Below are 144179 nucleotides of genomic sequence, written 5' to 3'. Positions count from 1 at the left end.
GCTTGAGTCTTATTAGTGGTCTGTCAAGATAGTTATGATGTACAATTACTATTTAACATTAAAGAGTGTATTATCAGAAAAAAATAGATGCAAAAATGTATTTTTAATAGCTAATAGTACTTAATATCATGAAAGATATGACAGATAATAAGTAACTAGCGTATTTTTTGCTTTATTTTAACAGTTGATGTAATGCTGTTTCTTCTTTAAGGTAGTGAAATTCACTGTGTTAGTAATCAAGACCATTATTAAAATTACAGCAATGGGCTTCCCTGGTGGCGCAGTGGTTGAGAGTCCGCCTGCCGATGCAAGGGACACAGGTTCGTGCCCCGGTCCAGGAAGATTCCACATGCCACGAAGCGGCAATGTTATGTAATGAACTTCATTAGTGGATAATATATGTCAGATTATACATATACACACATATATACCTATATAGGTATTACTTTAAAAACATTTACATTTTACTGTCTCTCAGTAGTACTGAATGGCTTCAAAGATTGAAAAGTGTTTCTGTTTTTTAAGTACTTAACCAGAAAGTAACTTCAGCACTGATGAGAAATAAATGTGCTGTAATTTTCCACAAGAACCTGACTGCATGATGTGAATTCAGTGGATCCATCAAAAGTCTGAGATTTCTAATGGTTGGAAGCACAAGCATAATTAACTGCTAGAAAATCTTGCTAAATTAGGGTAACATGAAATATTTTTCAAAACAGAGAAAACCATATTATATGAAAAATATATTTTGACTTATAAGATATAAATACATCTTTGGAATAATCCTCATTTTCTTGTTATGCAAAAGAAAATATCTAAAATTATACAGAATAAGAACTAAGCTATCAAGCCATGAGGAGACTTGGAGGAACCCTAAACGTATATCACCAAGTGAAAACATAATCTGAAAAGGCTACACATGTATGGTTCCAACTATATGACATTCTGGAAAAGACAAAACTATAGACACAATAAAAGATCAGTAGCTGCTAAGTGTTAAGGGGTAGGGAGGAATGAATAGGTAGAACACAGAGGATTTTTAGGGCAGTGAAACTACTCTCTATGGTATTATAATAGAGGATACATGTCGTTATACATTTGTCTGAATTTATAGCAGGTACAGCACCAACAGTGAACCCTAATGTAAACTGTGGACTTTGGGTATTAATGATGTGTCAGTATAGGTTCATGGGTTGTAATAAATATACCACTCTGGTGTGGGATGTTGATGATGGAGGAGTCTGGGTGCATGTGGGCAGGCAGTAGATGGAAACTCTGTACTTCCACTCAATTTTGCTGTGAACATTTTCTTATCAACTAATGACTTAGTGATCAAACTGTGCAGTACTTCGTGCATTCTGGATTTTAAAAGTTTTTTATTACACATTGTGTAAAATCTACCACTGTATGAGTGGAAATTAAGACTTCATGTGCTTTTTATACATGGTCGTATTTCTTCAGATAAATCTCTCCTATAAATTAAAAAAAAAGAAGGGGGCAGGGAAAGGTTTCCAGAATGGCAGAATAAGAAGCTTTATCATCCTTCTCCGAGCTCTGCCTCGGTGCTTTATTTTGGGCATGCATGACCAAGAAGTTGAGGTCTCATTTTCCTCCAGCTTTCAGTCTGAGACTGGTTTACTTTATGAAGGACAGGCTACCTACTTTTCTCATCCACCCAGCCCCATGACACAGAACTCTATGGCAGTCAAACATGGTCAGAAAGATTGTATTTCCATTTTTTTTTCAACCTCACAAAGTAGATTTTAAAACAAAACTTTTGTTAGAGGCAACAGAGGACATTTCATAATGATAAATGTGTCCATTCATCAAGAAGTAGCAGCAATTATAAACATACATGCACCTAAAAACGGAACCCCAATATGCAGGAATTAAAAAATTCCTGCATATTGAATTCACTTCCTTGAAAGAAGTGAAGGAAGATGTACACATTCAACAATCATCATTACAGACATCAAAACACCCACTTTTAATAATAAATAAGGCAATGTGGTAGAAGATTAACAAGGAAATAAAAGTCTTGACAACATTATAAACAAATAAGACCAAAAAGACATCTATAGAATTCACCTTCCAACAACAGCAAAATACTCATTCTTCAGAAGAGCTAACTGAACATCCTCCAATACATACCATATACTAGAACTTTAAAAAAAAAGTATAAATGTATATAAAGAGATTGAATTTCACAAAATTTGTTCTCTGGCCAAAATGGAAATAAGTTAGAAATCAATAACAGATGAATATTTGGGAAATTCACATATATGTGGAAATTAAACTCACTTCTAAATAACCAGTGGGCCAAAGAAGAAATCATAAGGAAAATTAAACAATATTTTGAAGCAAATGGAAATAAAAACACAACATACCAAAAATTATAGCATAAAGGGTATTGGCCTTAAGAGGGATTTATAGCTCTGAACATTACATTAAAAAAGAAGAAAAACTACAAATCAGTGAATTAACCTTCCAATCTAAGAAAATAAAAAAAACAAAAATCAAACTAAACTCAAAGGAAGCAGAAGGAAGAAAATAAATGAAATAAAGCATAGAAAAGCAATAGAGGAAATGAATTAAACCAAAAGCTCAATTTTATAAAAATCAACAGATTGAAAATTCTTAGGGAGATTGACCAAGAAAGAAAGAGAGGAGACTCAAATTACTAAAATCAGGAATAAAAGAGGGGAATCACTATGGAACTTACAAAGATACAAAAGGATTATAAGGTAATGGTATGAACAATTTATGCCAGCAAAGCAAAACCAAAGCAGAGAACAGAAAATCAGCACATAGAAACAGAGCAAATATTTGGACATTAGCGTTAGGCATACAGATTCTCTTCTTTGTTGCCTATTTCTTATGACTGCTTAGGGAAACTACATGTAAAAATATAATTTTTACTCTTTGATAAATTACACCTCTAATTTTCTACAATGACCAATATCACCACTCTGCTCCCTCTGCAGTTTCATTATTGCCAAACTCACATATACTAGCTGTTGCTAGATGGACTTAAAGTAGGGTAAATATATAATTCATCCCTGAAGCCAGGGCATTTTGGAGTGTGTTACAATTAAAGGGTAACAATGACAATCCCAACCACACCTATCAGCAATGAGTTTTACAGTAACTTAACTGTATAATCATTGGTTGGCAAGGATGATGGAAATATTTAGGCAGATTTTCTGATGATAAGAATTAATATTCTTGAGTACACTCTGCAGTAGACCTTGAACCAACTTAACCTCTATCTTTCCAACTAGAAGTCAATTACTGGAGCAAGCCCGTGCACCAAGTTGAGTCAGGAAGCATTATGTTAATCCTATATGAAGCTAACAGGAATTTATATAAACACTTGATCATACAAAACCTTAAAATAGCACTTGGTCATCCCTTCTACTTGAAACAGTCATGAATTTAGAATCTATCAAACTCATAGTATATGTCATAGACCTTTATGCTGCAAAATTGGTGAAAGCAACAAAGTATTTCTTAGCTTTAGCTTCAAGTAAAACTACCTTCTATCTGCTAAATGCCAGGAATCTTTGAAATTCCTAGAAAGGCCAGAAGCTCTTTTAAGACTGCATAGAGTAATATTGTTTCTTAAGAGATCATTTTTCACAGTCCTGAATCCCCCAGCTAGATGATGTTTTTTCCAGCTAAAAGCAAGTTTTTTCTTTTCTAATAACATTTTCCAGACCTTAGAATTAGCTCCCTTTAACTAAATTTCCTTTAACTGATTGTACTAAACAAGCACAATGAGGACAAAACTGGACCATACACAGTCATATATGGCTTGTACATAATGTAAGACATGTGTAAGATAAATACAGCAAACCTTTTCTTTTCTCATACATAGCCGATGCATTTTTTTTTTTTTTTTTTTTTTTTCTGCTACGCGGGCCTCTCACTGTTGTGGCCTCTCCCGTTGCGGAGCACAGGCTCCGGACACGCAGGCTCAGCGGCCACAGCTCACGGGCCCAGCTGCTCCGCGGCATGTGGGCTCTTCCCGGACCGGGGCACGAACCCGTGTCCTCTGCACCGGCAGGCGGACTCTCAACCACTGCGCCACCAGGGAAGCCCAAACCGATGCATTTTTCATCCCAGAAGTTCTACAATGTGTTTTAATACCTGGTTGCATCTTTCCAAACACACTTTTTAACTAAGCTACAGCTGCAGAGCTTAAAAAAACAAAAATAAAACAAACAAAACTCTCCTTGAAAATGGCAGGTGCCAGGGAAATGGGGGGGGGAATTAGAGGAAGGTGGTCGAAAAGTACCAATTTTCAGTTGTAAGATAAATAAGTACTTAGGGATGTAATGTACAACATTATGATTACAGTTAACACTGCTGTATGGTATATATGAATGTTAAGAGAGTAAACCCTAAGAGTTATCATCACAAAAAATTGTTTTTCCTTTTTTTTATTGTATCTATCTTTGTATTTCTCGTATTTTTCTTTTTATTGTATGTGAGATGATGTATGCTAGCTAAACTTATTGTGGTAATCATTTCCCAATATATATAAGTCGACCCATTATGCTGTACACCTTAAACTTATACAGTGATATATGTCAATAATAAAACTAGAAAAAAAGAAAAAAGACAGGTACCTATTTATAACCAATTTTTATTTCCCCTCCCCTTTTTGTGTTAGATAGGATATCAATTGTGAAGACTTTTTTTGTGAAAATGTGCAAAATTACTGGTGTTTGCAAAGAGATAGACATCTCTTTCCTGTTTGATGTTGTAGTTAGCTGGTGATAACAACATTTATTGTTGGACTTCATGTAGCCTAAGTGTAAACCATCAAAATAAGTCTGCACTAAATATCTTTTATGAGAGGAATACATTTAATATCCTAGTTTCAGAGAAGAGCAGGGTCATGTTTACTACTTTGTGACTGACAAACATACATTGCTGAAATAAATGAAGTGCGATCAAATATTGCTCCGTGCTTAATATTTCATTCATTTATTGTATGCTTACTAGATGCTAGGGACAAAATTTTAGGCACCGGCTGTATGAAGCCAGCCACAATAAATAACATTTTAAGTAGGGAAACAATAAATGTGTATATAAAACTACAGATGTAGATATAGATAAAGGCATAGTGATAGATATGTTTAGGACTAGACATAGAATATAGATACAGATGTAGATAGATATAAAACAGAGACAGGACTGTAGATAATATTGAGTATAAAGAGCATTAAGTCAGTCTAAGAAGTTGGAGAAACATGGAAGCTAGTTCTATTATGTTGATAATTTTCCTTTTCATAGAAATTTCATAGAAATTTTTTGTTCACTATAAAGCTAGGGTTGCCAAGTTGAATTACCAAAGAGAATTTCTAAGAAAAATTACAAAATCTCAAAGAATAAATGAATCATCTATATAAACAATTGTCTGTTTTTTCAAATGGTTCAAAGAAGGTGTCCCTGCTTACTAAAAAGTGGTTGTGTCTTCTTTTGCCTTTCAATTACTTAGGCTTTATTATACTTTATATTTGTTTCTGTGTTACTCCTCTCCCTGCTTCCAAGCCATAGGAACTTTTTGTTTGTTTGTTTGTTTGGTTTTGTTTTTGCGGTACGCGGGCTCTCACTGTTGTGGCCTCTCCCATTGCGGAGCACAGGCTCCGGACGCGCAGGCTCAGCGGCCATGGCTCACGGGCCCAGCCGCTCCGCGGCATGTGGGATCTTCCCAGACTGGGGCACGAACGTGTGTCCCCTGCATCGGCAGGCGGACCTTCAACCACTGCGCCACCAGGGAAGCCCCATTGGAACTTTTTAAATTTTACATTTCCTTTGTTTTCAATCCTACCTTATAGCTACTTCAGTACTGGGCAAAAGTTTTATACTCAAGAAATATCTGATGAATATGTAATCAAAATAATTTTAATTCAATCTAAAAATTTCATTACTTGAAATGTAGGGAAAAAGAATTCTAATAAACTTGGAAAATAGCACATATAAAATTGAAGTTTTCAGCAGTTATGGAAAATATTATTCTATGGAAATATTAAGGGTGGTGTAAATTTAGAATTAATTTTGAGCCGTCATTTTACGTAAGCCAAGAAGAAATATTTAATTACATAACTATCAGCAAAAGTCTATTAAAGGTGTCACTTTCTTTGATCTTGTATTTATTATCACTGCACTGATAATTGGGAACTATATGAGATTTTAAAGGTGTAACATGGGAATTCTCACAAATTAGCTTTTGCTGTTATTAGTGGCTCAAGACCTTTCCAATTGTATTTCTCATACACTCAAAGTGAAATCACTGCTTATTTCAACAACATGATTTAGTAATATCTCATGATTGTTTTATCAATTTTTTAAAAATTGTTCCTGTAAAATTGAATATTGGTCAGACCTTTATGGTTAATTATAAGCTTTAATATCTTGGCAACTTAATGAATTAAAATAATATCATGCTTTCCTTAAATTCTTTGAAATTGAATTTATGATCTATAGACATTTGTAGAATGTGTGAATCTCTGACATAAGGATATGTGTAAAAAATGTTATGCATACAGTTATATGGTAAAATAGCAATAAAAATTAAACGTTATATTTCACACTTAAAGATTGGTTTCAACACATGAATTTTAACATTGATCTACTACAAATTAATAAATTCCACGGTAGATTTAGATAAAATCTAAATTGTTTTAACTGGACAAAATAATCTAAACTTCATGCAATGAGAAAGCATTATTATATAGAATATTTGAAAATTGAATAGAAACATCTGACCATTTTTCCACATTAGAATATGAATTTCCTGTTTAAATAACTGAATATATGTATATATATATATGTATATATATATATATATATATATATTTTTTTTTTTTTTTTTTTGCGGTACACAGGCCTCTCACTGTTGTGGCCTCTCCCGTCGCAGAGCACAGGCTCCAGACGCGCAGGCTCAGCGGCCGTGGCTCACGGGCCTAGCTTCTCCACGGCATGTGGGATCCTCCCGGACCAGGGCACGAACCCGTGTCTCCTGCATCAGCAGGCAGACTCTCAACCACTGCGCCACCAGGGAAGCCCTGAATGTATTTCTTATTTTGAGAGATTAAGTTTTCATTTTCTTTGTGGATTATGTAGAGAAATTATAAAAGGATACAAGAGGATTTTTCCATCTTACTGCTATCATAGACCCAACTAGTCAAGCATTTAATAGACAGATATAAATAACAACAAAAAGAGACAAAATGTTTTTTTTTAAATTACCAGAAACAAATAGACTCTAGGAAGACAATGCAGAACAGTCAAAACCTCAACCACTCAATCACTATGCACCCATGTCCTAGCTGTCCAGGACAACTGCCCATAGGATTCACAGCAAATGGAGCAGCTGGACAATGTATCATTCCTCTATTGTGTAGGTATCCCTCTCTGTTCAGCCAACAAATTGACGATGCTGCATTAAAAAAATTAATAAATAAAAAGTAAGAGAACAATTTTTGGTGAGTCACCAAATTTTTTTCTGCCTCTTGACATCAGGCTTTTGCTTAAGTACAGGTAAAGTGTCAGCATTTAGCTTCCTACATGTAAATTAAATAACTGTATGTTTGAGTAGAAAAGAGATAATTTGTTATTTAGTGTTTAATAAATTCCCATCCTACTATATAGAACACAAATATATATAGGAAAAAAACCTCTGATGTCAGAAGTTTATATAAATGATAACGTAAATAAATCTATTATGAGGCAGAGAGAGAAGAAACCTGTATAGAAAAGAAGTAGAAATTGTGATAATAAATGAGGAATATGTATACATGTGTTTATGTATTTATACATATATGAATATGTATAAATATATCTTAAATATATATAATCAATAATGAAAAATTAAAGCTCTGAGAATACATTTCATTCTGTCCACTGATTAGAGTAACACCTATTCTTGTGATTTAAAATATAATTCAAATACACCCTCATGACTATAAATTTATTTTAAACATTTTAAAAATAAATCACAAAATTGTTTTATGAGACAGTATGCCATCCTAAGCCACCATTTAGTGACTTAGCCCTGTGATTTGTATATTTAATATCACAAAATATTAGATGAAAACCTAGCATGGTCATTGAGTTAGTTACCCAGAAATTTCATTTCTATATTCTGTTTGAATAGTGTTGCTTGCTACTTTTGTCTGTAGCAATTCCCTAGAAGAGTTTTTTTTCTTTTGAATAAATAAGAATTTTTTAAAGGATGCTGAAAATTATTTCCAAAGAGGAAAAACAAATATTAAAGGAGTTTAGCTACTCCCATTGAATATTTAGGCATGAAAAATCCAAGGGGTATTTTGGGAAGACAGCCAATATGTGTAATAAAGAAAATGGGAATAATTAAATAGAAGAAAGACCTATTAAACGATGAATTTTATGAATGACCTACGTAAACACACCGTAGCATTCTAAGAGCACAGTTAAATTCTTGGGTTTTATACTATTTCTGGTGATCATCTTCTCTCTAGATAAACAAAAGTTGATAATATAATGTTTAGATTTTGATAGTGGGATTCCACATAGCTGGATTTCATATATTATAATAACATGAAAATTTAGCAGAAACTCATCAATATAACTGCGACTCTGTAATAGAATACATCTTCTTCTTAATTACACTTACCACGAGCTGTGCTTTAAGTCAGCAAAGCAATTGCCACAAATCTATTTCTAAGGCTGCATTGTTTTGAGCCTCAGTTCCTGTGTTCACGTTGATAACTGTGCTGCCTGAGAACAGGAAGTCCTCCTCTGCTGCTGCTTGGAATTGCTCTAATTTGTTCTGGTAATGGGTGCCAGATGTCAGAGTATAAAAGAAAGCTGGACCAGGCAAATAGATTGCCGTTCTGACCTTCTATTGAATCCCAGACGTCTTACCCTCTTTTGTCTTCTGTGAAAATCAAATATTCACAAACATAGTGAACGAAGTGGGACAGGCAGTTCCCTCCTGTGGAAGCTGTCACAGCAGAAGAGAGATGGCTGCTTGGCACTACCCTGGAAGGGTAACATCTGCCAAAGTTTTCCAAGCTGTCTTGTGGGGTAGTGGGGGAGGCAGAAGGAAATAGAAAGGAGAGGATAAAAATGAACCCGTATCATCCACATCCACAGAAGCATCTCCTGTGTAATGACTGCTACTTCTTCAAAATTGCATTCTCCCCAACTGGGTCTTTGTCATCTCCTTTTAGTAAAGATGAAGAATAGGTCTGAGGCTTTGTTTGCCTTTGCCTTTTATTTTTCAGTAACTACAGGGCTAAAATGTGTCTGCTTGTATAATGCATATCTAATTTATTGCATTTGTCACTCCATTTGTCTTGGTTAAAGAGGTTTAAATCTGAAGAAGTCTCTGTAGAGTAAATCAAAGTGAATATAGTCAGATATCTGCTGCCAATGATAAGAGTATAAACTGGTGATAAAGTCGATCAACTAGTACAGGATTTACATATCTGAGCATTTAAATCACATGTTTTTTAAACTGATTTTCTACAGGTTCACAGGGTTCTATGCAACTCATTTTCTATTTTTAATGAAGTTTATTTTCCCCAAATTTTCAAATGGTTGTTTTTTTGCTGTAAATGGAGGACTTTTATTTCCAAGGAGTGTTCCTACAGAAGGTGTCTTTGTTTCCTTTTGTAAAAGTGTAGTTGGAGGATAGAAATACCATCCTTTATTGAGGGAAAAGCATTTTGTTTTCTCAGGAAAAGTAGGGAATGATAGAAAAAAGCAGTTAACTATTCTGTTTAACAACTTTGTCATCCAAGCAGCACATAATAAGATTTGAAAATTCAGATAAATATCTAAAATTATTTTAGAATTCTAGTTATTCGCTATTCACCTAACAGAGCTGGGGATGCTAAAATTTAAAATCAGTAGGAAACGTGACACTTATTCAGGGGTCACTGTCCCAATAAACCAACTCTGCTGGCACAGCATACGTCCTTATAATTAAGCTGGTCACAGTTTCTGTTTATCTCCTCCTTAATTTCTTTTCCCCAAAATGTCAGAAGATTCAAGTATATCTTAGTTTTTCTTGAGATTTTTAGTAATTTTATAATGTGATTTAATTTTTTTTCTACAGTAACTTGCTCCATTTAAGATCTCTTTGAGAATAACAGATATTTAAGAATTAAGCTCTAAATAAAGGCACCAAAAGCCTCTGGAAAACCCAGTTATACTTGTTGGCATCCCTCATTTCTGGTCATTGATAGTGTGTTTATAAATGTTAACTTCCTTATTCAGTGTACCCTACAGTATCCAGAAGCATCTTCTTTAGTTTGTCCAGAACTATCCCTGTAAAAAACTAAGCCATGTGCAGGACAGCATGATGGGGTAACAGGGCTCTCTCAGGACAGGGGCAGAAGCAAAAGCAGTTCTCAATGACCAGGGTTCTTCCTTATGCCAGTGTGTAACTTGTTTGACCTCTTTGATACTCATTTTCTCATCTTTAAAACAGGATTAATATTTCCTATCATGTAAAAATTCAATATGATATATTTGAGAAAGCACCTGGAGCACATCAGATGCTCTAAAAATTTTCATTGGAAAATATATTGTTGTATTTCAATGAATTAGATTAGCAATCTCAGACCATTAACTGGATTTGTACTATTAATTATGTAGATTTTATAAAGGTTTTACTGGCTGTAAATGTTTTATATATATATATATATATATACATATATATATATATATATATATATATAAAATTTCTTATGAAAAATTACACAGTGTTGCACCATTTCTTGATTTCTCTTAAGGCATGTTTGATGGACCACACCTAAATGTCCATACCCAGAACCCACATTGCCTCTTTGGAATGCAACTATGAGAGTCCTTCCAATTTAACAGCAGACAGAGCTTTCTAGACCCAAATATGTTAATCATTCTAGCAATAAGGGAAGATCAGCTGAAATAAAGTAACCCTATGCTGTTTCTTATAGGCTCTGGTTTGGACTATTCTATTCTTCCTGACTCATCTGCACAAACACCACAGCATGAAGGGACTGACTGTTCCCCATTCCCTGGCCTTCAGGCTTTGGCAGTATTAGGTATTGATTGAGCATCTGGTGCTCGTCACCCTGTATTTTAAATTTATCCATTAACTTGACTCTGAGGAGATATTTACTCTAATCATCCTCTCCCATCAGAGGCCTTGCTGTTCCAGGTTTCACTACCTGCAACAAAAATGACCCACTTCCAGTAGCCCTAACGTTTGATTTTATAAAGAGAATGTCCATATATTAGTTATGATTTTACTATTTCCCTCCTTTTTCTTTCCCATGAACACTCAATTCTGCTGGGAACAAGAGAACCAGAGGAAAAGAACTGACTCACTACAATAAATTTATTAGAACTTAATAACTATATTTGGAGAGATGACGTAGATCTTTAGGGCTGTTTACACATAATGTCATGCATAGGTTTATACAAATACTCAGGAGAGTAATTTCACTTGATAGTATCCTGGGTAATTTTTAAAATGACATAGGTCATTATGGTATGGAAGCATTTGGGAGATGGCAGAGGATCTTTCATTAAGAAAGAGTACATTTATTTATTGCCTGCCTTACTCTCCAGGTGCTATTTAACTCAAATAGAAATCCTAAAATGGAAATTGTGACTAGAAAATATTAACCATTATTCCTCTTCCCTCTCTCCTTATAGTTCTTTACCTCTCAGTTAATTGAAAAACAGAGAGTGAATATGGAAAATGAGCAGTAAAAATAGCTGATACGTGGAATTATACCTGCATAACACTGACAAACACACAGGAGTTTCTTCTGCTTCAACCTGCTCTGGTGAAGTACAGAAAAATCAACCATTAACATTGATTCCTGAGTTCTAAAAAAAAGATGAGGATACTTTTAAAAGTATAATCACTCAGAACTGAAAAATGTACCATATTATGTGTCTAAGGGCTGTCTAATTCAGGATTTTTTTCTTATTAATTATGCACATACAAGAAGGCATAGGTACAGATAAATAATGTGATGGAAATTAGCTGTTCATACATAAAATCCTGGGTAGTGGAATGAACAGTGAGCTTTGGATTCTGGGTTCAGCTATAAAAACCACTAAGCATATACTCTTGAACACATTGTTTAAAGTCTCTGGTCAAAATTTCTTCATGTGAAAACTGAGAATGTTAATAACCATGCTACGTTTCTCACAGAATTTGTTAGTATCAATGTACACAATTAATGCCAAAACTTTTTAAAATTTTAAAATAATGTGTTTAGTTTCTATTACAATAGTAGTTTTACACAGGGGGATACTTTATTTTTGGATAAGATTGAGATAATGCATCTAATTGTCAACTAATTTACAATTAAAAATGTGATAGCGAGGGCTTCCCTGGTGGCTCAGTGGTTGGGAGTTCGCCTGCTGATGCAGGGGACGCGGGTTCGTGCCCCGGTCCGGGAGGATCCCGCATGCCGCGGAGCGGTTGGGCCCGTGGGCCGTGGCCGCTGGGCCTGCGCGTCCGGAGCCTGTGCTCCGCAACGGGAGAGGCCACAACAGTGAGAGGCCCCGCGTACCGCAAAAAAAAAAAAAAAAAAGTGATAGGGAAAACTTCTGTCAGATAATCAGTAAATAATGAAAATGTTTTTCTCTATTTTTAGTAGGAAAAATATTCCCCAGCTAATCTACACTTAACAATTACCATGTTTTACTTTACCTAATTAAAAAAAAAAAAAAAAAACTTGTTTCTCATTGCCCTTGAATGTTTTACTGCCATCTTTTCTTTTCTTTCCTGAAGGCAGAACTATTTTTATGATTTGTGGACTTTCTCTAAACAAACACACATGCGGAAATCTCTCCCATTGCAGAACAATGATGAAGGAAATTACCACCAATGTATAAAGCCTTTTCACTCCCATCTCAGAAGGCTTTGTTGTAATGTACCTTTATTGTTATGAAAAGTTAGAATCATCTATTAATATTTACTAATATAGTTTTATAATCAACATGGATAAGGCATTAATCTACAATCAGAACATAATTCAATACTGCATTTTGGCAACCATTTTTACTCTAAACAAATGCGTGGTTTTGTTGGAAGATGTGAATCATAGACCTATTGTTATGATTACAAAGTAGGCACATGACACTGGACAGGCTAATAATAACACCTCTCCCTACCCATCACCACTGAGGTAAATCCATCACCACTCAGTCAAGAGTTGCATTCCTTTTCTAGAATTTTCTGGCTGGACTCTCCTGTTTAAAAAAGTCATTTTTAACTTTCTTGCAATGAGCTTGTAAGGTTAGCATGGGAGTTGTTTGTGATAATATTCGCTAACCCTCTCATACACTCATTTACACAAAAATACACATAAACCTACCCACACAAAAATACACATAAACCTACCCGCACAAAAGAAAATGGGCCAATGTCCACGGAAACAGACATTAGAGAGTTCTAACTTTGATTCCCCAAATAAGGCTAACTTCACCTCTGTCCTTCTCTTATGAAAAACCAAATTACTTAATCTAGTCCTAGTTGGCTCTCAATCACTAGCAAAGGAAATCCTGAATGGTACAGTTCTATTCAAGAAACGCTGCTGGGTGCTTAGATAAACAAACATATATAAGGCCTGACTTCTAGGTGTTAGGTGCTAATTAGAGCCATTGTTTTACAAAGATATTTGTGTACATGCCCTGGTGTGAGAGGTAAAGGGGATAATTTCACAGTGGTTCAGAGGAATTAGAGAAAATGTTGAGGAGCCTCCATGGAAGACGTGGGATTTGATTTAAGCTGAGATGAGGGCAATATTAAGATTGGGTTAAAAGGGGAGAGTTATCTTATTCTTGAAGTCATGACACTAGGAATATATTCTAATAAGGGTAGAGAAGGATTAGGTACATCGCACAGGGAAGCCATGACAGCCCTGGCATCGGCTGTAAAGCAAGTCTGTTGGGAAAAAAAAAAAAGTTCTTATACAAATTTGAGGTCACAGGACCCCTCCTTCGAAACCACTAGCCTCTGTGGACTCCTGAGGCTCCCAGCACAGCCAGGGAGCTGTGGGTATTCGCTTTATTCCTGAGAGAAAGGGAAAAGAGGATTATCTTCTCGGAGGGTATTGACCATCAAGGTTCCTTGGAGGTGGAACCAGGCACGTGGGGCTCCAGCTGTGGGAGTGGGACTCTTGAATGAGATTAGTTCTTCTGGTTACTTATGGTTACTCCACAGAATTGTTGAGTACCAACAAATCATTTAAACTCATATCCCTGATTTCAAATGGGAGATTCTGAATTTTGTGTTATCTCAAAGAGGTACACTGATAACATTTGAAAATATTAAAATTTCTCATATTACATTCCCATTTGGGAATACATTCATGTGTACTTATCAACATGATATACACACATATAATTGGTGTATAAATGCATAGACAAAATCTGGAGGTCTTTATATAAATATTTATAGTAGTTATTTATGAGTGGTGGGATTTGGGGTTATACTTTCCTGTATAAGGTAAATGTTTACAGTAAATATAAAAAAATATATTCTTTTCTCAAATCTAGAAATAAAATTATTACTTGATAAACGTAATTATAATTAATGCTATGTTCTTGGGCATCTTGAGTTTGCATTCATCCATAGCTTTTTTTTTTTTTGCGGTACGCGGGCCTCTCACTGTTGTGGCCTCTCCCATTGCGGAGCACAGGCTCCGGATGCGCAGGCTCAGCGGCCATGGCTTACGGCTCCAGCCGCTCCGCGGCATGTGAGATCCTCCCGGACCGGGGCACGAACCCGTGTCCCCTGCATCGGCAGGCAGACTCCCAACCACTGCGCCACCAGGGAAGCCCCATCCATAGCTATTTTTTTCCATGAACTTTTGAGTAGGGATTCTCCAGCATCTCATAATAACAATATATCTAAAACTCCAGAATGTTATCTAGCACTTAGCAGATTCTCAATAAATATCAATTGAATCTAGCTCCAAATCAAACTATATTTTCAGATAAAAGAAGTTGCTTTTTCTCCCAGTTTTAGGTTCATAACTTGAAATTGCATAATCAAAATTGATGTCCAAAATACATGGAGTCCATTTATCTCTCGCGTGTCACTTCACGCAAAATATCCCTCCCCGTCCTCTCTGTAGCAGTGACTAACATCTGGAACAGGCTTTCTCTATCTTTCTGCATCATCAGAGCTGCCATTTCAAATTCCATCTAAAACCGTAGCTTTTTCTTTCTACTTCTGTTATTGCATTCCATAATTGTATTATTTAACTCTGTCAAATGTATGGGGATACAGTTTTCTACGAAAACGGCTTGCACACAAATACAATGCAGTAGCATACTATTCTGAAATTAATTTCCTAGAAATGATTGCCCCGCAGGTTAGAAATAGTCTTGTGTTTATTGGTATTCAGCAAACCAGCTATATACAACAAAGCAGAATATTTTTAAAAACGGACAGATTTTTAAAATGCTGGAAGGGTGAGAACAAAAGATACTTTCCTTGATTCTTAAATGCTCTTATATAGTATTATGTCAATGTGTCTGTGCTCTGGCCACATACACCAAAAATTTATTTGGTACTTAAAGAGAGGTAATCTAATTCTGGACTGAGAGTGCTTAGTTTTGAGAGAAAAACACGGAGAATAATAGAATCTCCTTTTACTCCTTTTATTATTTCTACCACACTATATGAATTTCATCCAAGATAAAGACAAATTTTTGAAATCATTAAGTTAGTAATGTGGAAGTAAACAAAGCTGATCCAAATGGGAAAAAATAAAGGCTATTCATTCTGAGCTTGCTATAGCCAGAAAGTCAGCCACTGTCCCTTGCCTTTGGTAGAGAATCAAAGGCAGGCAGGGAAGTGAATAAACTTTATAGTAAAATCGAAGGAAGCCTCCAGGTATGCTCTGATTGGAAGATGTGGGGAACTGTAGGCGGGCTAATTAGAGGCATTCTCTGTAATTGGCTGAGGGAGCATATCTGGCTTTCTCTGGTTGGTCCTGAGTTGGAAGCAGAGGTAAACATCAGGCAAGCTATCTGTCACTGACCAAGTTCTAACCTTCTGGGTAGATCACTGCCAATGATGTTCGGCTTCCTGACTGATTGCTGCAGAGATTGTGGGTTGAAGTTTTATCACATATATGGTCTGGCCATTATCTATTAGTATGTTTGATCTTTCAGTAAAAAATAATATAATTTAGAACATATCAACTTTTGAAACAAAATATCAAACAATGACTATTAATGTTTAAAGAAAGCTTTTCTTGAGGAAGATGTATCTGAGTTCATATTGGAAGGAAAAGTAAGGACTAGCAAAATTGAGGGAACTGGGTCAGGGGATGGAAAAGAACTTCTGAAATGAAGTGAATAGTGCTTGCACAGACTGTGAAATAAGAAACAGCATAGAACGTGGATAAACAGAAAAGCCTCAGACTTGTATTCACAGCAATTCAAATTTGTCCACAATGAGTTGGCTGAGGTGTGCTGAGACTAGGTCTCACATGGCTTCTTGGTAAGAGGAAGGGTCATGTATGGTGAGGCTGTCAGTGTTTTCCTAAGAATACCCAGGTGCCATTGAAAGGATCGGACAAATTAGAGCTTTTCTTTTAACAAAAGAATCATTTCTACTCTTTGAAGAGTGGATAGAGGGAAACATCAGTAGAAAGCACTTAAACTCTTGCAGAACCCTTAAAAAAATATAAAGGACTAAACTATTAGCAGTGGAAAAGTAGAAGGAATAGATGGATTAAAGCAGTGCTTCTCAAATACCAGTGTGAATGTGAATGCACAGCAGATGTTAAATACAGATTTAACATCTGTACTGATTGGGTGGATCTGCCCCTGGATTATGCATTTCTAACAAGATTCCAAGTGAATGCCAATGTTGTTGGTCTAACTAATAAACATTGATATTTGAACAGCAAAGGATAAGAGAAATACTTCTCCTCTCTACGATGTTCAACTATTTAAACAAAATTTTTGCAACAATATTTTGTATTCTGCAACAGAATTCACTGATAAAATAATCTTTCAAAACATGTGCAAAAATTTAAAGGGGTCAATAAGATGTCCTAATAGTAATTACAAAAAGGAGAAATAAAAGTTAATTATAATAAAATAATATGGCTTTCAATATGAAAGTATTCAACTATGACCATACTAGAAAACATATAATCACTTTGCACCAGTACTTAAACTCAGTGTAAATATCAGTACAAATATAGATGAAAATAAGCATGCTGTTTTTGCAATAATAAAACCTGCAGCGTTGTCATTGTGACATATCTCGGCAAAATGTTTTAAATTTTCTGAAAATATTCTAAATAGAATAAATTATCATCTTGCAGTTTACACAGGATTTGTATTTCTGAAAAATATATATTCAATGTGGTTAAAATCATGCAAAAAAATTTGTCTTTGTATACAAAATGGAGTAAAGTTCAAAACTCAAAAAATTATCATCATATATGTCCTGTTAGACATTATACATTTTGTGCAGGGCGGTAGAAAATTCTTCATTCTGTGCATTGCAGACATGGAATATCCATAGGCCTACCCAAATATTCAGTTATTCCCTATTCCATCCATAGCCTTATTTGCAGGTACTTTGTTCCAGGTTTTTTTTGCTAACACAAACAATGCTGCAAGGAAAATCGTGAACACATATTTGCTTGTTGCAAAAATTGCTCTCTGAATGTGACAGATATTGTCAAATCATTCCCATAAAATGGTACCAATTTACACTTCCAGAATCAAACACTTTATATTTAGAGGACAGCTTTTATAGTGTGTTTTTTTTTTTTTTTTTTTAATGTTTCCTGCTTTTGTAGCAACCATGACAATCAGGAAGTTAACTCTGAGAAAAGACTGGGGACAATGGAGAGACTAAGCCACGTGAATACACAGAAAAAGAACATTCCAAATGCAAAGGCTCTGAGGTAGAAACATGCTTGGTGTTTGAGTAGCAGCAAGGAGGCAAGGAATGGGGCTAGACTGACCAGTGAGGTGAGAGGGAGTACGGTGGGAGCAGAGGCTGTGAATGAGGCAAGCACCGAATCTCTACCGTCTTTGCAGGGTTTGAAAAGGAATTTGGAGTTTATTCTCCACTGGTAGTAGGAACCCAGTGGAGACTTGAGGTTCCACTTGAATAATCATCATACGTCTAAGAATCTAGTACCACTCAATATTTTTTTCTAAAGCCATCAAGAGTCTCTTCAGAATTTTCTTCTAATTATGAAGTTATATATCTTTCTTTTCAAATTCATATTGTTTCTTTGTATTTGCAAAATTTCTTATTAAAAACAAATACATCTTGACAAAAATTTTTATCAACTCGAGGTAACCTACCATTCACCCAGAAAATGTAAGGACTCTCGATAACTTAGTTATATATTTTCAGATTTTTTTTTCTTTTTTTCCTTTTAAGAATGTGTGCAATAATGCACTAGGAGCTGACATAAAACTACGCAAACTATTACAAACATTTTTCTTTTATTTTTTAAAAGAGAATATTTGATACTTGCAGCAGAATTCGTATCTTTTTTAAAATTTTCTGAAACCAATAATAAAATAAAAATTCATTAGTTTACCACACAAATTAAGAAAGTATATTACTGATATTCACTGGGAGTTCCTTCTAATTCTTTTGCTTACCACAATTATTTTCATTCCATGTTTTCCTAATAGCTTTATGATAAATAGTTTATCCATGATAAATATACTTTTTATTATAACATATTGAACTTACTGCATCTTGCTTTTTCAACTTACTATTAAATATCTAAGATTCAGCAACATTAATATGTGAAAGGTAGCTTTTGTTCCCTGCTAAAAAATATTCCGTTGTTTCTCTCCCCACTTCTTATTTACCATTTCTTTTCCATTTTTCATTGCTTTTATAACTAACATACCACATCAGTAATATATTAATTATGTTTATTTTTAAAAGTTTCTGTGCCTTCTTACCAGAATATGTTCCACTAACGCAAGCATTTTTGTTTTATTTAATGATGTATTTGAGATATCTAGAATTTTGCTTGATACAGAGTTTGAGCTCAGTAAGTATATTTTGAATGAATTAACAAATGTTAATTAATCTTCAAATGTATTAATCTTCTATTAATACATTATTAACAAATGTATTAATCTTCTATTCAGAAGAGTTGCATTTATTTTGATGTATGTATATTAATATCCATATATATTGCAGGAATATTACTTACAGAGTTTCTATTAAGATCTGATGATTTTGGGCATGTCTGTGTCTTGTTACATATGTAGGGGTTTTCTGGAGTATATACATTGGCTTATAGTATAAAGAAAAATGATCAGATTCAAGCTGTATATTGAAGGTAACAGAAACAGACTCACTGACACAATGAATTAGGTGTTTAAGAAACTGAGAGGAAACATGGATGACTTGAACCTTTTGGCCTAAACAATTGGAGAAAGAAGTTGCCATTAATTGAGATACGGAAGACTGTGGGAAGAACAGTTGGGTGTGATCAAAGGCTCAGTTTGACATGTCTTTTTGACGTCCACCTAGAAAGGTCAATTAGCTGGTTGTATATAATATTCGGATATCAAGGGAGAAGTTCCGTCTAGACATAAAAATGCTGGAATCTTCATCATATGCAGTACTTAGAGCAATAAAACTGAGATCAACAACATCCAAGGAGAAGAGGTTTTGAATATTTGAAGAGAAAAGAGAGTGAGAGAGTATATACCTAGAAATAGGGTGATTAGTGGGTATCAAGAAGAGCCTCCTTGGGATTATAATCATGAAAATGTAATGAGATCAATCAGCATCTTTGAAGATGTTTTCTCCCAATTTGTTCGGACACTTATAGAAACTTGGCATAGAATTAGACTTAAACCAAGTGGGAGTTTGGCAGGTGAGTTTGGATAGAAGGCATTTTGCTGATGCTGAACAGCTTTATTAACAGGGTATAGAAGGGATAGAGGAAATAGGGGTTGACAAGCAAAGGGATAAGGTCGTGAATGAGATAGAATGGCACTAAGAGTACAAGAGAAGAAATATAAAACCTGAGTCCTCTTAGGGTTACATGAACAGAAATTAAAGAGTAAGTTGGGGTTCAAATTATCTCAAATCAGAAGGTGGTTTTTAAGGCTCTGAGTAAAGAGTTAGGGAGTAGAGACTGTATTCTCGTTGTGGTCTTCTTTGGTTCTAATGTTAAATTTAGTTCTTGGCATTGGAAAACATCCTGTATGACCACAGTTAACCTGTCCTACACAGAAGAAGACAATTTTCATTTAAGGAGGAAATAGAAGAATTCTAGAGTGTGCTAGGCAGAGGGCAGAACAGGACATTCAGAACCCAGCAATCTTTAATTATATCCAGAAAGAAATGTTTGTAAAACTTAATTTTCTTATAAGCTATCACCAACGCTTTCTTTATACTGTGTGTTTGATTGTGGATAGCATACCTTTAGGCATGAAAAATTATAATTTAAAAGACACAGTAATTCGTAGATACTCAATAGTGATATGATGGAAACCTCAGGAATAAGTAGAAAAAGATTAAGCTCCAAGACATTTCAAATCTCTTTTATTTTGGCATTTAGTACTCTTTAATTTTTGCCTTTGAAATACAGTTTAGAGACCTGCTGTTGTCTGCATTTAAATGATTCCTCTTCAAGTTGTGAGTTGGATCCCTACAAGATCCAGTGTAATGATGGCTTCTGAATATTAATATGCTTCTTGACCTACAGGTAACCTGACCTTTTCTAAATCTTAGTTTTAAAATTTCTCTTTATAAACAAGTAAATTTATTTTAGCTCTCTGTGGAGTGCTAAAAATTTTATTTTAGCTCTCTGTGGAGTGGAATACAGTCTCCACTCCCCAACTCTTTACAACTGAATAGAGTTGTCTTTCAGAATGTGTAAAAACATTATCACTGCCAAAAAATGGAAGAATATCATTTCAGAAGTTTCACAGGGAAACTCACCTCAATGATTTTCAAGGTCTTTTTCAAAATGAAACCACTTTTTTTGGTGCATAAGAATAATGACAGTATCACAAAGAGAAAAATCTCACATTTTTCAAAAATCACACATTTTTTTCTGATTCTTAAAGACAATTTAAATCTCAACCCAATTTATAATTTCATGTTGTACATACTAGTGATTCTGAATAGTTTCATAAAAAGTCAACTAAAAGATACAGTTTTACTTGATGATATCCTTTCGTTTGATCACCATTTTATAAAAGTAGATTTCTCTCTTTAATGTCAAATTTCTCTTAATTGTGAGAAACTGCTCACATGAGCACTTTGCCTTGGAGAGAATAATAAAATTATTTTCTTAAGGATAGAAATTTTAAGTTAATCATTATACTCACTGGGGGAATGGTTCTATGGCTTTTTCATTTTTATCCTATTTCTGTCACATCATAAAACAGAAATATTTACTTATAGTTGTTGTACAATACATGCCATCATAATAAACCAATGGGCAAATGAATGATTGCTAAAGAATGGTTTACTTAGAAAAAGCCTAAAAAAGTTGTAAGAGATTAATTTTCAATCATTCACAAAGGACTAGAAATCTATGTTCCACTCCTAAACAAAATATAAATACATCTACCTATGAACACATATATATAAATGTGATTTTTATAGTTCATGTGGCATACTTTTAAAGGAAAAATTGGACTTTACAGCCTCATAGGTGCTTAAACTTTAGCTAGTCTACCAGCTTTATTTTTCAAAACATAAAACTGAGGCTTAAGTAAGGATGCTTTAATTATTAGCCTTGGTATTTTCCAGGGTTCAGTATTCCTTAGTATTATGTCATGTTCCCATGCTCACATGCTCTCTTTACTCCTCATGCCTGGTAAAGAAAGCGCTAGTGAAATAAAAGAAATTGGGGTAATAAAGTAGGAAGAAGAAAAGCAAAATTTATAAAAAATTATTTCAGTTTACACGACATTGTAACACATCTCTGTCCCAATCAATAACAGATCAAAGGTATTACCTACTGAGCGTTTTACACTGTCAAAACCAGAATTTCAGGGGAAATGATCTACTCAAAGTGACTTTTATGTACTGTACATGTTTTCTCAGTCCCAAACTCGATGATAGGCATTTGAATTAGTGGTGAAAATAAAAGACTTCATATCTAATGTTAGGTCATTCACAATCTAATGAGAAAACAAAAGTTTTTCATAAACATATCTGTTTAACATTATCTCAAGTGCAGTAAAGGAATTGAACCTGGCTCTGTAAATCAGGGCAAGAGAAAATATTTAGCTTTACACAGGAGAGGTCGACAGAAGCTTCTGTATGACAGTAACATTTTAGCTGAAATCTCAGGGTAGGTAATGTTGAATAGTCAGTATTGAGCCTGCAAAGGACAAAGAGCTTTATTTGGGGTCTTAGGAACGGCAATTCGGGAGACACAGATTTGGGTAACACTGAAAGAGTGTTCCAGGGAAAAGGAAGAGTCAGGGACCCATAAAGGCAAAAGCCACGAGGTTGTTAAATTCCCTGGCCCAAATTATTATTTTGACTCTGATACAAGAAAGACAATGTTTATCCTTAAGAGACAGACTGCCAGGAGTTATTTTAGGTAAGGATCCGATATGTATCTTGAGTTTCTGGAACATTGGGCAGGTGTTCTGGATGCCTGAATTAAGACAATCAGGGATCAAAGTTCGGACTCCATCTGGGCTGAGACCTGCGTAAGGTCATACTTCCTCAATGGCCTCCAGACTCCAGTTAGAGAATTTCTTATCAATACTGACTCCATTTTGATTTTCCTTTCACAGTAAGAATCAGTCTGAAGAATGTGCATGTTTGAAGACTAGGAAAGGATAAGAAAGGTGCAGGTGTAAGAAACAAACATTCTAGGTTAACGTAATTGAACATGAAACTACTCTGAAATGAAAAGAGCTAACTTATTAGAGAAACTCACAAAGGGCAGGATGAAAACATGAGGGACACCTTGCAGACTGGCCTCCAATGAACTGGATGTGGTCAGAAAGCATAGGGCTGTGGAGGAGATGCTAGTTTTGCTTTTAGTTCTAGGTAAAACCGGAAGATGTTAAATCTCGTAAAGCAGCGGTCCCCAACATTTTTGGCACCAGGGACCAGTTTCGTGGAAGACAATTTTTCCACGGAAGGTGGGAAGGGAGGGTTCAGGCGGTAATGTGAGTGATGGGGCGCGATGGGGAGCTGCAGATGAAGCTTTGCTCGCTCACTTGCCACTGACCTCCTGCTGCGTGGCCCGGATCCTAACACTGGTCTGCAGCCCGGGGGTTGGGGACCCCTGTCATAAAGTACATCATGGCTGTGTGGGAAAGAAATAAAGGAGGAATCAGAGGATAGGTTTGGCAACTATTAATAGTTTTTATATGAAATGAGAGTGAGTTGCATAAGAGTCAAGGTGAGTGATGGAGGTATGGTGGGCAAACTATTAAATCCATGCCTGTCAAAAACAATACCATGAAACGTTTGTTCAACATGAATTATTGTGGGTTAAAATGAAACAACATTTTCTGCTAATCAAATTATATTATTCTTTATATTCAAAATAGGAGATTCTTTCTGGTACTGAACCCAACATAAAGTTTTCAAATACTTAGAATTTTTCTTTTATTTTATACTTTCCCGTCACTCATAAATAATGTTAGTCATTCAACTCACCAAAACCACACTGACTTAGATAAATATTATTATAAATATTGCTTAAATATGTATAAAATTCTTTCATCTGGCCATCAGGTCCAAAAAATAGGGCCCGTAATTTTGTAGGTCTTTTCCAGTTTGATTTGAAATGTTCTAAACCAGACAAACCCTTCAGAAGAAGTTTAAAGTATTTAAAATTTAGGTAATAAAATAAATTACCACTTACTGGTTTATGTCACTTCACCTGGCATTATTCTGTTTTGGAAGTGCAAATAATTTTACTGACATGGGCATAGGTTATCATCCTATAGAGAATATTAAAAACAAAAACATAACACTTAAAAAAAAAAAACCCAGATAACTGGTGTCAGGGTTTGGGTCACATTATGTAGTTTTACTTTAAAATCTAACTTGAAAAAAGTACTCTGGAGAACTAGGTCAGGTCTGATGATAAATTTATCTTTAGTTTTTCTTGATATTGCTGTTAACTTTAGCAGAATTGAAATCAATTAATATTTTGCCAGTTAAGAATCATCTGCCTGTAGAAATCTGAGGAGACTGGAATGTATTTTTGTCTGTTATGGTTATGTTTTAATATCCCTTGAAGAATGGATCATCATGTTCTCCATGTCTCCTTCCCATATTAATTTGCCTCTGAGCAAAGAAACTAGTAGTGCTGGAGAAAAGTTGAAGTATATGAACTATATCATTTTTTCCTCTTTTTCTTTGATGAAGTATAGTTGATTTATCAATACATTTCATTGTACAACAAAATGATTCAGATATATATATATATATTCTTTTTCAGATTCTTTTCCATTATAGGTTATTACAAGATATTGAATGTAGTATGAACTATAACTTGAAGAAAGTGTTACTTGGGTTTGTTAAATGTATCTCTGTGAGTGTGGATAAACTCCATGACAAGCATATTTTTAATTTAGATATGAGCCTGATGATTTAGAAAAGAATAAAGTTTTGGAAAATTACATGCAAATTTAAATTTCCATCTACTTACTGTTTCTTACGTAGTTGCATAAGTTTGATCCATATTTTTATGCAACCAACAGCAATAATTTACTTAAATAGCAGTGAGAAGCATCCCATTGCATTTATTAAAAAAAAAAAACAGAACCACTACAATTTACAAAAATAGTTTACAAATCATCTAGTCATGTCAAAAATATTAACATGCCATAATAACTTGTGTTGGGAAAGGAAAAACATTTTTTCTCTACCCTTCTGGGTTCTTCTGTCTGATCTAAGAATTAAATTGATGTGAGACGGATTAACAGGAGAAAAAAAACAGTTTAAATACATATGTACAGGGCTCCATAGGAATATGAGCTCCAGGACAGGTTAGCCAATTGAGGCTTATGTGCCAATGGAAAGAAAGAGAAGGGGTAGGAATTTGGGACTTCAAAGGGAAGGGAGGCAATTCACATGGAGATGGGAAAACAAATGTTTGGTAAACAAATGTTTGCTGAACCATGCAGAGACAATGGGACACCTAGTGTACACTGGTCTCCAAGCCCTTCTGAGTTCCTTCCACTCCATCCAGCCCACATTCTTTGCAGATATCTCTAGTGATAATACCCTTCCTGAACTGGCCCTTTATCTAAATTCTTTTAGGTAGTTAAAGGGAAGGTGAAAAGAAAGACTTCCTGTGTCTGCTCTTTCTTAAAAATAATTCATATGAAGTACTTCTCATGCCAAAGAGACACATTTTGGGGTGACAAATTTTGCTCCCCTACACTTGACTAGTCTCCTTTTAAAGTTTTATTTTTCTAAAATTTTTATCATGCAATTTTTTTTCACTAAATTGGTAAGAACATAAACCTCTAGTATGAGATTTTTTAATTTTATTTATTTAAACAGCCTTCAGTTTGAGTAAACTTTTAGTATTTTTTTAATTTGTGAGGTATTGGAAATATAATTACATCAAGGTAAACATTTCTTGCTAAATTTAGATATCAGGAAAGTGGTATAAAAAAACAAGATTGGAAACAGAGAGCAGCTTTCTCCCTTCTTTGACAAAATATACACAATGTTGCCATAGTTACTGAAACATAACAAATATTTTCCTTACTTATATGCAATAAGTATTTTGCTACATATTCTCTTGTAATGAATTTCTGATACAAATGAAATTTCAATGCATCTCACACGTGAAGGGGAGCAGAATTTTTCACCCCAAAATAAGCATGCTTGGCATGATGATTATCTTAAGCTGGCTGTTTTTAAAAGACAGCAGACACAGGAGAAGCTCTGAAAACTGAGTAGAAGTTACCCTTTTGTAAGAGATATTTATGCGTGCAAGGGAAATCTCCATTTGTACAGGTGTTTCCCTTACCATAACCAGAGAGGGATGACCAAATCTCTAGAAACTGTTATCAATGGAGATGATAGTGTCTTAAATCTTCATAACAACCATATCCTATTTACTGTGCTTTCCTGTTAACCTCCCATAAGCGGCTCCCAGACCTCCAATATCTTTCTTTTGTCTTCAGAGGAAGATGATGTTTAAGGTGATGGTGTAGACCCTCTCAGAGAGTTACTCAATTTTCCTGTCTATCTCTCACGTATATAGAAGGTACACATGTTATAAAACTTTTGTTTGTTTTTCTGTTAATCTGTCTTTTTTTTACAGGGGTGTCTCAGCCAAAAACCTACAAGTTTAGAGGGTGTAGAGGAAGAAAAAACTTCTCCTCTACCCTTCTGGGCTCTTTGGCTGGTCTAATAATTAAATTGACCTAAGACAGATCAATAGGAGAAAAACAAATTTAATTATGAATGCATGGGAGTCCCAAAGGGCAAGTTGTGCAGGTGAATCTTGTATTCTGAGCTAAGGATTGGGATAGGGGCCTGGGGCTTCAAAGGGGTGGAGGATAATTTACAAGGCAATAAGAAGAGCAAATGTTTGATTATTAGATGTTTGCCCTGTCAGACAGATGGGTCATTCAGATGAAAAGTTATCTCTAGTAATAGCTCTCTCTCTGAGCCAGGCACCCCTTCTAAATTATTTTAGGAAGTTAAGGGGGAAATAAAAATCTCTTTCTGAGTCTTTTGGGCCTTGATTGTCTTCAGCTTAAAATAATCCACATGCCAAAGCGGCACATTCTGGGGAGGCTTGTTCTGAACTCCTTCAAAGGAATTTTTTCTTTCCTCCTTCATACCCTCAGCATGCAAATTTATTATTTAATATCATACATAGATTATTTTTTAAGTCATAGATTAATTAGATAGCATACTAAAAAATAAGCAATGGCATGAAAACATTTAAGTTGAGTATAGGAAGTTAAGTAACCCCACAATTAAGAAATTAAGAAGTTTTTTTAATTTATGTTTTATTGGAGTATAGTTGATTTACAATGTTATGTTAATTTCTGCTGTACAGCAAAGAGATTCAGTTATACATATAGTTATATTCTTTTTTAATATTCTTTCCCACTATGGTTTGTCATAGGATCTTGAATATAGTTCTCTGTGCTATACAGTAAGACCTTGTTGTTTAAGAAGTTGTTTTAAATTCTAACAACAACAACAAAAAGTTGTTGATAGGTTAATTCTATGTGTCAACTTGACTGTGCCATGGAGTGCCTAGATTAAATATTATTTCTAGGTATGTTTAGTGGGGGTGTTTCTGGATGAGCTTAGCATTTGAATCTGTGGATTCAGTAAAGTAGATGGCCCTCCCCAATAAGGGTGGGCACCATCCAATTCATTGAGAGTCCCTTAAAGGGTCCCTTTGGTCTCCAGGTGTCTAGAGTCAGGAAATGGGCTGAGAAAGTTGCTTAGCCCTGGTAAGGATATATTCTCCAATCTAATTTAGACATGGTCAGGGAGAATAAAGGATAAAAAGAAACTGCCAGAATGTGATGTCAAAATTTACAGAGAAAAATTAATTGGCTATTTCTTCCTAGGGAGCAGAGTTAAGACCTAACCCTGAAGTGTTTCCCATGCTGGGGTAAGGGCTCTTGCCGTGCTTTCCTGGGAGAGTTCAAAACTGCTACCTATATGGTCACTGCTCTGTGTGTTTTGTATTCTTTCCAAATTCAAGAGCATATTGTGGGCTCTGTACCTATTCTATCATTGCACATTGTTTGAGTTTTGAGAAAACTTGGCTTTCTAATACGTAGGTCTCTAGACCAAGAGGAATCACATTTGGACATGATTAAAAAAAAAAACAACAGATATCACTCAGAATTTTTGGAAGATGGGCTGGAACATAATAACTGGTTGGGACTTTTGCATTGTTGCCCAGAGGACTGAGTGAGTGTGTCTGCATGTGGTAAGGAGAGAACCCAATATTTGGACAAATAGATGCCCTGTGGTAGTCCCTCTAATACTGCTGGCTCTCCTTCTAGGAGCCTATTATGATTTCACTGCACCACTCCATCGAAGGCCCATAAAACATGAGCAGAAGTGACATTTGTCAGGTCCAGCTGGAAATTTAAAGAACCATCAGTCTTTCATTATCAGACCCTGACAACATGCATCAATTCAATATAGTGTCTGCCCTGATAACTTGAGTTCTGGAGCGAATATACACAAAGTGGAGTCCCAGCTACCTTCTAGAAAATGTAGGTTTCAGAGAACGAATCATTTATTTTTTTAAGCTGCTAAAATTTTACAGTTTTTTTCGGTACGCGGGCCTCTCACTGCTCTCGCCTCTCCCGTTGCGGAGCACAGGCTCCGGACGCGCAGGCTCCGGACGTGCAGGCCCAGCAGCCACGGCTCACGGGCCCAGCTGCTCCGCGGCATGTGGGATCTTCCCGGACCAGGGCACGAACACGCGTCCCCTGCATCGGCAGGCGGACTCTCAACCACTGCGCCACCAGGGAAGCCCAGATTTTACAGTTTCTTTTAAACCACAGCCTGAGTTAGTCTATCCTGACAGATACAACCATTCACAGAAAATTATCCACTTAACACAGGAAAACAGTGCATATTTTTATCCAACATAACCATGTTAATTAATTTAGGCATTAGTCATAGTCTAATAATGATTTTTTATCCAAAACATACCTCTTTAATTATAATTACATGTAGAATAAACTGTTAACCTAGGACCCATTTTTGTAGTCCATGTTAAGGAAAATATAGTCATAGTGAGGGGAAATTTTTGTTATAAAAAGAGGCAAACCATAGTGCACTGTGGACTCAAATACAAACAAGCGTTCCTGATCCTCTGCATGCCAGTGCAACTTTGAAAAAAAGGTTGAAGTAATGCATTTTACATACTTCTTTCACCCAGTGACAAAGTTGTTTTTCCTCACAGAAACTACCTAGATAGTGCATTTCCCATTTAAGTGTGTTTCCCAGTGAGAAGCAATCAGTGAAGCCATTGTTATCTTGTTGCAAAAATACCTACCAAGAGAGTACAGAAGAAAAAAATACAGCTTGCATCAGCTATCAATTTTATCGGTGAAGAAAACAACTACTATTCATTGGTTTAGGTTAGAAATACTTTTGCTACAGATTTCCTTAACATCTAAACGTTCTTCTTGGGATTTCTAAAAGATGTATTGAAATGGAAAAAAGAAGGTGTTCGAACATAAATCAGTCTCTACAAGTAAGTTGCTTCCTCGGAACTGAATTTATTCTTTATAATATATAGTGAAAGCAAAAACTTACTAAGACAGATCAAAACAGTTATGAGCAATGAAGTTAAATTTAGTTTATCAGAGACTACCAGCCTTTTAATTCAAATGATTTTGTATGTTTCTCCAGTAAGATCCTATGCCAAATGATATTTGAATTGACCAGATATTTAACATTAAAAACTCTTCAGATGCCCTTGGATTTAGTATATTTTTGTAATGGTTATGTGTGAATGAAGTTGAGATCCAGTAACATTACATAAATTCACTCATATATACGTAATTATATCTCAAATTTCAGTGTTTGTATAAACTAACCATCAGTTTTATTTGAACATTAATGAAAAATGTGCTACAGTTATTTATTTTCTTCTCCATACCTTTGAAGTAATGTTCTGGAGAATGATTTTATATTTGATTTTGGATATTCACATTCCCCGTAATGTTAATATGGAAGTACAGGAAAACAAGCCCATAATGTTAGCCTGAGAGTGCATTATGTTGGATTATCCTATAATGTTTCCCACTGGGAATGCACACAAGGTCTGATGCCAGCCTTATAAAGAGCAGTGTCATAACTTGTTACACAGAACTGCCTTTATCATGTCTTATGAGCTTTCATACTTTTCATTGTTTATTGGATATCCTTAATGCCACTGGAGCAATTTCATTCCAACTAAGTCAAGTGCTTCTTATTTACTTGCACAGTTCAGGTGCAAACATCTAAACTAATGATTTAAGACGTTCATTCTCATATGCAGAAACTTTGGTTTGTATACCTTTCTGAAGTTCACTGTAATCATTTTAATATGAAGTGTAAGTTAAGTTGATAAAAGTACCATTGACTACAGAGAAATGCTTTTGACAATTCTCACTATCAAACAAAAGGACAATAAATAAATTGCAGCACAGGCAAAAACTTGGAAATAACGGAGCTGCATCAGAAGTGAAAGAAGCATGTGACGGCCTATTTAGGAAAGTCTAAGTGTTTGTCTTTCTAAGATTCAAGGAAAATTTCAAGATTTTTAGATTCTTTATCATTGCAAAATTTTAATTCCATAGTACAATTTTCCTTTAAGTAAAGACATATTCATAACATATGCATCTTTTATCTTAGTCTTAAAGCAGGCTTATGAGGAAATAGCCTTTACTGCCTATTTCTCTCATGCTTCAGCAGAAAAGGGGTGTCAATCCAGTTGACACAGTAAAGTTTTGGTTGGAAAGTGATGCTCAGTAGCAGCAGAATAAAGACAATAATGGTGGGGGCGTCCACTCTCCTGGAGGAGCTTTCAGATGAAGATACATGTAAAATAGAAAATGATGGGAACACTTTCTGGTTACCCTATTTTAGTCCATGCTATCCATATAGTTAGTCAGATGGTAGGTGACTTGATTTTACAAATATCTACCAAAAATAATATTTGGCATTTGATATTGAGTTTGTGAGTCTCTATACATTTGTAATAGGGGGAGAAAAAGAGTCTTTCTGCAAACCACTTCAGTATGGTAATTGTGATAGCCATGAACATTTCTATATGATCTTCTGCTGTGAGGAGCATGGTTGAGTGACAGCCCCCGCTAATATCCCTCTGGACTCTGGATCCACCACCATGTTGGTGCCACATTCATGACTCCCTGAGGCTGCTCCCAGCCAATGATTGACTGTGACAGAGCTACTAGTACAGGCCTATTTCTATGAAACTCTATTTCAAAGGATGGTTTGAGTCAAAGACTGCCCATGAGCTCAACCAACAATTTATCAGAATAATGCTGTAATCTTAAATCTCTCCTATTCCATCCTCCTTCCTTTCCACTTCCTTCTCACAGGCATCAGGCTTGCATTGTGGTCTGACTGTTTTCCTTAGTTACTTCTGATTCTTCATGTTCATCATTCCCAGGCACTTCCCCCAGTATTGCACATCTAATCCCATCTTGCCATCTGCCCCTTGGAAGATGAAAACCAATACATTATGCATATCATCAGCAAACATATGATAGGTGACTCTTTTCTTGACTTCTCATTAGCTATTGTTGATTCCAAACAATGCTAGCATAGATCAAAATGATTGCTTTATTCACCATAAAATGCTTCGGTATACACAGTGTGACCTAAATGTATGTTAGACCTAAATGTAATGTATGTTAGATAATCCTCTGGTATCTTGGATAAAAGCGTCCATTATTATCCCAATAAGGATGAATCTGTGGGGCTAATCATCCTAACAGACAGAATCCACCATCACTAAGAAAACAAAGTATTGAGAGGTTAACATACATATCTGTAAGAATTTCTTTGGGGCTTCACAAGAAGACATTTAATTCATTTGTTTTTTCTATATTAGTCTTGCCAAATTGTATTGTGTGAATAATGCAAGAACTTAAAAAATATAACTTAAGGTAAAATAAACATACATTTCCTCCATATGTCCTCATTCAATCATAAAAACAAATATAAGATAGATCATATAAATTGTTAAATGAATAAAATCAGTTTACAGGAAGCATGCTTTGGGCAGAGAAAAACATTATAAATATTAATATTTGCTATTGCCATATTGAAAAGTCTTACGTTAGCATATGGTCCCTTCTTTGTACATTTTAATTCAAAATATACTTAAAATATTTTTTGTTTGTTTGTTTGTCATGACATCTTTCATTTCTGTCTCAATCTTACACTCTCATTCTTTGATAGTGTCATGATAGAATGCAGATAAAAAAATATAGAACATGTACAGCTGATTCACTTTGTTATAAAGCAGAAACTAACAACTAACATTGTAAAGCAATTATACTCTAATAAAGATGTTTAAAAAAGTGCCTATTTATTATCATTTTGTTATTATTCCACAATTCACATATATTACTAGTATCTGTATACAGATTTATCTGATAATTTAGTAAGAGGATCATTTGAAAGCAAACCACCTGTGTCTTCCACTCACTCTTGTTAACTCAAGCACATTTCTCACTCCTTAATCACCCTCTACAAAATCCCCAAACGTAGTAGTCAAGATTACAGGGACTGGTATTGTACTTCATAAGCTTGAATTCTGATTCTATCATTTACTGTCTGTACAATTTGAAGAAGTTACTTGACCTCTCTGGTCTATAATCTGTTCAACCTTGACATGGGAAAACCATCTACCTACTGAGGCTGTTATGAGGATTAATTAAAATAATTGTATGGAAGGAACGTATAAGAGAAGTTGAGGTAAAATAAATATTAGTCTATTTCTTCCATATCTATAGGCTTATATTATGTAGTATATAAATATAGGGAGGTTTCAAGTGTTAGGCTTCCAGTAACTTAACCCAAGAATTAATGGTTGGGCAAAGTCTCCTGCAAATAACAATTATAAATTCTAAAATTGGAATATATATAGAATATAAAACTATAATATATGTGTGTGTCCAATTTTGTTATTGTTTGTACATAAGCTACTTAAAGCATGTGAGTGTGTATGTGTTAAAGGTTTAAAATTCATTAGGACATTTGGTACAATGCAGAGCTCTTTAATAGATGCCATGATTCCTGTAGGGAAAGGCAGTAGTGGGAATTTTGATTTGTTTGTTTTTGTCTATTTCTAGCCCAGTACATTGCACATAGTAACACTCAGTAAACATTCTGTGAAAGAATGAATGCTGTATATTCGCTTGCATTCCTAAATATAGACAATGTGATAGACTGGAAACTGTGTCATTTCTGGCATCAGATGACAGAAGCTTGAGATATGGCTGCAAAACATTCTAACTGCATGGCATTCTCTGAACTTTAGTTTCCTCACTCCTTATATGAGGATGAAAATAATAGCAACCAGCATATATTATGATGCCTGACAACTCCATATCACCCAAAAGAGTCACAGCATCCTTTATCCTACTGCTGCTGGAAGGGATGCCCTGGAGAATTACCATTTGTTGTGTACAACACCATCTACTTCCTTTGCCATTGAAAATGACAGAGGTTGTGAATCCAAAAAGTAAGGGAGTATAGGATCATTGCTGATGTACATAAACTACTTTGTCTCCTTAGAAGTTTTTTTTAAATTTAACTTTATTTATTTTTATACAGCAAGTTCTTATTAGTTATTTATTTTATACATATTAGTGTATATATGTCAATTCCAATCTCCCAATTTATCCCACCACCACCCCCGCCACGTTCCCCCCTTGGTGTCCATATGTTTGTTCTCTACAGCTGTGTCTCTTTTTCTGCCTTGCAAACCAGTTCATCTGTACCATTTTTCTAGATTCCACATATATGCGTTAATATGTGATATTCGTTTTTCTCTTTCTGACTTATTTCATTCTGTATGACAGTCTCTAGGTCCATCCACGTCTCTACAAATGACCCAGTTTCATTCCTCTTTACGGCTGAGTAATATTCCATTATATATATGTACCACATCTTCTTTATCCTTTTGTCTGTCAATGAACATTTAGGTTGCTTCCATGACCTGGCTATTGTCCCCTTAGAAGTTTCAACAGGAAGAGAATAGGCATTTACTAGTAGAAGTTGAAAATCTGTCACTAAGAATTTGTGTTGACAATCAGCCATAAATAAGATAAATTATAAATAAACAGAAACTCTGAGTGAAAGAAAGCCATACACAGAGAGAGGAGATTAATCACGTAATTTGATATTAATTGGAAAAGGAACACAGAGAGAGAAAGTAGCCAAGTCATTTCTGGAGATAAATCTCTTTTCCTTACAACCAGATTTGCCTGATCAATTATTACCTGCTTCATAAGTTTGCTATAATCCAGAAAACAGATCTGATTTTTACAACAGCTCTTAACATGTCTTACCCTTTTTTCCATCATGACCCCTGACATTGTAATCTCAACCCATAAACTAGATTTGTTCTTTAAAATGTAAATAAAATGACATTGTCTTTCATTTAAAACTGTCCAATGCTTCCCAACTCACTCCTTGTAAAAGCCAAATAACCTAAAGTTGTCAGAAAGACCTTATAAAATCTGCCCCCATGTGCACAAGTCTCACACACACACACACACACACACACACACACATCATCATCACCTTCTGCTTTCTGCCTCTCTGCACTCCAGCCATGAACGATGCCTTGATGTTTCTTGAGCATTTTTGGATAATTGTTTTGTGTGACCTAAGCTGTTCTTCAGCTTGATAACTTCAGGGCTCACTCCCTCATCTTAGTCATGTATTTACCCGCTATCTCCTCAGTTGGACCTTTTCTGAATCTTCTGTATAAAATTTTGTGCTTCCTACCCCGTGACAATACTAACTACCCCCCTTATCTCCTCTATTTTTCTACTTAACACTTTTGTTTATCTAATATACTACATATTTTACTAATTTACCATGTGTATTCACTATGCTCTAAACTAGGACATGAACTTCATCTAGATAGAGACTTTTTTTTCTGGAACATTCCTGAGTGTACCTCCAACACTAAGACAGGGGCCTGAGAAATAGTAGATGGTCAAAAATTTCTTGGGAAGGACAAAAAAGGAATCAATTAAGGAAGAAAGGACATTAGTTTAAGTGCTTATATGCTTAGTTTTATTGCTTTACAAGTGGTGTCTACTATAATACTACAAAATTAGATTGCCCATCATGTTTTTAAGAGAAGTGTTTCTTTTAAAAGTTGTTTGTTTTCTTCAGTAAAGAGGGATTGTGTTATAGTGAGTGTAATATAGGCTTTGGCATAAAATATCCTTTGACTCTTCAAGACCTTGCTTTGCTATTTGTCTCACATTTACTCAAATGTAAAGGGGGCCAACAACTACATCGCAGAAATGCAGTGAGTATTAAATAGTTTATATCATAGCACAGCCGTTCCATATGTACCATAAAATGAAGTAACTGAAGCTTTCCATTTCTTCTGCAAAACAGAACACTCTGAACCTGCCGTAATACTCTCTGATATATGAGCACACTTTTTCTCCCAACCATGCAAATATATTCTTCCAAAAAGCCAGCTATGTTAGTTTGCAAAATATTTATATGAGGTTTTCCAATTATTGAAAACATAGATTTATAAAATATAACAAATGAAATATGTCTGAAAAGTAGAAGCCATTATTTTTCTATTAAATCTGAGATATATGTTCTAGAAATGCTTATTAAAAGCAAGGTGTTAAAAAGCTATTGAAGGGTATGAATAAAAGCATTTTAAAAAATAGATATGAAAAAAATCATTGAAACCAAAGAGGAAACATTTATATCCACACAAAAGCCTGTACACGGATGTTTATGACAGCTTTATTCATAATTGCTAACACTTGGAAGCAATCAAGATGTCCTTCAGTAGGTGAAAGGATAAACTGTAGAATATTATTCAGGTATTAAACAAGTGAGTTATCAAGCCATGAAGAAAACATAGAGGAAACTTAAACCCCTATTGTAAGGAAAAGAAGCCAATCTGAACAGGCTACATACTGTATGATACCAAATATTTGACATTTTGTAAAACTTTAGGTAAAACTGTAGAGAAAATAAAAAGATCAGTAGTTGCCAGGAGTTAACTGGGAGGGTAGAATGAATAGGCAGAATACAGAGGATTTTTAGGGCCATGAAATTACTCTGTATCTGTAACGGTGGATACATGTCCAAACATTTCTCCAGATTCATAGAATGTACAGCACCATAGTAAATCTTAATGTAAACTACGGACTTTGGGTGATAATTATGTATCCCTGTAGGTTCATCAAGTGTAAAAAATGCTCCACTTTGATGGGGGATGTTGACAGTAGAAGAGGCTCTGCATATGTGGGGCAGGGGGAATATGGGAACTATGTGTACCTTCTACCATGATTCATTAATAACCTAACACATCCCTTAAAAATAGTTTATTAAACTGTATGCCTTCACATCTTTCTTTAAATTCCTTCTTTATTCTTTTGTGTGTGTGTGTGTGTGTGTGTGTGTGTGTGTGTGTTAGTTTCTGCTTTATAACAAAGAGAATCAGTTATACATATATATATGTTCCCATATCTCTTCCCTGTTGTGTATCCGTCCCTGCCACCCTCCCTTCCCACCCCTCCAGGCGGTCACAAAGCACCGAGCTGATCTCCCTGTGCTATGCGGCTGCTTCCCACTAGCTATCTACCTTACGTTTGGTAGTGTATATATGTCCATGCCTCTCTCTCGCTTTGTCACAGCTTACCCTTCCCCCTCCCCATATCCTCAAGTCCATTCTCTAGTAGGTCTGTGTCTTTATTCCTGTCTTACCCCTAGGTTCTTCATGATATTTTTTTTTCTTAAATTCCATATATGTGTTAGCATACGGTATTTGTCTTTCTCTTTCTGACTTACTTCACTCTGTATGACAGACTCAAGGTCCATCCACATCATTACAAATAGCTCAATTTCGTTTCTTTTTATGGCTGAGTAATATTCCATTGTATATATGTGCCACATCTTCTTTATCCATTCATCCGATCATGGACACTTAGGTTGTTTCCATCTTCGGACTATTGTAAATAGAGCTGCAATGAACATTTTGGTACATGACTCTTTGAATTATGGTTTGCTCAGGGTATATGCCCAGTAGTGGGATTGCTGGGTCATATGGTAGTTCCATTTGTAGTTTTTAAAGGAACCTCCATACTGTTCTCCACAGTGGCTGTATCAATTTACATTCCCACCAACAGTGCAAGAGGGTTCCCTTTGCTCCACACCCTCTCCAGCATTTGTTGTTTCTAGATTTTTTGATGATAGCCACTCTGACTGGTGTGAGATGATATCTCATTGTAGTTTTGATTTGCATTTCTCTAATGATTAATGATGTTGAGCATTCTTTCATGTGTTTGTTGGCAGTCTGCATATCTTCTTTGGAGAAATGTCTATTTAGGTCTTCTGCCCATTTTTGGATTGGGTTTTTTTTTTTTTTTGTTATTGAGCTGCATGAGCTGGTTAAAACTTTTGGAGATTAATCCTTTGTCAGTTGCTTCATTTGCAAATATTTTCTCCCATTCTGAGGGTTGTCTTTTGGTCTTGTTTATGGTTTCCTTTGCTGTGCAAAAGCTTTGAAGCTTCATTAGGTCCCATTTGTTTATTTTTGTTTTTATTTCCATTTCTCTAGGAGGTGGGTCAAAAAGGATCTTGCTGTGATTTATGTCATAGTGTTCTGCCTATGTTTTCCTCTAAGAGTTTGATAGCTTCTGGCCTTACATTTAGGTCTTTAACCCATTTTGAGCATATTTTTGTGTATGGTGTTAGGGAGTGATATAATCTCATACTTTTAAATGTACCTGTCCAGTTTTCCCAGCACCACTTATTGAAGAGGCTGTCCTTTCTCCACTGTACATTCCTGCCTCCTTTATCAAAGATAAGGTGACCATATTGCATGGGTTTATCTCTGGGCTTTCTATCCTGTTCCATTGATCTATCTTTCTGTTTTTGTGCCAGTACCATACTGTCTTGATTACTGTAGCTTTGTAGTATAGTCTGAAGTCAGGGAGTCTGATTCCTCCAGCTCCGTTTTTCGTTCTCAAGATTGCTTTGGCTATTCGGGGTCTTTTGTGTTTCCACACAAATTGTGAAATTTTTTGTTCTAGTTCTGTGAAAAATGCCAGTGGCAGTTTGATAGAGATTGCATTGAATCTGTAGATTGCTTTCGGTAGTAGAGTCATTTTCACAATGTTGATTCTTCCAATCCAAGAACATGGTATATCTTTCCATCTATTTGTAACATCTTTAGTTTCTTTCATCAGTGTCTTATAATTTTCTGCATACAGGTCTTTTGTCTCCTTAGGTAGGTTATTCCTAGATATTTTATTCTTTTTGTTGCAATGGTAAATGGGAGTGTTTTCTTGATTTCACTTTCAGATTTTTCATCATTAGTGTGTAGGAATGCCAGAGATTTCTGTGCATTAATTTTGTATCCTGCTACTTTACCAAATTCATTGATTAGCTCTAGTAGTTTTCTGGTAGCATCTTTAGGATTCTCTATATATAGTATCATGTCATCTGCAAACAGTGACAGCTTTACTTCTTCTTTTCTGATTTGGATTCCTTTTATTTCCTTTTCTTCTCTGATTGCTGTGGCTGAAATTTCCAAAACTATGTTGAATAAGAGTGGTGAGAGTGGGCAACCTTGTCTTGTTCCTGACCTTAGTGGAAATGGTTTCAGTTTTTCACCATTGAGGATGATGTTGGCTGTGGGTTTGTCATATATGGCCTTTATTATGTTGAGGAAAATTCCCTCTATGCCTACTTTCTGTAGGGTTTTTATCATAAATGGGTGATGAATTTTGTCAAAAGCTTTCTCTGCATCTATTGAGATGATCATATGGTTTTCTCCTTCAATTTGTTAATATGGTATATCACATTGATTGATTTGCATATATTGAAGAATCCTTGCATCCCTGAATAAATCCCAGTTGGTCATGGTGTATGATCCATTTAATGTGCTGTTGGATTCTGTTTGCTAGTATTTTGTTGAGGATTTTTGCATCTATGTTCATCTGTGATATTGGCCTGTAGTTTTCTTTCTTTGTGACATCCTTGTCTGGTTTTGGTATCAGGGTAACGGTGGCCTTGTAGAATGAGTTTGGGAGTGTTCCTCCCTCTGCCATATTTTGGAAGAGTTTGAGAAGGATAGGTGTTAGCTCTTCTCCAAATGTTTCATAGAATTCGCCTGTGAAGCCATCTGGTCCTGGGCTTTTGTTTGTTGGAAGATTTTTAATCACAGTTTCAATTTCAGTGCTGATGATTGCTCTGTTCATATTTTCTATTTCTTCCTGATTCAGTCTTGGCACGTTGTGCATTTCCAAGAATTTGTCAATTTCATCCAGGTTTTCCATTTTATTGGCATAGAGTTGCTTGTAGTAATCTCTCATGATCTTTTGTATTTCTGCAGTGTCAGTTGTTACTTCTTTTTCATTTCTAATTCTATTGATTTGAGTCTTCTCCCTTTTTTTCTTGATGTGTCTGACTAATGGTTTATCCATTGTGTTTATCTTCTCAAAGAACCAGTTTTAGTTTTATTGATCTCTGCTATCCTTTCCTTCATTTCTTTTTCATTTATTTCTGATCTGATTTTTATGATTTCTTTCCTTCCGCTAACTTTGGGATTTTTTTGTTCTTCTTTCTCGAATTGCTTTAGGTGCAAGGTTAGGTTGTTTATTCAAGATGTTTCCTGTTTCTTAAGGTAGGATTATATTGGTATAAACTTCCCTCTTAGAACTGCTTTTGCTGCATCCCATAGATTTTGGGTTGTTGTGTCTCCATTGTCATTTGTTTCTAGGTATATTTTTATTTCCTCTTTGATTTCCTCAGCGATCACTTTGTTATTAAGTAGTGTATTGTTGAGCCTCCATGTGTTTGTATTTTTTTCAGATCTTTTCCTGTAATTGATATTTAGTCTCATGGCGTTGTGGTCAGAAAAGATACTTGATACAATTTCAATTTTCTTAAATTTACCAAGGGTTGATTTGTGACCCAAGATATGATCTATCCTGGAGAATGTTCCATGAGCACTTGAGAAAAATGTGTATTCTGTTGTTTTTTGATGGAATGTCCTATAAATATCAATGAAGTCCATCTTGTTTAATGTATCATTTAAAGTTTGTGTTTCCTTATTTATTTTCATTTTGGATGATCTGTCCATTGGTGAAAGTGGGGTGTTAAAGTCCCCTACTATGAATGTGTTACTGTCAATTTCCCCTTTTATGGCTGTTAGTATTTGCCTTATGTATTGAGGTGCTCCTATGTTGGGTGCATAAATATTTACAATTGTTATATCTTCTTGGATCAATCCCTTGATCATTATATAGTGTCCTTCTTTGTCTTTTCTAATAGTCTTTATTTTAAAGTCCATTTTGTCTGATATGAGAATTGCTACTCCAGCTTTCTTTTGGTTTCCATTTGCATGAAATATCTTTTTCCATCCCCTCACTTTCAGTCTGTATGTGTCTCTAGGTCTGAAGTGGGTCTCTTGTGGACAGCAAATATATGGGTCTTGTTTTTGTATCCATTCAGCCAATCTGTGTCTTTTGGTGGGAGCATTTAGTCCATTAACATTTAAGGTAATTATCGATGTGTATGTTCCTATCCCCATTTTCTTAATTGTTTTGGGTTCGTTATTGTAGGTCTTTTCCTTCTCTTGTGTTTCTTGCCTCGAGAAGTTCCTTTAGCAGTTGTTTTAAAGCTGGTTTGGTGGTGCTGAACTCTCTCAGCTTTTGCTTGTCTGTAAAGGTTTTAATTTCTCCATCAAATCTGAATGAGATCCTTGCTGGGTAATCTTGGTTGCAAGTTTTTCTCCTTCACCACTTTAAATATGTCCTGCCAGTCCCTTCTAGCTTGCAGAGTTTCTGCTGAAAGATCAGCTGTTAACCTTATGGGGATTCCCTTGTGTGTTATTTGTTGTTTTTCCCTTGCTGCTTTTAATATGTTTTCTTTGTATTTAATTTTTGACAGTTTGATTAATATGTGTCTTGGCGTATTTCTCCTTGGATTTATCCTGTATCGGACTCTCTGTGCTTCCTGGACTTGATTAACTATTTCCTTTCCCATATTAGGAAAGTTTTCAACTATAATCTCTTCAAATATTTTCTCAGTCCCTTTCTATTTCTCTTCTTCTGGAACCCCTATAATTCGAATGTTGGTGCATTTAATGTTGTCCCAGAGGTCTCTGGGACTGTCCTCAGTTCTTTTCATTCTTTTTTCTTTATTCTGCTGTGCAGTAGTTATTTCCACTATTTTATCTTCCAGGTCACTTATCCGCTCTTCTGCCTCAGTTATTCTGCTATTGATCCCATCTATAGTATTTTTAATTGCATTTATTGTGTTCATCATTGTTTGTTTCATCTTTAGTTCTTCTAGGTCCTTGTTAAATGTTTCTTGCATTTTGTCTATTCTATTTCCAAGATTTTGGATCATCTTTACTATCATTATTCTGAATTCTTTTTCAGGTAGACTGCCTATTTCCTCTTCATTTTTTAGGTCTGGTGGGTTTTTATCTTGCACCTTCATCTGCTGTGCATTTTTCTGTCTTCTCATTTTGCTTATCTTACTGTGTTTGGGGTCTCCTTTTTGCAGGCTGCAGGTTCGTAGTTCCCTTTGTTTTTGGTGTCTGTCCCCAGTGGCTAAAGTTGGTTCATTGGTTTGTGTAGGCTTCCTGGTGGAGGGGACTAGTGCCTGTGTTCTGGTGGATAAGGCTGGATCTTGTCTTTCTGGTGGGCAGGTCCACATATGGTGGTGTGTTTTGGGGTGTCTGTGGACTTATTATGATTTTAAGCAGCCTCTCTGCTAATGGGTGGGGTTGTGTTCCTGTCTTGTTAGGTGTTTGGCATAGGATGTCCAGCACTGTAGCTTGCTGGTCATTGAGTGAAGCTGGGTGCTGGTGTTGAGACGAGATATCTGGGAGTTTTTCGCCATTTGATATTATATGGAGCTGGAGTTGGGAGGTCTCTTGTGGACCAGTGTCCTGACGTTGGCTCTCCCACCTCAGAGGCACAGCACTGACTCCTGGCTGCAGCACCAAGAGGCTTTCATCCACACGGCTCAGCATAAAAGGGAAAAAAAGTAGAAAGAAAGAATTAGTAGAAGTAGAAAGAAAGAAAGAAGGTAGGGAGGGAGGAAGGAAGGAGGAAAGGAAGGAAAAAAAGAAAGAAGATAAAGTAAAATAAAGTAAGATAAAATATAATAAAGTTATTAAAATTAAAAAATTATTATTAAGAAAAAAAATTTTTAAAAACACAAAAAAAACGGATGGATAGAAACCTAGGACAAATGGTGGAAGCAAAGCTATACAGACAAAATCTCACACAGAAGCACACACATACACACAAAAAGAGGAAAAAATCATAAATCTTGGTCTCATAGTCCACCTCCTTAATTTGGGATGATTCGTTGTCCATTCATGTATTCCACAGATGCAGGTACATCAAGTTGATTGTGGAGCTTTAATCTGCTGCTTCTGAGCCTGCTGGGAGAGATTTCCCTTTCTCTTCTTTGTTCTCACAGCTCACAGGTGCTCAGCTTTGGATTTGGACCCGCCTGTGCATGTAGGTTGCCGTAGGGCATCTGTTCTTCGCTCAGACAGGACAGGGTTAAAGGAGCTGCTGTTTCGGGGTCTCTGGTTCACTCAGGCCGGGGGGAGGGAGGGTCACGGAGTGCGGGGCGAGCCTGCGGCGGCAGAGGCCGGCGTGACGTTGCACCAGCCTGAGGTGCGTCGTGCGTTCTCCCAGGGGAGTTGTCCCTGGATCCCGGGACCCTGGCAGTGGCGGGCTGCACAGGCTCCCGGGACGGGTGGTGTGGATAGTGACGTGTGTTCGCACACAGGCTTCTTGGTGGCGGCAGCAGCAGCCTTAGCATCTCATGCCCGTCTCTGTGGTCTGCGCTTTTAGCTGCGGCTCGCGCCCGTCTCTGGAGCTCCTTTAAGCAGCGCTCTTAATCCCCTCTCCTCGCGCACCAGGAAACAAAGACGGAAGAAAAAGTCTCTTGCCTCTTCGGCAGGTCCAGACTTTTTCCTGGACTCCCTCCCGGCTAGCCGTGGCACACTAACCCCTTCAGGCTGTGTTCATGCCGCCAACCCCAGTCCTCTCCCTGCGCTCCGACTGAAGCCCGAGCCTCAGCTCCCAGCCCTGCCCGCCCCGGCGGGTGAGCAGACAAACCTCTCGGGCTGGTGAGTGTCGGTCGGCATCGACCCTCTGCGGGAATCTCTCCGCTTTTTCCTCCGCATCCCTGTTGCTGTGCTCTCCTCCGCGGCTCCGAAGCTTCCACCTCTGCCACCCGCAGTCTCCGCCCGCGAAGGGGCTTCCTAGTGTGTGGAAACCTTTCCTCCTTCACGGCTCCCTCCCACTGGTGCAGGTCCCATCCCTATCCTTTTGTCTCTGTTTATTCTTTTTTCTTTTGCCCTACCCAGGTACGTGGGGGGTTTCTTGCCTTTTGGGAGGTCTGAGGTCTTCTGCCAGCATTCAGTAGGTGTTCTGTAGGAGTTGTTCCACGTTTAGATGTATTACTGGTGTATCTGTGGGGAGGAAGGTGATCTCCGCGTCTTACTCTTCCGCCATCTTCCCAGAAGGCTTCTCCTTCTTTATTCTTAAACAAACTGGAAAACATAGACATATGATGAATGTGTTTTATAGAAAAATATGCAGAGACCCATTCCGAGGATAATATCTCAAAGAAAATGCCTTGACACCCTAGGGCAAAATATATGTATAAAATTAACCTGAATGTATATATTTTAGGTAAATATAAAATATTTAAGCTATATTTATAAAAGCTAACATTTTATTCAACCATATTAATTCATTGACCCACCGACAGGCAAGATGATTGCTGCTGTGTAGATTTTTGTTTATTTATGTGTGCTTATTTATCTATTGATCAAATGCATGTAATTTAATTTTTAAGTAAACTATGCTATAAATATGAACTTAAAATCACTACATCACATGAATATAAATCAGAAGGTGGTAAACTTTTCCTGTAAATGGCCAGGGTAAATATTTTATTTTATTTAATTTTATATTTTTGAAATTTATTTATTTTTGGCTGCATTGGGTCTTCATTGCTACGCACAGGCTTTCTCTAGTTGCACCGAGTGGGCGCTACTCTTCATTGCAGTGCGCAGGTTTCTCATTGTGGTCGCCTCTCATTGCAGAGCACGGGCTGTAGGTACACGGGCTTCAGTAGTTGTGGCATGTAGGCTCAGTAGCTGTGGACTACGAACTTAGTTGCTCCAGCATGTGGGATCTTCCTGGACCAGGGATCGAACCCGTGTTCCCTGCATTGGCAGGCGGATTCGCAACCACTGCACCACCAGGGAAGTCCCAGGGTAAATAGTTTAGATTTTGTAGGTCAAGAATCTCTGCTGCAACTACTCAACTCTGCCCTTAGAGTATGAAAACAGCCACAGACAATTTAGACAATACGTAAACAAAGGAGAATGATTGTGTTTCAATAAAACTTTTTTTGTTTATAAAAACAGAAAGCTGGGTGTATTTGGCAATTGGCGTCTTAGTTTGCAGATCCTGATGTGGAGAAAGATTGTCCTTTAATTAACATTAAAACACTACTAGTTTCCAGTGACTAATTTTCATTAATTTAAATATATGCCACTTAAACAGGATTTTTCTTTATATAGATATATGCAAAATCTTTCATAAAATGCAGAAATGTCTTAGAGGTACCATTATATTTCAGGGAACTTAAACAATAGTCAGGACATCTCGTACAGTACAGCTCAGTCTGCAAACAGCTGTTATGTTCTAAAATTCTCTCATGATTAAATTCTCTCTTGATTAAATAACACGTATATCACATCTCATCACATAGTCAGTGGAGGTTAACATTCCTCTCTTTCAAAGTGATTTTATTGGATTTTCTTTTTTTTTTAAATTTCATTTTGTTAAGCATCTTGTTTTATGCTTAAAAATGATGTGTGCTTTACATTTTCAAGAGATGGTTGGTCAGAGTCTTATTTGTCTTTATGTAACTATAACCTTGAACACAATGTCTTGCAAAAGGAAAAATGATAGATGACTGATAGGTAGATAGATGGATAGATAGATAGCTGAAGAGCCAGTGGTCAAGAGGGATAATTTTACCTTTCTGGGGTTGTACTTCTGAATTCCATTATTATAAAGTTTTTATGTATTACCAGTTACTAAAATACTTTTTTTATAGAATGGGACTTTTGTTATTTATGTATTATTCAATGTCAATTTCCTCTATCATGGGGTTTGTGTAGTTTAACCAAACAAAATTATTTCTTAGATGCAGAGCTACAGAGTAAGTTCTGCCCACAGGAAATAAAAAAAAATAACAAAACAAAACAAAAAATAAAAGAAGAAAATATAGATATATGAACAGAAACATTTTAATTAGAGCAAATCAATGGCTACTGCAACTAGACTTCAAAAGGTAAATCTTCTAAGACCATACAAAATGTTGCCGTATTCAATAGAATGTTTCTTTACTAGGAGCCAAGTTTTCTGAGTTTAACAAAAAAGGATTTTGCCATTGTTTGAAATATATGGATTAACTAGTGTTTTACTGTCATTTTTATTGTTATTCATTTTATTTTATCTTCTATTTATCATTGTGATATATGCTCACAATTTCAAAAAAAAAGAAAAGAAAATACATTAAATTGGACAATTAGAAAAGAATACCATCTAAAAGTCATTCACAGAAAAAAAATTTTTATTTTCAGCTTTTTAAAAAGCTATTTTACATACATGTCTATAGTGAATACTGTTGATTGCCAACTAGATTCAACAATCTAACCTTGATTAGCTGACATTAATCTATTTACCAGGTAGTTCTTACTCCCAGGTGCAGGAATGGCTTAATGGTTCTAAGCTTTTCTCTTTGGCATAATTTGTTCAGATATGGACAAATGATTATATTAGTCAATAAGGTAAAAGGGGAGTGTTTGGGACACTCTTGGGGAAACACTTACTTACTCTTAAGCACCAGAGGAGAGCAAACAGACCTGGAAAACTGATTGCAGTGTGAAACCACTGGATCCAACTAAATCTAAGCCTATTTCATTTTTCTATGTATGTTCCACATTTCTCCAAGGTTTAATCCATTATTTAAACTTTAATTTGTATTGTTGTTTCTATGGCAGCCAAAAGAATCCTAATTGATACTGTGACATACAGTTAATACATTTCTCAATTATTTCTATCTTAATACATTATGAGTCTTTCCAAAACCGTTCATGAATATAATTTTATTATAATACTAATATATTATTATAATAAATAATAAATAATAGTATGCTCCAAGACTGTGATGATCAGGATGTAGACCTTAAATTCTATCATCCAGACCACAGCTGATTAGAGCCTTTATATCTAATTAAAGTCACCTTGATCATCTATGCTGTGATGTAGGTAGACCTAAACTTTATGAATGAAGTTTTATCTCAAGGGATGGGTCAGAACTTGAATAACATTTGGCTTTTGTCCTCTGCCTGCTGTTAGATCTGAACTTCATTAGCTGGTCCAGTCTGCGGCTAGTCAATGGATTTACATTCCTTAATTATCTTCTTTTAAAAAAGAAACTGATGGCTCATCAGAGCATTGATGAATTGTACTATTTTAATTTAAATCTTTATTTAGATTGACTCAATTCAATCCTGGCTTGAATGCTTCTAAAACTTCATGCTCTTTTCATCAGCCTGCTGGCAGATGACATTTGTAGAATTCCCCCAGATTGCATGTGAAAGCTGACAGTTGTTTACTAGAATGTTTCTGTGTAGTTATGAAACAGCGTCTGTGTCACAGGAATTGTCCACCCTGCCTTACGTTTGTTCTATGGTGTGGAGACCTCCAATAACCCGTAGTGTAATGGCTTTGGCTCTCCTATGGATAGTGTTGTACTTAATTCTGAGACTCTCCATTCTTATACAGTCATGTTCCGTGCACTACTTCTTTTCCCTCACACTCCTGAAAAAGACTTTTCTCCTGATATGAGGAAAACGCACTAGAAGTAATCCCTAAGCTTATTTGATGACTAAGCTTATTTGAGCTTATTTGAGTCCCCTCAGTCCAGCCAAGTCTACATTCTTGGTTTTGGCATACCTGTAGAGACTTGCTGGATTCCAGCCTATCTGTCCCACAGGGAGGACAAGCATTTTTTAGTAATTTATAGTACTTTGTGCTATATTAAAATCAAATCTAGTTGGTCACTTTACATGTGTTTTATGACAGCTCTTCCCTTAATGAAATCAAAACTTGCTGTTAATGGTATTCTACGTAAAATATATAGTTTCAAACTGTACCTTCTTTAGAAAGTTTAATACTGTCTCAGTGGATTTCCTACAGTCCTGATTGTCCTTTTAGTGGTATTATAACAATCGGTGTAGAAAATGCTGATCCACACTTGTTCTCTTTTGCCTTAAGATAAGCCCTCAGGACATCTTGTGGCACCAGGCTGTCAGGTTGAAAAAGTGTAATTGCAGTTCAGAGTGGATCTGGATACTGTATCAAGGCAGGAAACAATACTCCATAAGATGTTAGATCCTTACCCAAACACTAGAACATGGATGAATCTAGAGAACATTATGCAAGTGAAATGAGGCATTCACAGAAGGCTATATTGCATGAGTCCACTTATATGAGGTGTCTTAATTTGTCAAACTCAGAAGCAGAGGGTAGAATGGAAGTTGATGGGGCCTGGGGGCAGGTGGAAATGGGGAGCCGTTGTTCAATGGGTATAAAGTTTCCGTTATACAAGATGAGAAAGTTCTAGAGATCTGCTGTACAATGTTGTGCTGCTAGTTTACAAGACTGTACTGTGCACTTTACAATTTGTCAAGAGGGTAACTCTCATGTTAAGTGTTCTTACCACAATTAAAATTTAAAAAATAGCTCTTGGGAAAAAACTTATTTAACTTATTCTTGTTTGGTTTTGCCACATGGTACAGAGGTATCTAACGTCTATTTATTTAGCAAATGGTAACAAATGAAATTTGGTTTTTATGAATTGAAAAACGGAGTAAGCATGAATCAGACGTCATGTAATCTATTTAGTTCTCACTAACGTTGGTTGTAATCTTTTTCCTACTTTCCTTCCACTGTTATGATAAAAAATACAATGAACATGTATATACTCCCGATATTGTAGGACTCAAGTATATTTCTGAAATTTGAAGCTGTCTCCTAACAATAATTGCATATGTAAACCATAAAAATATTAAATTTTATATACATCAATCATAGTGTTAGACACTGTTCACATTTTTTTAACCTCTCTCTGATTTGGTTAAAAGATGATTTTTAACTAAAAACAACTTGAGTAAACAGTGGAGTATAATATTATATATTTCATAATAAATAACTATAACAAATTCTAATTATAAATTTAATACAATAACTATATTTAGGTAATGCATAAACCAAGGAAAAGAAGAGGATTATAATTTAGACATTGCCCTCTCTTTCTGTATTTTACTTTATTCCTGAATAGAAAGACTGAATTAAGGAGCAGCCAGAAGGCATAGACTCACAGTTAAAAAGCTTTTCTCTTTGTAGTAACTTCTGTGCCCGGTTTAAATTGATCATTTGTTTCATCAGCTAATCCCCAAGTAGAGGGCATGTCCTTTCCACTTGCAGAATTCTCTTACATAAGTTGAATTCCCTCCTTATCACCTCAAGCCAATAAGTACTTTATTTTCTTTTTGGTTGTTGTTAGCAAAAAAGGGTGAAAAAAATCAGCTCATGCTACTTGCTGGAGCTGTCTGCATATTAATCCCAGACTATGAACGGACATCAGAATGCCCTTATGATATTTTGCACAAAGGCTCAGTGTTCATGGCTCTGCTCAGAGAACCCAAAATAGCATTCAGTAAGCAGTGACATACTGAAGGTCTTGGTACTAAAAGCACAAGCGTCTGTAACTCAGAGCAATGCGGCACATATAAGGTTTGATGAGAAGCCTGTGAAACAAAATCGGGACAAACTCTCCTACTATTCCTCATGTGTTTCATGTGAATTTTGAATTTGTTTCTGCAGAGCTTATTGAACTTGAAGATACACAGGTAAGAATGTGATAATCAGGCATGTATTGAATATATAAATTAACTCAATGAAAATAGGGCCAAAAAGTACTTGAAAAACTCTGCTAATTTGCACTTCATAAGGAAAATTTCCTAAAAATTTTAAAACTTGACATGTGCATTGAACATTCTCTAAAACAAAAATCAGTTTGCCATCTCTACAGTTCAGATTGAGGAAAATAAAAGTTGCTTATATCTAGAAAATTTAAAACAAGTTTCTTGGGAGGAATGTAGCATTACTGCTTTTTTTTCTTTCTCCAGGATTTTGTTTCTTAAGTTTTTTTCTGTATTTACCTCTCTACTGTCAGATGCTATGAGCAGTAAAGTTATCAACCTTAAAGATATGAGAAAAATATTTATAGAGTAAATATTTTTAAAATAATAAATTATTTATTTCTTAGTAAATGATATTCTGTATGGAGCTTTTCACATATGTCAATAAAACTATATGTTTCTTTGAAGGACAATCTATTATTAAAGTTGACATAATTATTTTATTTTCTTCCTCTTTGCCAGGTTTTTTTGGCTATCAAACTTTCTATTGACTTTCAAAATTTCTTAGAGTGAAAAAGTTTAAGTAATTAAGAATGTTACAAAAATACTACTAAAAAAAGTAAACTATTGAGCATATTATGAATACAAACACATATTAATTTGTGATCTACTATATCTATTACATGTACACATATTAATTTGTAATCTATTATATCTATTACATGAAGTAAGAAGGCTAATTCATCAAATATGAAATTACACAAAACTATAAATTAAGCAATGCAAACTGTGAAAGGCATTTATTATTGTTTCAATTCTAGTTCATTACAAATAATTTTAATCGGGTTACTAATTTTAATAAAATATTTCAATGTAAATTTGCCAAAGGGATTTAGTAAATCAGTAACTAGCATATGAAATAACACCTGAAGAGATTAACAACAAAGATACATAAATAGAATGGCAAACTCTTCTTTAGATTATATAAATTTATAGTTTAGCTCTATAAGTTTATTTTTTAATTAATATACCCAGAGAGAAAACATTATTTATTTAAAATATTTGCAACTTTATATAATTATAATATATAATATATAAAAATTTATATATTAATATATATTTATATTTTGGATGTATTTGCAATATGAAGTAATGTAATAAAATAATATAAATTTATATAATATTGTTTATTTCAAATTCTAAATACTTTAAATGTCTAAATATCACTAGCATGCAAATATATATACTTAAAATTTTTAATTTGAAAATATTTAAATTTCAATATAATCTGAACATTTCTGTTTACCAAATTTTGTAACCAGTAAAAATATTTCCCAAAAGGAATAAACATTACAAAATTAGAAGTCTAGAATTATTTAATCTTTTAAAATAGCCAGTTTGTGAAATCTAGAAATCATTTGACCTCTTATTTTTTATATGTGTTTTCTACTTTACCAAAGTGTTTAACAATGACTGAAATGAATCAGATTATTCTGTAAATTATATCTTCCTTCTACGTTTTCAATTTTTTTTTTTTTTTTTTTTTTGGCTGCACTGCATGGCCTGTGGGATCTTAGTTCCCCCACCAGGGACTGAACCCATATCCCCTGCAGTGGAAGCACAGAGTCTCAACTACTGGACCTCCAGGGAAGTACTATGGTTTCAATTTTAGTATTTTCTTTACTTGTGCCCTTTTATGCTTAAACCCACACACACGCTTTCACACAATTTGTAGAAGTCTTAAAGCATATATTACATAAGTATATATTTTTTTATTTTGTTTCCCCCTTTGAAATATTTCTAAGGTACTTATCTCCAGGAAATTTAAAAAAATAATTCAATTAAATTATCATAAGTTGAAGATGTTTTAAAATGATGTGCACAATTCCTCCCATGCATTCTTAAGAAACCTGACCCATCTTTCAGAAATTTGTCATAATGTAGTACATATAATTTGATAAATAATAATCAGTAGCTAAATATAAATTGGTAGTAAATTTTTTGCCAGTCATGCTCTTAACATGTACCCTTTAAATAGTATGTTATATTTAAAGTCTTATAGTATAGTATTGAACATGTTATTGAATATTAATGCAATAGGAATAAATGTATTACACAGTTTAAAAGAACATATTGAGCTTTTCATATATCTTTATTTAGATTGGGATTTATTGCTACTGACCTAATATTTGAGAACCATGCTGATGAACATGGGAAAATGGAACTTTTATATTTTGTTGTCATGATGACTTTCTTTAATAACCATGATCTTCGAATACCTGTATCTTTGCTTTGGCATAACAGATGAAGGATGAAACATAAACAAATATGGAACTTAATAAAGCATATGAATCCTTTCTTTCTTGCCGTGCTGGTGACAGCTCGCAAATTTGACAAATGAATGAGTTACTTTTTCCATAGTGACAAGAAACATGTTTGACCCTTTTTTTAAAGACCTATACCACTAGAGAGTTTTGTTGCCACCACTCAATTAAAAGAATTCAGCTAAAATGCTCTAAAACCCACCTTTTCACAACTTACAGCAAATCAATTTCTTTTTGAAATGTTGCATGTCCTCTTGAATATTCTGATGTGATTCAGTAAGACAACTCTTGTCTCACATTAAAAACGCCTCTAGAATTAGTAAAGTAGAAATGTTTTTGTCAGAAATTTGTCGCATTAATTAGTACTCAATAAAAGACATTCAGAATCATCAAAAAATGTCTTAAAGCGAAACATAATTTTTCAGGGACTCTGCTTTGGCATATGAAGTCAAGTTTGAGATGTTATTATAGAACAGTGACTTATCAACATACAAGATCAGTACATTTACATTTTATCTGTTCCTTCCTTCTAAGAACTTACTTGATAAATGAATTTTGTAAATTAGCAGTGTAATATATTAAAGTGGGAGTAATTTTGACACATTAGTTATGGCTAAAAATAACCTAGGTAATTTTCTCTAAGTGCAAAATTTAGAAATGTTCCTGTGGAAATGAGAAAATTATGCATAAATCATGGGAACGGAAAATGCCACCATTTTTCTGCCTTTAAGTTGGATTAAAGCTAAATTGTTTTCGAGAGTTTGCCATCTATTTTATTTTTAAAAATCTCAAGTGGAGTATCTATGACCTCCTTTTATAAAAAAAATTTTTTTATTGAAGTACTGTACAGCAAAGTGATTCACTCTTTTTCATATTATTTTCCTTTATGGTTTATCACAGGATATTGAATATAGTTCTCTGTGCTGTACAGTAGGACCTTGTTGTTTAGCTATTCTCTATATAATAGTTTGCATCTGCTAATCCCAAATTCCCAATCCATCCCTCCCGGACCAATCCTCCCCCTTGGCAACAAGTCTGCTCCCTGTATCTTTGAGTCTGTTTCTGTTTTGTAGATAAGTTCATTTGTGTCATATTTTAGATGCCACATGTAAGTGATACCATATGGTATTTGTATGACCTCCTTTGATAAAGAGATAATACCACCAAATTCAGACACAGATATAAACTATAACTAGAACACTATAAAAGATAGAAAAGAAAAAGATAGGGATGAATCTTCTGTTTGAAATTTTAATGGTATTTTTTGTCATTAAGCAAATACTTCTTGACAGTTCTTGGAGTTGCTCTTGAATTAGTGAAGCAAAATATAACTCTTTCCCCAATGTGTTAGATGAAAAATAAAAGGGCCACGCTGTAATTTTTTAATTGGATGTAAATCCCCTTCTTCTAATTTGGACTTTTGTCTTGGGGCTTTTTAAAACATCGGTTGCTCTTTGGTCATTTTCTGTCCTTAACCAATGTCTACTAACTATGCCAATTCTACAGGCATATCAGAATTTGACTCCAAATTTATTGGTTAATAATAAATAAGCATATGTGTTTCTATACATGCATACCCATATATACACACATATGTGTGTATATATATTTATCTATGGTCAAATTTCAAATTTACATATATACTCATTTAATAATTTTAAGCCCACACAAATTATTTGTTAAAATACTGTGCCATGTTAGAGTGCAGATTTAATAAAGTCACTTATATGAAATTTAAACTGGCTTTTTAAATTATAGTTTCTGTGCAATATTACATAAGTTACAGGTGTACAATATAGCGATTCACAACTTTTAAAGGTTATACTCCATTTATAGTTATTATAAAATATTGGCTATATTCCCCATTTTGTACAATATATCCTTAGAGCTTATTTTATGCCTAATAGTTTGTACCATTTAATCTCCTGACCCTATATTTTCCCTCCCCCCTTCCCTCTCCCCAGTGGTAACTACTAGTTTGTTCTCTATATCTGTGAGTCTGCTTCTTTTTTGTTAATTTCACTAGTTGTGTATAATTTTTAGATTTCACATATAAATGATATCATAGAGTAATTGTCTTTCTCTGCCTGACTTATTTCACTTAGCATAATGTCCTCCAAGTCCACCCATGTTGCTGCAAATTTAAATTATTTTAAAGGTGTGAAACAGTGCTGTCATTGTGTGTGTATACACGTGTGCATATATGTATATTCCATATATACATAGGATTTTTTTAAACCAACGTTTAAAACACACAGTTCTTAACTCATAAGAATAATTTTCATGAGGTATGTGACATTGTATTATAATGATACCACTAAGCTTTTGTTTTGTAGGGAAAAAAGGACAAGCAATACATGTTTAAGGCTATATGTATATGAGTTAAACATTACAAATCTTAGTAAGATATTAATTAGTTCCTTTCTACATATTACAAAACAATTATAAGGGTTGCCAGGGTTTTTAAAAAATTATGTAAGGAATTATTTCATGTAAGAACATCATCCCTTTCCACAGAATACATGAACTCTCCCTACCCGTTGACAGGTTGGAGTGTCTCATAGTGCACATAACTTAAATTTTTAGGAAAAACAGAGACACTTATTCCCTCAATAATTCAGTCATTCAGCTTCTACATTAATATTATACTGAATGAGGGAATTCCCTGGCAGTCCAGTGGTTAAGACTTTGCCTTCCAATGCAGGGGTTGTGGGTTCAATCCCTGGCTGGGGAGCTAAGATCCCACATGTCTTGCAGCCAAAAAACCAAAACAGAAGCAATATTGTAACAAATTCAATAAAGACTTTAAAAATCGTCCACATAAAAAAATCGTAAAAAAAAAGTTATACTGAATGCTTCTACATTAAGCACTAAAAAAAAGCATCTTTATCTTCCCTGGTATCAATTACAAAGGAATAAAAAATTTAAGTAAGATATCCTATTTTACTTTTTAAATCAATTTTGCGTCTCAAATGAACTATATTCATGATGATTTTCCTTCCTTAAGTCTATGTATTTTTAACCCATCCCGTCTCTTGGAGGTACATTTACTGTTTTATATATTTTAAAACATCTATTACTTATCTTGAAGGAGTGTTTGTTTAAAAATATTTTGTACTGGGCTTCCCTGGTGGCGCAGTGGTTGAGAGTCCGCCTGCTGATGCAGGGGACATGGGTTCGTGCCCCGGTCCGGAAAGATCCCACATGCCGCGGAGCGGCTGGGCCCGCGAGCCATGGCCGCTGAGCCTGCGTGTCCAGAGCCTGTGCTTCGCAATGGGAGAGGCCACAACAGTGAGAGGCCCGTGTACCGCAAAAAAAAAAAAAAAAAAAAAAAAAAATTTTGTACTAAAATATAGATATATTCTCACTTCCTTTAAAAACATGTCCTTTGAAATGTACATTCCATATTAGGACCCAGAATTTCTTATAATTTTTATCCAACTTTTTGTGAGTAAATATTGTAATAGTAAACTCTTTATAAACTTTTTTATTTCAGTTTTGAAGTTGATTTGAGTAAGTGTTATCTTAACACATGGAATATTCTGAGAGATTATTTGAAGTTCCTGAATTTATTGTTTAACTCTAAAGTCATAGCAAAGCATAAACAGTGGTAATTCATTATTATTATTTACTTATATATTATCATTCTTAATAATAAACAGAATTTATTGAGTGGTTACTTTGGTGCTTGGTTTATTTTTTTCTTTGCAGCATCTTTGCTTATTATTGCTCATTTAATTGTCCTACAAATGGGCTCTCAAACACTGTAATTTCTATCTTAAAAAATTCTTCATTAACTCTAAGCCCCCTAGGGCAGAGACATATCTCTGCTTTCCATCTATTTGCAACTACTCTGAGAGACACATCTACTCTTGGGACTCAATTCTTGACCTTTAGTCACTCTTCAATCCACTCTTTTCTAACTGTTGAGAATCACTTGTAAAACTTCTCTTGGGCTATTCATCAAGATGCACCAGTTTTTGTTTTTAATTAATGAATGGTATAAGAAACAAAATCTGGACACTTAGGGTGCATATTAATGCTGGTAATAGGTAAATTTTTGCTGATATTGTAATGGTCTCTTTTAGTGGCACTTTAGGAAAGATATCTATTTTTCATGCTCGTTTGTTAATACTGATTTTTCTAATTAAATACAACTCACTATCAAACTCTACTTTCCTGATAGCATATAGTTTTTCTACTACAAAACTATGCACTGTCATTGTAATAATTCTGTCCAACCTCTTTAAACATTTGACTGAGTGTAGATGTCAAAAATTACTCAACTAGCTTCAACAATTAGGTTTCCAAATTCTTCACACAATAAACAAATGCATTGCACCAGAATTTTCTAAATGTCAGTTTCTTTCTGTAGGATAGTTTCAGACCTGAGTTTAGTAGATTAAATGGTCTGAAATCTTTAACACTCCTGAAAGATATTTTCTAATTTCAAAATATCATTCCAATTTATTTTGCTGGTATGAGAAGCAACTAATAACAAGAAATTGTGGTTTAGGAATTTAGAGATTGTAGGAGATTAGTGCATATCTTTGAAAGATTTAACAGGTAGAATTGACCATAGATGAAGCCTGAATATATATGAGAGGTAAAGTGAAGAAAATATTAAAGGGGAATTTTTATTCAACTGAGAGTTTCTGAGTGGAACCTGGTTTCATTCAGTGAAAGAAACAACATAGTGATGATGTGGAATGGGGGATAAAAGATAATTATTTCTGTGTGAGACATGGACATTGAAATGCCTCTTGGAAAATAGGTTTGTAGATCAGGAAAGTGATATATATGGACTATTGAGATTGCTTTGTGATGCTTCAGGATATAAATATTAATTGAAGCTATAAAACCAGGAGATAAACATGAATCAAATGAACAAAAAATTCCTTAAGAATGCAACTCCATAATTTAAGAAATAGGACAGTAAAATGAAATAGAGATTCCTCAGACAAAAGAGAACCACAAACGTGTATGGAGTTTTGCAAACCAAAAAAGGGAGATTTTTGAAAAGGATGTGTGGTTATGGTGCAGGCAACAATGTGCCATGCCACTGTGAAGTTAATTTAAAAAAAAAAATAAAAGTATTTATTAAATTTATAGAAAGAAATAAAGGGGATCCCTTTTGACCTCAATGGATTGGTTGCATTGTACAGTAGTATTGGCGGAAAAAAACAGACTGCATTTTTCTGTAGACTGAATGAGAGACCATGAAGACAGTAAATGGACATTTATCCTGTAATAGTATTTCCCCTCCATTTTCTTTGAGATTTACTTGTGGATGCTGTGCCTTTTGAATTAACCCTCTAATTTCCTGATCTTTTCTATCCAAGTTTCTAGATCTATGCCTTGTTATTCTACTTCCTAAGAGATTTTCTCAAATTTATCTTTTAACCACCCTCCACCTTTTAAAAAACTAGTCATGAAATTGGATTTCACTAGATTTTTTTGGCAATGACTCAGGTGATTGATTTAGATATCCCCAACTATCATTACAGCTTTGTACTTGAGGATATATGTTTCTTTATTAAAGAAAGTTGATAGGTAAGTAGATAGATTTCAGTTTACAAGTTCATGGAATCAACTTTTCTAAATCTATATTTAGATGTGACAATGGTACTATAAGGTGATGGTTTTAGCCTTCTGATTCTATCTCTAAAGTGTGTTAGGTCTTGTCACTATTTATAGTACGTTTCTACTTCAAAACCTGACTTTTCACATAATAGAAACTGCATACGTTAGCTTTGGGTGTATAAACCTGAAATCATTTGTATACAGTCTGCAGCAAATATTTCCTATTTTTTGTTGCCCTGTCTTGAAAGGAGTTCTTTCCTCTATGATTTAAACAACATTAATGTTGACAGTTACTCCTTTGATTTTTATTCCTGTGGTAATGGGGACTTACTAGTGATTCTCTTATGCACCCTAAGGATGGATTAATTAGAGGGTTATGAAGAAATCTGTGATTATAAACATTTAAATAAATGCCATGTTTATGGCATAATAATAACTAATTTTATTGCACATTTAATATGTTCCAGGTGCAGTTCCAGTTCTTTTTAAATGACATCACAACATACATAGAAGTCAGGTATGTTATCTCATTTTACAATTGGAGAAACTCAATCTGAGAGTGTTTAAGCACCCTGATTAGTACCATGCAACTCTTGTATCTATATATGTACAAATCTTTACATTTTATACAGATTTTCCTTAATAGTTAGCATTAATTTAATATTAAATGAAGACTTAAATAAGTAATATAATTAAGAAAAAGAACCAGATGGATATTATATGGTTTATTTGATTTAATTCTTTACTTCATGTCATACATTTATGTACTATTATGTATCCTCAACCTTTATTATTTATAATAACCATCCATTCTAGATATAATTTGGCAACCAGAAAGTTACTACTACATGATCAGGGCTTTACGGTAAAAGTCAGTCTGAGAACCAGAGCAGACTATTCTCTTGAAGAGAAGGGAAGCAGGATAAAGTGGGGGATGTGGATTTGGAACATCCAACATGGCCATTTGGTGCTCCTCTACCTTGCAGAACAGTCTCCAAATAGGTGTTTATGTAACATAGGGCATACACAAGACCGTCAACTGAGCTGTGGGAAAATATAAGAAATTCTATTTGTATTGATGTTTTATCTCATTCTTTTGCATTTCAATTTTCAGTGTGATTTATAAAATATCTATATAGTGGTAAAAGTTGTAGAAGTAAATGATTAGTATATAAATATACAACAAATATTGGAGTCCACCTTCAGCAATTTTTTTCTGATAGGAGTATAAAATATTAAAGTTCAGAAACCACTGCTCTAAAAATAAACCTTGGCCAATATCTGCACACATATTTCATTTCCAAAATAGCATCCATATTCCAGAATCCTGCAACCACATTGATTAAATGTACCCACTCAGAAAGAAACAAGCTCTCTGGATTTAACTCCAATCCCACCAATTATTACATGGCTAAGCAAAGCTAGTTAACCTACATATGTTCATTGTCTGCATTTATAAAATAGCAACATTAAAAGAAAATATACCATAGAATTGTTGTAAGACAAATTAATTAAAGAATGGCATACTCTTTGTATAGTTATAATCATGGAGTAAGTCCTCAATACTTGTTAGACAAGATGATGATGATGATGATAATGATAATGATGATGGTAGTGTCCTCAGACTATTTGCCTTAGAATCACCTATAGTGCTTGTTAAAAATACCTAACTGGTGAATCAGAAGCTATGGAGTGGAAAATCTACATTTTATCCAGAGTAGAATAAGATGTGTAAATCATTTCCCACAAATAGAGGGACGGAACTAACCAAGTTACTGTTTACTTTATACATTTAAGGATCAAGGGATTCTCTTCATGCATAGTAAAAATTTTAAAGTAGAAAAAATGTAATCAGCTCCAACATAAAATAATAACAGTATTGTCACGTGTTCAGAGTTTAAACTAATCATTATTACAACTATTGTCAAAAAAGTGTTTTTGCTGAAATGCTTTTAATATTTCACCCAGTTCCTGAGAATCTGACACTATATGATTCTATGATACTATTTTATGAATTTTAAAATTTTGCATTGATCCTATACACACAGAGACACACACAGACACACTCACACAAGCAAAATACAGGGTATATGACTTTAAACTCTTTTTTTCATTCACTATGATTTGGGCCTTTAAAAAAATCATGTTTATATTATGCCTTTTTCAATAACAGAATCATATTTTCCACACCATTTAGAAGTGGTGCTTACGAAGTATTGCTTTTGATGGTAGAATAAATTTATAGATATTGTAGTTGTAAAGATGTACTGAAAACAATTGATAATTGGAGAAAGAAACATTTTTTGGATATATTTGACTAGGCTTTATTGAGCTACTAATACAACATCAGCAAAAATTGTCAAATAGAGTACAACTGTGTCTTTATTTACAATACACAATAATAAGAAGTGGCTAAAAAGATTTTCAACAAGTGAAAACCAAAATAATATCTTTATAATGGAAATTGAGGACAAAATAAATAACTGTAACAAATTCTTCGGAGAGTAGAATATATTGTTCATAAGAAGAAAAATATTTTTTTCCTTTGTCTTTTCTTTATAGTGACATATATGTTCAATTTAACAGATATCATTTATGTGATGAAAATAATTAACTGATAATGTTTTATAATCATGCAAAACAATGTTTTAGGTGAAAAATGCCTAAAACAATAACTTTGTGTCATTCTAAGATTGTGGAATTTTTGACTCAAAATATATGTTAACTGATGGTTTTGTAAAACTGCTATGATTTATTTCATGGTTCATGAAATCTTCAAAAGTGTACCTTATTCATCAATGGTTGTTTAAAATTTTTACTTTTCTAAATTTGTCTTTTAGTTTTTCTTAGCATTGAAAATCACTCTTTGTTAGTTATATACTATCTGAAAGCTGTGAATTCATTAGGATTAGATAATAAAGGAAACCTGGAATATATGTTATATTTTCTAATCAATATTTCAGTGGTTTATCTGCATGCATTACACTTTAGTTTTCACCCTGTATAAATTCCATACACACATGCAGACACACACACACACACACACACACACACACACACAGCTGGAGCCTGGCAATAAACACAACGTTCTATTTGTTTAGATACAATTTGTGTGTGTGTGTGCGTAATGCAACTTTGATTAGTTCTAGTCATAAAAATGAAAAATCAGTTAAATCCAAAGAATTGTAAAGAGAGTGTCTACTTGGGACCAATTAACAAGTCCACTCTCAAACAACCTAAGATAGTCATCCAAATCATAAGAGTTCCTCAATTTATATAGATAAGATATTCCAATACCAAACCAGGACTGTCTAGAGAAGAAATAGAATAATTTTGCATATGATATTACCTGGAAAATATCATATGCTATATATCCTATATATCTTTTAATGTATATTCTATATAAAATATTTATACTACCTACAGTACATCATATTGTCATGTATAATATTTTATATAATACAAATTTACATTACATATTGCTTTCTATATATATTATAAATATACATATATATATACAAAGTTGGTTGTATATATTAGCGATACAAGAGTGCCTCAATATTACTGAATCTATTTATTCTGTGAATTATCAGATCAGACTAAAAGAAAGAAACCATGTGTTAATCTCAATTCATAATCTCAATTTTAAAAAGATGCATATTCATAACAAAATTTCTTTGAAAAGTAGAAATGGAAAGTAACTTATTTAGCCTTCTAAGATATATACAACAAATTCGACAATATATAACCACTTAATGTTTAAACACTAACAGCTTTCCCATGTGAAGACAGGGAAAAAAGTGAGAATTTTGTGTCTGTGTGTATGTGTGCATGTTACATACTTTTAAATTATTTCTTATTTGGCATTGTTGAAATAGGTGAGCCTTTGCTGCCCATTGCATCCTGTGTGGCCCTAATTTTTTAAATTTTCCTCTCCTGCACTCAACTTAAGCATGTGGTTACAGGCTCTGGGATTGAAATTGAAAGTGGAAATCTATAGGACTGAACATACAAGTGTCCATTCATAATAATTCTACTCATTCTTTTTGAACCAAATAAGCTGAATTGAATCCATCAGTAAGGTAATCATTAGGAGGTTATGATTTAGGAGTTGGGTTAGTGCTCAGAGGAAGTGTGGTTAGAAAGGAAGAAATAGCATTACTATTACTCATACAGAATAAAAGAACAATTAAAACTAATAGGAGAGTTCAAAAAATATGCTAGATTCAAAAGAAGAAAAATATTATCATCAGGCCAAAAAGGTTAATTGTTAAATTGGTGTAACCTAAATGGCAAAAGAAACTCTAAAGTATTAAGGAATGACTATCATATAAATGGTCAAAGTCTTAATGGAAAAATATAAAAGAAAAACCGTATTGAAATATTTTTTAAAAACCTGAATAAATGATGAGTTGCTTAAAAATGGAGAAAATATTCAACATGTAAAAGATAGAGACAAACTTTTCCTTAATGAATCTATAAAATCAAGAAAATTTCAACCACATATTCAGATTTTTTCATATAACTTTAGAAGCTAATTTTAAAGTGTATACAAAATGCTAAAGAACCATTTGAAGAAAAAAAATATTAGTACCAGTAGATCTAGATAGATATAATATAGTAATACATATAAATATAATATTTAAAAGTGTCATTAGTCTACAAAGAAAAGAGAGCCTTTAACTTAGTCCATAACAAATGTGACATTATAAATTTATTAGGCAATTATCGGTTAACAAAAATAATGTTCTGAGAATTACCATTTATATGATCAAAGGTAAAGTTGATTCCTTAACTCAAATAAAACAAAAATAAAAATTTCCATGTGAATTAATGAAAAGTACTAAGTGTGAGACACAAAACAGGAATTTTTTCAGAAACATAGAGTAGAAAATGTTTAAAATGTTTGAGTAGGAAAGGATTTCTTTAAAATAGCATAGAAATGGCAACTGATAAGGAAAAACCTGACAATTTAGACTCTTGTAAAAATTCAAAAATTTTCTGCATGAGAAAAAGCACCATAAAGAAAGTGAAAAACATCCCTAAATTGGAAGAAATTTTAAATGTATGTGCCTAACCAGCAATTTTTAAATTTTTTTTAGCTTCTGTAAATAATGCTTAAAAATCAGTTAGAAAAAGACAAGCAATTAAAATTTAGCAAAAATAAATGAGGTCGGGACTTCCCTGCTTGTGCAGCGGTTAAGAATCCACCTGCCAAAGCAGGGGACACAGGCTCAAGGCCTGGTCTGGGAAGATCCCACATGCTGCAGAGCAAGTAAGCCCTTGCGCCACTACTGAGCCTGCGCTCTACAGCCTGCGAGCCGCAAAGAATTCAGAATAATGATAGTAAAGATGATCCAAAATCTTGGAAATAGAATAGACAAAATGCAAGAAACATTTAACAAGGACCTAGAAGAACTAAAGAGGAAACAAGCAACTATGAGCAACACAATAAATGAAATTAAAAACACTCTAGAAGGGATCAATAGCAGAATAACTAAGGCAGAAGAACAGATAAGTTACCTAGAAGATAAAATAGTGGAAATAACTACTGTAGGGCAGAATAAAGAAAAAAGAAAGAAAAGAACTGAGGACAGTCTCAGAGACCTCTGAGACAACATTAAACACACCAACATTAGAATTATAGGGGTCCCAGAAGAAGAAGAAGAAGAGAAAAAGAAAGGGACTGAGAAAATATTTGAAGAGATTATAGTTGAAAACTTTCCTAATATGGGAAAGGAAATAGTTAATCAAGTCCAGGAAGTACAGAGAGTCCCATACAGGATAAATCCAAGGAGAAATACGCCAAGACACATATTAATCCAACTATCAAAAGATAAATACAAAGAAAACATATTAAAAGCAGCAAGGGAAAAACAACAAATAACACACAAGGGAATCCCCATAAGGTTAACAGCTGATCTTTCAGCAGAAACTCTGCAAGCCAGAAGGGACTGACAGGACATATTTAAAGTGATGAAGGAGAAAACCTACAACCAAGATTATTCTACCCAGCAGGATCTCATTCAGATTTGATGGATAAATTAAAACCTTTACAGACAAGCAAAAGTTGAGAGAGTTCAGCACCACCAAACCAGCTTTACAACAACTGCTAAAGGAACTTCTCAAGGCAAGAAACACAAGAGAAGGAAAAGACCTACAATAACGAACCCAAAACAATTAAGAAAATGGGAATAGGAACATACATATCGAAAACTACCTTAAATGTAAATGGATTAAATGCTCCCATAAAAGGCACAGACTGTCTGAATGGATACAAAAACAAGACCCATATATATGCTGTGCACAAGACACCCACTTCAGACCTAGGGACACATACAGACTGAAGTGACGGGGTGGAAAAAGATATTCCATGCAAATGGAAATCAAAAGGAAGCTGGAATAGTAATTCTTATATCAGATGAAATAGACTTTAAAATAGACTATTACAAGAGACAAAGAAGGACACTACATAATGATCAAGGGATCGATCCAAGAAGAAGATATAACAATTGTAAACATTTATGCACCCAACATAGGAGCACCTCAATATATAAGGCAGGGGCTTCCCTGGTGGTGCATTGGTTGAGAGTATGCCTGCCGATGCTGGGGACACGGGTTTGTGCTCCGGTCCGGGAGGATCCCACATGCCACGGAGCAATTGGGTCTGTGAGCCATGGCCACTGAGCCTGCACGTCCAGAGCCTGTGCTCTGCAATGGGAGAGGCCACAACAGTGAGAGGCCCGCGCACCGCAAAAAAAAAAAAAAAAAAAAAAGAAAAAAATATATATGGCAAATACTAACAGCCATAAAAAGGGAAATAACAGCCATAAAAGGGGAAATAGACCAAAAAAGTGTAACACAGGGCTTTCCTGGTGGCGCAGTGGTTGAGAGTCGGCCTGCTGATGCAGGGGACATGGGTTCGTGCCCCAGTCTGGGAAGATCCCACATGCCGTGGAGTGGCTGGGCCCGTGAGCCATGGCCCCTGATCCTGCGCGTCCAGAGCCTGTGCTCCACAACGGGAGAGGCCACAAGTGTGAGTGGCCCATGTAAAGCAAAAAAACAAAAAAAAAGTGTAACGCATTCATAGTAGGGGACTTTAACACCCCACTTTCACCAATGGACAGATCATCCGAAATGAAAATAAATAAGGAAACACAAGCTTTAAATGATACACTAAACAAGATGGACTTAATTGATATTTATAAGACATTCCGTCCAAAAACAACAGAAAACACATTTTTCTCAAGTGCTCATGGAACATTCTCCAGGATAGATCATATCTTGGGTCACAAATCAACCCTTGGTAAATTTAAGAAAATTGAAATTTTATCAAGTATCTTTTCTGACCACAACGCCATGAGACTAGATATCAATTACAGGAAAAGATCTGTAAAAATACAAACACATGGAGGCTAAACAATACACTACTTAATAATGAAGTGATCACTGAAGAAATCAAAGAGGAAATCAAAAAATACCTAGAAACAAATGACAATGGAGACACGATGACCCAAAACCTATGGGATACAGCAAAAGCAGTTCTAAGGGGGAAGTTTATAGCAACAAGACAAGGTTGCCCACTCTCACCACTCTTATTCAACATAGTTTTGGAAATTTTAGCCACAGCAATCAGAGAAGAAAAGGAAATAAAAGGAATCCAAATCAGAAAAGGAGAAGTAAAGCTGTCACTGTTTGCAGATGACATGATACTATACATAGAGAATCCTAAGGATGCTACCAGAAAACTACTAGAGCTAATCAATGAAGTTGGTAAAGTAGCAGGATACAAAATCAATGCACAGAAATCTCTGGCATTCCTATACACTAATGACAAAAAATCTGAAAGTGAAATCAAGAAAACACTCCCATTTACCATTGCAACAAAAAGAATAAAATATCTAGGAATAAATCTTCCTAAGGAGACAAAAGACCTGTATGCAGAAAATTATAAGACACTGATGAAAGAAATTCAAGATGATACAAATAGATGGAGAGATATACCATGTTCTTGGATTGGAAGAATCAGCATTGTGAAAATGACTCTACTACCCAAAGCAATCTACATATTCAATGCAATCCCTATCAAACTACCACTGGCATTTTTCACAGGACTAGAACAAAAAATTTCACAATTTGTATGGAAACACAAAAGACCCCGAAAAGCCAAAGCAATCTTGAGAACGAAAAATGGAGCTGGAGGAATCAGGCTCCCTGACTTCAGACTATACTACAAAGCTACAGTAATCAAGACAGTATGGTACTGGCACAAAAACAGAAATATAGATCAATGGAACAGGATAGAAAACCCAGAGGTAAACTCACGCACATATGGTCACCTTATCTTTGATAAAGGAGGCAAGAATACACAGTGGAGAAAAGACAGCCTCTTCAATAAGTGGTACTGGGAAAACTGGACAAGTACATGTAAAATTATGAGATTAGAACATTCCCTAACACCATACACAAAAATAAGCTCAAAATGTATTAAAACCTAAATGTAAGGCCAGAAACTATCAAACTCTTAGAGGAAAACATAGGCAGAACACTATGACATAAATCACAGCAAGATCCTTTTTGACCTACTCCTAGAGAAATGGAAATAAAAACAAAAATAAACAAATGGGACTTAATGAAGCTTCAAAGCTTTTGCACAGCAAAGGAAACCATAAACAAGACCAAAAGACAACCCTCAGAATGGGAGAAAATATTTGTAAATGAAGCAACTGACAAAGATTAATCTCCAAAATTTACGTGCTGCTCATGCAGCTCAATAACAAAAAATCAAACAACCCAATCCAAAAATGGGCAGAAGACCTAAATAGACATTTCTCCAAAGAAGATATACAGATTGCCAACAAACACATGAAAGAATGCTCAACATCATTAATCGTTAGAGAAATGCAAATCAAAACTACAATGAGATATCATCTCACACCAGTCAGAATTGCCATCATCAAAAAATCTAGAAATAATAAATGCTGGAGAGGGTGTGCAGAAAAGGAAACCCTCTTGCACTGTTGGTGGGAATGTAAATTGATACAGCCACTGTGGAGAACAGTATGGAGGTTCCTTAAAAAACTACAAATAGAACTACCATATGACCCAGCAATCCCACTACTGGGCATATACCCTGAGAAAACCATAATTCAAAAAGAGTCATGTACCAAAATGTTCATTGCAGCTCTATTTATAATAGCCCGAAGATGGAAACAACCTAAGTGTCCATCATCGGAAGAATGGATAAAGAAGATGTGGCACATATATACAATGGAATATTACTCAGCCATATAAAGAAACGAAATTGAGTTATTTGTTGTGAGGTGGATGGATCTAGAGTCTGTCATACAGAGTGAAGTAAGTCAGAATGAGAAAGACAAATACCGTATGCTAACACATATATATGGAATCTAAGCAAAATAAAATGAAGAACCTAGGGGTAAGACGGGAATAAAGACACAGACCTACTAGAGAATGGACTTGAGGATATGGGGAGGGGAAAGGGTAAGCTGTGACAAAGTGAGAGAGTGGCTTGGACATATATACACTACCAAACGTAAAATAGGTAGCTAGTGGGAAGCAGCCGCATAGCACACAGAGATCAGCTCTGTGGTTTGTGACCACCTAGAGGGGTGGTATAGGGAGGGTGGGAGGGAGGGAGACGCAAGAGGGAAGAGATATGGTAACATATGTATAACTGATTCACTTTGTTATAAAGCAGAAACCAACACACCATTGTAAAGCTATTATACTCCAATAAAGATGTTAAAAAAATAAATTAAATAATTTGGATAAAAAAATAGTAAAGCATTTCTTTATTTACAGTAAAAATTTAACATCTACTTTTCTTTTTTCGAACTATTAAGTGCTATTGTTTTAAATTTTAAATAACACCACAGACTAAAAACAGCTAACATAAAAATATTTTATGCTTGCCACCTCAAGTCATGGGAATGCTACCAGATTGAAGGTCTATCTGTCTATGTTCAAGCATAACTCCAAACAAAAAAATTAATACCTTAACTAATTACCTGAGAAAGAAAAGAAATAGGTTATGCACCTTGGTGGAGGGGAAGGATTAAAATCGGTTATTTTCCAGGAAATTCATTATCCCAGCTAACCTTAATTTTAAAAGTTGTTCATGCCGGCCGCCAGAATTGCACCTGCACGTTCTCTCGTTCTCTCTCTCTCTCTCTCTCTCTCTCTCTCTCTCTCTCTCCCTCCAACCCCCGCCCCTCCTCGCGACGTTGACTTAACACGCCTGCGCATTGTGCCTTGCGTGACCTCTAGGACTTACCCAGCAGGCAACGCTTCTGTCTCGGGTTAAAATGGCGGGTAGGCCTGCCGTTGCAGCATCAAGCAAATGGCTGCAGGGTATTCGAAAATGGTATTACAATGCTGCCAGGTTCAATAAACTGGGCTTAATGCGAGATGATACAATATATGAGAATGACGATGTAAAAGAAGCCATAAGAAGACTTCCTGAGAACCTTTATAATGACAGGGTGTTTCGCATTAAGAGAGCCCTGGACCTGACCGTGAGGCAGCAGATCTTGCCTAAAGAGCAGTGGACAAAATATGAGGAGGATAAATTCTACCTTGAACCACATCTGAAAGAGGTTATTCGGGAAAGAAAAGAGAGAGAAGAATGGGCAAAAAAAAAATCATGTATTCTAAATCTGGATGCAGCTATCGTAAAGTATTTTTATGAAGTTGGTTAAACCTGAAATGTACAATGTAGAACTATCTGGGCTGTAAATGTATTACTTTAAATAAATCTCTATTATAATTTTAAAAATAAATAAATAAAAGTTGTTCATTATAACTCTGATGAAATGAAGATTTCTTTCAAGTTTTTATTTTTAGTGTCGTATCCAAAACTGATTTTAGTATTTCATAGATTGTTGACATGCATGTAAAATATCCTGGTATTAAATGCTTGAGAAATGTACCCAAAATTGAATGTACCCAACAAATGAGGAAATCACAAAGAAAAATAAAACTCAAGATAAAAGATTTTAACCATTTGCTTTAAAAATACTGCAGAAATGGCAGAAGAAATAATTCAGTACCTAATATTGTGGAGAAAATATCCCAGAAAAATCAGGACTGAATTGAACTAGAGAAACCAAGACTTGACATATACACAAGAAAAAGTTAACTGAATTATACAAGCTACAGAGATTTGTAGCCTATTAAACCATGCTTCATATCTTAACTTGAAAATACTTAACTTGGGCAGCTGTTTGAAATAATGTTTTTGAAATTAATATGCAAATGTACTTGTCCTTGGGCACATCATATTTCTCCCCAACTCTGACCCTATTCGACTTCTTGTATTCTTTCAGGTTAGGCATTTTTATCTCTTCTATTACTCTGACAAGTCTTTATTTCAGCTGTTATCTATAGCTGGGCTTTGTGATCCCCTTTCTCTCATTAGTTTATATAAGCTCACTTCGATCTTTCTTCTTTTTTTAAATGGAAGTTAATAATTAGTATCTCCTTGAATTACAAGGAAGATTAACAGGAAAATATATGGACGACCTACTATAGTGTCAAGAATAAATTTGGTGATTTTGTCAGGGTGCTAATCTATGAACCAAGTTCTCAGCAATCTCATACCACAAATACTTAAGAGTCAGTGGGGATGCAGTCCCTCAGTGACTCAAGCTTGATTGAGACTCCACCATCTCATAACTACAGCATCTGGTTGCCTAAAAAAAGAAAGATAAAAGAATTATTCACAGGTCTTTTACTGCTTCTGGTCTGAAAAAATAGGCATATAACTTTTACTTATATTTCATTAAAAAAATTAATCTCATAACCCTTCCCAGTTGTAGTAGGGTTATTGGTAAACCATGATATGTCTACCACAGTGGTCAAAAGATTTTAGTTCCTTTTTTACTCTCTTATGTCATATCCCAGTCACAGTCATTTCAGCTTACTAATTATCCAGAAGTTAGAGATAGTTAATGAAATCCTACAGAATTAAAGCTAGGCTTTTCTTAGAGCAGTTGGGTGGAAGGGAAGATACCATGATAACAATTACAGGTTTTGCTGCATCTGGAATCACCAAGTGCCCACTTGGAAGCTTCGCCTGTAATTTTTGCAGGTATCTCAACCTCAGTATTTCCAAACCTACCTTTGACATCCCCTACACAGGAAATCTCTCTTGAAATCCAATTAGCCATCAAGTTTTCAATTCTGTTTCCATATTATACATTGCTGCTGTTACTCATATTATCCCTTTCTGGGCACCGTGATTAATCTGAGTGCTGGGATGAACTGGAACCTTCAAGTGGGCAATAAACTGTTACAATAGATGGGAGAAACAGAACAACCATTTCAAAGTCCTAGAATTGCAGATGCTTTTTTAGCACTGATTAGAAAATTCAAATTATTTCATTGAAAACTAACATCATATTAACTAATGTTTAAAATAAAAATAAATATAAATGAAATATGAAGGTAGACATTGAGATGGGAAATGTAAGCAATAGAGTCCCCAAGATATTTCAGCTAGAACTGTTCAAGAACTTAACATTTTTCTATTATTAATATCCTTGCTTCTGCATTTAAGTAAGTAGATAAGGTTTTAAATAGATTCACACAAATATAGAGTATCTTTTTTGAAATGAATGTTGAGGCAGTGTATACAACATAAAAAAAGTAAACTTCAAGGTGCAGTCCATAACCTTCCCCCAACCACCTATGTTACTACTCTATAAAGAATTATAAAGATGCTTATGGAATAAGGGGGACTGTTAAGAGGCATTCATTTTCTTTTCTTTCACAAATAATCAGTCAAATTAAAATAGAAAAAGGAAAATAATCTCTAACTACTTCTTCTCTGGTAATATTACCACTCACAGCCCCAAGAGCCTCATTTTACTATTAGTTTCACACTGAGGTTTTATAAAATTTACTTTCTTCAAACATTTAGATCCCAGTATAAGAAGTTAGACATGCTTCTTTAAACTGATAAAGAGAAACATTTTATCTTATTTTTGAAGTAGTATTTTAGAAACCATGATTTTCAGATTTTTTTGAGCTTTGGAACTTCCTGATCATTGCAAAATGTGTCTTTTGATATATTATTTTGCCAAGCCTACTCAATGGTTTTCTGAAGACAGAGACATTATATTAATTGCCATCTGCTTTTCTCTATGAGAAGCTGGCTTAGTTGAGCTTAGTTTCAGCCTTCCACAGAATACATTGTATTTTTATAAGTTTTCACAGATGGAATAATTATCTTTATGTAACCAAGAAGAGGGCATAGAAAAGACAATTTCTAATTAGATTCAGTTACAAACTGTGTAAGTGCATATATTATAATATTTTTCATCCCTTAAGTCATAATTAGTCTTCTTTGAAAACATAATTGTTTTGAGTCACACTGGGATCATTTTCAGCCTATATATGTCCATGCTATATCACATATTTCTTCAAGCATGACAATGTTTATTTGTCATAGTCACTTAGCATGCTTGGAAAAAATATAATGACATTCAAATCCTTTGAAAATACATGCAGAGCATATACATTAGGGACAATATATCCTACACTATGTTTGCAATAGTCATATATAAAATTTTTATATGTGCATGAAGTTTGCAGAAATCACAATAGCTGACTACTTCAAAGTTTAGAAATAAAGAAATCATTAGATCTTTATTACCTATGTATAGGTAGCTATTCTTATAGAGCTAGTTTAAAATACTTACATAACACATATAGCACAGGGAACTCTGCTCAATATTATGTAACAACCTAAATGGGAAAATAATTTGAAATATATATATATATATGTATAACTGAATCACTTTGCTGTACACCTGAAATTATCACAACATTGTTAATCAACTATACTCCAATATAAAATAAAAAGTTAAAAAAATAAAATTTTAATGTCATGGAAAAATTTTTTAAAAATAAATAAAATACATAGCACATACAATGTGTCAGATAATATTCTGGGTACATCAACTCATATAATCAAGATAACAACCTAAAGGGATAGGCCCTATTATCATCCTCATTTATCATGTGACAAAACTGAGGCACCCAGAGGTTAAGCCAGTTGCCCAAAGTCACACAGTTATTGGTTGGTGGGGCTGGTCTAGTAATAGTCATACTTGCCCCACAGGTGGCGCTCTTCACTCCATCAAGCAGCCTTTAGAACAGAATAACTTCAGTCAGTAAACTCTTGATCTTCATTATGGTGCTACATAACCTTAATCTATGTAAAATAGTTATATAATTCATTATAAAGCTCTGTGTATATATGTATTAATGAAATAAATATTAAAACTAAAAAATAGAAATACATATTAATTTTACTCCATTTATAATTCCTCAATTCACAGTTAATTTCTATCTGCATTTGAGGGCATAGTCTTCCAGGCTTTCTTCTCTGAATTTGTCTACATTTATTGTCAAATTAATGGAATCATTTTCTGTGTATTTAATTTATTTCTTTCACCTAAAAAAGTGTAGCAGCATATTTCTGTTTCATTAAATGACTTTACAGCACAACCTTTACAGCAACATAATAACTGAATAACATTATGTTAACATGAATTTTGAAATTTGTTTTTATTCCGTTGTTTCTTTGTCAACTCTGAGAGCAATTTTGTATATCTTCTCCAAATGATATATAGGGTATTCAGTGATTTTCCAGTGTTTTAAAATTATACAATGATAGAAAAATATAGACAAATACATATGGGTTTACCTCCAGAAATAATATATTAGAATACCTTTTTAGGTGTTAGAAATAAAGCACTGTTTTATTTGTCCATGTTATATACTTTCACAAGAACATTAAAAGATTTCAAAAACAGAAAGTATTTTCACAGCAGTCACACAAGAAAATAAGTGTGAGAAATAGCCTATGGACATGCAATGGCTAAATTAAAATTAGATTTCAAAAATAGTAAAGACATAATTAAGTTCTTTACATATTAATTGCATTGGCAACATGTAGTGAGGAATATAGTCCAAAAGTAGTTTAGGCCAATCTTCAGCTCAGAAGCATACCAAGATTTAGCCTTGAAATTATAAGAATAAATCATATTTTGGTAGCTTGTGGAAGGGGAATAAAAGGTAGAATATGAGACTTTTAAAAATGAGATTTTGCCAGTGTGTATTTCATCAACTGGAATCTGTCTCTTCTCATTCTAGAATATTTTGCATGGTCAGGTTCAATCTTGTCAACACATAACACTCCAAATATGGGGCTCATTAATCCACAGCCCTCCCCACTACTCCAGAACAGAGTTCACAACAGCCAGACCAGGAATGGAACGACTCCATATTTTAGGACACTACACACATAGTGAATGGGGAAGGCTGTAAGTTCAAAGAGGGCTTAGGAGATTCTCATACAGGTGTTCTGACACTATATTGCTTCATGTGTGGCATACTCTTTTAATTCCACAGTAAATACTCAAAATGTAAGTCTAACGAGAGTTTATAAATGGGACAAAGAAAAGGTCTTTAACATTCTAGATTTATTAATAAAGAACTAGCACATGGTTAATTATAATTTTTGGTTCAAAAATTGTCTTTCTTCCTTCTCACTTATATCTGCAAGCTATATCCACTCATTTCTTGTTATATTCTTATTAGCAGTTCTAAGAAAGCCATGTAAAAGCCTTTATTTATAATGTCACTCTAAGAGACTGCCAAGTTTCCCTTGATTTTTGAGATCACAAATAGGATTAAGTTTCTATATTTATCCCACCCACATTTCCCCAGCTCCAACTTTTATCTCCCCACACACAGCCACCAAATCCATCATTCTGACTTATTCTTTCCCTTTGTTTTTTTTGTGACCCCAAGAATCTTTAGAGTAAGAGAGAAAATGACAGTCCAAAAGGAGATAATAGAAAACATTTTATTATATCTAGTTCAAGACTGGTCCAAATGTTAAAATGCAATTTATAGATCTTTATTCAACTTCAATAACATGAACTATCAGCAAAAGATGTCATACACAGTGTTAGATATATATGCATTTTCTTTCTTCCATTCAGTAAAGCACAATATATATTGTACACTCCATGCCCTTAAAATTAGATTTCCAGTCCTACCTCTATTTGGTACTATGCAGGTCACTTAAAATTTCTGAATAGATTCTCTAGGGCCCATTTCAGACATACTAACTGATAACAGTTTTCCTTATTAGCCTGAACTCAGCCCTGAATATTTCTCAGTCTGGCACTGCTGACAGCTGTCAACACTCTTCAGTCAGAAGTGGACTATTATTTGAAACGTTTTTCCCTTCCCCTGAAATGTATGACCATTATAGAATATTTGGAATATGCAAGAGTGTAAACGAAGTCACAATAGATCATCATTTGGGCATGCTTACTGCCACCGTTTCATTCCTCTATTTTTATATTGAGGTTCAAATGAAAGGGTATTCATATCTGTTTTGTTATGATATAGGAATATGAAATAGTGATAGTTTAATTTTTAAATATTTCAATCATACACTTAAACTGAAAAAAAAATAACATATGGTAGAAAAATTACCCAGGTTTAATGAATATTATGATTTGACACCTTTAGATTATTTTAGAGGGAGGAAAATGTGACAGATACTTCTAAACTTCAAACCAGTTTCTCTTTCTCCTATCATGTTAATTACCATAATAAATTTTGTGTGTTGTTTTTCTTTTCCTAAGCTTATTTTACAAAATCAACTTATGAGAATAGTCTCATACGGCATCATCTTACAACTCTGAAACATTTTTATCTGGTATCACGTGGTGCCCTAATTTGAACTTTTTTTATATACATTTTTTCTAGTTAATCCAATTGACATTTGCCTCTAAGTGGATAAATTTTTCTAGGTGTAAAGCAGTAAAAAAGAAGCTCTTAGTTTATAGATTAAGCTCACTTTTAAATATACTAAATTTGGACAATTTATCTCCACAATGATTGTCCAAATTTTCAGCTTCATTAACATTGTATAGGAGTTCTATTTTCTGTATATTTTCATCAATGGCTGGTACTAAAATATTTAATAATTTTGGTCCATCATAGTGATTTTAAAAATGAAAAATAAATCATTTTTATTTTTGTTGTTGTTGAATATATATGTTTTAAACACAAGTGAAGAATAAAAAAATAGCTGTGCAAATACTTATTAACCAATTTCAAGGATATTAATTACCAGTATGACCACAAAGAAACTTTTATAACTAACAAAATTAACAATATTTTCTCTTTATCATCTAATAACCAACTTATATTAAATATTACAGATTCATAAAAATGTAAAGATAAAAATAGGCTTATACATATCAAGATCTAGATAATATCTCCATTTTACACTTGTTTTGTGTCTTAAACATCTTTTAATCTAGTATATTATCTTCTTTAAAACCCCTCACTTTTTTTCTCAAACTACTGACATGAAGAAACTATATCAGTTTTTTGATAGACAAATGCTATTTAAAATTCATTGTGTATACGATCTCACACATAGTGTGATAAATGTAAATTCAGTGTCAGTATATCTGGAGTAGCTCAAGATTCAGCATTTTTAATAAGATGCTGCTGTTCCACAGATCACAAGGTGGGTAGAAAATCCATAGAAAGATTAACAATTTGGACTTCTTTGGTTATTTTGGTTTCATTTTTTGGACATACTTATACTTCTGTAAGACCATCATCACAATCAAGATAATGAACATAGCCATCACCCCCAAATTTTCTCTTGTGACCCTTGGTAATACCTTCTTCCTACTCCTCTCCATCTCTATTCTCTCTCAAGAACTTATCTGTTTTCTGTCACTGTAATAGCTTTGAATTTTCTAGAATTACATATAAATGGAAACATGCAATCTGAACTACTTTTTGTCAAGCTTCTTTCACTCAGTATAACTATTGGAGATGTCACTTTGTGCATCAATAGTTCATTTCTTTTTACTACTGAGCATTATTACACCACATGGACATACCACACTTTGTTAATACATTAACTTGTTGGTGGGTATTTGATTTGTATCCAGTTTGGGCTATTATAAATAAAGTTGCTTTAAACATTCTTGTAAACGTCTTTGTATGGGCAAATAATTTTATTTCTCTGGGGCAAATATCTGAGAACAGAATGGCTGGATCATACGGTCAGCATATGTTTAAGTTTTTAACAAACTCCGCATCTGTTTTCTACAATGGTTGTGCCGGGTTCCATTCCCACCAGCAGTGCATGAAAAGAAACTATATTCCATTTGGTGCAGCAATCTATAGTCTTAATTATTTTATGTTGATTGATGGTACTTTTAACATTTGTTATACGTCAGTGATTTTTTTTGTCCTATTGGCATTTCAATAGAGGAGACCAGTGTTACCTACTCCACTCCAGTAGAAGTAACTGTCTACTTCTTCTTAGCGCTGTTGATATTTATTTCATGTATTCTAAAGCTCTGATATTAACTTCAGTCACATAGGACTGTTAGGCCTTTTTGATCAATTTACTTTTTTATCTTTATAAATGTACTTGTTATGGCAGGTAATACTTCTTGTCTTGAGGTCTTGTTTCTGAGATATTAATACAGCATTTCAGCTAACTTATGATTATTATTTTATGGTATATCTTTTCTCATCCTTGTCCTTACAACCTATGTGTGTATTTATAATTAAATGATTTCTTTAGTACATAGTTGGGTTAAGTTTTTAAATCCAAAACTGACAAACAGTGCATATTAGTTGTTGTGTTTTATTAATCTCTTTTTAATCCAATGATTCATTTGGTTAAATTTGCTATACACTCTTGAGTTTACTTCTTCCCCCTTATTCTCCTGTTTATTATTGTACTAATAGCAGGTAATTTTTAGAATCTTTTTTCCCTTTCTTAGTCACTTAATATGGCCTTTTGTTTGTTTTCAGTGAGTGCTCTAGTGATTTCGATGTGCATCCTTCACTTCTCACAGCAGTCTACTTGAGTAATTGCTATATCACTTTATCTATAATATAAGAAGCTGACCACCAGATAGTTTAGTTTCCCACATCCCATTATTTGTGCCATTATATTCTGCATGTTATATATCCCATAATATTGTTATTAATTTATAAATAGTAAAGTATTTTTAAAATATTAATAAAAAAGCCTTTTATCTATATATTTAATATATCTATATTTATCTATATATTTAATATTGCCTTCTAATTTCATTACTTTATGTTGGGTCATATGTCCTTCATTCTGAAGAGTTTCTACTTAATATTTTTATAGTGCAATTGTGCTATTGATTAATTCTTCTAATTTGCTTTATATTACTCTTGTTTTGAAGGATATGTAATTACATGTTAAAAGTTTTTGTCTCAGAACTTTATGCATGTCATTCTATTGCCATCAGTCTTACATTATTTCTGATGAACATTTAATGGATATTCTTATTATTTCCCTTTTTCCTCTGGTTAGTGTTTAATATTTTTTCTTTATATTTTATTTTTAGTAATTTTACAATAACATGATTTTTGTTTGTTTTGTTTTATTCTTGCTTAGTGTTTGTTGAGTGTCTTTTTGGGTGAGATATTGTTCTGCACGTTTGAAAAACCATTGGCCACTATTATTTTCTCTTCTTTCTTTTTGGGGTTCCAGTTATATATATATGTTATACTATTTGAGATTGTCCCATAATTATTGAAATTCTCTTTATTTTAAAAAATTATTTTTTCTACTGTCGATGTTATCTTTCTACTTTAATTTGAATCATTTCCATAAAGCAATCTTTAAGCCAATGACATTTTCTTCTGTAATGTTCAACCTTTTGATAAAACAATTTTGGATTTCAGATATTATATCATTCAGTTCTAGGAGTTTCATTTTTTGAGTTTTTCTTTTTTTGCTGTGTTTCATCACATGGTCACTGAAATATTTGATTTAGACAATTGTCATCAATAACTGGTAAAACTTTAAAAGAAAGGGTGACTAGGAAATTCATAATAAATGATTCAAATGACAGTGATGAATGAATGAATTCCTAATGAATCTTAGGAACAAGAGCAACAACTTCAGGACAGGAAACAAAATGTGACAAAACTAAGTATTTTGTGCCTCCAGATATCATGGAATATGAAATATACAGCATCAGCTATGAGTATTGTTGACAAATATTTAAAATTGTATCTAATCAAGACTCTACTAATTTAAAGGGAATAAAGAACTATATTAAACCACACTATGGGCATGCAGTCAGAAAAGTCCATAACGTGGGAAACTCTATAGGATCAATGACCTTGTTTGTTCAAGACATAAATGGAAAGAAAAATTAAATTTAGAGTCATGAATCTTGTGGATTAACTGAGACTTAACGAATGTCTCAACAAACTGCATTGTGTGGACATAGCTGAATCCTGACTCAAAGATGTCTAAAGAATTTTAATTTGAGTATTGGTTGGATATTTGATTATATTGAAGACTTACTCTTAATTTTTAGTATTCAATTTTGATCTTTAAAAAGGTCATGTAGCATTTGTGCCCAAGTGTGTTTGTGTGTGTGTGTGTGTGTGTGTGTGTGTGTGTAATGAATGGTTAAAATGATAACAACATTTAAAATTTGTTTTAATTTCAGGAAGTGGATATGTATATAGATTAAACAAGACTGACCGTGTTTTGATAATTTTGAACCTAAGTAATGGTATATAGGTGTTCATTATACTCTGTTTAGATGTATGAAGATACCATAATATAAAGTTAACATAGATGTTATTTACCCAACATTTTAAGCATAATTCATATCACTGTTAGTGATAGTTTTACAAATGTATATAAAATATCTTCTCATAAAGAAAACTGTACTTGTTCCAAATGTCTTCATTATTCACTAGCTATCAAAATATATATTTTAGCTATTTCTAAGCAACAGACATAAGAATTTCAAATATTTAACATAGGGTGAAATTCATCTTTAATTTTCACCTCAGCTGAATTTCTTCATGACTTTCATTAAGTAAACTTATAACAAAGAATACATCTGCTTGAAAGAATTACAGCGGGACCACAGGATCCCCGTTTATGACAATGTGTTCTTTCTTAATTAGGTGTTTTTAACAACTCTTCCTAACGAACCGAAGACCTAAAAAACCTGTCAGGGACAATCAAAAATATGTGGAGAAAATTCAAAACAAGGTCATATGAAAAACTCCTAGCAGAAAGAGATTCTATGACTTTTCTGCTGATTATGGCATTGTAGATTGGACAAAATTATTTTTCTTTATTAATCCCAAACAAACAAATCCAATTTGGTTATATGGAGGCTCTATATAGATGTGGAAATTGCAAAGTTATTCAGTTTCATATAAGGGTGAGAATTACCAATCATATCATGGAGAGCTGGTATGATCAGTATCAGGTTAATGGAAAATTTTAAATGGAAAAGTCAGTAGCTTGAGTTTTTTGTCTTAATATTTACATACTAAAAGATACCTTTCATCTCCATTTTACGTATTATAAACATTCAGCCATTTTACCCAAGCACTGTAATTTTTCATTTATTTTTTTTAAAATCGCTTTATTTCTTTGTTAAGATGAAAAACATTTCTTTCATATCTTTTGCAATATAAAAATATCTTAACAGGATTTCTATTCACATGATGTTGTATAACATCAGTATAAATCGGTGTAAATGTTTAAATCCCCCAGGTTTTAAGTTGAATTGCCATTTTGTCTATTTAATTAGCTATGTAAAATACCATAACATGGGAAACTGGATGCCAAAGCGTATCTATTGAAAAAGAGGAAAAATGTCACATTTTTCCCTGGCTGGATGGTTGATTTAATTGGATAGTTTGAATTTTACTGAGATAGAAAGGAAGAAGTAAGCAGGTTAAATTTTTAAAAATATCTCAGTGTCAGTTATCAGTCAAGGAGATTGCTAGAGCAACTTTTCAACCGTCAGGCAAATATATGACTACAATGAGCAGAAATTTGTAACTGTGCCATTCAAATTATTGCTGAGTTACAAAACATAATTAAGTAGCTTAACTGGAAGATGAGTGTGTATTTCTGTTCCATTTTTACAGATGCAAAAGTTGTTTCATGTCTTTAACAATTATGCGAGAAAATGTTATTTTTTAAATGTCGAGAATTTTGTTTTGTTTTTTGTTCTCTAGGAATATGAAAGATACCTAAGAGTTAAAAATCTTACAAGGGAACATAAGATTTTTGTTTGCAACATACTGTTTCTCTGAAGAGTACCAGTTGGAATCAAGATCAGAATGAATTGCTGCTTATTGCTGCCTTTTATGTTGGGAATTCCTCTCCTATTGCCTTGCCTTATAGCAACAGAAAACTCTAAAACAGAGGAAGTTAAGCACCCAGCGGGATCTCATTTGAGAGTGAGGCGGGGCTGGATGTGGAACCAGTTTTTTGTACCAGAAGAAATGAATAAGACTAGACATCACATTGGCCAGGTACTGATTTTCTGAAAGTGCTACAGGAAATAACCTTGTAAATCTGATCGAAAGAGTGGAGGAGGCTTTGGTATTTGATGAATTCTCCGTTTTTCTTAGTGGAACCATTAGAAAGCTTCAAACACCAGCATAATTGATTGTTATATTTGCAAGCACCTAAAATAGTCGCAAAAACTTGAAGAAGAGGGAAAGCTCTGGTTTTTAAATTTCACTTTAACCTCATACAAAATTGCAGCATTTATCAACATCTGGAAATGTGATGATGTTATTTTTGGTAATGGATCAAAGCCACCACACGGAGAACAGTAATGTTTACAAACGGTATTTAGCTTGATTTTCCATTATGCTAAGTAGGTGTTGATTTACCCCTCATTAATTTTTAATGAAGCAGATTAATACCAAGTCCTTTTACAGTTATGTAGCTTCAAGAGCCTACACACTTCATTTGATTAGTGAAGTTGACGTAAAACAAATAATTATTTCATTTTCTTATAAGAATACATTTTAAGAAAATTTCCTTAATGAGACAAAACATTTCCTATTTATGTTTTTAGGTTTTGCTATTATTTGATTTTCTTCAGACAGAGGTAGTTATAATATCATGTCCTTCTCTGTAAGGCTCTTTCTCTGGATGAATGTACTGAAATAAGTTTAACCACTAATTAACTGACACTAAAATTTAATTGGGCCCAAAGTGTGAAACACTCAAAATTTATTAACTCTCTTTTTCCAGCCCTTTTAGGAGAGCTGCAGTGTTAGTGTGTTGTCTGGATTCCATATGGGTTCATCTGTCCCATCAGCCAAATATATGAGTACATTCATCCAAAGGCCTAGATTAGGGTTTTAGGCAAACAGATTTCAATTGCGCGCGCGCGTATGCACCCGCACGCGCGTGTGCCTGCCTGCTATAAGTAATATTTCTCATCCCTTTTTATTTTCTAAGATAACTCCAGGTAAAGCACAGGCAGAACAGTGTGAGGTCCGTTGTTAAGTGTCTGCTAGTTACCTGAGTCTCTAGCCATATTTACAGTGGGCTCCACAGACCCCCATAGGCTCTCCCACCACTGAATAAGGAGACATGCTACTATTGGCAGGCGAATGTTAGTGGTAAGGGTCTACAGGGAAGTGCATCAATGCAGTCAGAACAGGGACTAGTCACTGAATAACTCACATTTTCTGGGTTTTGTTTTTCTGCTCCCTACACATATCTCCCATTACCTCCTTTCATATAGCGGTTTATTTTGCTTCTTTTTCATTCTGTAAAAATATTTATGAAAATATTCTAACAGATTCGTTTCCTCTAAACAGCCTCATTAAGCTTAAACCACATGCAGGTAACTGGTTTAAAATAGAGTAATAATGAATATGTACATGCTTATAATAATAGAGCTGGTAAAAATAAAATGTAGTTGATGTGTCCAAAATAACTTTCTTTTTGATCTTTTTGTTAAAAGAGATTACATTTGGAAAGCACAATTAGGTAAAAATTTAGTCATATTGATTTGCCAAATTGATAATAACTATGTAATTGAAAAAATATTTTTGAATGGAAATACAGAAAATTTTATAACACTAGAATCCACAAAATTGAAATGTGTTTAACTTATGCATTTTGTGACAACAGGAGGAAGATGTTCAATATTTTTTTAATTAAATATGGGTCCTTAAAAAGATCAAGCTCACTGATCTATGAAAATTAACATGAATGTACTTGAAATACATTTATTCATGACTGAATTTGACTTGTCTTCATTCTAACATTCAAATTTTCAAACTACATTGAAATAATATTTGGAAACCAGGGGCTATGCATTGCTTTCATTTGGTATACTTATTGGAGAATACATTTGTTTTCCACAATTTCTTATCACTGGGGCATGGGGATTTCACTTTTATGAGTAATGAAGGACTTTCAAATTTTGAAAGCTGTAACTCTTTTTTATTATCTTTTTATTAGCTCCAATTTGGTTCTTTCATTGTAGAGCAGTGATGTTCAACACATTATTAAAATTAGTTATTTTAGATATCTTTAGATATTCTCCACAATCACATAGAAAAAATTATTAATTAGTCCAGAATAATATATTGTACTTCAAGCTATCAGAAAAATTATGAAACTAAGGTTGTATTTTTTGGCTAACTTTGTAAATTTTCAGAGAAGCTCTTACTTTGCAGAAGGGTATATTCATAAATGGTGAATCAAGAAAACCATGGATTCACAATAATTAAGAGGTTATTCTCTAATGCTTCCTTTCTTTATGTAAAAATAAGTTGGATATGAAAAATCATACAATGTTACCTATATCATGACATCTTTTTCATATATAAAATTCAAAATTCCATTCACACTATGAATAATGAACAAATTTACTTTGCTCTTAAATAAATAAAATAGTGAGGACAAAAGAAGTACATTTGAGAACTGAGTGACCTATGTTGGAAAGGAAGAGTTAGAGTTAATTTGGCTAAAACTCAAGGACTAAAAGACCATGTTAGGTACTGGTTTGCAGGGGAGGATCTGAGATCAAACAGGCCTTTTGGTGTAAATCATAATTCTACCCCAAAACCATGTGACGCTGTGAAAGTTTTTAAAATTTTCAGTCTCATTTTCCTTCTCTATTGAAAGAATTTATTATATCAATTATGTGTATTTTACAATGAATGCATGAGGATTAATTGAGAAAACTAATATAAAGTAATTTGTAGATTTTATGGATGATTGAGATTATTATCATCTTCTCAACATGCTCCCTAATTTTCTTACTAATATTTCCATGTTTTCTATGTGTTTTTAGCCTAGAGATAGAACATCACTGTTTAAATTTATTTTAGATCATTACCTCTCTGTCTCTAGGCCCCCATCTAATATAAATATTTGAGAGTATGGTTTTAGTGACTAAAAATGTAATCATATGGAGTAAACACGAACCAACTTTTTTGTGCATAGTGTATAAAAGGCGCTTTGTTTTTCAATCATTATAGTTTCTAATTAGAATCATCTGTTTAGAGTAATGAAATTTGTATAGCACTTTATGTTGAAAATTCAAAGACTTCTCTGCCTGGTGATAGATTTTAATCTTAAACTTAACATTTTACCTCACTTAATATAATATGGGAATTATATGGAATTTTTAACTTAGGGAATAATTAACAGACATGAAGATGCAATGATTAAAATTTGTCTTAACATGTTTGGAAAGTAAATTATCTCTCTTTGCACTTGCAGCTAAGATCTGATTTAGACAATGGAAACAACTCTTTCCAGTACAAGCTTTTGGGAGCTGGAGCTGGAAGTATTTTTGTCATTGATGAAAGAACAGGTGACATATATGCTGTACAGAAGCTTGATAGAGAGGAACGGTCCCTCTACACTCTAAGAGCCCAGGTAATAGACACCACTACTGGAAGGGCTATGGAACCTGAGTCTGAGTTTGTCATCAGAGTGTCGGATATCAATGACAATGAACCAAAATTCCTAGATGAACCTTATGAGGCCATTGTACCAGAGATGTCTCCAGAAGGTATTGCATATTAATTTACGTCAAAGATGTACCTATTAACAATGAAAGCAGATTTAAAATTTCGAGCATATGTTTTGGAAGTGAATTATTTACCATTCTACACGGGTACTTCCTTCTGCAAATGTGTTAAGTAAAATATTTGAAAAATTAGACTAATGATTAAAATCTTGTAAATAATCATACTATATATTAATAAGTAATTTGTCTTGTTAAAATATAATTTCAGTCTTCAATAGAAAGAAACGTTTATTTGAGTATACATAAAATTCTTTAGCTTGTTCACTTATTGGTTTCTTCAATAAAATAATTTACTTTCCAAAACAAACTATTCTTTTGTATCTCAAAAAATACATAAGATCATCCTGAAAGAGTCACACATAAAAACAGGAGAAACCAATTTATAAGACTAGACTCCTAGATGCATCCAAACAACGGAACATGAAAACTAAAAACAAAACAAATGGTTGAAGACCTCTGTTTAGCCATATCCATTTTTAAGTTCTTTTTCAAACCCAATGTCACTTTAATAAATATTTTAAATATAATACTTGTAGAAGAGAATGCTTTCCATGAGATGTAAATCAGACATGTCTTTCCAATAGGGGGAAAATCATGGTATGGTTATACAAAATTTGTCCACTCATTCTTTGTCAGAAAAGTTTAATAATACAACAGATAGTAAAATTTAATTCACAAAATTTACTTAAGTATGATAAACTTCAATGTGATTTAATAATTGTCATTTTTAAATTATGCTAATGTGCTTTAAAACTGCCTCACCTAAACATTTGACTCATTAGCCAGGAAGTCTAAAAATGTATATTCCATTATATATTTTCCTGATTCTTCATTTTTTTTAACATTCCAGGTAACAATTTAAAGACCTATTTCTACATGTATTCAGAACATAGGTTTTTAACAACAGCCTAAACAAATTTAGCTGTGTAGCATGTATCAAGACAAACTCTCCTTAGATATAATTGATACATTAATATTGTCCTATTTGATAGCTAGGCAGTGATATATTTCTTCTTTTTTAAAATAAATTTATTTATTTATTTTTGGCTGCACTGGGTCTTCTTTGCTGTGCGCAGGCTTTCTCTAGCTGTGGCAAGCGGGGACCGTTCTTCATTGGGGTGTGCAGGTTTCTCATTGTGGTGGCTTCTCTTATTGCGGAGCACAGGCTCTAGGTGCATGGGCTTCAGTAGTTGTGGCACGCAGCCTCAGTAGTTGTGGCTCGCGGGTTCTAGAGCACAGGCTCAGTAGTTGTGGCACACGTGCTTAGTTGCTCCGCGGCATGTGGGATCTTCCCGGACCAGGGCTTGAACCCATGTCCCATGCATTGGCAGGCGGGTTCTTAACCACTGAGCCACAGGGAAGTCCTGCAGTGATATTTCTTTTTCCCCTTTCCATTCTTCTCCTCCTCCTCCTTTCTCTCCTCCTCTTCCTCCTTCTTCTTCAACTAGCATATGTTATGGGCCTCACATGTTCTAGGAACTTTTTGTAAGACTGGGGATTCAGTTGTAAAGTAAATATACGAAGTAACGGCTAGTATGGAACTTATATTTTAGTTATAGCACACGAACAGTAAATAACTCTTTTAAATAAGCCAGGTAATATTTGACATTGTATGTTATTAAAGTGTTAAGTATGGGTAAAGTATGATGATGATTAATTGACTGGAGGAAATGGGGACATTTAGGAGGTGACATTTGAAGGAAATGATACAAAAGGGCCAGCCATGCCATGTTCTGGGGAAAAAAAAATTCCATTGCAGGGTGAGGAGAATTGCATATATCAGTATTGGAGTTATTGGCATATTGCTGGCATGGAGGGCATGACAAAGGATGAGATCCCCTTAGTAGAGAATTTAGGTAGAGAAAAGGCAAACATACAGGGTGACCGAACTGTTAGAACTTAGTTGACTGCTGAATTAGAATCAATGAGATTGGTCAGTCATGTAAGAAAAGAAACACATGAGGAGAGACGTTGCACAAGAAGACATCCTCCAACTCTGTGGAAGCTGCTTTGAGGTTGAATAAAATCAACGTTATTATTTCTCAAGCATTTGGTACAAGTTTACATGCTGCATCACCTATGTAAAATAAGTTTTTGCAATATGATATGTCTGATAAAGTGGGCATAGTCAAATATCGTCTTAAATTTATTTTTATAAAGTCCTTTGCAAAAACTAGATTTAAGATTCTAGAAAGCTGTCTAGAAAGACACAACTGATTTAAATTTTGCATGTTTGAAGAAAATCTCTCAAGGGTAATATAGGCAAACAATATCAACTATCAATGTAATGGATAGAATGCAGAATTGATATATTACAACATATTATGTTGAAGTTTATTATAGGAACAAGTAAACTGAGAAACTACTTTTATTAAAATCTGATTCTGAGACAATAATTTTTTAGAATTAAACTTTTGTTCACTTAACAGGGTAGATACCAACTGATTTAAGAGATCTTCAGGCTGCAAGAGTCCATCATTGGCTCTTTGCATTTCCAAATAGTTTGGCCATCTGTGATCAAGCTATGCTGACTCAACTCAGAGGCTCACAATGACCTTTGGATCCTTCAGTCACCAAGAGAAGGCTTTTCCCACTCTCTGGTCTACATTCCGTGCTAATTCAATTTCATGAATCTAGTCAATTTAAATTTTTAGGAGTTGCCATCAGTTATTCAATTCTAATTACAGGATGGTGTCTTAAGGTGGAATAATAGGAGTTAAGGGTGAGAGGATTCAGTATACACATATTTGTTCTGGGTTATTGGCCCTTCCCTTTACACATAATCATTGTGATCATTTTGCATTGTCACCGGTGTTCTAAAGTAGGGCGATCAGATTTCCAGTTCTACCTATGACAGCCCTACTAAACCCTATTTTTCTTTTTTCTGGCATCTTGTCCTAGAAGCATTTGTCCCTGATTTTTAATTTTTTAAAAATTTTATTAGTATCTGCATTACAACAAGCCAGAGTTAATTTGGTAGACATCTACTTTTTTAACTTGCAGTTTCTTTCATGGTGTGTGAGAAAAAGTGTGTGAGACATGTGGGCAGTGAATAAAGTTGTTTTAAGACATGGTTAAATCTGAAAGAGGGCTAGTTATAACCCAGTACCCTATATAATAAAACACAGTTAAGCTAAGAAACCTATTAAATAATGTAAATACGTATGAAGAATATCCTTCTGATGATATATTTCAGGTTAAAATAGTCTGCATAAGATACCTTTCATTAATGTACATATAGACCATTTATCCTTTAGAAATACATTTATTTCTAATATAATTTAGAGAGAATTTAATTTTTGATCCATTAATGTAATAAACCCAACTTTGTCACTTTTAGTGAGAGTACAGTAAAATGAATAAAGAGAGACTAAACAGGTTAGATTATATATGTGACATGTACCATGCTTCATACATTGATCGAGTCAGTAATGCACATTAAAGATGATACGCAACAACTAAGTGTCTGTTGCCTATATTTAACTGGTGACACAAGGAAGGGGGTACTGTGAAACAATTATTGATTATTTCCATGAAAGACACATTATTGGCCTCATAGTGATTTTTTCAACTTTGTATGCACTATAGTATAGCATACCTAACTGCGAGTGAATGCACAATTCCTCTTACACATGACAAGTCCTCATGGAAAACATAAATATACAAAATATTATCAAATATTTTTGTATTTCTCAATTGCTTTGATGTTTATTTATTATTACTATTTATTTACGTTTGACTATTTTTTGAAGATTTCTACAGTATTTAAATTACTGATTAGGAAAGTATACAGGCTTACTTCTCTCTATTGAGTTTTTTAGAAAAAACATTTAGAAAATATTTAGAGGGTTTAAAGTTGCTTAATCTGTATTTAATGAATTGTAATGTCAATAAAACTGAAACAGGAAAAAAGGAAAGACTGAAACAACTGAAGAAAATAAAATCAGATCATCAGAGTGATGTAAGAGTTGAACATTGCTAAAGTCCTTCTGAACTTAATAGGCGACATTTACAAATTATGCGTAAAAATAAAGCAAGACTTTATGCAATGAACTTTTGGAAATTCTGCTGCATATTTGTATCATCTTAATTTATTTTACATTTCTTTTTTCCATGGTAAGTTTATAGTAAGATTCACAGACACATGATTTCACACACACACGCACGCACACACACACTCACTCACTCACAAACATAAAAAGTGAATCACTGGTTAGTCATCAATGGTTCATTATCAAGCACTGTTTGAAACATTGAAACATTGTAGAATTATGCCAGTTCTGTAGGATTGCTACTTTTAATTTAAAAGTGCAGTGAGTCTTATATGGGAGAACAATAATTATTTTCCTAGAAATTGAACTCCCTAACAAATTCACATGAGAGAGTTATTCTGAATATTTATAATATCATATTTTTATCCACTAAATTTTCTGAGTTTGACTTTTTTGGACTTACCCCACACGCAAAGAAATTATTTTTTGTGACATTAATATATTACATTAAGTTTTCCATTTAGTAGAGAAAAAGGTCATGACATATTAGGACATTGAAGAGGTATGTTTTGGTTAGAAGTAAATGAAGCGTTGATTAAAATGGGCTTTAAAATAAACTGAACTGGGAAGAACAACCTAACTCCATAGCTCTTGTCTCTAGAAATGAAGTATGGGTGGTCTATGAGTCAGTGCATTTTCTTGGTCTTCCTGATTCTTATTTGTACGGTACTAAGAAATCTAAAGTCCTAATTAAGAATTTCTCTTGGTCAACAACTAACAGTACAATGATTTTGACTATTGTTACTGAAGCCAAATACAGGTGGTCTAGTTCTGCAAACTAGAGACAGGAAACCCTGATAGAAATAAATGAAATGGAGACATCATGAGGAAATGTAGGGGAAGGAAATGGATGAGTGCATAGAAGCATAGTTAAAAGAACAAGACTTCCCTATTACAAACTGATAGAAATGGTCTCTAAGAAGCCTTTTGTTGGAATAATTCTTTACGATTCCTACAGGGATATATCTATCTATTCATTTATTTAGTATTTGTATTATTGTGATATAATTGATAATATTGTGTAAGTTTAAGGCATACAATGTGCTGATTTCATACATTTATATATTGCAATGTGGTTACCACTATAGCCTTAGCTATCATTTCCATCATGTCACATGATTATCATTTCCGTGGTGAAAACATTTCAGATCTAGTCTCTTAGCAACTTTGAAGTATATAATACAGTATTGCTGACTATAATCACTATAAGGTACATAATCTCCCCAGAGCTTATTCATATTCTAACTGTAAGTTTGTACCCTTTGACAAACATCCCAATTCCCCTGCAACCAAGACCCTGGTAACCAGTAATCCACTGTCTCTGTAAGTTCTGCTTTTTTTTTTTTTTTTTTTTTTAAGATTCCTCATATAATTCATTGCATACTCTGCCTTTGACTTAGCATAATGCCCTCAAGGTCCAACCATGTTGTCTCAAATGGCAGGAATGTATTTAAAACACCTGAAACTAATGAGTGTCTACATGTTGAGTGGAGGACCATATAAAACAAGCGTTAAATAACTAACATAACAATTCTAAAACAAAACAGCAAATACTATCAATACATGCAATTGAGGACCACAGTAAAAGTTTCAACATTTTTATTACTGAAGCATAGAATGGCTTCATGTTAGAATGTGTCAGTTTATAAAATTAGATTGTAATGAAAAACTTCATAATGCTAATTTCATATAAAATCACAAGCCTATTTGATTTAGTGCCATTTGTGTTGCCATTCTTATTGACATAGAACATAGTGTTTCAAAAGATGTGGATTTCCAGCAAGACCCATAATGCTAGATTCCATGTTTACATAAAAATAATTTAAAAGCTCATTAAAGAAATATTTTTAATTTGACCATTAATTTTAAACATACAAATACTTATTTCCCATGAGTTTTATTGATTGTTACTGAATTTTAATGAGAATACTTACCTTATCAATCTGGTAGATTTTGTTTTGCACTTAAAAAAAAATCTTTAAAGGAAGTAGGCATTTTACAGAAGGGGATGAAGCAAGCCAAATAATTATGCTTATCTTCACACTATGTCGAGATCATTTCAATAATCTTTATTAATATTTTACTAATATTCTGTAATTTTTTGAGGTACAGGTCACAACATAGTTCTTTGAAGAAAACTGTTTCTAATTTCCCTTTGATTCCTCTGCTAATAACACATCTTTAAATGATCCTTAATTACGTATTGTAACGGGTTAATAGTTATATTTCATTAGATCATGGATTCACATATTTAAAACTCTATATGGTGTATGGAAATTAGGGTTATTTTGTATAAGGTTTTATTTTCTTGTCTATACAGAAAGATACTTGTTTTATAATTCAGAACAGGGAGGACTAGTCTTTTATTGCATATCATCATCCTCCTTGCTAAAGAAAGAATACCTTACAGAACTGGAATCCATTTTTCAAGAAGACCATAGACTTAATTTCTTGTAACTATGTATTTTCTCTTCAGGAACATTTGTCATCCAGGTGACAGCAAGTGATGCTGATGATCCTTCAAGTGGCAATAATGCTCGTCTCCTGTACAGCTTACGACAAGGCCAACCATATTTCTCCATTGAACCAACAACAGGTATTCCTGGAAGAAACGAAGTGCAATTCAACATGATTCTAAGGCAAAGTCAGAGCAAAAGTTCTCTGCCTACAAACATGTTGTAAAGTAGACGTGATGTTTCAATAAATAAATGGGTTGTAATGTTAAGCATTTAATTATTTTTAATCTTTTAGCTGGTTTTTCTAAGGTTGGGAGATTGGATTTTTCTCACCCATACCACAAATGATTTGTGTATGGGATATAAAACATACTTAAGGATTATTACAAATTAATTACAGAACTACAGACAACCCAATTTAAATATATGGGGAAAAGACATTTACAAACAATTGGCAAAAAATCGACAAACAAAAAGCCTGCAAGCATATTAAAATTGCTCAACCTCATTAGTCATCATGGAAATGCAAATTAAAATCACAGAGTTCCACCTGTACACCCAGCCAGAATGAGATTAAGCTGAGTTTATGGCTGGGTGTAGGAACTTAAAAAAAAAGTTCTGTATTGTATGTCTTTTTGATTCACATGAATACAACATTTGCTTTTTCTGTCCTCCAATTTCTGTTAATCAATTGAATACTTTATAAAATAAATTTTAAAATTGCTCTTATTTATTTACATCTATTAAACAGTTAAGAATTATGTGCCATTGATTGATGGACAAATATTGATTGCTTTGGTCACTACAAAGATTAAACCCATATAAATGAGCTTATTTATAGTCTCTAAAGATGAGAAAAAAAAAATACCTGAGTAACCAACGAAGAATGTGGCAAGTTCCAAAAGCAATAAAATTCTGTGATTGTTAATGAGACAAATATTATTTCCATCTTGATGACATGAAAAGCTTTAAAAAATTAAAGCATGTGTTGGGTCTTTAAGCATTTGTTATTGATTCATTCATTTAGCAAGTATTAAATAGGTCAGCCTTTATCAGTCAAGTTTCTTTTGAGAATCAGATTCTGAAAAATATGATTTGAGTGACTATATTCTTAATTCTCCCCAGGATAATACCTAGTTTCTATTATTCTGAAAGTACAGATTAAAGTTCTTTTAATACATGCAATGGATGCCTTAAGACATTCCCTTACACAATTTTGGTTGAGAAGGGTTGAATATGCAACAAGCATTGTACAGTATACTAGGTTTACAGCAGGACACCATTGCAACATTAAAAAAATAATAATAGGGCTTCCCTGGTGGCGCAGTCGTTGAGAGTCCGCCTGCCGATGCAGGGGACACGGGTTCGTGCTCCGGTCCGAGAAGATCCCACATGCCACGGAGCGGCTGGGCCCGTGGGCCATGGCCGCTGAGCCTGCGCGTCCAGAGCCTGTGCTCCGCAATGGGAGAGGCCACAACAGTGAGAGGCCCGCGTACCGCAAAAAACAAAAACAAATAATAATAATAATAAAAGGAAAGCAACAGGGACTCTTTTCTCTTGGAACTTACAAATAAATATTAAACATTTGTGTATTAATAAATACATGCACTAAGTTTGTGAATATTATGAAGTGAAATAAACAAGGTTCAATAGAAGAAAGTAAGAACTCCTTCATATTGTGTGGCCAAGGCAGAATACACTGAAACCAGAATGCTGAGCTGTGACGTGACCAAGGTGAGGAGAGCATGGAAGGCATTCTAGGTTATGGGAAGAATGTATAGGAAATTCCTGAGAAAGGAGAGTGTTTAAGCTCTTAGACTAACTAGACACCAATGTGAAAAAGCACCGAGGAGGAGACTAGAAAATGGGCTATCTGTGTAGTAGATGTGTGCTGGGTGACACTGGATCTTCACAACCATTTTGATCACTGTCTGTTCCTCCAGCCCTCACTGGAGGGCTGAGCAAATTAGCTGAACATATTGAGCAAATTAGCTAAAGCAATTAATTGTATTAATGGAGGAGCAGTAGAGCCGACAGCAAGAGAGCAAGACAATTGGAAGCCGAAGCACAGAAGTGGTAAGTTTTCGAGTGTGTAAGAGGATCTAGGAATATATGTCCTTTATCCATTCTGAAGGTAAGAAGACAGGTTGAAAATAAAGTCAGCAAAGTTAATTGAAGCCTCCATACATGGGAAGTGAAGGCCTCTGTGTTCGTCTCACTCGCTGACTAATCTCTACACCTAATACTCTAATACTATTCTCCTTTGCTAATAGGAAACACAATTCTCTGTTGAGTCACACACAGGGAGATATTAGGAGCATGTGTTTCATATATTCCATGGTTTCCATACTGATTCATATAATATAGTTGTGAAACACTTCAGTCCACAATTAAAATCTCATCATAATGTGGTCCAATTTGTCCTTCTTTTATTTTTTTACAGGTATCACAATTTTTTAATTAACACTTTTTCCCCAGACATATTTGAAGATTAGCCATTCTCTTTCTTATATTTCTATTATGTGTTCCCCAAATCTTTAGGATTACAACGCTTCTATTCACCACCTTAAATTTTTCCTAGGTTGTTTTCAGTGATGATTAACTTTTTACTAAATAATTTTATAGAAAGTGGACATTTATTACCACATTTCCATGGTCCAATATGTATATGAATATCTCTGTTGGTGGATTATGAATAACTGTGAGTCAAAAATCAGCTCTTCTTCATATATTATGACTCAAAATAAACTTAACATCACAGGTGCACAATATTTTTGCATAAATTTGGTATTATAGTTTTACATGTATCCATAATAAACTAACTTCTTCTAAGTTTAGGGGAAAAGTTAATTGTAGAGCCCTAATATTATGTTAGAGAAGAAAGCAGAAAATAAGTTGAGGTAAAAATAAGACATTCTTCTTCTCTCCCTGTGGTTTATCTTAACATAGTATTTTATTAAGATTCCACTACTATTAGTATTGTGATGGCCACTCTAAACTTTAGGCAGAGGTGGTGACTGACTGATTATTGTTGTATTTTTTTCTCCAGGGCAGCATCTAGCACATTGTAGTCGTTCAAAATGTGTCAAAAGAATGATCTTATGTTTGAATTCTTAAGAAATTAATTAGGAAGATGCCATGGTTAATAATGAAATAATAATTATAGTTTATTATGTCTTTAAAGGAGTCATAAGAATATCTTCTAAAATGGATAGAGAACTGCAAGATGAGTATTGGGTGATTATTCAAGCCAAAGACATGATTGGTCTGCCTGGAGCACTGTCTGGAACAACGAGTGTATTAATCAAACTTTCTGATGTTAATGACAATAAGCCTATATTTAAAGACAGTAAGTAAAAAGGATTCTAATAAATAATTTTTGAAAGTATGGGAAATAGCACAAACTAAGTCTTGATTTAGCAAAGTGCTTAAAGCATCTGCTTTCAGATTTAGGGTAGTGTCACTCTTTCCTCCAGATTAACTTGTTGGCAATTTTTAATTTGTACAATCAAATGAACGGTTCTTTTAATTTTCCCACAATGAAAGAGACACAGTAGCACAGTTACACTATTACTTCCTGAAAACAGCAAACTATTACCAACTTTAAAGTAACATTTCTCCCACTTAAAAAAGGAAAATCTCACAAAGCAGTCTGTGGAATGACCTGCTATATGCTACTAAGGAAGTCAAGAATCCCTTTAAAGAAAAATTATACTGAACATGCTCCTTTTTTTAATTCTAAAAAGATTTATTCTTTAGGATATTAACACCTGTGATTATTTTGTACATTTTAGCATAAATTACAAATGATATATGAATGACTAGTTCTTTGTAAGTTTTATGCAAGTTACTTCTGAAAAGTAAAGAGAAAAAACCTTATTTATATTTATATCTATGTATTTCAAATATAACTGCCAGTATTTTCTTGTGACCAAAACAATGGGGTCATCTGACTTCATCTTTCTCTCTTTTTAAAATTTATTTTATTGAGATATAGTCAATTTACAATGTTGTGTTAATTTCTACTGTACAGAAAAGTGATTGAGTTATACATATATATAATTCTTTTTGATATTCTTTTCCTTTATGGTTTATCAGAGGATACTGAATATAGTTCCCTGTACTATTCAGTAGGACATTGTTGTTTATCCATTCTATATACAATAGTTTGCATCAGCTAGCCTCAAACTCCCAATCCATCCCTCCCCCACCCCCATCCTCCTGACAACCACAAGTCTGTTCTCTATGTCTCTGAGTCTGTTTCTGTTTCATAGGTAAGTTCATTTGTGTCACATTTTAAATTCCACATATAAGTGATATCTTATGGTATTTGTCTTTCTCTTTCTGAGTTACTTCAGTTAGTATGATAATCTCTAGGTTCATCCATGTTGCTGCAAATGGCATTATTTCATTCTTTTTTATGGTTGCATAATATTCCATATCTTTCTTTTCCATTTCCACTAATGGAATGGAATTAATGCAATCCAGGCTCAGATTCTCAAAGTCAAACTGTTACCCTTAGAACTCAACTATTTGTTTTTGGACTCTACCATCTTTAATTCATACTTATATTGGGTTGGCCAAAAAGTTCGTTCAGGCTTTTTTGTAACATCTTATGGAAAAACCCAAACGAACCTTTTGGCCAACTCAATATTTATTGGTTATTTTAGGTATCAGAGAATTCTTGAGTGAAATTGAAAAACTCTTTTAATTAAATTTAATTTGGCATGGTGGAAGGATACAATAAAAATAAACCTAAGAATATTGAGAAGGTATACATATGAATAGAAATTTGGAAATTATATGTACTGGTGAAAGGACTTCCTAAGATATATTTAAGAGAAAATAATAGATACTCAAAAAGATATGAGGGAAATGTTCAGATTGCAAAATAATAAAGGGAGAGAGAGAGCAACAGAGAGAGGTATTTAGAACAAGTAATTGGTGAAAAGGGTGGGTATGGTTTTCCCGACAGCCCATAATAAAGGGAGGGTGTTATATTTAGGAGTTTTTTATGTTAATTATCTGTGCAAAATATCCTGAATTTTGTTTTTAAAGGTTTATATCGCTTGACTGTCTCTGAATCTGCATCTGTTGGGATGTCAATTGGAAAAATCATGGCATATGATAATGACATAGGAGAGAATGCAGAAATGGATTACAGCATAGAAGATGATTCAAAAACGTTCGATGTCATTACTAATAATGAGACCCAAGAAGGAATAATTATATTAAAAAAGGTAGATGCATTAAAATTATTTGTTTTGCATAATAATGCAAAATCAAATCAGAAATACATATATATTTTGTGTAACCAGTTAGTTTTTGCTTTGTTACGTAATTAAAATAAGACCCTGTGATTTAGTTTAGGGAGCAAAAGAAAAGATATATTATATGTGCTTTTACAAAAAATTCTAAGATATTTCATTTTTTAGAATATTAACATATATGATTATTACCTACATTTTAGTATTAATTACAAATAATAATATACAAATAGCTAATTATCTGTTTTATGCAAGATACTTCTGAAAACATAAAGAAAAAAGCTCAGTTATTTATATTTTATATCTATATATTTCAAATATAATTGATGAGAGAGTTAATTGTTACCGAGATCTTTTGAATTATATTGTAGAGTAGTTTTTTTTAAAAGATTTTAATACACAGGAGAAACTTTTTGAAATTATCTTAAATAACAGGAAATTAATTCTCAACTCCATATTTATACTCAGAAAAGTATACTTTTAATCCTAGATAAAAAATATAATTATTAACCCAAAACATTTTATAATAGACATAAATAACAAAATACACATAGGGATTTGCTACACAACTACTTAATGAAAATATCAGAGGGATCCAAGAACATAAATAGTAAAACCTAACTGGAAAGCAACTGAGACTTAATTTAACAACAAAAACTTTTTTTTCTTAAGTAATTCCTCGGGTCACTGATACCAGTTTTCTGTGTACACTGCATTTCTTTGCAGAGAGTAGACTTTGAGCACCAGAACCACTATCGTATTAGAGCAAAAGTTAAAAACCGCCGAGTTGATGAGCAGCTCAGGAAATACCATACTGAAGCTTCCACCACTTTCATCAAGATCCAGGTGGAAGATGTTGATGAACCTCCTGTTTTCCTCCTCCCGTATTACTTATTTGAAATCTTTGAAGGAAGCCCGTACGGATCATTTGTAGGCACCGTCTCTGCCACAGATCCAGATCAGAGGAAATCTCCTATCAGGTATGTCTGGAAGGCCAGCTTTGCATTAGTAAATGAGGGAACACAGATTAGCTTGAAAATAAAATTTCATATTAATGTAACAAGGATATATCTAGATCTGTATTTCTCTCTAAGGTACTTATAAAATTTGCAACAGTTTAAACAAGTTGAAACAGGAAGCCTCACTATTGGTTAAGATGCAGTGAAATAAGAACTTGAAAACGTGCAAGAAAGAGGCAATCACCAACTAAAATTAGATACAGTCAACTCTCTATTAATTGGGGTAAGAGGGTGAGGGAAAAGAAACCCTTGATTATGCCAAATCAGAGCAGAAACAAAGCTGATCACAATGTGGTTCATCTAAACACTGTTTAATTAAAATGATATTCAGAAATAAACTAAGCTTTTATAGGGTACTGCTAAAGGAGTAAAAATGAAGTAAGTCCAGTCAATTAGAAATAAATTTCTGTGTTGCAATTAAACAATATTTACCATCTATTAAATTAGTCTGTTATATTCAGGTAGTATATTTTCTTTCTGTTCTTTTTGTATTTGCATCATAGTTCTGGTTAAAAATAAAAGCAAAACCTTTTACATGTTTCCTTCCACCACCTTCCCTTGCTCATCCATTTTCCATACTTTACAGTCCAGGGACTTACACAAACTTCCATATATTTATTAAGGTGCTGGGTACTGCTTTGCTCTTTGGAAGGGCTACTGACACAAAGAAGAGCTTCTTTAAATTTCTGAGAGAGACGATGCTCCCACTTTTCCCCTGTAATTCCTAATTATAAAATGCTGCCTTCTAATATGTAGATACAGTTCCTATTTATTAGCAGGAACTTCAATAATGAATATAAGTATATATGTGTGTGTATATGCAAGTCAGTAAATTAATTGTTTAGATTTTAAAGAGTATATTAACCTGTTTGTTTTTCTGACAATACTAAAGAATACATAATTGTAAAAAAATGCTTTCATGATTGAATCTTTCATTATATTATTCTTTATAATAATAAAATTGTAGAAACAATTTAAATATCTAATATCAGTGGTGTAAATAAGGCAATGAATGATGAATGCTTTCTAATGATGCTTATGAACATAAATACATGGCATGATTCTTTAAAAATAATACAAAATCAAAAATAATAATAATAATACAAAATCATCAGAGTTGTATGTTTACTACAAGTAAAATATTATGTAAAATAAATGAGAAAAATAAGTGAGCACACGCAAATATTAACAGAGGTGGTGTTTTTTTGGTTTTGTTTTTTTTAAATTTAACTTATTTTTTATACAGCAGGTTCTTATTAATCATCAATTTTATACACATCAGTGTATACATGTCAATCCCAATCTCCCAATTCATCACACCACCACAGCCACCTGCCCGCCACTTTCCCTCCTTGGTGTCCATATGTTTGTTCTCTACATCTGTGTCTCAATTTCTGCCCTACAAACTGGTTCATCTGTACCATTTTTCTAGGTTCCACATACATGCGTTAATATACGATATTTGTTTTTCTCTTTCTGACTTACTTCACTCTGTATGACAGTCTCTAGGTCCATCCGCGTCTCTACAAATGACCCAGTTTCATTCCTTTTTATGGCTGAGTAATATTCCATTGTATATATGTACCACATATTCTTTATCCATTCGTCTGTTGATGGGCATTTAGGTTGTTTCCATGACCTGGCTATTGTAAATAGTGCTGCAATGAACATTGGGGTGCCTGTGTCTTTTTGAATTGTGGTTTTCTCTGGGTATATGCCCAGTAGTGGGATTGCTGGGTCATACGGTAATTCTATTTTCAGTTTTTTAAGGAACCTCCTTACTGTTCTCCATACTGGCTGTATCAATTTACATTCCCACCAACAGTGCAAGAGGGTTCCCTTTTCTCCACATCCTCTCCAGCATTTGTTGTTTGTAGATTTTCTGATGATGCCCATTCTAAGCAGTGTGAGGTGATACCTCATTGTAGTTTTGATTTGCATTTCTCTAATAACTAGTGATGTTGAGCAGCTTTTCATGTGCTTCTTGGCCATATGTATGTCTTCTTTGGAGAAATTTCTATTTAGGTCTTCTGCCCATTTATGGAATGGGTTGTTTGTTTTTTTAATATTGAGCTGCATGAGCTGTTTATATATTTTGGAGATTAATCCTTTGTCTGTTGATTCATTTGCAAATATTTTCTCCAGTTCTGAGGGTTGTCTTTTTGTTTTTTTACGGTTTCCTTTGCTGTGCAAAAGCTTTGAAGTTTCTTTAGGTCCCATTTGTTTATTTTTGTTTTTATTTCCATTACTCTAGGAGGTGGATCAAAAAAGATCTTGCTGTGATTTATGTCAAAGAGTGTTCTTCCTATGTTTTCCTCTAAGAGTTTTATAGTGCCTGATCTCACATTTAGGTCTCTAATCCATTTTGAGTTTATTTTTGTGTATGGTGTTAGGGACTGTTCTAATTTCATTCTTTTACATGTAGCTGTCCAGTTTTCCCAGCACCACTTACTGAACAGACTGTCTTTTCTCCACTGTATATCCTTGCCTCCTTTGTCATAGATTAGTTGACCATAGGTGCGTGGGTTTACCTCTTGGCTTTCTATCTTGTTCTATTGATCTATATTTCTGTTTTTGTGCCAGTACCATATTGTCTTGATTACTGTAGATTTGTAGTATAGTCTGAAGTCAGGGAGTCTGATTCCTCCAGCTCCGTTTTCTTGCCTCAATACAGCTTTGGCTTTTCAGGGTCTTTTGTGTCTACATACAGATTTTAAGATTTTTTGTTCTAGTTCTGTGAAAAATGCCATTGGTAATTTGATAGGGATAGCATTGAATCTGTAGATTGCTCTGGGTAGTATAGTCATTTTCACAATATTGATTCTTCCAATGCAAGAACATGGTATATCTCTCCATCTACTGGTATCATCTTTAGTTTCTTTCATCAGTGTCTTATAGTTTTGTGCATACAGGTCTTTGGTCTCCCTAGGTAGGTTTATTCCTAGGTATTTGATTCTTTTTGTTGCAATGGTAAATGAGAGTGTTTCCTTAATTTCTCTCTCAGATTTTTCATCATTAGTGTATAGGAATGCCAGAGATTTCTGTGCATTAATTTTGTATCCTGCAACTTTACCAAATTCATTGACTAGCTCTAGTAGTTTTCTGGTGACATCTTTAGGATTCTCTATGTATAGTATCATGGCATCTTTCACAAGTGGAAGAGGCTGTCTTTAAACATCTTTCACCAGTGCATTATAAAAGTACTTTAAAATTCTTGAAAGATCTGGTGGAGTTGCACCTACTTGGGAATCTCTAGGCTTTGTATATGGGCTTGGCTATTATGTGCCTCAGTTTTTCTTCTGGGAAGTGGGAATAGTAGAGGCGTACAAAGATTAAGAACCTGATATAAAGACATCCTTATATGTATGGAAGAATCTTTTGTTTCTATCATTCTGTCAAGAGCTCTTAGCAATGAGAAAACATTACATAGCCACATTCTATTCACTCAACATTTTTAGAGGAATGAAGAGTCTTTAAAAAAGGAACTGTGAAGCAAACCAAAGATTAAAACTTTATTTTTTAAGCTTTTTAGTTCAAGCTCTTTCTAATATGTATTACACACTTCTTTCCTTTCTTAAATGGTGTGTATTCACTATTATTTTAAATGTTACTGATGACTCAGGGTCATAATTTTTAAAAGCTTTTATAAGGAAATAATCTCAAACTTTTGGTTGGTTTTATTTGGAATGGTGTATTATAGAAACAGAATATTCTGTACCCTTACTACAAAATATTAAACTACTGTTTCGTTTTGTCAACAAATCTAAGTAGGAAATGTGACCACTTGTGGATATGTAAGCAAATTGCTTATAAAGGTTTAAAAATGAGTAGAGCTAAAACTGAATTCTTTTAAAGCTTAATTCTTTGTAGTTTCTGTTTTAATTTTCCCCTCAACACCAACCTACAAATTAGTGTGATATTTTTAGAGAACTGTCAATTCAAGATTAAAATATTCTCATCTTTTGCCACATAATTATGGTAAATCTCATTGATGTCTTATCAAAATCTTTAGGAATATATATGCAATGAGAAGGCATCACTGAACCCTAGTTATTACTCTTCTTTAATTTTAATTATTGATCATTTGCAAGCAGATAAGACATGCTGAGTACTTCAAAGTCTTCTTTCATTGTGGAATTTGAGATTATTTTCCGGGCTTTTGCATGAGAGAATTCTATTATCTGGCTTCTTTCCATGCATGATCTAATAATAGCACATTACACCTACTATCCTTACTTCCTCACTTTTAGGAGATATGTTTATATATGTATATATGTTTATATATGTATATATATAGATATGTTTATATGTGTATACACACACATATATACGTATATAAATATATGTAATAAATACATACTTTATATTTATTAGATATTATCTAATTATTTCCTTAAATAAAAACAAACATTTCTCATATGTCAGCAATCAATTAACTATAATATGATGCACAGATTTAGAAAGTAACTATGTGGTGTAACAAGGAGACTCAGCAGCCTAAACTGAGAATTTGTTTTACATTGCTTCACGGGAAAAAATAGGTTCACAAGCTCTCATTTTTACCCCCGTTTATTTGTACTTCTCTTCATTTTGCAAAAGACATTTGCCATTTCTTTTTAACCAAGTCATTCACTTATGAAAATTCTCTTCTGGGAATAAGAATGAGTGACATGTGTCTAGATCTCACACGTGTCAATTGAAATCTAGAACTGTTTTAGGTTTTTGGTGTTTTTTGTTTCTGTCTCCATTGAGTTGAATCTTAAATGTAGAATGTACCTTTCTGAAAATTGTTCAGCATTGCATTAGCTGTGTAGAGTGTGGACCTGATAATATTTTATTGCTTAAAAAGAGTGTTATACACTCTTTAAAGAGTATTATATGGGGAAAATAATTAAATTAAGGAATTATTTTTGTGTGTGCAGGTATTCTATTACCAGAAGCAAAGTGTTCAGTATTGATGACAATGGTACAGTCTTCACAACTAACCCTCTTGATCGAGAGATTAGTGCTTGGTATAACCTAAGTGTTACAGCCACAGAAAAATGTAAGTACTCATTTGGGAACCATATATTGGTTCCCCATATTTTTTAAACCAGTCAGTAATCTCTAAACATAGAGACAAAAGCTAAAGTGTTGCTGAAATTAGAATTAAATGGTATTTTATATGTCAATTCATACATGTGTATTTAATTTATTATTTTAAATTCAAAATGTCTGCAGATTCTTACTACATCTTATTTATATACTTACCACTAAATATCTTCACTTTTTATTATGGCAATAAATAATGTTTAATGCAAGAAATAAATCATGGAAAATTCAGAAAAACACAAGAAATAAACAAAAAATCCCTTGAAATTCTAAGAACTTTTAATTATATAATTATATGTTCTTACCATATTTTTCATGAATGCATTTTTAAGTCAATTTTTAAAAATTGAATATAAATTTTGTAAGTTTTTTCTAACTGGACATATAAAATATTGCCCAGTAAAATGTGTTCAAATTAAACTCATTGTGTCAGCAGTGCTGATAGTCACATCTTTAATAATCAGTAGTGACCAGTTTTTTTTCACAGAGAAGCAGATGATTCCATTTTCAGGTTGCAAAACATAGATAAAATCATCCCAGTTTAACACTTAGATTGTGTCTTCAGAATTCTCAATCAGAATTAGATCAACCATATTCATTCAGGCTCAAAAGAATAGATAGAACACAATGGAAAGGATTATCAAAATCTTCCCTATTACTTAGTCAATGGTTTTAATATAGTACAGTAAAGGACTCAATTTGTGAGTTTTCAATGTTTTAGATTGCATCCTTTCAAAACTGATTTTGCATGTTTACTTTCTTGGCTTGTTCTTTGAAAGTCTTTGAACATATATCTTACTACTCACCTTATTGAGCAGTAGGCTGATGAGACGGTGGAGTACAAAGCATCTCTTGCATACTTTTTGTCATACATTGAATAGCTCTTTGGAAACTGCAGAAGGACTGGGTCTGGGTTTTGAATTTTCTGTTTAACTAAACGATAAATGATGGGGAGCAAATGTTGCAGGGGAGTAAATGCCTGCTGCACAGAAGAAACGCCAAGGCTTTTGGTGTCAGAAAACACAAAGATGTTTGTCTAAAAGCAAGAAACTTTTATTCATTGCATATTTCTGAGAACAAATTATTTATATCATTACTTACAAGACTGCTGAGAAAGGAATTCAAATCAGTTCAAAGGAGGACTGGACATCTTTGAAAAATGTGTTTCTATGTAAAGTAGCCTTCAACTATTGAAAGAGCATGTTTTAATGAATTTATGTAAATAATTAGCCACTGTAATCTTATTTTATATATAAGGGGAATTTTTTGTAAGACTATATCATTAACTTCTGTTAAATTAGAAGTACTACAATTTAAGTTATTAAAAAGCAGAGTCTTTAAAATGTGTTATTTGTATTGTTAGACATAAATATTGTGTCCTCTTCTCTAAGAGGAAGGAAGGAAAGACTTTTCCCTAATTTTCAACAGGTAGAGTTAAGCCTCTTTTTTTTTTAAGTTTGTATTTGCCCTTATGAATTACAATTGCAAATATAATGCTTTGTGATTTTAAAGGAAAGAGCATGTAAGATTATAAATAAAAACACTGAGACCAACAAAAGAAACTCCCTCTCCCCACTCTTCAATGTATGTACCTTCCCATGGCTTTTTAAAATAAAAAAGAAAGACTTAAAATAATGATATACAAATATACAATACCTTATGCTGCAAATTGTTTTTTAGCACTTCACAAAACATCATGTATATCACTTCTAGTTAGTAGATAAATAAACTAATAGTATTTAGTGTTTATTGCTTATTTATATAAGTGATCTTCTAAATGTTTCATATGTATTAATTCATTTAATCTTTATAACAGCTCTATAAGCTTGTTACTAGTATCATTTCCATTTTACAGAAAACCAACTGAGACAAACAGTGGTAAGCATTTTTCTCAAATTGAGAACCAAGATTAAAATACATTTTTAAAGTTCATGATATTACTACATGTGTTACATTGATGCATTCATTTTTAATAAGCATACACAATTTCATAGTTTGGTGGTAATTTATTTCCCCAATCCCTTTTGGGTTACTTCCAGTTGTTTGGTTGGGATGCAAACAATTCTGGAATAAATAAATTGGATTACATAAGCTTATGTATTGGTGCCTTGGACTGTAGCATAGGTTTCCCAAACTAATGACTGGGTCAAAGATATGTGTAGTTTAACTTTTACTATCCATTGCCAGATTAGGTTCTAGAAAGAGCTAACATCCCACTATTTTTAATCCTTCCACCATCACTGGCTCTGTGTTTCATATTTAACACAAGGACTAAATCATCATTCTCCTCATTTCTGGTGAGCAAGCGCCTTTGTGAAAGTTATGATAGAGCAACACATCTCAACTGCAGGCACTTTTGCCTCCTAGTACATTTGACCATGTCTGAAGACAATTTAGATCATCACAACTAGAGTGGAGGGTGCTCATGTACCTGACTATCTCCTTTACTTTTACTACTTTTCCTCAACAGCTCCTACAGTCCATGGCAGATACAAGGCACTGGATTAACACTGGTTGAGCTGAATGTGTTGAGAACATTTTTTCTAGGCTGTATTGTTGATAAATAGATGAATTATATACCTATCCTGTCCTCAGCTTTTATTCAAGTAAAATAAAAATGTACCACGTAGCCTCTAATGCAATTTTCATGACCATTTTTCCCCTAAAGACAGCAATAGCATTCTTTATTTTCATTCCGTTTATTCAATTTGCAGACAGTATAGAACAGAGTTCTGCAGTCCCTGTGTATGTGCAAGTTCTCGATATCAATGATCATGCTCCTGAGTTCTCCGAATACTATGAGACTTACGTTTGTGAAAATGCAGTCTCTGGTCAGGTAAGAATCCATAATAAATTGCCGGCGTCAAAACATTGCCTTGTATTATATAGAATAACTTTTGCTATGTATTCCTCCCACTTTGAAATGATAAAAATAAGCGTTATTTAGCTATATTAATTTCATGCTTTAATGCTGTAAATTCTGTATAATTTAAATTTCTTTCTTTTAAAAAAATATGTAAACTTCACATTTTCTACTTCCAAATTCCTCAAATGTTTGAAAAATCTGCTAACAGTCAGGATTCAAGAGTAAATCCTTTGTACTTTGTCAGTTCAATAAAGCAAAATTATTTTTTGTGATTCCATAGAATAAATAATTTTACTTAACTTTTATTTTTCCATTCATCATGAAGATAAAGATAAAATGATATATAAAATATATCAGACATCAACACAAATGAAACTCAATTTCAAATGAATTACTAAGTATGTAAAGACTTACGAAAGCATACTCATTTTGAAATAAATTATCATTACTTCACAATTTTTTTCACACATTTTCTCATGTGGAGCTTCCCTTTTTTCATTTGTAAAATGTAGAGTTTAAATTAGATTCTTCTTTGAGTGTCTCAGTTCCAGTACACAATAACTTTACATTTTTTTAGGTATCCTATTAAATGTCATAAAACATTTTAAAAACTTATAAACTAGTTTTCAAAATACTGAATAAGTATATATACTATAAAATTAATTATTCTAAGTAGGCTTGAATTTATCAATAAAGCTAGCTGAAGACAATTTGGATTTTACATGGGTCTTAAAATGTCTTGTGAAATTTATTCAGCTAAGTCTATGCTAGAATACATTTTATTCTGGAAAGAATTTTCAAATCTTGCCTATAAGTATTTCCTAAATATTTTTAAAAATAATAAAAAATGATTATAAATATACAAATGAATTTAAACTTAAAATAACTATTTTAAATGGATTTGTACCCAGGGTTTTTGATAAAGTGAAAGGTTAACATAAAACTTTCAGAGACTCTCCACAATGCAGCACACTGTCCTCTAGATCCAAAAGCAAACTGATTTAGAAACCTGTGAACATACAACATAGGATAGAAAGATTCAAAAACAGAATGCAAGTGAACTGGGACCCATCGCTTCTATAGACACTGGGCTTAGACATCTCTTTAAACTTGGTGTTACAAATAGATCTATGCTTAAAAATTTGATATATCTAAGTTTCTCAAGCATTTCAAACATACCTGGTTACCTGGACACATCAACAAATAGGCAACTTTTAAAAAAAATCATGTAAATAATTCATGTAAATCTAATAAATGATACTTTAAATGTAGTAACTCAGTTTCCTTAAAAGTCACATAATTTGGGGAATAGTCAATTTATCTTACAATTTTCTAACCTATACATATTTACATATGTCAGGTAAATTATATTTTTACAATTATTATAAGTAGTACTATATTTTATAGTTATATATGTCAAATTTAAAGTATAAAACTAGTGTGGTTTGTTGTTTTACATACTTTACGTAAATATGAATATATTCAGAGTACCCCATTGATGGGAGAATGTAGACTCAAACTTAAAAAAAAATAGGCTTAATTTACTTCATACGCTATACATTTCTTTCTGTAAATGTCCTTGGTGGTAAGTCCACTTACCCAACAAAATTGCATGTTCAGTAGTCTTGACCAGGCTGAGTTGGGCAGAAGATTTGGGAATGCAACATGATTTACACAGTGAAAGACTTAGACCAGAGCTCTAGCTCATGGTGATAAATGCTTCTAGAATAATGCTACCTATGTCCAATGACTACACTGGAACTTTTATCCTAACTCCTCAATTGTCATTTATAATAACAATCATAATTTAAAATGTTTATAATAACCTTTTGCAACTTTTGCATCATGTGGCAAGATGGAGATATACATTCCTAGTAGGAGCTAGCTCCCTTCACTATTGCATTAGAATCCATTCATGTATTTACTGACTCAGTGGACCTTTCATTCTTTTCACAGACCCTGACTCTTAGGCAAGAACTCAGAAGTCAGTACATTTATAATATAGCAGAATAATCACCTTTTTTGAGAAATGAGTGTTTGTTTTTTCTACTCATTGCTCACTGACAGTGAAAGCATGATCATAAGAATCTTTGGACATTAGGTACAGAGGAAATAATGGCAGAAGGCAGAGAGATGAAATTTCCTACAGCACAGTTTTCTGACTTCAGTGTTAAAAAAAAACTTCAGTGGTTTTTCCAAAACTAGCACATAAAAGTGCAAAACTCCCTGGCCTCATATTTATCACTGTCTTTGATTTGGTCACAATTTTATCTACCTTGATTTAAAAAAAAAATCTTGTTCATACTCTGAACTGCTTGTTTTTTAAAACATAGATAACACTTTCTAATTTGTAGTTTTGTTCATATCAACTCTCCTTTCTGAAATATCTTCATCTAATTCTGTTTAAATTTTAACTATATTGCAGACTGAACTCAAATTTACCATAAGTAATCTAACCAATTTTAAACACATAAATAATGTTGACAATGTCCCACACATGATTCTAGCAAACACTATAGCGTTAACCCATTTAATTCTCAAGAAATATATGAGGAAAATATATTACATGGCTCATTTTCCAGGTGAAGAAACTGAGGCCCAGAGAAGTTACTTCCTAAGAAAAAACAGAGAGATATTTTATCCCAAGTGCTGGCATCAGAATCCATGCATTTCACTGTCATGTTTTTGCTCCCTATCTATACCTAGTTTGAATAGATCTTATACATTTGCCAAACAAGTTGTCTCTAGTTTTGCATGTTTTCTATATTATAAGATATTTGTGATAAATGAGCGAGTTTATTTTGATATTCTTGATAATAATAATTAGCTGAATATACGAACAGAGCATGAAGACTATGTTTCTTGAAACAATGATAGGGTATTTTTCTCTACAATTCTCTGTAGATATACATTTGAATTTATTAGCCTATATGTGATATTTAAAACTTTTAGTGTTTTTAATTAAAATTTACTCAAAGTAATACTTTGAGAAGTTTTAAAAAATCTTTTACAGCTCATATTTTTGCTGGAGAATGGCTATCTTCTTTGTTCCATGATTGCAGAGCATTTAATCTTTAGATTTATAAAAAGCAAATAGCATAATCAATCTACTTAAAAAGAAATATTCTATTGCATCCTTTTCCTTCCAGTTACATTTGGATACATTCTGTCTTCACCAATTTTCAGGATAAATCAAATAGATTTTGCTGCAAAAATTTTATAATAGATGAAAAAACACTGTCACATTTAATTTTAGCAAAACAGAACAGCCCAGATTCTCATTAAAAAATATTCTGTAAGGAAGTCCTTCCTATTGAATGACTAAAAGGATGATTACTATATTTTCTCTTTATCCTTAGAATCATATTGTTCACTCATTGATTCTTGATTTTGAAAATATTCATGTGTTCTATCTTCATCTGAGGACTCACAGTCTAAAGCTTTGCTTACATGATCAGTTTCACCATCTTCTTGAGTCTATAGTGCTGGCTTCTGCTTTTGGTATTCATCTTCTAATTCACCTAAGAACTGTGAAATATCTTCCTCTGGCAATTTTATTTTCTTTGTCATTATGAATGTAAAATTTTAAATTTGAATTTTCTACAGTTTTTAATGAAGAACAATATCAGACTAAAAAGTTAGTGTATCATTGCTTTTATATCTTTCTTGAAAGATGATGCAATACTTTGAGCAATACATTTACAAAGAAGAGAATGGTGCAATGGGAAAATTTATTTTATTGTTGCATCAACCTTCTAGACCATTCATCATACAAGTTTTATATAAGTTTTAAAAAGCACATTGGGAAAACTTTATGAGTAATGGTGAAATTTGTAGGATGATGAAATAGGCATAAAAAGAATCATATCACTAAGTTCTTATAATGTATCCTAGATCTATAAAAGTATCCAGTGTGACCATTCAGTAATTGAAGATAGGGTTAATTTATTTATTTAAAGATAAATTGATATTTCTTCATTATTTGGACACTTCTAAGAATTAAAAAAATGAAATACCAATGTTTAGAAATAAGTAAAACTGCTCAAAAAGTAACACAAATACTAATTTTTGGTTCAGTGAACTCTAAAACTATACTGAGAGTTAAACTCTGCTATGGAAGAAAAATGTCCATTGGTTGCAGTGGCATAGAGTTCTCTTGTGACTTGCTAAGAGTTTACATGTAAACCAACATTGAAAATCTATGAAATTCTATATTTTTATAATTTTAGAGATGTGTATGTTATGCTTCAAAAATTTATGTAACTTTTTCAGCATCATATAGCTTATAAGTGGTTAAGCAGGAATTATCCTTTGTATCAATCTCCAAGAATGATGCTCATTTTAACTATGCCCTTCTAATCATAAAGACTAGCTATCCTTAGATTACTTGCTCAATCCAAAGAGAAATAGGAAAAACGTTTTTCTCTTTCTGTACTCATAAGTAATTACATTTACAAGTTTAAGGACAAAAATTAAAATAAGGTCAATACAGCTGATCCTCACCTCCTTCCCGGAATGTGTACTGCTCAAATTCAGAATAAGTCACATTGATCAGCCCTATATTACAATCAGTTTCCTTTAAGGAGGAAGGCCAGAAATCATCAAATAGTTCTTAGAGGGCTCATAGATGTCACTGTCAAACCTAGGAGTTTTTCCCAGGTCTATATGTACCTGAAAGAATGGTACATAGCATGGGTACCTATAATGTTCTTCCACTCAAATTCAAATGGACTCCAAAAATTCCCACTGGCACTGCTACATACACTATGATTTATGAATTGAAATCAGTTCAATGGACGGACAATTTGAGTTCTGCCAATATGTGCAACATTACCATACGTACTTTCTTCCTAGCACATGGCAATGACCTTACTTTAATAACATGGAAAAAGAAAAAATACTATGGGCATTAGGGCTATCATGGCTCCTGGATTGTCACGGTTTCCCCCATGTTTTCTTAGATGTTACATGTGGAATCAGACTAACTTACACTCATATTTCTGGTCTGAAATTTACTGGGTAGGCTTCCTTCAAGTACAACTAAAACAAAGCACCAAATATTAATACATACCTCCCAGGGTACCAATACAAACTTTCAAAAGTGCTGTTAATTTCTTACTCATTCCTAAAAGTTTGATAGTAATGTGTGAACGTTAAAACTTAATGGATTAAGCTCTCAGAAAATATTTGCTTTAAAAGATAGTAAAGCATATCTTGTGTAACTGAATGGTTTTTATGTAGAAACCATAATTAGTTTAAGTTTTATATCTATATAAATAAGTTTCATAAAAACATTACAAAGGGTAGTAAAAGTTACTTGTTTATCATAATCTTGACAACAAAACCAAATGGTGCTGATAAGTGAAATATTGTTAAGAGCATTCTGTTTAAAATTTTTCAGAGGGAATTTTTTTTATTAAAAATAAAGAATAAATAATCAATAAAATAAGGAAGTGGCTGCACCATCAAAACATAAAATGAGAACTGTACATGTCACATAGTGTAAATTCTGGCTTAAGCCGAGAGAAGATGAAGAAACAGCATATACTTCCCCAGATGGCAAACATTGGGTTGTGAAAGCAGAGAGGAAAGAATCTCACCTTTTGATTGCAGTTGAGAAAGGGAATGTAATGAGAAAGAGGAACCTTTTGCAATACACCTCTCAGCCTGAGGTTCCCCAAAGTTAATTGCTAAGAATAAAATATAGAGAATATGTAATCTAGAAAATATTGGAGTAAGAAACATAAAACTTCTTAATAGTAAAATCTGAGGGGAGACTTTGTGCCAAGGACAATAGACTTGGTGTGAATTTGTTTATACTAAGAATCCCAAAGTGAAGTTCACTCTTTTTTCTCCCACACACTCTCCTTCCCCACACCACACACACAAAGAAAAGTCCTCTTTGATGTTCAAAAAACCCAGAGCCATGCTAGTTTAAAAAATAAATACATGTGTGTTTGCATGGGTACACATACATACACTCAAGTAAAAACAAAAGAAAAGAATGTAAGCAATCTATATCACAGATTTATAAATGGGCAATGTTAAGAAAAATTTATCTTGAGAATTTGTATCCGTTTCTGTGTACTTTAGACACGACCTATTAGTCTTTGATTGCTTTCATCGTTTTTGGTACAGCAATATGTTCTAGGCTCTGCCACTTACCAATTTATTGCTTCCTAGCTGCACATTCATCCTTCACTACCTGCTTAAAAAGAACTGGCACTGTGAAACTATGATAATGGATTGGCCCATTAGAGCATCTTTTATTGTGAGTGCAAGGTTGAGTCTTGTCAATAAAGGGCACTGAATGCACATTGCAGGAGGAAAAGGGCTCCTCTTCCTGGTTCTATGTGTGTAGCATTTTTGCTTTTCCCTTTCTCATGCTGAACGGTTGACCAGCTAACTGGATGTGTGGAAATACATGTATTGCTTTGCCTAGCCACAAGTATGGTTCCCAAAGTCCCAAATGTACATTCCCTTGGCAACCGTAGGACTCCAGCCCAGGCCAGAGGAGGTCTTACAGCCCTGCCAGTGTCGTCACTGTGTGCTCCAGGCCTTGCACCTGCAGTGGTCTCCCAATTCCCTCTACATTTCCAACCACCAGCCCACTTGTACCCTGGAGGATTATCCATGTTTGCCTGGAGAATGTGGACTGGTTCTAGCCCAGTAAATTCCTTTGCCCTGCGTGCAAGATGCCGCAACCACACCTCCTCCAAGGACATCTGAAGCTTGTCTCCCTTCCACATTTTTCTGTCCTTAGGTGATCTCACTGAACCCCAGAGTACCCTTTGGAGTTCTCATTACATCTTTATAGTTACTCCCCTATTATAGCTTAATAATTCTTTATAGTAAACTTCCTTCATTTAAATTACTGTCTCTCTCAATTGGAAATAGACTGATACATAGGATCATTTTATATTTCCTGTTCAAGATCTCAAATCAGTTATTTTTCCAAGATTCTGTGATATTTTTAGTGGAGAATTATAGAAAATGTAGATGCAATATCTAAATAAAATTGGGATATCTGTCCATGTAAACCAAGGAAAACCCTGCTCTCTCTTTCTCTTACCCTACTATCTTAGCTCTCTTCTTCTCTCTCTCTCATATTTCTAATAGTATTGAAGACCACTGTAAGGAAAACTCCATCTCATTTTGTTATTTCTTTGCAAGTTTCTTTATTTTCTTCAGTTATGTACAATTAATATATTTTAGAGAAAGATACGTATGATAATTTTCAGAGGTCCTCTTTAATTAGAACACTTATAAATATTTAGAGGTAAATAATTTTTTCTCAAATTGCAAAAGATAATCCCACTTATATTTCAGCACTAGTTAGGATAGTTCTGCCATAAATGTGTGTACAATATATATGTATACAGCTATGGCAAATAACGTGGGCTTTTTGACCAAAATACTTCATCTAAATGTCTAATAGAGACTTGAATCCTAGGACTAGTACAAGACTCTCTATTCTTAAATGTAATAGAATTAATATGAAAAATATTATAAGGTGATGATACCCAAAAGATAAAAAATCAATTTTACATAACACACACTCTCAGAAACTTAAAAGACAAAGGATGAAGAAGCAAATTCTATTTAAAAAATAAAATGATTGAAAACAGTGTCAAATTTAGTAAATGTTTTCCATTACAAGTAAATATATTCACAAATCCTATACATTTTTGGTATATCAATAAATTTTAATTAAAAATAAAGGCAAAAGATAGAGGGAAAATAATTATTTGCAAAAACTGAAAAAAAAAGTGCTTCTGTTATTAACATATAAGAGGGCATGCTGATTGATAAGAAATCTTCTTATTAAAAGCTGGTTCCTTGATACTGCTGTAGTAACTGTCTTTTGGAAATACTATGAATAAATTTGTCAATAAATAAATATCCAGGTACTTTGTATCCAAAACAGATGACATGTCAATGATTTGTCAATGTGAATGTTTTCTCTAGAATATAGTGGTCCTATTGAAGTTTATCCAAATCATTTTCTATAATATGTATTACTATAAATTAATCTATTTTTCATTTTTATCAAAACCACATTTTACTGTATAGTCTTTTATAATAGAATCTACTACTAATATTCATAGGAAGTGAACATTTTTAATAAATTGATTTATAGAAAACATATTTGTAAATTACTTATGACTATAGAAATACCAAGTGAGTATATAAAAATGAGTATAAAATATAATTTAAGCATATAGATAATTTTACTTAATTTAGGAAAAACAAACAAAATGAAAGATGTTTTGGAATACCAATTACCTAATAAATCACCTTAAAACCAATAAAAGAAAAGCATTCTTTCTAATTAGCTCTTAGATTATTAGAACAACCAGACTAATGAGTCTTGAAGTAGCACAATTTGAAACAATTAGATTCCAGAACAATCAGTGTCATCCTGTAAAAGCAACATTTTCCCTTATCTTTATTTTGACATCAAGATTATCAAATTTTTAAAACTTGGGTTCAAAAACAATTAGGGAAAAATGCTTTGAATTGTGAAACTTGTTTTTTAAAGCTTATAATGTGACTATGTGTATAAGAATTCATGAGATTTTCCATGAGCTTTGCTGGTTCGTTTTTTGTAGTGCAGATCTATGAATAGGTAGGAAGGGCAAAAGTATCGCATTTTAAAATTATTAAAAATTTTCCAAACAAATTTCAACCAATATATCTATTTCTTAAAACCATGTTCTATTATATATACAATATTTTCTTGATTATCTCAAATCGGGATTTGATTGTTTTACAAACATTGGTAATTTGTTAATGAATTTATTTTGAGATACTGAAGATTGCTTAACTGTGCTAGAACGTCAGAAAACGAAACAACAAGCCATTTTCTTTCCAGCTAATTATCATTCTTGGCATCAAAGTGACCACAGAGTCAAAAAAAGAAGTATTTATTAACTCAGGCTTCTCTAGGTTTTTTTTCTTTTTTTTGAGTGGCATTGTCTACTACATTTTTTTTTTTTTTTTTTCGGTACACGGGCCTCCCACCGCTGCGGCCTCTCCTGTTGCGGAGCACAGGCTCCGGACACGCAGGCCCAGAGGCCATGGCCCACGGGCCCAGCCGCTCCGCGGCATGTGGGATCCTCCCGGACTGGGGCACGAACCAACGTTCCCCGCACCGGCCGGCGGACTCCCAACCACTGCACCACCAGGGAAGCCCTCTACTACACTTTTAATTTAGTCTTAAGCAATACATGTACACAGCTTTCCAATGATAACTGTGTGTATTTGTGTAAGTTTGATGGATTTGCTTCTCTTAGCATTTGAGAAAAAATGAAAAGGATAGCAAAATAATTTTTCTTCCCTTTATTCTCTACCTGTTGTCCTTTGTTTTTTATTTGTTGTGTCTTGTTTTGTTTCATGTTTTTGAGAGACAAAGTGGTCCTTTAGAGAGGATTGCAATGAACGTTTGTTTTCTAGTGTTAATTTGGGGCATGGTATGGACTGATTGGTATTTTTTATTGTCTAAAAATCAGTTATGTAATTCAAATATGTTTCCCCTCCTGTGGGAATGAAACATCAATAACGACAGTTAAGCAGCAATAATAGAAAGATCGCCTGGCGTGATAGCAAGAGAACTTGACTAAACTCATCCACACTAACTGATTTCAGTGATAATCTAACCATGCTGAATACTGGTCTCCTCATATGAAAAAGAATGATACAACTTTTGCTCTACAAAAGGGTTAGTAAAGATAAAATACTTTAAAAATACTATTAAATGAGAAAATTGGTAGGATTGAACTTTATTCAAAGTAATTTTGTAAATACTAACAGCAGCAAACATTTAAGAGTAGTGTCATACATTACAAGTTCTTAACATGGGGCCCATACCTTCTAAAGAGATTCTGATGAGCTATGAGTCGTCTGTGCACACTGGATAGTGCATAGAAACAACACTGTCACTGTGTATGCAGATGAGGGTGGAAGCAGGTCAATGTCTCTCATTCAATGCTTAAAGGAAACCATTACTTATAAAATAAAAATTGAAAGTTACAAAAACCAATATAAACATATTATTGATGTTCGTTTTTTTTTTTTTTGGAGTTTTTTTGGTCAGATTCTTGATTTATTTTGATTGGTTTGAAACATTAAGCTTTTTTTAAATCTCTGGAGTAATAATTCAATAAATTGCATTTATCATTTTTCTTTAAGTTAATATTTGTTTACCAAATTATTTTATTTCAAAACTATTGTTTGAAAGACAATGAAATGATACCTTTGAGAATGCAAATCAAGAAAAAGAAAGAATAATTAGATAAATAGGAGTAAAAATTAAATCCCTGTTTTATAATATGATATTTGTGTGTTCAAATAATTTGAAAATCTGGATGATATGAGCAGTATTGGGGAGAAGATACACAAATACATTTAAATTCTCAAGTCTTTTCAACAAATTTTACTGTTGCAAATGGGTATTCATAGGGAGGAAATGGAAAACTCTACCTTAACCTCACACCTTATACAAAGATTATTTCAAAATGTATCATATATTTAAATGTCAACCTAAAGCAACAAAACTTTTAGAAGCAGAGGAGAAGAAATTCTCTTCTATGGCTACGCAAAGAGTTCTTAAATATGTCACCAAAAGCCCAATCCATAAGAGAAAACATATTCAGTATTTTTAGGAGAATAACAAAACAATATTTTAAAACCTATTAATATTTTCCTTAGATATAGTGATATAGTATACACGTAATGTAAAAATATGTGTAAACTTTTCATTTGATGCTAAGAAGTCCTTTGAGAAAAACTTAAATTTTGGATTACAAATAAAATGAGTCAAAATGCAGACATAATATAAATAGTAAGAATGAAATAGTGTACTCAAATCAATAGTCAAAATCTCACTTAATACTGAAACACACATGGTAGCATAATTTAAAACAGTAATGAGAAAGGAATTCCTGCTTTCCACACTATCAATGCATAGTGTTCTGAAGCTTAGGTCCACACAATAATATATAAAATACATACAAAACAGAGTTACTGGAAAGAAGAAAATTTATTTGAGAAGATAAGATTATCTAGTGAAATACTGACAAATAAATATGACAGAATTTTAAATTTTCTTAAAGGCACATTTAAAAATATTTTTAAAAGAGGAGAGGTTGCTATCCAACAGGCATAAGGTTTCCATTAAGCTGGGTGAATAAGCTCTAGAAATCTGCATGCGACATTGTCTCTGTAGTTAGCGATACTTAAAAATGTGTTAAGAGGGTCGATCTCATGTCAAGTGCTCTTATCACAAGTAAAGTTTTTAGTATGTCAAAGAGAAACTGATGAAATTAATTTTAATATTTATTTGACACAATATATACAGAATATTGTGATTTTCACATGTAATGAATTAAAAATCAAAAGGGATATATTTTATATGTTTTCTCATACTATGAAAATCACTCCCATCCCATTTCCCACGGGCTCAAACAGCTGGACAAGATGACAAGTTAAAAGGTCTCCTATATCTATCTGCTTTGGGTAGATAATAACATTCATTATAGAAAATCAAAATACCAGAATAGCTGCACTGTATTCTGGAGGAAATCAGACATTTCCTTAATGACCTATGTGGGTAAACAGAAGTTTTATTTCTCTTCTTAGTGTGTAAATGGCCAGAATGGGGAGGAGAGGAAGGAGAAAATTTTTCATTGGTTTGCAAAAGGTGAATATAATAAATGAGCTGACATTAGGGCAATTTGTCTTTTCTGTTTGGTGTAAATAGTTATTTTTCAAATTAATGATTCCCATTATCTTGACTTATACCAAATCTCTTTTCCAGAAGTAAAGTGTAATAGCAGTGATTTTTAGATTCTTTCATACCAATACACTGTCTAATGTAAAAACATTTACATTGTCTCCATGTAAAAGTATTCTTTTGACTAAATTTCTGTGATCCCACAGTGTGATCCCTGGTTTCTCTTCATCTTCCTTTCTCTCTTGTGTCCTATACTTTTCATTTTTTTCAGACTCACTCTTCCTGCTATCCTCCACAAATATGTCTTAAATACAGTTCATATTCAAGTGACTTCTAGATCTTTATGCCAGTTCTTTCTCTTGTATTTTAAGCTATAGGTCCAACTAATTAGATAAAATACTTACTCGGGTGTCCTATGGTCACACCAGATTTGTTCCCGCCTTTTTTTTACAGTGTCCCCAGCAAAATTACTACAGTTCACCAAGTCGTGCAAGAAAGACAAATGGATATTATCGTTAATTCTTTCTAGGCTTTTATTCTTTATATCCAATCAATCATTAAGTTCAGTTGATTCCATCTCCTAAATTTTTCTGTCATCTCTCATCGTACCCTATCCCCACTCTTACTAAGCTCACAAGGGCCAGCAACACTTGCGCAGTGAACCTTAGCTCTGCTGAGGGACGTTCCTGTAAAATCAAATGTTGAATTACCCGATCTCACAGCCGACATGCAGAGATATACTACGGTTGTTCATTAGTTATCGTTAGGTAAGCCTGTAGGCACGTAAACCGCTTCTATGACAGTCAGTTTTAAGTTTTGCGGCAATGGTCAGAAGAATATATTGTGTGCCTTCTTAGAAATGATAAAAAGACCTTACTTTGGTGACATCGACCTACCCTTAGAGAAAATTGGGCACCTGGGAAACTGTATCTCCATCTGGAAGCATGTTGTACCATCTTCAGTTTATGCAAACACTTCAGTAATTTATATGTACTTTCTCATTTAAAATAACTTACATCCTATCACTGATTGTTGCTGTCTTTTTGTATAGCACATCCAGGAGTTTTGTTTACCAACCGGTTGCTCCCAAGCTTGCTAACTAGGTCTTCTATTTTCATACCCACACTAAGGATGTCCATAGAATGAGCCTTTTAAAATGCAAAACTTCCCCCAATAATTTGGGATTCTAAATAAAAATACTTTTGTCTTTCCCAGTTTAAAACTTGTGAGTGGCCATTGGTGTGAAGTCCAAACTCTGTAAAATGCCCTCCTTAAATAAATGTTTGTGTGGCCACCAATCAACTCTGAAGTAAAATCTAATTTCAGTTTAGATGCCAGGTCCTCTGACCCCAAAAGTTTAAGTATTATGTACTTTAGGTGTTTTATTATATGCTTTTATTCTGTACTTTAGGTATTAGGTCCTTACTCAACACTCTAAGTTTGCAGTCCTGCTTCTACCTCTATTCCACTAGAATGTAAACAGTGGTGAGAGAGACACTCTTGACCCCAGCCACCATGGGACATCCAGACCTGAGATGACATGGCATGTTCCAAGTGTCAATGAAATATTTGTTAAATGGATACATTTGGGATATTAATTAGATATTTTTATAATTTAATTTTTAATTTATATATGATGTTATGTGAATTTATAAAGAATGATTAAAATTTAATTTGTCAAAGGAAAATAAAAAATAAATATATTGAGATAAAAATCTAATAATGTATAATTTATAACAGAATATGGGTAGATTTCTACAAGTTAATGGCAAAACATTGCAATATCTACGGCTTTTAAATACATCTAATAAAATTTTGTGAAAACTTATTTTTTTAAAACAGAGTAGCTCTGCCTCTGTCTAGGACCAAAATATTAGAATATCATGAGCATCTCAACATTTTTCCCCTAAAAACATTCTAAACAAAGAAAGAAAACAGACTACAGACTCAGTTATCTTGTGGCTCTATTATTTTATTAATTAGCACTTTGACCCTTTGAACAGGTGTTCAACAACCTTTTTGAATTCCATAGATTTATTTTGTCAAACAGATCTGATTTGGAAGTACTATAAGAAGTGACGGTCTTAACTAGATAAGCAATTTTGATAAGATTTTTAAACATCCTTCCACATATTCCTTCACTGCAACTCCCATTTTTTGGTTAATTAATATAGCTTGCATTGAGAGAAATTATTTATTAAGCACATTTCAGGGAATTAATAATTTACATCAATTGATACTCAGTACCTGTGTATTGATTTATAGTTTATAATTCAATTTATAGTTCATAATAATTCAAAAATGTGTTCCTCAACTAACCTTGGAAGTAGATTTCACTGATATCTGCCATTAGAGGTAAGGAAACAGAGTCAATTGAGTTGTTTGCTCCAAATCACAGTATATAACACTTGCTTATTGACTAGCTTTCAAAAAATTGCATGTTTAACAAAGGCCATACCTATAGTTTGTGGAGAAATGAGTATTGGACTGATTTAAAATCAGGCTATTTAATCTGGGAATGACATTTTAGTAAGCTGGTCCATGGGTGCCTCTTTAAAAAAAAAAGCCGTAATGAAAGGTAATTAATAGAAGGAAAATAGTTATATGTCTTCCTTGATTATCTTTAAATATCTTACAATTTTATTTGTCAATTATATCTAAATAAAGTTGAAAAAAGGGCTCTGGGGGGCACATATACTACTCATATTTCACACCAGCTGTTGCATCAGCTTACATTCAAATTCTGACCCTGCAATTTTACCTACCTAAGATATATAACTGACTTGAAGCTTAATATAAGAAAATATAAAGTTGGGACAATGATAAGGTTTATTCCACAAGATTGTTGCAAAGATCAGCTATGGTAATATATAGAACAAACCCCGGCCAATAGGTAAGTTCTCAGTGAAAGGTGGTTATTGTTAGGTTCTCTATGCTTACAAAATATATTTCCATTGTAGACTTCAAAGTAGTATAGACAGGAAATCACATGTACTGTGTCAGAGGGAAATTGGACAAAATTCTGCCCAGAGAGCAAAGAGAAATGAAAAAGCTACAGTTTCAGAATTTGTCAAACACAGCTGTTCTTTGTATGAGCTTTGCATTTTGATTTCTTTGCTTCTCTCATAAATGTATAAGGCCAGAGATAGGCTCCAGGTAAGTAGATATAAGTATATAGTTTAGAAATCTAACCAATGCAACAAATAGGGATTTTTCTTAGAATTTTATTTGAAAATTAAAATGAAAAACTTTCCATTGTTATATTAAAATAAAAAATCAATATCCTCACTCAAGGCTTGAAGGTAGGGCTTCCCTGATGGTGCAGTGGTTGAGAGTCCGCCTGCCGATGCAGGGGACATGGGTTCATGCCCCGGTCCGGGAAGATCCCACATGCCACGGAGTGGCTGGGCCCGTGAGCCATGGCTGCTAAGCCTGTGCGTCCGGAGCCTATGTTCCACAACGGGAGAGGCCACAGCAGTGAGAGGCCCGTGTACCGCAAAAAAAAAAAAAAAAGACTTGAAGGTATATTAATGTTGACCCCTTTTTAGAGATTTGCGTTTTCAAGAAAAATATACGTGTTCGAGGTTGGTTCAATAGAATTAATGATACCCACTATGTGACTGATTCTATTATGTCAGTAGGTTCCTATTTTTGTAAAGTGGTGGAACCCAATAAAACATATGGAAACCCAGTTTACAAAGCAATTTATAAGTGGAGGTATGTTCATTGAAAAAGGCAGGAGAAACCTGTACATATTCCATTTACCTATACATATGTATAGGGTAGTTTGGTGTTTTTTTAACATCTTTATTGGAGTATAATTGCTTTACAATGGTGTGTTAGTTTCTGCTTTATAAGAAAGTGAATCAGTTATACATATACATATGTTCCCATATCTCTTCCCTCTTGCGTCTCCCTCCCTCCCACCCTCCCTATCCTACCCCTCCAGGCGGTCACAAAGCACTGAGCTGATCTCCCTGTGTTATGCGGCTGCTTCCCACTAGCTATCTACCTTATGTTTGGTAGTGTATATATGTCCATGCCTCTCTCTCGCTTTGTCACAGCTCACCCTGGTAGTTTGGTTTTTAAAGTATTTTAAAATATATACAAAGTCAAAATCTCTCTAGTGTTCTTGAGCCTTCATACAGGAAAGGAAAACATTTTCAACATTTAGTCAGAGGCATGTGTCTAAAACAGAAAGTCAGGTAGTAAGATAAATTATTCCTTGTCTAAACATCAAGGCTGCATATGCCAACAAGATAAACGTGACTTTTTTTACAATTTGCTATCCATCTTAATTGAGCAAATATATATATAACAAGATTACTCACAGTATTCAGGACACTATCCTATGCAAATCCCAACAAGACAATGTTTTCCCGAAGAAAACACGTAAAAATGTGTACTGCTTATATGACAAGCACTTTGACAAGCTAAGACATTGAATCCTAAAAATGAATCCTAAAAGTTAAGTATTAGTATCTCCATTTAAAAAAAAATGTTATTGGAGCATAGTTGATTTACAATGTTGTGTTAGTTTCAGGTGTACAGCAAAGTGAATTGTCTGGCGGTCCAGTGGTTAAGAATTTGTGCTTCCAGTGGAGGGGGCACAGGTTCGATCCCTGGTTAGCGATCTAAGATCCCACATGCAAGCCGTGCAATGCGGACAAAAAAATTAAAAAGTTAAAAAAAAAAGTATCTCCAGTTTTTAAGCTTAGAAAATTAAGTGGTAAAGGCAGAATTCAGAGTATCAGACTTCCAAGTCCTTGCCCTTCGCCCTGGCTATACAAAATCTTATAATAACCCAGAATAAAATAATTATCCTCATACGATGAACATTTATTATTGTAGGCATGAATTGAATAAAAATGTTTTCTTTTATTAGATTATTTAATTAACATTACATGATTATGATTTAATTAAGAACGTGTTATGAGGGAAAAGATAAATCAATGTAGAGAAATAATGTACAAATTGCATTAGTTTCACAAGGTTCTTTATGCATGTGGGGAGATACCCTTTGAAGTGTAACGTTATAAATTATGAGTCTGTCATCTTGTAACTAAGGATATTTTTGTTTGACACATTGTTAAAAGCACTTTCATTCTAGAAAATTCAAAACAATAACTTCTATAGTCAATTTACTTTAATTTCCAGAATTAATCACAATCTCATTATTTGATCTTGACAGCACATCTCTTTTTTGACAATAATTAACTACTTGACTGACACTTTCATGTCTTGAAAGCAAAGAACTAATTGTCGTTTGTTCATAGTTGCATTATTTCACTTTTTTATGATCTGAGATACAGAGAGGGATTTATTTGACGTGGAACATTTTTCCTATAATCTTTGTGGGTCAAGGAAATCATGTACATTGCCCCTAAGCTTTAAATGCGTTACTTCCTCAAATCAATTTAAAAGCTCATTACTTTAGCAAATACTCTAGTAAGACAATAAGCTTACCACAGCTATGCTGTCAATATAAGCAGGAAATGTATAACTTCAGCAAATCATAATGGTTGGTATTCAGATAAGAAAGGGAGAAGGAAAAAAGGAAGGAAGGGAGAAATCCAGGCAGGAAGGATGGGAGGATGTTTTCTAACGAACTTAGCTTATGGAAATCTTCTCCTCTGTTAACAAGAGTTTATTTATTATGTAATATTAAAATGTTCTTTTGAAAGGAGCAAGTAAACATATATATATATATATATATATATATATTTTGTGTGTGTGTGTGTGTACGCGGACCTCTCACTGCTGTGGCCTCTCATGTTGACGCGCAGGCTCAGCGGCCATGGCTCACGGGCCCAGCCGCTCCGCGGCATGTGGGGTCTTCCCGGACCGGGGCACGAACGCATGTGCCCTGCATCGGCTGGCGGACTCTCAATCACTGCGCCACCAGGGAAGCCCCAAGTAAACATATTTTTAACCTGAAAAAATATTTTCATATTCTCCACCAGTTTGAGATATCCTCTGCAATATCCATAAAGATTTTGGTAAAGCAATTTTAATAAAAGCTAATAATAAGAAGAATATAATAATGATAATGATCATTTTTCTGAATAATAATATAAAAAACTTATCCCTATTTTTTTCTAGGTGATTCAGACCATCAGTGCAGTGGATAGAGATGAATCCATAGAAGATCACCACTTTTACTTTAATGTATCTGTGGTAGAAAATAACTCAAGTTTTACAATCATAGATAATCAAGGTAATGCCATTCACTCATAATAACTTTCTATCCATTCTTCTTCGAGAATCTTGTTTAATTTTAAGGAAATTTGTAACATTACTTTTTATACTATACCTGAAATATGATAATGTTGAGAAATACAGCAAGGTAAGGAGTGGCAATGGAAATTGGAAACAAAACTCAAAGTAGTGTCCTAGGAATATCATTTCCCCATTTCCCACTGGATTTCTTTAAATTAGAAGCACTTTTTCAAGTCATTATTGGCTATAGGCCCCTGTAAAGTCTGAATGACCTTGCAAATATAATTGCAGTTCTGACACCATGGTTCCTTTCACGCCTTCACATAACTCAAACTTCAACCCATGTCTGGGGAAGAAAATGATATATAATCATGTTAGCTTGATTGATTGAAAGATATTTGGAGTCATTAATTAGGAGCTATAAATATTTGGAATTGGCTTAAGACTATGCTTTTTCCTTCAAAACGAAGTGATTATATCAGCCTGAGAACAAAATGTTCTAAAGGATTTTGTACAGAGGGACAGAATTCCTTTTCCTTCCATATAGAAGGGAAATAACTTTTTACAAAGCCACTCTGTTCTTTTTTCCTTCACTTCAGTAAAATATTTTTTTGTCACTACATGGATTTCTATTCTAATTTTGCTTCATATCTCAAAGATATGAAACACCATAGGATTCATTACTCAAGCATCTATAACCAAACACCTGCAGCTGTCCTTCCTTACAACTGAGTTTAAGCTCCATATGAGGGGAGATCTGTTATGGGAGAATAAATGCAGACACGTTCTTTTCCTTTTGCCTTTGTCAAATTCCCCAGTGAAGGAAACTCAAATAGATTTAGGATTTAAAAAAATGCAAATATCAATATAAGAAGTAAGCTGTGGGTTAGATTTGTTTATGTAAATATAAAATAAGTTAGTGGGACAAAATAAATATATTGAAACATAAAGAGAATAATTGATTTGGTTTAATGTTTGCGATTACAAGGAATTTAATGAAATACATACCAAAAATATGTAAACTCTCTCACCTCTTCAATCTGCCTAGTGAATAAAATCACAAGAGTTTTATAGACTTCAAGTGCATGATGGAGAATTAGTTTTTAAAAGGTGATTTGGGAAAAGTCATAAGTAGGCACACATTTCAAAAGACTTCCATTTATTTGCATTTGCCTATTTCAAAGTCTTCCATTTATATATTTCCATTTATTTGTTTGTGTCTTCTAAAATTTGTTTGATTGCCACAGAAAATATTTCAGGGAATGCCAATACCAAAAATCAAAGTCAAGGGCTTCCCTGGTGACGCAGTGGTTGAGAGTCCGCCTGCCGATGCAGGGGACACGGGTTCGTGCCCCGGTCCGGGAAGATCCCGCATGCCGCGGAGCGGCTGGGCCCGTGAGCCATGGCCACTGAGCCTGCGCGTCCGGAGCCTGTGCTCCGCAACGGGAGAGGCCAGAACAGTGAGAGGCCCACGTACCGAAAAAAAAAAAAAAAAAAAAAATCAAAGTCAAGTCGGGGGGAAACACTAGTACTGAGACACAATAAACTGTCCTGGAAAAGACTATTTAGAATAATTTGGGATTGAGGGAAAAGCAATTTCAAATGTGTTGAAGTATATATTGTTTATTTTTGTTAATTTTTTGAATCTTCTGTCTAGGTGAATTAATCAGTACTACCAAGGTTTAACGATTCTCTGAAATTTAAGTAGAAAATGGGTTAATAATGTCAAAGTGAAATGAAACATTCTAATAGAATCTTTTACACCAAGTAAAATGAATTCTTTTGTCTTATTAGTAAATACATTATTTGAGATCACTTGCTGTGATAAGGAGATGACTTGAAAATCTCGTGTATTTATAGTATTTGTGAAAATAATGAGTTTCTACTAGAAAAAGCACTGTCATGAGTATTTAACTCAAATGAAACTGATACTGTCATTATAAATTTAATGCTAGTACCCCCTATTTACTATTGATATCTAATTAAAATGCTGTTTTCTTTTCTGTGTTCCACATGTACATTTCATATATTTATCAAAAAACATTTTGGAACTGATTCATATACTTTATCTAATTTTTAAATTGGGATTTAGGCAATGTCAAAATCAATAATGACTTTTTGAGTTGATCTCTTGTCTTTTTTATCAGAAATTTGCTCTTCCCTATTTGAACTTATTTGATCTCTACACTGCTGCCTCTAGTACATTTAACTGGTATGAATTTCTTTTGTATTATTGAAAAAATCATGCACATGGATTTTTGTTTTAGATAACACAGCTGTAATTTTGACTAATAGAACTGGTTTCAGCCTTCAAGAAGAGCCTGTCTTCTACGTATCCATCCTAATTGCTGACAATGGAATCCCATCACTTACAAGCACAAACACCCTTACCATACACGTCTGTGCCTGTGATGACACTGGTAGCACGCAGACCTGCAATAATAAGGATCTTATGCTTTCCATGGGATTCAAGACAGAAGTCATAATTGCTATTCTGATATGCATTATGATAATATGTGGTAAGTTGTGTGAACTGAGCATATCTTCATTTATTGACAGTAACATGATAAATATAGAAAAGAGTTAATTCCATTATAATGGTATGTGTGGGCTTGTGTGTGTGTCTGCATTTAATTGCCCTTCTTAATGTGGTACAATTCTAAAATCAAGTGGACTGAATGAAAAATAGAGTGAATATGCACTTCAGGTTGAAAATAGATGATCCTTGAATTCTATGAGTATATGAGTATACTTGTGCCCATCCTTTTAAGAGTGTTTTGGACACACACATTGTAACATATGTAGCAATATAAAAATTAGTAATAATAATGGTGAGATTCCATTGAGTGCTTATTATACTCCAGGAGACTGTCCTAAGTGCTTTACAGAAATTATGCAGTTTGATCCTCAAGATAACCTTAAGAAGTGGCGACTATTATCACCTTCATTGTGTAGATGAAGAAAGTGAAATTCCAAGAGTTATATGGTTTACAAAGGGTCATGCAGCTAGTAAATGAAGTGCTAATATTCCATAACACACCTCTATCCAACCTGATACTGCAGCTCACTGAAGCCTAGGATCATTGAGGAAGTAAATGTTAAGATGAAAAAATGTAAAAGAGAGGGTCTTACTTAAAGTGCTAAACACAAAAGAAATAGTAAAATAGCTCCACCTGTTTTTGTTTGTTTTTGTTGCTGCTGTTGTTTTCACAAGGAGATAAGTTATTCTCATTTTACGGATGAGGCAAATGAGGCCCCAAATGTTTTAGCCAGGCTTTCAAAACTACACGCATCTAGCAAAACATTTTCCCTTTCTTTAACATACCAGTATATATAATCTAAACCCTTCTCTTGCTTTCCCTCATAGCTTCATATCAAAGCCAACACAACTTTACAGAGTGTTGACAGCAATAGTATCAGCCATGGGTTCTGGAATCCCAAACTCACTGCTCAAAGGGACATACAAAATGTTTCAGGATTTGCTTTGCCTTCACTCTTCTCGTCTGTCTCAAAGCTTTCCTCTTTTACCATTCAAAGTTACCCTTCATTTCTACCTAGCTTCAGTTTTTCAAAATTATTTTTAATGATCTTTGATCACAAAACTGAATTTAGAGCTACATAGCTAGATATCAGAAGCAAGAAGTAGTAAAAACAGTACAATGTTTGCAGGATGCAAGTACTAAGTTACTCACTGGTACAGAGCTAAACCTAGTCCCGAAACCCTGCAAGTAAATACCAAGGGCAGCCTCACAGTCAAGGGCACGAGTAATACTGAGAAGGTGGGAAATCAGGGTAAACCAGTAGTCAGCAGTTTCCTGTGAAAGTTTCAAGAATACGCTCTTCAATTTTCATAGATTGAAAAATTATTTATTAGATTCCTTTCTATTTCAACCATATACCTCTGCTGTATTAAAGTACAGTGCCAGGATTCAAACACGATGGCCTTATTTCAAGAACACTATTTCAATTTCTTTAAATGTAAAATTTATATAAAATATATTCTAATGTATTTCTCTTTGTGATAATATTAATAACATTACTTCCTGTTTCAATTCTTATAGATGAAATGCTGAACAGCTACATAAGATCCAAGATTGTGTAAGGATTGGCTATCCATGAAACACACACAAACACACACATATACACACGCACTTTTCTTTAAAATTTAAAAAGACATTCTGAAATTGTTCTATTTCTACACAATGCTAAAATTATCTTATATAATTGATCGATGTGGACATACCAGTGTTATGATTCAGAAACCTGATAGGTTTGGAATTTCTGAAATTAATATGGTATAACAAAGCACGGATTCTGAACCAACTTTCTGGTTTTGAATGCCAGCTTTTTGTTTCCTAGCTGTGTGACTCTGGGTATGTGACTTAATCTCTCTGCACTTCAGTTTCCTTATCTTTAATAGAGAATTATAATAAAATACGGGTATCATAACTAATCAATGAATAAATGTAAAGCTTTCAGAAAAATGACTGGTACATACTTTGTAGTCAATAAATATTAACTTAGAAAATAATTATGCCACAGAATTTGTCTCAATGGCGAAAAACAAATCAGTTCTGTGTGCTTAACTTCCACTAACATGGATCATTGGTTACTGAGATTGGCAGATGCATATAGATTCTGCTTTGTTCCGTTTTCAATATATAAGAAAAATATAAAAATTTTAATCTTAAATTGATCATCATAAACAATTCACTATATATATATATATATTTATTATTATTATTATTATTTTTGTTTTTTTGCGGTACACGGGCCTCTCACCGCCGCGACCTCTCCCGTCGCGGAGCACAGGCTCCGGACGCGCAGGCCTAGTGGCCACGGCTCACGGGCCCAGCCGCTCCGCGGCACGCGGGATCCTCCCGGACCGGGGCACGAACCTGCGCCCCCTGCACCAGCAGGTGGACTCTCAACCACTGCGCCACCAGGGAAGCCCAATTCACTATATTTTTATGATGTTTTTCTACTTTAAACCATCAGCCAGAAAGATTGTTATACTTCCTTGTCATTCTGCAAGTCCCTTCAGTAAATTTTCAATAGCAAATATATCTTTTTGTCTTATAATCAGAAAATCGAAGCTTATGTCTTGAGCTTGTAACAGAAGCAAGAATTATATAGTTTATTATAAATAACAATATTTAACAATATCTTATATATTATGACATAATATTTATTAAATAGTACATTATATTTTTATGTATAATATATAATATAAAATATTGTAACATACAATATTTAATAATGTGTTTAGTATAAATATATAACATACTAATATATGATATTTATTATATATTATATATTTATAATATAATAGTAATATTATTGGTAATATGAAGCATATGTATTTATAATATATAATATTGTATTATATTTGTGTTAATTAATGTTCTTGTATGCTCTCTTTGACAGGGTTTATTTTTTTGAACCTAGGTCTGAAACAACGAAGGAAACAGACTCTATTTCCTGAGAAAGGTGAAGATTTCAGAGAGAATATATTCAGATATGATGATGAAGGTGGCGGAGAGGAGGATACAGAGGCATTTGACATAGTGGAGCTGCAGGGTGGCACAGTCATGCGGGAACGCAAGACTCGGAGAGCCACCAGGGTAGAGATTCGGAGCCTGTACAGGCAGTCTTTGCAGGTTGGCCCAGATAGTGCCGTATTCAGGAAATTCATTCTAGAAAAGCTCGAAGAGGCTAACACTGATCCCTGTGCCCCTCCTTTTGACTCCCTCCAGACCTATGCTTTTGAGGGGACAGGGTCCTTAGCTGGATCCCTGAGCTCTTTAGGGTCAGCAGTCTTTGATGAGGATGAAAACTATGATTACGTTAATGAATTGGGACCTCGCTTTAAAAGATTAGCATGCATGTTTGGTTCGGCTATGCAGTCAAATAATTAGGGCTTTTTTATTAATAAATTTTTTTAAATGCTAATGTGTATTTGGGCAAACTGGTAGTCTCTTGGTAAAGAGTTGTATACTCCGGTTCTTGGGAAAAAGGAAAAGACCCAATTTATAATGTTTTCTGATATTCTTGGGGTAAGTATCCCATGGTTATTTCAAGCTACCCATCCATTGTCACTGACTGCAGGTATGGGGCAGTGAAGCTAACAGTCAGCTCTCGGGTGCCAAGGCAGGCCAGCTCTAGTGTGCCCCTGAAATACTCCTCTGACATTTTTCCAATACCATCCAATACAAATTCTCAAAATTTTTGAAAGTTTAATGTGAAAAGGGCCCTGATCTAGATTGTCTTAATATTATTTCATTTATCCATTTTTAAAATCTTACAAAGTAAGAGTGAAGAGTTTATGTGTGTTAAGCTCCCGATACTCTACAGAGATAAACACCTAGGAGAATCTCAGTGGTTATATACATCTTTTAAAAACTGTTTCTTTTCTATGAATAAGCAAGCTTCTGACTGAGAGTCTATGATTCATTCTAGTTTGATATTTTAAAAATGTCATCAAGACCACATTTTAAAACTGATTTCAAATTTAGACAGATGCTTTGTATCTGTTAATTACTCAAAGATATAGTGTAAATTTGTATTCTCTTTGATATTACAGCTTTATATAAAAAAAGGGACATAGACTTTGTTTAGGAGATTTTCATATCTTATTTTCTTATGTATCCAAAATACATCTTTATCATGTCACAATACTATGATAAAACACATATCAACATTTACTGAACATTAAATTTGAACTTTAAGAAAATGGTAGAAAGTGTGAAATTTGTTAAATTTTAGTTTTTGATTTCTAATTTTATTGCTACTAAAAATAATATAAATGAAAGGAGTACTGGATTCAAACTGGAGTTATTATTCATCCTAAATGTTACGATCAGCTGCCCTGCTCTTACCATGCATAAAATAAAACATGATAAAATTCTCAGCATTTCCTTTTTTATTAAGAGATTAGACTATAACTGATTCTTCTGTGTCATTTTTTTTATTATGGAATATAAAATTAGGTACAATAGTTACTTTTATGGTAACATTATGAAGGAAGTATGCTAAGCTGCTGGACATAAAGCTTTAAGGTAACATTAGATAGTAAGATAATAAAACACTTTAATTTTAATCAACCTTGTAAGAATGATTCTCAATTATTCTATCCAAATCAAAGTGGAATTCAAAATTCACAGGTTGAACAGAAAGAAAGTAGTGAATACTGTGTCCTCAAAATAGCTTTATCTGTTCATTTTTTATTAATAGCATGTGAAACTGAGCTGAACCAAATTGACCATATATGTTCTAATCAAGTACTTCAAATAATTTTGAGCTAAAGTTGGAGTAGTTCAATAGCTACAATATATTTTTTCTCTGTACTTTAAGACAATACCATCCATACCATGTAATAGAAGAGAATTCTTTCATCAGTATCAATCAGGTACCATTATGTCAGCAACACAGATATCACCATTTTACAAAAGCCTGAGAAAATCAGACTTGAAATACAACAATTTAGGAAGATATTAAATGTAGTAGAGAGGACATAAGCTGTAGTAACTCCTGGTATATTCACATCGTTATTTACTTAGGGAAAAGTAGGAACAGTAAACAAAACAAAATTCAAAAACAAAGTAAAAACTTGCAGGTAAAAAAATGTATGGGTTGAGAGAACATTTATATTCCTATCATATGGACATAAAAATTGAAAGAGTATAGTTAGGGAAATTTTCATGAATTATTCCATGAATGGCTGTACCCTGTATTTAGAAAATAGTGCTGTATAATCTTGGTTGAACTGGAATGTATGATAAACAGCAGATGAAGCAATCCATGGAAAATAGATTAGAAAAAAAGAAATAGGGTCTTCGGAGGCTTGCAGTTAGTTCAGTCATGAATGAAAGCCTTATAAACAACTTATCAACTTGGATGAACACCTTATAAAAATGCAGTATCTGCATCACTAAGTTTAGTGTTTGAGTCCAGTGGCACTAAGAAGATGTGTTAAAATAAATTCTGGTTTAGTTAATGATAGGATTGTCAATCATAGGGTACATAGGAAAAGAGATTCAGGGCTGGATACCGATTTGCTAATCTAGAAAGTGTCCTTTTAAACTATATCAAGAAAATACTCTCTGATTCTAGTAGAGAAGTTGCAATTTTCTAGAAGTTATACTTGGTAATATTTCAATAACTATTTTAACCTTTTTTTCTAGTCACACAGCTGTTGCAAGAACACAGCTGTATCCTAAGCTAAAGACATGACATTAAGGTCTCATTTTTGTAAATTTTAATAAAGGTAAATCAATGCAATGATATTTATGAAATAGCACAGCTTTGCATTAATACCTGCACTACTTAAACAGCACCCTTCATTAACTTACAGGTTTATGTGTAAGTCTTAAGTTACTAGTGGTTGAAACAGGAAAATATTGAAATCCTTTATAGGGATCAGAAAATGTTAGCAATAATAGTTGTTCACTAAGCACATAGCTTGAGCCTATCAGATCTGAGTTTGAATTAGTTCACTTTTATTTAAATAATTGTGTGAACTTTATCGAACTGTCTAATCTTTCCGTATCTGAGGTTGTGATAGGTAAAACGAGGTCCAATGTATGTATTTCACACGATTGTTGTGAAGAATAAGTAAAACAGGAAGCACACGTAGTACCAGACAAAGCACAAGAGTTCAATAAATATCAGCCCAGCATCGTAACAGCTGACCTTATTCTGCTGGAATGCACAGATCCCTTTCTTTTCTAGCACTGAGTGATCCCAAGGGCTTCACAGCGCATTTGAAATATAAATCAGTTTTCTGACCTGACATACAAGGTCATATATTATCCTGTGTCTGCTTATCTCTGTGTGCTCTGACTCTTCTAATGCCATGCTCTAGGCCTGAAGCAATCTTCCTCCAAACATTTCTATTTTTCATTCCCTCACTTCATTCAAGTCCGTGATCAATTGCAACTTCCTCAGAAAGGCCTACCGGACCACTCTCTCCCACTGTGTCCCTTGCTCTGCCTTTCTTTGCATCAAATCACTCAGCTACTTTGCAGCAAGTACATTATATATATGTTACTTGTTATTGCCTTTATCCTTTATTAGAATGTAAACTCTAATTGGGCAAGGGGTTGTCGGACTTTTTCATTTGTTCTTGTCTAAAATTGTTTCTAGCACATGGTATGTGACCAATAAATATTTCTTAAATGAATGTAATAATGAATCCCAATCTATTTTACTTGGTCCTGTATAGAAGCCGTATTGACATTGTTGAATATTAATGTGAAATTAATGTATTTTTCTAACCAGGTTAGCACTGGGTAGTTCTGGGTTACAATAAGATTTTTCAAAATCTTTCTAGAGATTATATGAATTTGGTATTTTAACTTGTTTGTACTTATTGATATCATTTCCTGCTGTGGGGAAAGGTAATAATGTTATACTGTTTAGTCAAAACACATCCTTTGATGATTGCTGTAGAAGTTCTCATATGAATAAGTTCCCATGAAGTGTGATGAATAGGAAAACATTTGCGATGCATGAGAATTCTATGCTTCATGTTTTAGAATACAATTTGGTAACAAATGCATTGTTAAGCTCACAGGGCTACACAAAACCTACAAGGTAGCTTCATGTTCTTTTATATGATATAAATAGGCATTAGATATCAAGTACATTAAAAGCTGGAAATAAATGTAGAAAAGGATTATGTGGCTTTTACATATCCAATTACGTCTGTCTTATATATCTATGTACCCCTCCAACCATCCTCCCATCCACATATCCATCTATCAACTATCTCCTTTCTACTATCTACCCCTCTTCCAGGAAACTATAATTTCACAATTACATTAGAGACTAGCATCTCAATCACAGATTAGATCCTTGAGACACGTTAGTATTTCTTGCTGTCTTTTTTTCCTAGAGAGCTCTAAGGATGGGAAGCTGCCTGATATGAAATGGCAGGGAAACAGAGAGGGCTAAAACTGGGAAAAATGCAGTTCCTAGCCTTTGGCAAGGCAAAACTGCATGAATTTCCCATAGGTTAAGTGGTTCCAGGTGTAGAAATTTTGCACAGAATGTAGAAGCTGAAAGGGAGCTTAAATCAGTCATCCAAAGACTGTGTCACACAGGCTAAGGAAAAACAGGGACCTCTGGTCCTTAAAATGTCTCCAAATACCCAATGCATGAGCTCCAGAATAGAGTGCCAGCAGTCAGATGCCTGTCATCACACAGAACTTTGGCTGTGAAATTATGATAGAGCCAGCCTTGTTTATATGCCCTTTATCTCTCATCTCTCCATCCCCACCCAGAAACCAGAGGTCCAGATGCAGCAGAGTAAGTGGAACAGGGAGAGAGACAACCACCTTGGCCAAAGTGGGCATAAGAAAGATCAAGGCAAGTGTTTCTTAAAAACGGAATAAAATGAAACATTTTCATGATGTTTCTTTCAAGTTACAAACTAATCGATAAAGTGGATACATTAACATATCAAATCAATTTGGCATTTCATATAGTTTGAATAATTTAAATTTCACCTTACTAGTAGAAAACATTAGCAAAATACAAAAAAAGTAAATATAATTTATAGTGTTCTTAGGACATTTGAAAGCCTGTTACAATAGTTTATACAACTTTATTTCATGCTATTTCTTTGTGCTTATTCATTTTAATAGTTAAAATGTGATATGTTCTTTTGGCTTCTGCAGTGCTAAGTGGTTTATCTCAGCTAGAAATAAGGCTGGACATGGAAATGACCATATATTCATGATTACATAGAGGTACAAATCTATAGAATATTTTGTCCTAGGAAAGGGAATAGAGATTATATATGGGATTCATCTGTACAATAGGGATATTAAGGATATATAAGTCATCATATCATTGGAGGAATGAACTGAAATAATACATATAAATAATTAACTGGGCTTAATGTATAGCAAACATGACATTTTTACCTGTTGTGATTCTTAAAATAATAATTATTATAATTATATTAAGTTTAACTTTAGGAATGCTCATAGACTTATCTCCTTACTCTTGAAATATTATGGCCAAAAAGAAAATGAAGTGGAAATGGGCAAAGATGGCTAAAAGGTACAAACTTCCAGTTATAAAATAAATAAATCCTGGGGATGTAATGTACAGTGTGCTGACTGTGGTTAATAATACAAAAAAAAATGGAGAGAAGAAAATGAATTAATTCAGGACAATAATTAACTTGCTGTTACTTCCTGCCTGCACACCTTCACCCTTCCAGGGTAATGTGCCATTATTACCAAAGGAAAAAATTAATTGCTCAAGTTATACATTATGTATGAGATGTTCTGATTGAAAGTCGCTCCTCTGTGACATTTATTTGGAAAAAGACCTGCTAAGTTAAGTAGTAACAACATTTGCTGGCAACTTTTTCTAGGTATAAATATTTTAGAAACAAACAAAAACTATCAAAAAAGAAAGGGTTGGTTTTGCTCACTTTTGTAACTAATGGAGAAATGAAGTTATTTCTATGATTTATTAGAACTACATGGAAAACGTGAAGTTCACATGCTAATGGCTCCAAGAGAAAGCTTTCATACCAGTTGTAATATCTAAGGTCTGATACCCACAGTTCTAATTTTATGTTAAGAATTTAAAATTAAATTACAAAGCAGATTGTTCTCAGCAACTCTGAAGATACAAAATGAAAAGCTGCACTTTGGCTTCTATCTACATTCCCCTGTCCTTTCTCATTTTAAAAACAAAAAATTAAGGACCTGTTGCCATATGTTCTCTGATGAGTACATTTTTATCATCTCCTTTTCTTCTATCCAATCTTAGGACTCAGGCAACTTCTAGGCAATTATCCAGCTCATACTGCCACCTCAGTTTTCAGAAACTCCTTTCTTATCCCAGATGACCTCCGTATTATTTCTCTGCGGAGCTAATTAACTAATTTTAACTCTCTTTAAAACTTAAAACATACCTGCACATGACAAATTCAATTTACATAGAATTTCATCTGATCAATTGAAAATGTTTTAAGTTTTAGCGATTATATAAATAAAATTAGAAGTTGATAAATCACATGGTATATTTATTCATACTACCTTACCATTATCACACATTATTAAAATAATTTGTCCCAATAACATAGTTTTTAAGAGCAAAAATTTCTCCCACTTTATAAAATAGTCTACAGTCATGTTACTTTATTTTTTTACATAAATGCTTGAAAATGAAATCTGTACCAAAGGACATACTAGCAAAAAGTGTGAACTGTGAAAATCCTACGTATTTCTCACACTTGTGTTCACCCATCCGCCATAAGTAAATAACAAACATCAAAGATTTTATCCACTAGAATCATCTACTGAGCATCTCCAAGTTGAGTACTGCATAATGAACCCTGATTGGAATCCTAACAAATGCTATATCTGCATCCTCGCTGGAAAAATTATGGTGAGGAACAAGTGGAGGTGGAGTGAGAGACTGTGACCAGGGTGACAGCTGGCGCTAAGGTGAGATTTGGTGTTGAGTTCAGCTCCCCTCTGTGCTTTGCAAAGGAGTCACTGCCTCTTACTGCTCTTCGTTCAGTTACGCTACTGGCCCCAAACAGGAAAGTATTAATGATGAGATTTGTATTCTTTCAGATGTTTCTGAATATGTCAAAGCTGTTCCTTTACGCAGACATAGAGAATGGACTTGAGGACACGGGGAGGGGAAGGGTAAGCTGGGACGAAGTGAGAGAGTGGCATGGACATATATACACTACCAAACGTAAAATAGATAGCTAGTGGGAAGCAGCCTCATAGCACAGGGAGATCAGTTCGGTGCTTTGTGGCCACCTTGAGTGTGGGGTAGGGAGGGTGGGAGGGAGGGAGACGCAAGAGGCAGGAGATATGGGGATATATGTATATGTATAGCTGATTCACTTTTATATACAGCAGAAACTAACACACCATTGTAAAGCAATTATACTCCAATAAAGATGTGAAAAAAGAAAATAAATAAAGCTGTTCCTTTAAATCTCTCTCACTTTTTTTTTCTTTTTTTTTAATGCAGTTGCATTTCCAGGTGTTATTCTAAGTGTTGTTTTAAGTGTTATTTACATCTCTATTATAAGAGAAAAGTACTGATGTTACTCCTAGCATACTAATAAGGAAACTGGGACAAAGAAAGACTGAGCAATTTGCCTGAAGTCATACATGTAATAAGTGGTGATAATGTAAACCCAGGCAAGTTAGTTCTAGATTCCAGGCTTTCACCCATCATACCATACCGGCTTCTAATTTGCATCACCTCCTTATGTTATTAATGTAGGGGCTTTATTCATTTGCTTACCAGTGATTTTTTTTGTTACTTTAGATGTTATGGTAGCATATAAATTATATATACATATAGATAGGATAAAGAGTTGATTAGTATTCTTTTTTCAAAACATACTGAGCTATTTTTTATATTATTATTACTGAAACTGTTTCTATCAAAATGAAGTGCTGAACGTTTTACTTTTCCCATTATTATTACATACCATTCCTTATTGCTACTAATCAACCATAGAAATGACACCCTCAAAACATATTTGAGAACAGAAAGAAGATTGATTATTTAAGGATACTCAAATTATTGTTATATTAGATAATGGCGTAAAAATCCAGTATATTAATTTGCTTAATATGACTTATATTTTTCCCTCTCCTTGGTAATAATCCCCCCATAAAGGGAATAAAATAAATACTTGTGTATATGTTGTCATGAATAGCAAATAAATAATGAGCAAAAGAAAGAAAGAAGATTAGGCAAGAATATGAGAAAACCACTAAATTCACATTGGGAATTCAGAGCAACTACCATTCATTTACATTGCTTTTGTCACGTCCCCCTGCTTCTTTCTTTGCTGTGTTTTTTTTTTTTTTTCTATTTGAGCATTTTCTGTATCTTAGAATGCGCTTGATTTATTTTTCATAATTTAATCCTCAATCAGAGACAAGGATTAGCTATTTTTAAGCAATGACTTTTGAGATTCATAGAAACAGAGAACTGAACATCAAGACTCACAGGATTGTTGAATTATTCTGATGTGGTTGGGTAGCACAAAGTAAGCTTTCGTAAATAAACACAGATGATTCCCTGATGTATTTTTCAGCAATGATCTGTGCCTTAGGAGTAAAAACATGATAATAAGCCTGACATGTTCCTTTAGCTTTCCTCTACTGATATCAGAGTTCATGGTCTGAATCATATTAAAGAATGTAGTACTCTTTGAATAAGGGAGACAGCAACTGACCAAGAAACCTGAAATACCAAGATAATAGCCACCATCACTACTGAGCACCAGGTCATCTATTGGTTTCGCCAGCACACATCCTCTTCACTCAGGATGAAAACAAAATAGAAGTTTCAATTTCGTCCACAGCAATGTGTGATTGTATATTGGGATATATGGTCATCATATAAAATTAACACACTGGGAAGCATATCAATCAACTGACTTTTTGCACATCTGAATTGTAATTGTTTTTATTTTTGATCTTTCTACATACATACTCAAATATGGTCTTTATTTATTTATCTATTTATCTATCTATCTATTTTTGGCTGCACTGGGTCTTTGTTGCTGTGCGCAGGCTTTCTCTAGTCGTGGCGAGCGGGGTCTACTCTTCGTTGTGGTGCACGGGCTTCTCATTGCAGTGGCTTCTGTTGTTGTGGAGCACGGGCTCTAGGTGTGCGGGCTTCAGTAGTTGTGGCACATGGGCTCAGTAATTGTGGCACGTGGGCTCAGTAGTTGTGGCTCGCGGGCTTAGTTGCTCCGCGGCATGTGGGATCTTCCCAGACCAGGGCTCAAACCCGTGTCCCCTGGATTAGCAGGCAGATTCTTAACCACTGCGCCACCAGGGAAGCCCTCTGGTCTTAATTTTTAAGGTGGTCAACATAGAATGATACAAGTCAATTTAATTTGACTTTAAAAATTTCAAGTTTTTAACTTGAAATTCTTTGTTTAAAATTAAACTTTCGGGCCCAAAACCATGCAAATCTTTAATATAATAAACCTGGAAAGGATGAAAACAAGAAAGAGAATAACTCAGGAGCCACATACCTAGAGCCATTTGCAAAGGAAATGTATTCAAGTGACTATTCTCCATGCTCTCTTTCTACTCTCCATGTGGAAAGAATGTAACCTAAAATCCTTCCTCTTAATATTTGTAGAGTGAATATTAAAACATGGCGGGCAGTTATTAGCATTGAATCATTACTGTGTTCCTAACCAAGTAATTAAAATGCCTTGTTACTATTGATGAAATGAAGCTTGACTCTGATCTGGGAAGGGCAAGGTAGACAAGACACCCATATAATCTGCCCCTGCAGGGGGTGCATTCTACCCATTTTTACTTAGAGAGAAGACTATGGGCCCTTCTGTATTTTGTGTCAAAGCAAACATTACCATTATCAGCTCAGAGTAAGAGAATATAACTGAATATGTATGAGGAAGTAGCACCAACCCACACAGAATTTTATATTACATTAGTAAAAACTACTAGATTTATTAAAATGTATAGATAACTAGAACTGAAAGTCATAGCTGAAGCTTTTAGGAATGAGTCATCGTATTGTATTTAACATTCCAGATTGCAGAAGGGTTTCTGCCCTTGTAAATCATTTGCTACCTTATAACGTATTCTTTTTTCTAATTAAATTGGTTGCACAAAGCTTATGGAACCTTGGGATTTGAACTCAAATGCCTAGTGGGGGCAGAGCTATTCATTTCCAAGCTGACTCTTGCTTTGCCACACGGCTTACACTTCCAAAAGCCAAATGCTACTTTTTTGTGGCATGTATGCTAATCTCTGAGGAAGGTTTCAGCCCATATTTTCCCTTCCCTAATCACTTCCATTGATTTTCATACTGTATATAACATTAAGTTAATCAGAGTATTCCATTATGACCTCTAATTGCTTTTCTGAAAGGTAGGATAGTTAAATGTATTAAATATGTTAAACATGGCAACTCTCCCACTGAGAGACTGGGAATCTCAACAACATCACACCTTTATAAAGCAATTCAAGATGCCTCTCTTCTTCCAGACAGTTCCTTTATTCAAGCAGAAATTATCTGAGATGTGGCTTTTACAATTAGCTTTTGACTTAACACCTTGCCCCAGATGAGAGAGGATCAGAATAACAATGAATTTTTAAATATCATACCCATACTGCTTCGCGTTAGTAATAAAAGAGTCAAGCAATTTGGTTTGGAATACTCAAGTATTTAGTAGATATTCTTTGAGGAAATATAATGTGAGTAAACATTGTTAATCTTTTCAAAAGTTAAATTTCATACAGTTAAACTACTTGTAAGACACAATGTCCTTAAAGTGTCCTTCACCTACTAAAAGTAGCAAGAAAAGTTGAAAATGCAAATTTTAGACGATATTTTGTTACTTAAGCAATTATTTTCTTCAAAAGATCCATTTGAATAATACTATTAAATATCTTTAAAATGTGATAGCTACGTGATCCTATATTGTTGCATTTTTTAAGATGATTTGGTTCTAGTTATACTAAGTACCTAAAGAGTTGTGCAATAAAAAATACCATTATGTATATATAACAACTTATAGTAACATATATCATAAGAGGCAGAAGTCACATCATAAGATAGTGAGAATCTATTCTGCTATGTTCTCATCCCTGGTTCTTTCTAAGGACATGTAGCATATTTACTATTTATTCAATTTTCCCTTTAAAACCCCAATCAATAAATACTTACTGAGCACCGATTACATGGCAAGCACTTTAGTAGATGCTGAGAAAATCAAAGAGAATACTACAAGGTCTCTTAATACCCAAAATATACTCTAAATGAGAGACAGGTGTGCAACGATACATTTCTCATAATCCCAAAGCTAGCAGTGCCCAGTAGGGGATAGGGCAGAGAGGTGTGGTGAGAAAACACTCCATAAGCTGGTGATATTTGAGCTGGGTTTGAAGAAGTTTGATAAGGAGATGGTTGTTCACGTGATTTTTGTGGATACAATACTGTACCTCATACACATTTACCTACCACACAGTGGAATTTCTTTAGATGTTAGACAGAACCTTCTGGTGACACCGTTTAGCTTGCAGGTACATAAGAATTACCTCAAAGCTAGGCTTGCTCCAAATATACAAGTAGTGAATGCCAGTTTTTGTGCAAATGCAGACAGCTAGGTAGAGGGCATAACCATGCACAGAGAAACTCTTAGGGGCACCATTCATTTACAATCAGTGTTGCAATAGGATTTGACTCATGCGGCAACTCTGGCCACAAATGTCTCTCTCCCAAGAAAATTGTGAATATACTTTATTTTTCAAACAATTCTAGATTTACGTTTGTTATGTTGCATTTTACATTACATTTGTGTTGATAGTACAGACTACTCGTATACCACATACCCAGTCTCCCCAGTATCAACACTCTACATGAGTATAGTACACTTATTACAATTAATGAACCAAGAATGATATATTATTATTAAATAAAGTCCACAATTTATTAAAATTTCCTTAGCTATTAACTAATGTCTCCTTTGTTCCAGGGTCCTATTCAGGATACAACACACTTTGTTTTCACTGCTCCTTAGGCCCCTCTTGGCCGTGACAGTTTCTCAGGCTTTCACTGTTTCTGATGAACCTGACTGTTTTGAATATCTCTGGTCAGGAATTTTGTTGAACGTCCCTCTAATTTAATTTGACTAATGACTTCCTAGTGTTTCGACTGGGGTTGTGTGTTTTGGGGGGCAGATCACTGAGGTGCCATTTTAATCGTACCAGATCAAGGACACACTTTCCACATGATTTGTTGTTGCTGTTGTTGGCTTTGCCTGGTTGGGGTAGCATCTGTCACTTTTCTCCACAGTTAAGTTACTCTTTTTTTCTCCCTTTTCAAACTATATTTTTGGAAGCAAGTGCCTATGTACAGCCCACATCTAGGACATGGGGAATTATGCTTCCCCTCATTGAGGGCAGAGTAAGTGCATACTTTTAGAGATTCTTATGCATGGGAGACAGGTCTCCTGATTATGTATTCACTCAGTTATTTATATCAGTATATACTCATGGATATTTACTTTATATTTTGGGTTATTATCCAATATTACTTTATTTTGTTGCTCAGATTGTTCCAGCTTTGGCCATTAGGAATTCTTATATTTGGATTTTGTGTCATTTTGACACCCCCCCCCCATGACTCTGTGTATGTGTATATGTCTGTGCGTAGCACTTTCTTACTTTCTGGCACAATAAGATGTTCTAGGTTTATTTTGTATATTTCCTGCTTCACTCCCAGAAGCAGCCATTTCTCCAGTGAGCTCTGGGACCTTCTACTGGTGAATGATGTTAGAAACCAACATTTGGGCAATAAGAGTGTTTATTGCTACTCGGGTACTGGTTTTTCTTTTTTTTTTATTCTTCCTCCTTTTAGGCTCTCAGCCGTAAGAGCAGGGAAATATACATGTGTTTACTGTCATGTGTAGATACACATATCTTAATCATATCATAAATATTTCCATATGCAACCATCTGCATCTGTATTAAGCAAAACCTGAGCTTATACTTATGTTTCCAACACTAATCCATTAGCTAATGGGTCATTCTAGCCTTCTACACTTGCTATTATCTAGACTATGCTCCAACAGTGAGAAACGTGGTTTCTAATATCTGCCATCCATTTACTTAATTATTCAATTCTAATATACATCTTTAGCAGTATCAGAATTGTTAACAAGTACCCCTTTGGGATGAAACTTTGTATGTGTTTATTCAGCTGTGTTTAGATGGAGTATTCTATAAATGTCAATTCGATTGAATGACAATGTTGGTCAGGTAATTATATTATTACTGATTTTCTGCGTGCGTGAACTGTCAGTTACTAAAAGAGGGTGTTGAAGTGTCAAAGAATGGATTTGTTTATGTATCCTTTAGTTCTTTCAGTTTTTGCCTCCTGTTGGTGCTCTTTTGTTAGGTGCATACACATTAAGGACCGTTATCTGTTACATTTTCACGGACAATTGACTATATCTATTCCTATGTCTATGTCTATAATCTATATAATATCCCTCTTTATACCTGATACTTTTCTCTGTCCTGAAGTCTACTTTTTCTGAAATTTATATACAGATTCGAGGTTTTTTAAAAATTAATATTTACATGGTACATTTTTCTCATCCCTTTACTTTTATTTGACTTTTTACATTTAAAGTGCATTTCATATACCCAGCTCATAGTGGGTTATTTTTATATCCACTCTTACAATCTCTTTTTTTTAATGATTATACCATTCATATTTAAAGTGATTACATGTATATATCTTCAAATTCGTCCTTCTGTTTGTCTCCTTACATGGAGTCCTTGGGTTGCGGTTATTTCATTTATAATCCATTCTTATTTACTGGAGCTCTGATGAGGCGGTAATAATGTGGGGGGGGGAGGGGAAGCATTCTATAACATTATGATTAAATCTCAGCTTATGATTAGTTCTCTTAGTGGCCCTCTGTCCCAATGCTGTGACCTTCACAAGTATTTCTTTCTTCCCCCCACCGCTTACGTAAGGCAGAACGGTAGTGGGAGCTAGACTTAGATAAATGCCCTTGTCTCTAGGTGGGTTTGTCTCTGGAAAGGTCTGTTTCCCTGGAGGGTAGGCCACGGCGATAACCCTGTTCTACAGGTCTACCAAGAATATTCGGGGCGTATTTTCACAAAGATTATTTTTCTTTCCCCACTGCCAGAAACACAAGGAAACTTCCTTTGTTACCTTCTCTTTCCTTCCTTCTTTCTTTTCTTCTTCTCTCCTTTCTCCCTTCTCCATTTTCTTTCCTGTTTGTTTTGGGGGACCTGGGGCTCTTTTTCATAAAAGCTGCTGGAATTCCAGAGGGGAAATCCACCAAAGACTGCAGCTTTTAGGAGTTTCTCACACTCACGCTAGACCACACTCAGTCCCCAGCAATTTGTTCAAACTACCAGTTAATGGGTCCAGGAGCTGAGACTGACTGGATTCACCTGTCTTTCCAAAGTTCAGCCTGGGAGTCTTCCAATAATAAGCTGCAATATCAGTTATCTGACGGGTTTAAGAAAAGTCAGTGAATTTCAGTTTGTTCAGCTTTTGCTGTTATTATTGTAAGAATGGGGGTGACGTCTTCCAAGCTCTTTATCTGTCGTTGCTTGTGCCAGAAATCTCTCGTCAAAATTTAAGCAAGGCAGAAGGAAAACATGAAGATGGAGCCCACCAGCTGGGGCAACGCAGAGGGGAGCACAAAGGTGACACTATCTGGAAAGAAGAAAAAAAAAAGACTACGCCGGGCTTCCCTGGTGGCGCAGTGGTTGACAGTCCGCCTGCCGATGCAGGGTACGCGGGTTCGTACCTCAGTCCGGGAAGATCCCACGTGCCGCGCAGCGGCTGGGCCCGTGAGCATGCGCGTCCGGAGCATGCGCTTCCGGAGCCTGTGCTCCGCAATGGGAGCATGCGCGTCCGGAGCCTGTGCTCCGCAATGGGAGAGGCCGCAACAGTGAGAGGACCGGACCTCGTACCGCAAAACAAACAAAACAAACATAAAAAAAGACTACGCCCACCAGTCTCTGTCCCTGGAGTTTATCTAAGCAGCCGCTGACGCTCAGACCAACGCCTTAAGGTTAGCAAACTGGCTTCCTTCATATAAAGTTTCGGTGCTTTTCAAAGTGCTGCTTCTGTGCTGGGCCTTGGGGTAAGCCTTTTAGGAGCGGTTTCTCAGTTCGCTGCCGGGTATTGTGGTCGCGAGCCTCGAGCCATGTTGCTTTTCAAAGTTGTATGTTTTGGGGGTTCATCTTTCAGGTGTCTCAGTGGGTGCCAAGCCAGATGAGCAGGTCGGGTGCTCAGTGTGGAGTTAGAACCATTCGCTTCTCTGGGAGAAGCTACGGTTTTGAATTCTCTCTCTGTTGTGGGTTGCGTTCTTCCTACTGTTTTGTTGTAATTTGAAATTGTTTGTGGCCCTTGTGAATCCCAGGTAGTGGTCAGCAAGTCTTTCTTTAAAAGCTCAGGTAGTAAATAATTTAGCCTTGACGTGCATATAGTCTTTATTGCAACTTTTCAGTGTTTGATTTTATAGTATAAAGCAGCCACAGACGATACATAAATTAATGGCACGGCTAAGTTCCAATAAAACATTATTTGTAATATCAGGCAGCAGGCTCACAGGCCATAGTTTTCTAACCCTTGTTTTAAGGTATTCTTTGGAAATCCAATACATTTATAGCTATATGTTAGTACTTCAGTGCTTTAAATAATGATAGTTTTTTCAGTGTCCTAAAAGTTAAACAACCTGGTGTGGAATTTGCCTGGATTATGAAGAACAGCCTTTATGTAGATTCTGTCAGATGTCAGCAAGCAATTAAAATTTCCTACTTCAGTTTATTCATGTGAAAAGTCAAATATAGTAATATCTCTATGAGAGAGGAGGCTAGAATTGAGGAAAACAAATTAAATGGTCATAACTTCCCTATGCCTATTACAGTTCTTTGTAGGAATTCACTAAACACACCTGCTTTATTTACCTGGCCTGTTTTTGAAGGTCAAATTAGAAAATGTATTTGAAAATATATAGTAAATGATATGATACTTGATACTTAAAGGTTATTGTAATTACGAATAGTAAACATATTCTGTTCTTTATAGCCAGGTAAATATTATCTAAGCTTCTAATTGGACATATTCCAGTGATTGATACACTATCCAATCAATTAACCAATTGAACAGCAATTACTTTTTTATCTGGTTCTTTGACCCCTTAAAGGATATGCTTCTGTAGCACAGGTTTTTTCGTTTGGCTCTGCTTTAACCTGCATGGTTCAAAGAAGATTGTATGACTTTGAAATAACCTAGATTTTCAGCATATGACTCTACAATTCATCCATAACTTCTCCCAGTGCAGCCATTTCTTTGAATGGACACTTTTCCCAAGGTGATTATCATATACAGTACTTCTTATAAGATACAGATCTTGTTTAAGTAGTGGCCATCCCTGTCATTTCTTTAAAGCAAAAGCCTGTAGATTATTTTTTTCTTATATAATTTAACAGAGAAGTGGGTTTAATGTTTTACTTAAGGATTATGGAAACTCCTCTAAAACATGAATGTATCAGAATGGAACTACAGTATCTTTATGGGCATTTTATTCTGAAATATAGTCCAATGTGGATCAGCCTTCTTGATTTCAAAATTAATATAAGTGGAGCATATTCTGAAATAGTTTTAAAGCACTCTCTCCATCCACATTCACTTTTTGAGAAACTTGTAAATGCATAGAGAAGTACATTTAGAAAAGGAATTAAATGCAAGTCACTTTATTTGCAAAGTCCCAGAGTGACACTTTATAGGACATAGGAAGATGGAGTGGTCACTTATCTTTTTATCTCTAGTTAGCTTAGATTTAAAAATTCTTGTCTGATACTTCTTTCTGAATTGATCCTAATTTATCATGCCAAAAAGTGATCTCTTTAATAATCGCAGGGCATAGTACAGAACTGACGGCTTAATAGGTCATCAATGAAATAATAAATTAGGCTCTTAAGAAAGGTATAAATTATCCTTCCTTACAAAATTGACTTATCCAGAAAGGCAAATAGTTAAAGCTGGGCTGGGAGAGATGATTGCTTTTTGGGGTCACAGGTGCTTCCTATTTCAAGTTAATAAGAATTAAATGAAATGCCACAGCCTGCATGCTGCTGTGCATCTATATTGCATGAATTTACACCAACTTTATTTCTATATATTGTTATGTCAAACATGGGAAAAAGTACCAAGCAGGTGAAAGATCTCCTGTGACTTCTTAAAAGTTAAATATTTGGATTTGATAAATGTCAAAATAAACTTAGGTAGTAGACTGGCT

The 144179-nt window shown here is 34.1% G+C and overlaps 1 protein-coding gene and 1 pseudogene across 5 annotated transcripts; both read left to right on the top strand.

Annotated features, from left to right (window-relative positions):
• Positions 1 to 48575: 48575 nt before the first annotated feature.
• On the top strand, positions 48576 to 134140 carry CDH19 (cadherin 19). 5 transcript variants are annotated; one of them, XM_073790802.1, is made up of 14 exons: positions 48576 to 48746; positions 57133 to 57182; positions 78794 to 79093; positions 82320 to 82614; positions 89161 to 89280; positions 92325 to 92489; positions 94199 to 94380; positions 95134 to 95387; positions 100349 to 100470; positions 103232 to 103353; positions 121220 to 121334; positions 123604 to 123855; positions 126785 to 126826; positions 131620 to 134140. In XM_073790802.1, exons 3-14 carry the CDS (start codon positions 78899 to 78901, stop codon positions 131646 to 131648), a joined length of 1893 nt encoding a protein of 630 aa, XP_073646903.1. In that variant the 5' UTR covers positions 48576 to 48746; positions 57133 to 57182; positions 78794 to 78898; the 3' UTR covers positions 131649 to 134140. The 5 variants fall into 5 exon arrangements, with proteins under 5 accessions (XP_073646903.1, XP_073646902.1, XP_073646901.1 ...); XM_073790801.1 differs by having other exon boundaries at positions 126764 to 126826; XM_073790800.1 differs by having other exon boundaries at positions 126785 to 134140.
• LOC101332434 (cytochrome b-c1 complex subunit 7 pseudogene) lies at positions 66947 to 67465 on the top strand (annotated as a pseudogene).
• Positions 134141 to 144179: the final 10039 nt, after the last annotated feature.

The sequence above is a fragment of the Tursiops truncatus genome, chromosome 13, assembly GCF_011762595.2.
Source record: "Tursiops truncatus isolate mTurTru1 chromosome 13, mTurTru1.mat.Y, whole genome shotgun sequence".
NCBI lineage: Eukaryota > Metazoa > Chordata > Mammalia > Artiodactyla > Delphinidae > Tursiops > Tursiops truncatus.
Note: the sequence above shows the minus strand (reverse complement) of the source record. Positions and strands in the feature narration are given on the sequence as shown.

Excerpts from the sequence above, each read along its gene's own strand:
- CDH19 (XM_019936443.3), top strand. The coding sequence starts at position 78,899 with ATGAATTGCTGCTTATTGCTGCCTTTTATGTTGGGAATTCCTCTCCTA. Across the intron at positions 89,281-92,324 it reads CTCCATTGAACCAACAACAG|GAGTCATAAGAATATCTTCT; the intron begins GTATTCCTGGAA and ends ATGTCTTTAAAG. Across the intron at positions 95,388-100,348 it reads CAGAGGAAATCTCCTATCAG|GTATTCTATTACCAGAAGCA; the intron begins GTATGTCTGGAA and ends TTGTGTGTGCAG.